The sequence below is a fragment of the Homalodisca vitripennis genome, chromosome 2 (assembly GCF_021130785.1).
Source record: "Homalodisca vitripennis isolate AUS2020 chromosome 2, UT_GWSS_2.1, whole genome shotgun sequence".
In the NCBI taxonomy this organism is placed as follows: Eukaryota; Metazoa; Arthropoda; class Insecta; order Hemiptera; family Cicadellidae; genus Homalodisca; species Homalodisca vitripennis.
This window is the reverse complement of record NC_060208.1, coordinates 74,569,411-74,713,589: the sequence shown is the minus strand read 5'-3', so window position 1 is coordinate 74,713,589 and position 144,179 is coordinate 74,569,411. Positions and strand designations below refer to the sequence as shown.

Genomic DNA, 144,179 nt, shown 5'->3' with positions numbered 1-144,179 from the left:
AATGAAAACCTGTATTACCTGTCGTACTTAATGCGTATTGTACCCGTGTCAAACTCTGGCGTGAGTGCAAGTGTGTAGGCCAATATTGATTTTCTCTCAGGAAACGTCTCGTCGCGTCGTACAGTTCATCACAAGTGTAATAAAAACTTATGCGTACAGCGTGTTCATTTGAAAATTTCGAACTCGTATTAAAATTCTGAGGCTATAGCCCAAGTATAAAAATTCTGTAAACGGGAGTGTATAATACTAATTGGGAGATCAAAATATTGTCTCCAATTACTAGTATAAGGTGCGCTGTGATGAATGCTGATTCAATAATTTTGAATCTGCCTTATTGAAAGCAAATTTTTAACATATTTTGTCATTTAAATGACTAAATGTTCATTTAAGCATGAACTATTTTGGAATTTTAATTTAAATCAAATTAAGTTACAGTTGGGAAAATAGATCAAAATATGGATATTTTCAACGCTTCATTAAGTAGAAATAGTTATATTACAACTAAAATATTATAAACATAAGTCTATAGTTGGAATGTGATAAGCGTGGAACTGCAAACTATTTCGCAAAAGTTTTGAAATAAAGGTACAATCAGGTAGGTATGGTTGGTAGCAAGCGGTATTCTACTACCTGTCTAATGGTGCGCGAGGTGGCTACTGCGGGAATCTGTTGGTAGTTCTCTCATTCCTACCTGCTATGTATTTCCCATCATCCGCTTTAACATATGTGTCAACATGTTCCCAAACATTAATATTTGTATATTAAAGTTACATAATAGTTTTTGTAACTTTTTGTTATACCAATGAACAGTATTGTACCACACTCGCTCATTAATGAAATACAATATAGTCTATAACCCGGGAGTCAGGTAGACACTTGCACCCGACATACCTATTACGAATTACGAATAACGTTACAATTTGCTAATATTGTACATTTGTTCTATTTTGTATCACTCTCTGAAGTTTTTAAATCCTCATAGCTATTGAGTAATAACTAAATACAGAGACGGGAAAGAGATGGACACTTAAAAACACAGTCGACGAATAGAGTAATTAAACGTATTATTTATTGTGCTACTTTTGTATTGTTCAATTATCTGAACGGATATTTTTCACGAATATACAAATGGAGTAATAAGCTTATAGTCATGAGATGGAGAACAAATGAACACTTACAGACGTGGTCGACATATTGACAACATGTTTTGCGTATGGATTCCAATTTGCTTAGAATAGATAGGAATGTAGCTGTAAATTACTTTTTGATGTGTTGATATTCACAAGAAAATACACCGTACTTAAAGATAAATATTTATAGCATAGCAAATAAGTGTAAAACTAATGTATTGCATTATTTTAGTACAACTCATATATGCTAATATATTCTTTTGTACTAATTAACTAATGGAAGAAAAAGCTTATAATTAATCTTTCAGCCACCTTAGCTGATAGGAAAAGTACATGAAATTTATCCTATCAGAAAAAATTACTGTCTATCAAATACGTAATAAGAATAACTAAAACCTCACTATATATCTGTTCGTACATTAAAGTATAATACGTTTCAACTTACAGAATACGTAGTTTAACAACTTCACTGTGACGTCAGTCATATACCGACTTTATGACAGCCGGGTTAATCTAAAGAAACGTCCACCGTAGTCAATGATTTAATCAATACAATATTAAAATACTCTAAATACTTATTTTATTTTCAAAATATCATTGTAAACTGTTTATATTCCAACTACAGAGTAGATTTAAGACTAAATATGTTGTTTTGTACTGAGATACGAGTGGAAGTTTGAGTACATAGCGATAAAGCTAATAACATCAGGAGACATCTTTCTCTAAAATTACTTTACTGTGGGTACGATGACTACTACCCACCGCGCCGAAAATAAATGAGAAAAATTCGATATTTAATACAATGAATATATATTTTGAATTAAATAAAATTTCCTAACATGATTATAGTAAATTTTAAGATATATTTCTTGCGTGAAGTGAACACTAACCCTATCAATTGCAACATATTCAAATTTTACTTATATATTAAGACACAATAATATTTGGTTCTATAGAATTGATTTCATTCTAAATATTTTACACTAATTTAGTGGGAAACCACCTCTAGTACTATTCTTAACGCATCACTTGTGTTGTTTAAAAATAAGAATTGCTAAGTTCTAACTAAACAAACGTCCAAATGACCTGTTTCTTTACTTTAAGTTACTAAACTTTTAAACGAATGCAGATAATAAATATACATCCGGCGTAGTCGAAAGAACTGTAGATTTAAAATTTAGCTATCATCTCGAAATATCAAACTGAAGATCCATTATTAGTCTAGCAGCAGATGTGTACAAAACAGAGATAATAGTACAACGATGTCTAAAAATGATAAAAAAAGATAAAATCGTAATGAATATATTATTAAAATCATGGACTAAATTCATTCACAACCAATCCGAAATTAGGATTGGAAACATATTCACTCACAACGGATCAACGTTATTGTAAAGCTTTTATTGTAAAACTTTTAAAAAATCGTCATCCTGAAGCTGTAAGTTTGCTTTAAATGTTTCGAATATTTTACAAACCGTATCCATTTTGGTTTACTTTGACATAAAAATGTAGCACCATCTAGCTATCCAGACTTTTGGGAGCTTTCAGCCTCTGGCAGGTCCCGGTCTCTAGAAGAGCCTCGTCCTTGGCACCTCTCTTACTTTGGAAACTCTCTGCCTCTAGAACCTCACAACATCTTCGATATCCGCCCCTTTTAACCTCCACAAAACCTAAAGGACTACTGATGATTTCTTTCTCAGGGAAATGTTTTTTACGAATCTCAAGAAATCCAGATTGTGTACTTGTACATAGCAAATCTGCTCTCGGCTCCCTTACTACTACTAAAATTACATCAAATTATTACGTCAGTTCAATGATATATGGTTATCGTATGAATATAATAAATAGGAAGTGTGATATACAGGGTGTTAATTTGAAAACTTCAAACTCGTATGAAAACACTTATAGCCCAAGTATCAAAATTCTGTAAACGGGAGTGTATAATACTAATAAAACAACCCCCCCTAATACTAATGTTTTTTGGGTATAACAAAATATGTTAAAAATTAGCTTTCAATAAGGGAGATTCAAAATTCTTGAATCAGCATTCATCATAGCGCACCTTATACTAGTAATTGTGAGTCGTGAATTCGAACAATAGGTTATTTCGGTACCATATGAGTGTGTGGAGCGATCGCGGTAAAGGTGAAGACCGATGAGAGAAAGTGGCAATGTTACATTGCAATGTAGCACAGAGGAAGGTGTTTCAAAATTATGTTAAAACATTTTAGGAAATGATTAATCATGCTAGAGCGAAGAAAAACGTTCCTAAAAACGCATGTCCTAAAATTGTACGGTTTTAGTCTGTATGTATGTTTTTTTTACGTAAACGCTTATAACTCAAAAGTTCCTTAAGCTACAGGATTTTGACTTTGCATGACTGTCTATTTTGGCGTAAAACTTGAACAAAATATATTAACTATTTTTAAAAAAGCAGCCGTTCATAAATTGGTATGCTAAATTTAATGAAAACCATAAAAATATACCATACATTTAAAAGAAACAAAAAAAACTAATAATAGAGAAATTGGATTTGTAGCCTAAAGGATTATCGGTTACTGCAACAGTTTTGAAAACTGCTTGAATCGGTAACTGATCTATGAAATGAATTTTCTAGGAATTTGTCAATTTACCCCCAAATATATATATATATATATATATATATATATATATATATATATAATAACGAGGATTATACATTCTCATTATGTTAAATTCTTTAAATACTGAGTATAATAAGCAGTTATGTTCATATATTTGGAATTATGTTGTTGTGGTAGGTTGCCTTCGTTTGCCCAGTGGGAGGCGAAAGATCTTCTCTTGGGTTCGTGGCGAGGAAGGTTGTATAAACTTTTCAAAATAAAACAACGGAGTCGAACTAATATATGATTTATTAAAATTAGCACACTCTTTGAATTAGATTAATAAAAGAATTAGGTTTGATTAATACATAATTAAGAATTTAGAATTTGGCTTCCGAAAAGTTAAAATATGGATCGAGAGAGAGAGAGGGGGAGAGGGCCTAAGTTAACGTCTGTCGCGTTCCGCACAAGTTGGCCGACTCCCCGAGCATCACTTTAACATCGCCCGATCCTCCCGCTGCCAAGGCTCCAGACCAATCAGAGCGCGTTTCGTCTTAGGATGGTACTCTGAGAGGTGCTGCCGCCTAGGCGATTCATTTAGTAATTAACGAAGTACATGGTGCTTTTAGACTGTTCAAGGCCTGCGTACAACACAACTATTGCTGATTTCAGCGCATTCCGTACACGTGGCTGCGACAACACCGGTGTCGTCGCATCACCGCGGGCTTCAATTTAATGCATATACAGGCTGTGGCAGAACTCCTGTCCCTTTCTTCTGAAGTGGCCTTAACGCCTATATTTTCCCATATTAATCCGGATGGCACTTGATGTGTACGGCAGCATTGTTACATATTGGGGAGGTCTTACCAGTATAAAGGTGGTTAAGGGGATCCGCCACCTTTAAACGGCATTTTTTTGAAATTTTGGATTTTTTCTGAAAATCATATTTTCTTGTTGTACATACTATTTTGAACATTTTTACTAATTTTTAAGCCATTCTGACATTTTTTTCTAAAAAAAAATGCAAATAACAAAATATTCGCAAATCGTAATTTTGCCTACTTTACCATAATATTAAATTTTAGTGGCTTTCAATGGTTTATTCACCAGCTATCTTGAATATTTTTTATTTATAAATAGTAGACTAACTTATTTATATGCTTATAAGAATGGTAAAGTATTTATAACACTCATTTTATATTATTATAATTATATATTGACCTACTTTTATTTTTATTTAGTTTCCGGAGGTTGGCTGCACTGAGTCTGCATTGTTTCCCAGCTGATCAATCAGATGTTTGAGATTGATTTGTTGATGCCAAGTAATTGTCACTTTAGGTTATGTGCACATGTGTATAACCTAGGTTTCACTTTCATGTTTTACAGTTGATCCTGATTTACTTCAATTCTTAGTAAAAAGGCAACGCGTTATTTACAGACAATATTATTTTAGTGAAGTGATTTTGTTGCAATAAGACATAAGCTTACAAGACTTGCTGAGGAGGAGAAGAAAAAAGAAAATGAAGGTGCTACATATGGTGCTGGACAGTTTTAGTAGTAAGGATAGAACTTTTATCTTTAGCGGCTATTTCCCGTAAATTGATTTTTCCATGTTTTTATACATGTTTGAATAAAATCTAAAATAATTGTCTTAGAGCTTTCTAATTTTTACACCTTATTCTTAATATTATAATAAAGATTTTTGGGTATGTAAATCCATTTCCTACAATAATTAATATTTTTTTTCATATGTTCATACATTTACGATGAAAAAAACTTTAAATCTAAAATTTTATTAGTGTACAGTTTTTTTAATTTTGATGCTAATGTCAAATGCATACCCAAAAAGTTTCTTTATCTTATAAGGAACAAATTAAAAAAACAAAGAACAAAATTGGTTAAAAATTAAAAAAAAGTTATTCAAAAATTAATAAAAATGCGAAAAAACACGAAAAATTTAGCGAATTTTAAATTTTGCTACCTCATGGAATTTTTTTTATTTTTTTAAACACTTAATAACCTTCTTTCTAGTTGTGTTTGACAATATAAAAACAGTCTAAAATGTGAAATTAAAAAAATGCCCTAAAGGTGGCGGATCCCCTTAAGATAATCACTAAAGTAACAATAAGACATTTTCGTAGTATTAGGTTAAACTAATTTATTTGTTAAAATTTTGGGGCGTTAACACCGAGGTGTCACATTGTAAATATAGGTTACTTACAACTTATGTAATAATGTGGTAATAATGTTTGTTTATAGAAAGCAATCTTCCTTTTGATATTTGGGGTGTGTGCTGCCCTACCCCCAAACATCCACCATCCACAGGCATCAATCCGCAAGCCAGCTACATCTGACGATCGTGTGGCCTCGTTGAAGGCCACTCACTCCACGACAGCGACACCAGGAATCGTGATAAAAACTATACCGCCATGTCCCATACCGTTGATTTGGAAACTGTTACCCGAGTATCTTACCAACATATTCAAACGTTACTTCTACCCGTGCTTCACCATCTACATTTAAGTAGATGAAAACATCAATAATCACGTTAACTAAAAAAAATGTAAGACCCAAATTATCAAAAGGCTATGCAAAATATTCTAATTAAATGTTTAACTGTATGTTGTTATTTATCATCTAATTTCCAGTCTGTTCTTCCAGATTCTTATTAGGAAAACACTATATTTTGAGACATACAAATTAAAGCTTGGGTTGAGAGTTAGGCCTGAGATATACTGTGCAAACTTCGCACGAGTATAGAAGATTAGTATCTTGTGATAAAACTATTATGAAAACTAATAATTGAGATATGTTTTTATCAATTATAAATAATAAAGCGAAATGATAAGGCTTCAATGGTAGTCTCGTACTATAGTCCAGTTGAAATGAGAAGGAACATGGAGCCGGAATAGTAGTTAAAATTCCCTACAATATATGTAGCTCACTTAATTCTTGCCTTGAATTTATATTCTATTCAGTCACATATATAGTTGTCCACAAGGAGTTACTTCTAGTGATCTAGAGGTGGTTCTACAGAGGAAAAAATTTCCGAATTAGCTGACGTGACCGAAATTCTGCATTTATTGGCAAATTATCATCAAATTTAGTACAACTGTAGAAATCATTCGGCACGATACGAGTGATTCTTTAGCTGCTGCCAATTAGTTAAGTAGTAACTTTGTAATAAGAGGGCTATCCAGAAAGCAACAGACGTTTTTGAATCGTGCGGCAGTGGGCGGGGCTACAATCGTACAAATTGTATTAAAGTACAATTTTAATCTGTATTTTAAACGTTTTTGATAGGAAGTCATTTATAAGCGTTTATAAGAGATTACAAATAAGTATTCAAGCTATCATTACAGTTTGAATACTGGTTATACCCACTAATTTAAACAAACTTATTTCACAATCGTGTATCCAAAGTACTGCCAATGGCGCTGTGTAGCGGGTACAACAGTTATCGCAAGATAACTGGATCAAGCAAGGTCGAGCGTGGCTGCTGCTTGGATGGGTAACCGCTGAGAGATCCAGTCCTTGCAAGCAGCCCGCCTGCCCAATCATTGGTGGTGGTTCGGAAGTCACCTTTAAGCCGTTGGTCCCCAGTTTGTGTTAGAGAGGGCTTCTTAGCCCTCCACTTGGTAGAATAAGACATCTTTACTGTACTTGTTTTTACAAATGAGGGGAACTGGCGCGGACTGACACTGGACTCTCGACTTCTGTTCTCAGTTTGGCGGAAGCTATAATATTGAGTCACACGTAATTATCCTTATAATAATATAAGAAACCATATGAGAGCCACAAGTATTGGATTTCCAATTTGGCTATTAATAGTACTAACGTGTATTAACTATATTTAACACAAACACATCAGAAGAGTTGCATACAACTTTGTACAATAGTACACTTATTTATTACTTTAAATGAGATTCGCCTCACGAATATCTTCTGGGGGGGGGGGGGGTGGGGGGGGGGGGGGGTGGGGGGGGGGGGGGGTGGGGGGGGGGGGGGGTGGGGGGGGGGGGGGGTGGGGGGGGGGGGGGGTGGGGACCAAGTGATATATACAATGTTTTTAAGGTTGAAAATTGAATGAAAATTTGAAGACTGTCTAATAATAAATCCCAAGTTTTTTGTAGGCCTTATTTACAATAGATGAGATATGAGGATTGAAAGTTAAAAGAAGGTTCCAAAATTACGCCTAAATCCTTAAATTCAAATACCCTTTCAAGATTACTACCATTTATGGCATAGATATATACTAACATTTAAAACATTAATAGTTATAACATTTGTACATCATTCCGGGTAGATGAGGATATATGAAATGCTATATAACCACTTAATGAGCTATATATATATATATATAATATATAATATATATATATGTTAGTAAATAGTAATTGTTGTGAATATTCTACAACCTTTCCATAAGTCTCGTATAGGAACTCCAAAGTAAAGTGAACATTTTTAATTAAATTGTTACATATGTTTTCACATATAGCCGTATGAAATTGACTCTAATGGAATATCTAGAGGGTAATCTATATTCGGCGATTATGGAAATGGTGGTGTGGGAGGTAATATTGAATTTCAAATTGTTCTATTTTATTGCCCCGTTTAATTAATTTTTTTTATCACATTTACAACGGTTGAATAAATTTGACAAGTAGCTTTGAATGCGACATATAATATAATAACCATATATACGATGTGACCAACATCAAAGCACCAATCAAATAATAATTCAACCAATAACAACACTAAACAGTATTAAAGCGATGTAAAAATAATAACATGAGAATAATAATAGTAGTTTTAAACATTAACAAACAACAATATAATAAAGCTATAATAACATAGCGATAACAGATAACAAGTTTAACAATAAGTAAATAAATATAACAGTGATAAATAGAATATGTGACTACAGGTTTTCCACAACAGCACTGTGTAAACTTTTAAACATGGACAACAATAAATCACAAAAATCCCGTATACTAAAAAAGCACTGGGTAACTTACAACAGATACTTTGCTGATTACAACTCCTAGCGAGTATGTTGTGCGCGCGCGCGCGTTTGTGTGCTAGTGTATGTTAGATGACATCATTGGTTGAGTTAAGTGAGTTGTGCTTGACAACCTGTTAGAGCTGTCTTGAGTGTTGAAGGACAAAAATATTCAAGAAAATGTATTATAAAATTGCTCCACTTAAGTCCTTCTTAAATGTCACTTAAAAAAGTATAGTTTTTAAATTCCATTATAGCTATGGGTTTTAGCCCAAATCCATAAATAGGCGGGCTTACTTTATCGCCTCCGAAGTGTAAGTGCTCTCGCAAGTGTGAGTATGTGTAGCGTGAAACATGACTACATAGAATCACATATCTTGTTGATGTTTGTTTCCAAATTAGCGGTGCATAAAACGGATTGCCGATGAATCCTTCTTGCAGGCTCAAGCTTCTGAGCCAATTTCTTTGCGTACAAAGATAAAGGAGTAGAGGGAGATCGACGAAGTACACGATATATGTAACACAAATAAAATCGTCATATTTGGAAGTGGGGAAGACGAGGACTAACTAAGCTACTGTAGTCCTGAAGTGTCAAATCCTGCACGTGGAATGGGGTGGGGGATAAAGGAGGCTTTTACTCGGAAGCCCAAGCGAGGTATCAAATCACCATATTTTATAAAACGTGAAATGCTCGCGTATTTAAAACGTAAATTAAAGTCAGCGGGTTCAAAGATTGCTGGTTTCTGGCGTTGAAAAAGGATATCAGTTGGACCATCTGCCGTGCCATCTGTGGCAAAAGACAAAGGTTCTCAGCAATATGTTACCAGCGTAAAAAACTTCGTGAGGTCGTCTTTTCCCCCATCAAAGGAGTTTCCATTGTAAGCACATTAGCCAGTCATTAATTACGCACTTCCGCGTACCACCATAAACAAGCGGAGAAAGTCAATTATGCTAATGAAAACGAACTTCTAGTACTGAGACTGAAGTTTGGCAATTTATCGAAAGTGTTTTATACTTTTTATTGCGGTTTATTGTCGAGTTACTGGGGTCGCCAGCGAGTTAAAAATGTTAAGACTTAAAGAAGAGACACGGCTGAGGAATATTTTTGCTTTTTTGGGTTATGGTTCAATAGAGAGTCTGTTTTAACATGCCATCAAACAAGAGCACGGGTAGATGGAGATTTATTGCTTGAATTAGATGAATCGCCCAAGAAAAATTAACATATCTAAGATAATATATCTGATAAGATAATATACCTCTTGATTAGAGTCATCACATGTCAATTGCTAAGCCTGATCTTTTTGATAATGATTTATAATTACTTACAGAAACAGTTAAAAAACGTTACATACTTAAAAGTAAAAATAATAGAGTTTTTACAATACAAATATACAGACTCCAATGGTTGTACTAAAATGAAGGAACTAAGAAGTAAAAAAAGTGTATAACAAAAGTTGCTTATAGCTAATACCACACAAATGTTTTTTAAGCGACGTTAAATTTTTCTATCCAAATTATTCTGAAATGTATTATCTCCTGAGATTGGAATATATATACTAGTAACCATAACTTACTTTAGTTTTTATTATGCATTTAAAAACTATATTATGATGATGTACCTTCTATTCAAAAACAGCCACGGATAAAGGCTAGTTGTTTCTAAAATGATTTTCATCCTAGTATGAGTACTTCTCCTTGTCTCAATGGGTGCTGAAACCCCATTCTGTGTTGATATTTATCACACTGATCCCCATATTGGTTAAAGTCCATTCAGACCACAATGAGTCTATAGTGTGAGGAAAACAGATGTAGTCTGGTGAAACAAACAAACGAACTTCCCATTTCACTTGTAGAACATCCATACCAGTTTCGTAAATATGCCGTAAGGAATTGGACGTATAATAATAGTGGTAACAATAGTACAGTGATACATACATACATAGAGGATTGTTTTCATTTTAAATTGAAGTGGGAAGATTACAAATTAACATAAAAATGATGTATAAATTTAACTTCATGAATAAATAAAATTGGAAAAATGTATGACATAATTTGATAAATTAATCCATCACACAGATAAAAAATAATAAAATTAAGAATAAAAAATGTATAAAAATCTAAATTTGACTATTTTAAAGTTAGAAAATATTTGATTACATTTAATTTTATTTAATACAGTATCTTTATCAAGTTGGATTATATATGAAATAAAGCCTAAAATATTGACTCATTTAATGAAGTGCAAAAGGCGAATTGTACGTAACTACATATAAACAATACTTATGCTTCCATTTTATTGTACTGTTCTAGGATACCAAGATGGCGACTGTGATGGTGAGCCTGTTGGTATTGGCCGCTCCAGCCCTCGCAGTAGAGACGGTCCAGACCTGTCAGTGTATGGAGTATTGGACTTGTGTATTAGGGTATGTACTACGGCCGTACTTTTCTCCTTAATTTGTATATCTTAGGCCATGCCTAGTTTAAGTCTCTGATAATGATATAACAGTGATATTTCGTGGTGCTTCGAACTACGTGTCTATCTTAAAGTCCACTTCCCATCTGCCACAATGATGATAGTCTAGAGATGATCACACTCGAGAGTCCGAATATCTTTCGTGGCAGAAGAAATAAACTGCCATAGAGAATAGTTTGTTGAAAGGATTTTCAAATTCCAGAAGCTCTTACATGTCGGTGTGCAAAATTTGAAAAAGACTAGAAACACCCTCAGCTCCCAGAGATGCTAGAGATTGAAAGTTTTAAGAGGTTAAGATTTTGGGACCTTCAGCACACCGGGAGATTACATTGACCGGAAACTATAGAGTGAGGCTTCAATAGGTCCAGTGGAACTATATACATATATTACTTGGTCAGATTTTCCAAACACTGCGATTAAATATATTTTTTTTGATAATTAACTATTATTATAAGATGTTTCTTGACACATACGCTCTACATAGCTGGGTATGTAATAATTAGCATAGGACTCTCTGGACGTTGGTTTGTTCTAGACGTGGCAGAAACTAAATTTAAAAAATTTCCAGAGCCAGCTGATCCAGTGATTATACATTTTAAAATGTATTTATTTGTTCTTCCAAACGGTATTACACCAATAGTACACATAAATAAGTCAAAAAGAGTATACGCGGTTTAATAACACTAATAATATTTACTTGTATGATTAAATAACAAACAGTGTTAAAAATAAATATTCAACCAAACAACGAACAAGTAAGAAATAAGTTAGTTAACAAATAATAAAAAAAAGTAAAAAATTCGAAGACAATAATCGATCGTTAAATATCAAAAACGAGCTACAAAAATTAAATTTATGGTGTGTGATAAGAAATAAATAACAACAAAGTGATAAAACATTTGACAAATGCATAATGCACAAATAACAATGTATAACCAGCAATGCACAAATAACAATATATAACCAGCAAAATACAAGAAAAGATAGATAATCAGAGACATGCGTAAACAATAATCAACACAATCTTAAATAATTAAAAATAAACATGAACTAAATCCTCTACATGCTGCTAGTTAGGTCTTTTAGGTCAGAATGCTAGGTCTTTTTAAGAAATGCCACGGTAATATATCAGAATCTTTATTGCTGATGAGGCAAAATGTTCTTCTTACTCTTACCATGTGGATGTACTGACAGGGGCGGTATGCCGACGACTTATTGCGGACTGACTGAGAGTAGTTGTCTGCTGCTTCCCTAGGCCACCCAGGCTCGGCAGCCACTCTCACTCCAGACTGCGGCCGTAAGGGGGCGGACTCGGGCATCAAGGGAGTGGCAGGCGCAGGGGAATGGCCCTGGCCATGTGAGTACATATATTAAGATAATAGAAACACACAAGAATACAGAATTAACATGTTATAATACATTGCAGAATTATGTTAAAAATCAACCACCAATAGCGGTTTTAAAAGGGTGGAAAACATTTTTTTTCAACCTCCCGATGGTCTAGAATGATGGAATTGGACACACACATATATGTCTTATGCTCTCATGAGACAAATACTTTTCATGAAGATGAACCACGTATAGTGGTTGAAATAGGGTTGGAAATCCCTAGAATAACTTTATTTTCCTTTACCAATTTTAAAATGTCCATAGAAAGATGAAATTAAAAACACACAAGTGCCTCATATAACTTAAAAAAGGAAAAAATACTATAATTTGTATAAAAATCAACCACCCGTAGGAACCTGAAAAAGGGTTTATAATATCCCTAGAAAAACCATATATTTTATTTTTGAAATTCCCGATGGTCTAGAATGATGGAATTTACAGTAAACGTGGGCCTCAGCGTACAATGCAAAGATTTTTCATGAAGATAGTAGACGCTTTTACACCGAATAAGGCTTTCCAGACGTATATTTGTATATTTTCTTGATCGGGGTGACAATGCAAACACTACCACGGCGTGTGAAATAAAAACGGATTCCAACCAGGAATGCCTTCTTCACGTGATTAACCCCAAGTAAGAGACAGTGATGCTTGTGTTAACTTTTGGACCTATGAACAATGAACATTAAAATAATATATAACTTAAACATGTCGAGTTTATATTCAAAAATTCTTATAGGAATATATTATGTCTACAGGTCTGTTCGTTTTAGAGAAATCGTGCGAACTTGAAAACTGTTCCCAGCTTCTGAAGTGATAGGTTTTGTTAACGCGCACCCAGTAAAATACTCTAACTCCTAAAAAACTATATTTTAATTTTTGGTATATCTCGTTATTGAAATGTTATTTACATAATTTTTCATAAAACTCGCTTTCTCACAAATTCATAACCCAGAAAAATTTAGCGATAAAGTCGGTTTGTAGTAAGCAAATGATGCTTTAAAATACGAATGACGTTAAACTCGCTGACACTATCCACACACAATCGTTGGCTAAAACGGCGACAATTCCCTCTTTTTGACAGTACGTTTTGCTAGAAAAATAACTTTTATACTGGATTGTTATGATATTCTTGTAGTGATAAATTCTAATCGAAATAAAACTCTATTGTATCTATTGTCTTTAACTTACAGGCAGCCATCTTGGAAAAAGACAATGCGGTGTACGTCTGTGGCGCCTCTCTCATAGACGAGTCCTGGGTGCTGACAGCAGCCCACTGTGTGGAGAAGTTGTAAGTGGACTCTTTATTTTACCAGACAAAGATAGGACTAACTTACAGGCAGCCATCTTGGAAAAAGACAATGCGGTGTGTACCGTCTGTGGCGCCTCTCTCATAGACGAGTCCTGGGTGCTGACAGCAGCCCACTGGTGTGGAGAAGTTTGTAAGTGGACTCTTTATTTTACCAGACAAAGATAGGACTAACTTACAGGCAGCCATCTTGGAAAAAGACAATGCGGTTGTACGTCTGTGGCGCCTCTCTCATAGACGAGTGCGCTGGGTGCTGACAGCAGCCCACTGTGTGGAGAAGTTGTAAGTGGACTCTTTATTTTACCAGACAAAGATAGGACTAACTTACAGGCAGCCATCTTGGAAAAAGACAATGCGGTGTAACGTCCTGTGGCGCCTCTCTCATAGACGAGTCCTGGGTGCTGACAGCAGCCCACTGTGTGGAGAAGTTGTAAGTGGACTCTTTATTTTACCAGACAAAGATAGGACTAATTTACAGGCAGCCATCTTGGAAAAAGACAATGCGGTGTACGTCTGTGGCGCCTCTCTCATAGACGAGTCCTGGGTGCTGACAGCAGCCCACTGTGTGGAGAAGTTGTAAGTGGACTCTTTATTTTACCAGACAAAGATAGGACTAACTTACAGGCAGCCATCTTGGAAAAGGACAATGCGGTGTACGTCTGTGGCGCCTCTCTCATAGACGAGTCCTGGGTGCTGACAGCAGCCCACTGTGTGGAGAAGTTGTAAGTGGACTCTTTATTTTACCAGACAAAGATAGGACTAACTTACAGGCAGCCATCTTGGAAAAGGACAATGCGGTGCATACTTTACACCTGTTTCATCTTATTACTGATCCTGACCGAACTGTATTTGACTTTTCTAATATTATGAATCCATACCCGTTACTAAATTATTTTGATTGAAATCCAACTTTTTATGGGTTAGTAATGAACATTTGAGACATTTTAGAATCACTATAACATCCAACGAAGTTGTAATTTGATATGTATGTTGCAGAATGTAGATATTCCCAGAAACGGCACTGCAAAGCTAATGTCTATTACAGCTTATATAACAAGCAAGAGGAGATTTAAATTTTAAATTATATTACTGGCTTGAATTTTCTAAATTATTTCAGGTACATTGAGGAAAGCGGCCAAAATAACATGGTATCTTTTCGTACTGCATTAAGTTTTACACATACTGGACTTGATTAGGAGTACAAAATTTAAATAATTTATTCCTATAAAATCGTATGTACGAAAATGTATACAATATTCGTCAATGTATTATAGTTACCTAGTTTAAATTAGTGGCTACTTAAGCTTTGCTCGTTGCAATAATTAAATATGCTTTATGATTAATTGATCAACGGAACAATTCAAAACGGGTTCAAATACTTTTTAATAACAGTTTTAACATAAAGTCTTCAGTATAAATTGCATTATATGATCATAATACACATGTTTGAATTATTCTTAACTAAGAGTGACTAGTCTTGGATTCTATAATTACTCTAATAACTATAACGTTATTGTTCATACGATAAACGTAAGAGGTAAAATCTATAAGTAAAAAAATTATGGTTGCCTGTAAAGTCGGTTTTACGGGCGAAGATTTTACGTGACAACGTCTTTTTCTCGGTAGAATATTTATTGATATGCATATTATTAAATTGCACAATAGGAACAAGGAATTGAATGAAAATAAGAATTGCACAAATTTTAACTATAGAAATATATTTTGTTTACTAAAACATTGTACATAATTTGAAATTAATTAAAATTTGTTATTGTAAATGGTAAAGTTGAATAAAACATTTACTAAAATTGGAATTTGAAATTCTTGCTAAACACAGTTAAATTCTAACTCCGCGCGTGGTGATTGGTCGGTTTAGTTCGTTTGTTTGGTCGCACTGTTATGACAGGTTAGAGGTTATAATTTGTTATTTTAAATGTTTGACTAGCAATACGCGCTGTTTCTTCTCAATCGACTGAATTACGATTGATTGCAGAGTGATTTAAACTAATAATTTACTTAACACTATCAACATTTGTCAATAGTATGACATAACCTATAAACTCAGTTTCTCAACTTTTGTGTCAATCTAACAATTAATCAATCAATCATAGTTTACGATAATGAAATATCAGTGTACAATTATTTACCTTTATTGTTGTAGTTGTTGTAAATGACGAATCTAAGCACTCCACATTTTCACGAATAAACATAGTTATCTGTTTTTATCCCGTGCGGCGGACCCACAGTTATCTGCTTTATCCCGTGCGGATCCCGTGCGGCGGACCCACTGGACGGGCATCGTAACGTTACCGGGCGTTACACTTTTTTCATGAGTGACTCCGAGCCGCAACCTAATTTAAGACGTTGTCACGTCAAAAGTTGATACGAGCAGGAGGGATACGAAACAGACTGTACTTATTTTAAGAATTTAATAGACAAACCGAAAAATTTTGGAGCCATCTATACTTTATTTAAATAAAACTGTAAAAGTTTAAACAAAAACATTGCCAGAAAAGAAACACCAAAGAATTACGTTAAATACCGTACTAAATAATGATAAAATATCAAATTATTTTGCCCATCTGAATCGATAAACTCTTTAAGGATTTCTCTAAAAGTTTGTTGGAAATGTTACAGCATTCGATCCATTCAGCTGCTAAAGGTGCGGTTAGGTGAGCATGACGTCAGCACTACGGACGAGCCTACGGAGCATGAGGAGCGAAATGTGGCCCAGGTACGCTCTCTCTCTTCTTAATCTGTCAAATTCTAGACTAAAAAAAAACAAGGTAGGAGTACGGCTTGGGCAACGGGCTTCGCTGAGGTTTGCATTCAATATTTCACTTATATTGCTCATCTTGTAAGGCTACATGTCACGTGTTGAAATGTCTCATGATTGTACTCAGTTTTGTACACATTTATTTATTTTGCGCGTTTCTCAACACCATTATTGTTATACATAAGAGCAATGTAAAAGTGTTCCCAGAAAATGTGTTTTTAATTTTTCACATAAACTGCTCAATACTCACTCAGGTTGCATCTGAACCCATTTAAACTTCAACTAGTAATTGCATTAACATTCACAGTCGTAGATATAAGTGGTTAAAAAATACCATCCCCTATGGGGAATCTAATTTCTTTAAAAGCGACCGCTTTAAATGAGCATATACTCTGCCACGATAGAAGCTTGTTTAAAAGTGTTCATTGTCAATTATTACCTAAGGCATATTAACTGGAAACACGTGAAGGTAAGAATGTGTGAGCACCACCACTGATTGGAGTCTAATCCTTTGATATAAAATGATTGTTAGAATGTAATAAACATTTAAGAATTAGAATGTAAGTGTTTTTTGTTCATCATCCGCCTTCCAATACATTTTTAACATTAAATTGATTCAAAATTGTTACCAGTGGTAGAGTACGGGAAATACGGGATAATATTTTAGGAAGTTTGTTAGGTAAATAATTGATTAATTCTATTATTATAGGGCTACATTTAAAGTAATGATGCTAAAGCCTCGTTTTTGTTAAATTATTCAATCCCAAGAGGAAAATGATAAACAAAAGCTTCATAGGATTGGTTAAATGGTTATTACACAAAGTTCCGAACACGCTTTTAGTGTGATATGTTAGATAATTTGTATGTACGACTTGTGTGAACATTTTACAAGCCAAATTACACTACACTATTAATTCTTAATGTAAATTTTGTAAATTCCCTCAATGGCTTTGCAATTTTTTGCCAGGTCCAATACATATTTGGGAGTGCCGATGGGTTAAATGGTTCTCAAGAATTTGAAATTGGTTAAACTAATGAGAAAATATAATAAAAAAGAATTGAAAATATGTAATGTATGCTTTATCTAAAATTCTTATCACTGGCCAGAGCCGTTGATGTGATTTAAAGAAATTCCCCAACATTTAGACTATTGGTTTTGTTGAGATACCTTTCCCCACAGCGTATCAGTGTCTTTTTCGTTTAAGGGCCAGCACCTTACAAACATACTATACCGGACTGACAGTGCATTTAATCGTTTTTGGCGTTATTAGTTCGTAGGGCAGTAGTCAAGGTACTACTTCTGGTATAAACTCGTCTTATCTTATCAGTGATAAACGCGCGCCGCTTATCTTTTGCCTCCATTTTCTCATGAGTGAGTTTTACTTAGTTTTTCTTGTTCAATAAAGCGTGGTGAGTTGATCTGGGCTTGGACTTTGCAAGCTCGAGTTAATTTTTTTCTAAAGAGCAAGCAGCGCAAAGCGCTGCGCAGCGGGCAAGCATCGCGTGATCTGAGTTTTGAATAGGCAAGTTAGGGTCTTTTGTGCTTGCCCTTAAACGAAAAAGACCCGCATATCATGTTGGAGAGAGGTGGGAATCTCAATAGCACTTTATTCCCTACACACTCGCAAATAATATAGTTCAATCAATATCCCTAAGAGAACCTTATAATACAGTCACTGTAGTAGCACTCGCATAAATTTGATTCTGAACGTGAGTGGGATGGTCTAGCCTACATTTCACGAAATTAAATCATGGTATCGCTTCCCAGCCGGAGTACGAACTATTATTACTGGAAAACGCATATTGTGCAATATCGTATGTCAGGCATCCGGTATATAGACGTTGAAAGTCTTGATACAATCAGTCTTGAAGCAGAGACAATCGTCCAAAAATAAGTCTTCATTGCTACCCGTACTGGCATGATTCATTTATCTCTTTGCGATATTTGTGTACAGTTTAACCAGACGTCTTTGTAAACGTACTTAAGGATCTAGAAGATAATTTAGAAAATATGAATGGAACATGGTAACTTTAGAAACAATTAAACTATTGCCGCGTGGATGTTATGTTATAGGCAAATGAAGATGTAAATACACGCTAGATATAAAGAGAATATTTTTAAATCGAATTCAACCACTTTTTGAAATAGCGGAAACATGAAAATTACATAAAAAAAAACAGGAGTATTAAAGGAGTTCTCTCTTTGATAGATTGTCTATCCCGAATAAGTCCAGTGCCAACTAATAAAATCGGTTAAAGGAGGATGCCAAAAAATACTAACTACTCTTCTCGAAACAGTTTCACCAGTTTCAAAGCCATGGTGTTTATCTCGCTTACCTTTTCTGTGTTTAATCTCCAAGATTCCGTTACTTTTTTGTAAGTTTACTAAATGATAAAAAAACTAATCCTCTATAGGGCTAATTCAGTCACAAATAGTCTTAATAGTTTCACTAAGTTTAAGACACTGTGTAAAATGCATTAGCGCTATTTGTAATAATCCGCATCAAAAAGCTAAATTCATACCATTTAGCAAATAATTTACTCAATATATGATAGTCTCCGTTGAAAGAAAACTTATAAACTAATTATTCTCTTGACAGCTTCTCTTTCAGGGCACTGATTTCTGTTTCTCTCCAAAGAACAAAATCATAAATAGAGGACAAAAGATGCTACAAAATTCTCACAACAAATATTATTAACATCTTATACAATATTAGAGTGAGCTGTTACATGAAAAAGTAACCACTGGAAAAGATCAGTGTATGTAGTAGATAATAATCCTAATTCGTTAAGTACTGAAAAGACCTTGCGCTTTACTCAGTAAGAACAACGTGAAAACCTGAAACAATGTTTGGCCCTTATTTGTAATAGGAGAATTGTACGGGAGATGTCTTATTTAGGATTAAATTAATATGCATCCAAACGATTTTTATTTTTATTGTAAAGGTTTAGTTGTTTTGGCTGAATATTAGCGAAGTGAAAGTATCACTTGAGAGTTTGAACAGTTTAATTATTATCTGTCTGTCTATCAGCATGATATCTCGAAACTGTACTGGAATATAGACTTGAACTTTGTGTGAAGTTTTAATTTTATGTGGGTAACACTGAGTTCGATGATGGTACCTGTCAATCCATGGGATTTGGCTGAATACGAGCGAACATTTTTACATTGGTATTATGGATAACCATGATGAAAACAAAAAATAGCAAAATAAATGAAGTTATTAAAAAAGCTGAGTATAATCATATGAGGTTTCAACATTTAACACTTCTATTTATAGAGTTGAAATAAAATAAAATAGATTGAAAGTCAATAGTACAAATTGGTGACAGGCTTTGACTTCAGCGCACTCTTGTGTTCTAGTACCTTCCCTAGCTCACAGTTATTAATAATAATATTATTAATAATAAGTCTGTATTGCGGTAAAGACAACACTGACAAAATTGTATTGCAAAACGCAATTTCATAATATTCATTAAAATTCTATAAACTAAAGCTATCTTAAGTTGTCATAGGCACAATTCCACATATTAGTATGTGAATCAATATATTCGTGGTTTGCATGTTTTGGATACAAGGAAAGGAGAAAATAAAATGATAATAATAAAATAATTATAATCACAGCGGCCAACCGTAAACTCATCAACAGAGTAAAATGCCTTTCACAACAAAAAGTGCCTTAATCGAAATTTTAATTGTTTGGCTTCATTAATTCGATTGAGATCTCCAGCGAGCTTATTGATTATCTTGACACCAACTTTAGACGGCAAGTGTTCGAACATATTTCTATTCTGTTTAATTCTGATGTTGTTCCTGCCTCTGGTCTCGTACTGGTGGAAGTCCCAGCCCTGAACCAGTTTATACAGTTTTACTGGCACATGAGGGGTTTAGCTTGGAAATTTAAATTTTTGTGAAGGTTCAAAAAGGAAAAGAAAAATCTTCTGAAATAAATAAAGTTCAAACTAAAATAAAACTTCTTCTAGAAAATAATTACTGGTTTTAAAATTAGAATAAAAACTTCTTGATGACTTTTAATTTCAAACTTGTAATATATTCGTCACTCAAAAATGTACAAAGTTCTTACAGCTTGTCTTTTATTCAATTTTCAAAATTCAAAACTTTCACACCCTAATCTGATCTGGCAATTCTTCACTTGAATTTATCTTCAAAATTCAATTTTATTTTGTTATTAATTTTCTTTACTTTACTTTAACTATTACTTCTTTTCAGTGTTAGAATTTTTTATTAAATATTGCTGAAAGCATCTGTAACAACCACAAAACTCTTTTAGTATTTTTACATAAAATTTTATATACATGTGCTCACTGCACCAACAAGTTTTTATATTGCACAGATCAAAAGGACAAGTTCCTAAATTCCCATTAAATTTAATTTTTACAATATTTCTTTCCTCAAAATTATTCATAATAACTAAGAATGTATATAGACTGGACTCCAGTTAAAAGGTTCACTTACCCGCAGGTTCGATGACGATTAGCAAAATAAATAACTCTAAGCACTTTCAAAGACTACTCGTTACTACTACTTCCGATCAACTGAGACGGGAGGTACGGCACGTATACCTTACCCTACCTCTCAATTTCGTTATCAAACACTGCCATCTGCGATGCGCGCCTCGCTGACAGCAGCCTCTTTTATACTGTCCAGTCCTTATCATTCTTCTGGGCCTACTCCTTCCACCGGTAATCCAGTTACCCCAGAATTACAATTTAATACAAATCGGTACAAGTTCACTTTTGAATTGGCAGTATAAGTTGACATGGTCAACAATCCAAGTTCCTCTAAGGCAGTTTTAAACTACTCTCTGAGCATTAATTCCGAAATTATTCTGACAATTTTCTTTAGTGTTATAAATATCCAATAAAATTTGTATTTAGACCAGCTGCCCCATAGTCTCAAAATTGTGGGCCAGAAGTGGATGTACCTGGCCTATGTATCATGAGGCAATATGCTTTGAGAAAGATTTTCACCTGTAAACTTTTATTTTTGGTTTAAGACTTTGTTTATACATAAAAAATAAAGACTTCTATGACAGCGCATGTACAGCCATGGAATTGAGCTGAGCGTCATTGAAGCCTCGCACTCAGTAGGTTGACGCAATTTCTCTGGTGTTTGCCGGGGGGTAGGGATGGGGAGGACGCAAACATTTCTGTGTTATCGTCTTCCATATATATGTCCGCAGGACATTTAGAGAACGAAATTATCTATACATTTGAGATTTTTCAAGCAACCCCGTCAATATTGTTATGCTACGAGTGGTGTGGCGTTCTTCTTCCTTGTAAAAAACAAAGTGATATTTAAATCACTTCACTGTACATAACATGTATATAACAAACACAAAACATTACATTATTATGTCTGCAATCGGTTATGAGAAATGTATACCTAAATGACTTAGGGTTTTCCCATGTTATTACAGATCGGAGGTATCACCGCTGCATGCTCCTCTTAAACAAAGAGAGAACAGCATTCAGCAGCGAAGATATATTCACAATGCCCAAACTCTAACTCTTGCTTCACTTTGGGGACATCTGATTGCTATTGATATTATTAATTCTAGCTATTATTTTATAAAATGAGATTCCAGGTATTGTTACATCAAATGGTTTGTGTGTTTGTTGTTACCATTGTTTGTTGTATAGTTATAATACTAATATTAACAGATATACGTTTAATAATAATTATATGAACTGAGTGTTTGGCCTGAAAATAAAAACACACATTAGGTCTCTACAATTTTTCTTATTTAATATTATTTGTTGTTTTTGAAATCTTTGCACGAATTTTTGAAAGCTTGTGAAAATAATCTGTATTACCCCTAGTTCAAACTTGTCGTTTGGGAAAGGGAAATATAAATACCATAGAACACAATTTGAGTAACTGACCAACTATATCGTATTCAAGGTGGTGGTTCATCCGAATTTCGACAACAAGACTCTCGTGAACGACCTGGCCCTTGTACGTTTGGAGAAGGCTGCTAGACGCCGCAGTAACATCGATATTGTCTGCGTGCCATCCGATCAACTCCCTCTTTCCAGGAATAAGACTTGCTACGTCACTGGCTGGGGGAAACAAACCGAAGGTAATCTAGGTTCTCAATTCATATCAATCTATAGACCGATGCAATAGTGGCGCGAACTCCACGTAAAGCCATAGATCCCCTAGATGTCACTTTAGTCTCTCCGGAGATTCGTGAAGCTTTAAACACGGAAAATAACACGGAATGAAACTTTTTTTAACTCATAATTTAGTTACGGTGTATAGTAGTCTACGGTCTCCTGGCTTGTGCAAGCGTAGGCTACCTTAAAAGTGATCAATGCTCGCTTATGAATTGATTTCGATGAAAAAAGTACCGTTGGAATTGAAATGAAATTGATCAAATAGTTGGTATCTAAGTTTTTATAACTAACTGGCTGTTTTGTCATTTGACTTCGAAAACTTTAACATACGTCATTTTCTTAATGCTAAAGAAAATAACAATTATTTTTTTTTTCACTCAAAATGGCAGCTAGCGGCTAAACCACACATTTTCGCCCTTATTTATAGGATATTTTTATGCTTGAAATAATGAATAATATCACCTACAGAAGGTTGTGTCACTCTTTTTTTGAACACTTATATTTCAGTGACATTGTATGAGTGTGTATTGTATATAATTTGAAAAAGGATATGATTACGATGTCCCAGTTATTCAGCAATACTTGCAACGAAATGTACTCTCTTGAAAACTTGCGTTTGATTATAAAATGAATTCAAATCTTCTTATTTCCTTTTTGTATCAAAATAATATAATAATTCCTATAAAGGAAAGCTAACATTAGTTGACAACAAATTTCCCATATGAAAACCGTAATTTGACTATAAAAGAGCTACTTACGAAAAATCTCCCGTAGACTTGTAGCGTAATAATCTAATTGAAAACACCAACAATTAAACTGCAAAAGATAATAAAAAAACGCCGAGATGCGCGTATCGGAGCTCGTATACCGACTCCTTCCTCTAACCAGTTAGCTGTAGCCGATGCCTTTGATTAGCCTCCGCATATTCAATCTCAAAGCCAGTGAGAACAATTGTAATCTTCAAAATACCCCTATTGTAATCCCTTTATTGAAGTCGACTACCAGAAAAACCTGTTGCCCTACTGTACCACCCCTTTCCTTTTGCTCTACATCCGTAGACTCTTTCCTGAGAAAATACATTATTTACTTTACCTATATTATGACATCACTAATTAAATTCTAAAATATTTTCGTATATATTTCGTATGTTCTTCCATCAATATTTAGTAAATGAATTTTTAAATTGCCTATGTAGCAAATGCTACACTATCCATACTGTGATTATGTTTGTATTAAACATTTTTATTTACAATTTAAGATTTTCTCTTCTGCAATTTTTTACGGGTGACAAATTATTGTTTTGCGCATTTGTTTGTTTTTACAACCAAAATACGTTACAGATTCGAACCACTCTGTGGTACTGAAGGAGATTCCAGTTCCCCTATGGGAGAATCAAGCCTGCGAGAAAGCGCTGCGGACCAGTTTTGGCGCTCGATTTTCCTTACCCCCTACAGCGGTATGCGCAGGCGCCGAAGGTAGAGATGCTTGTTGACGTAAGTGTTCAACTTTATCAGAGCTCTCATAGATGGCTTTCAGGCTTACAAAAAAATATGATAATTCATTATTCATGCAAACAAATGAATTAAAACAAAACACACACTTAAACATCTGAAATCTACAACAACGTGTGTCTCAAAGTAATTGTAAAATCAGTTAGCCGCCTAAGCATACAGGAAAATTTATGGTGGTAGCTCCTACGTGGTCAATTTTTTAAATCTCTTTTCTCCTTTAGTTTTCAACCGATTTTAATTTTGAAAACTGATATGTAAAATAAATAATAGTAGAATTTTCTTATATTCATAAAATTTGTTTCATTAATATTAAACAATATTGTACATAACTACTATTTGAAATTTGAAAATGAAAATTTGCAGGTAGTCATTTTGTGGACAGTGATTTTTCATGAACTTTGGAATTTTAAACTTAAAGTAGGTTGAATAGTTCGAACTGAATCCTGTTTTCCGTTATATCCGGTATTAATCTCTTGCTAGAGATGCGCCACCATGCCTCCCGGCGGTTCTCGTTTCTCCCGTGATTTACATACCAAAATATTATACAGAAATATTGGGCGATCAACAGTAGAGTTACAATAACTAGTGTTTGTAAATTCTATTTGTAATTTTTTGTCTGGGGAATCAACATGTATGTGTGTGTATGTTCTTGCGATGGAGGTACAGGTCCAGGGATATTTCATGTCGAATGTGATATAATACACAAGTACGAAAATTACAAATAAAGAAACCGTCGTATTGGGATTTAACATAGTAAATAATGATAGGTGATTGAAACGTAATAGTGGCTTGCGAGTTGAAATCCAATGATTGTATCTTGATGAGATCGGAACGTCACAGTGTTTTGAGGTTGTGGGGTGGGGAAGGGAGTTTGGAAGCCATGCACAGAAGAGAAACGACTTATGTTGTTGCGAAATGCGATTCTTATCGAACAGGGAAACCGATCTTAATTATCAATATTCCTTCCGACCTAGTCAGAGGCAATGTAATTTTCACATGTGGCTATCGTCCTCGAAATATCAAATGATAGATACATTATTAATTATAATTTTTATTTGCATATGACTGATGGTACTGAAGTATAACTCATGTTTAATATACTGCAATACCTGAAATTTTTAAAATCCTCACTATACAAAATAATAATATGCACATACATTTGTGTGTAGTTTTATCTCTTATATCAAATCAATAGTATTATATACTTCTAAACGATTTGAACGACAGCCATCTTGAAACGTTACGAGTTATCGAATAATTTGTAAGACTTAAAACTGCTTGATATTGGTTGGCAGTTATGTATATGTATGTCCCGGCGGAGCAAGTACTTTTTGTGATTCAATATTTATTGAAATTATGTATATATTTAGATACAAAAACTATTAATATCAATGTGAAATACAGTGGAAAAAGTAAATTGCAGTATGTTAATTAAAGACATATTATGGGCAGAGGGGAGTGGGTATTTTAATATTATTATTTCTTTTAAGTTTTAAAATTCCAGATAACAATTTTTCGAGAATGCGAATGGGCCGCCGCGCCGTTTTGAAACCTGTTATTGGTTGAGACTAGTTTACGAACTTCAAGCAATGTATAAGTGCTTATTACCACCTATAGTTTGAATCAGTTAAATACGGTATAAGAACCAAAAACAAATATTTTTGGAAATTACTATGAAATTATAAACCACTTTTTCGTTTAGCTTTGCGATGCATAATAATTTAACAATAATCACTCCTTTTCCAAAGATTGAACTCATACCTTCTTTACATTGTGATATTGAAAAAATGTGTTCTAGTAGGTTCAAAACACTAATTGGTTTTGGGATCTATATAGAAAAATACTCGAGTTATAATTTTAGCGGAGGTAAGAATATTCGACATTTTGAAACATTTTATTGTTTAAGACTGGTTAACGAACTTCAAGTTAAATGTAAATACTGTCTATACAAAATTTAGTTTGGATCTATTAAAATTACGGCAGTTATGGTGTTACAAATTTACAGAAAGTATATAGCGATACTCAAAACAGTATATGGCGATGTATACTACCCATTACCACGATGTTTACACGTCTAATCTCTGTTTACACCAGGGTGACGGCGGAGGACCACTGGTCTGCGAGGACAGAGGGCGCTGGTTCCAGATAGGTATAGTCAGTTTCGGCGTTGGGTGCGGCCGCGCTGACGTTCCAGGCGTCTATACAAGAGTCAGCTTCTACCAGAATTGGCTTCACGACGTGGTCATTCAAAACAGGAGGAACAAAGCTTGACATCCGAGTATTTTCAGTTATAATTGTTGAGTAGGCGCTGGACTGCGAGATAAATTCCACGAAGTAAACCTGGGAAACATTTATCTTGCAAGCACTTCAATAAGAAATTTCAGTTCTCTGGTTTTATAGTTATAAACAGACTATTACTTTAAACAGCATAAACATCGCAATGCTGTTTCTTCATAAAATAATACTTTACGCTCTCAGTATTAGGACTTGATTTGTAGGAAGTGAAGGAAGTAAAACAGGGTGAAGTGTGTCTTCATTCATATTCTAATGCATAGGAACATTAGTAAAATTTTTAAGGTAAATGCAGTTTGACTACAGTGTACGTTCAGTATCGTTCATTACATCCAAAGGGCTAGAGGGTGTAGGGCTGTAGGCTCTGCATTAAGTGTGGATCAGGCTTTTGCAATTCGATGACCATGAAATGCAATATAAGTTTCGCATTGAAAGCATCTTACCTAAATATCATCATATATAATATATGAATAGGATGTTGTTCAGAGTTCTGGTGTTCATCACACATATGTTTCTTATTGTTTTACATAAAAATACTCCATTATATAAAACATTTAATACGTCATATTAGATTTTTCCTTATCGTATTGTCCAATAAGTTCAAACAGGACATAATATGTACATTATTTACAAAATGTTTGCTGTTCTTAGAGTCTACTAAACCACTAAGAATCACTTGTGTTTTTTTCTTACTTTGGGTTATAAAAAGCATTGAGATTAGTTCCTCATTGTAATATACTGTTCTAATGTCAGTTATATAAGATAGGTATATTTTTAGTATATAATTTTAAAGTATAATTGTATCACTAAACTATGAACATTTATTCACTTATCTACAAAGTCACAATGAACATTTAAACATTTTTCAACTCGTAGCACAGCTTTTGGATGCCATCATCAAAGAACTCTGCCGCCTGACAGTTAAACCAGTTAGTAATTGTTTTTTCAACATGTAATCATTTTCCAAGCGCTTCCCACCAACTAGTTCCTTGAGTTTTGGAAAAAAGATGAAAGTTTGGTGGTAATAAGTCATAGCTTTATGGTTAATGATACAGTAATTCCCATAGAAACTTGTCCAGCTACGTCTGTGTTCTTACCCTGACGTGAGGCCCAGCATTGTCGTGAAGCAGAACGACGCCGCTAGAGACCAACCTCGCGGGCGGTTTTGAATAGCGCGCACAGTGACATTTATTGTCATTTCTTGTTGCAGAAAGTTTATAAAAAGTATGGCTTTCATGATTTTCCTTGTTGAAGGTTCTTGCTTGAATTTCCTTGGCTTCCTTGGGAGTTTAGGAGAAGCAACTCACTGGATTGAAGTTTAGTCTGTGTAGAATGACTTAGTGATTAGTCTCTGGAGTGTAGTACGTAACATCACAAGTCAATGTGACTTACGAACTTATCATCATCCTTGTGAAAGCGCTCCAAAAATGACAAAGAATGCGCAGTACGCTTAGCTATATGTTTTTCTGTTAACACTTTTGGCACCTATCTGGCACACATTTTTTTGTAACGAAGTGTAACAGTAAAAATATTATAAACTACAGACCTTAAGACTTGTGGAAATTTCTGATGAAGTTAGTCAATAGTGAAGCACTTGTTTTGGCGGATTTCCTCATCAAATTGTTGTGTCAATTCTTCATTCATGACAGTAGGCAGTCCAAGTCGTTATTCATCATGAAAATTTATCCTTCTTCATTAAAAATCCTACACCATTTTCGTACATTTTCATCGTTCATTACACCCTCACCATAAACTTCAACAAGTTGCCGATGAATTGAGTTGCAGTCGAACTTTTTTGCATTTAAAACCTGAACTACTGAGCGCAATTCACAATCGGTGGGATTAATGATTGACATGGCGATAAACAAAAGGTGTATAACCACACAAGAAACACTGGCAGAGACATGACACCTAATGGTGGCATAATGGGGCTAGACAAGGGTGCCCGGTCTTGAACGGACGTCACGTGACATGATGCGCGGGCACAATGCGCAATCGGTTCTAACTTAAACATTACCTATCGTATATAATTGACATTTGAACAGTATGTTGCAACGAGGAACAAACCTCGTTTATATCATGAACAAGAATTGTTATGATACGTCGGCTGTATAACGTCGGATGAATTGAGCAAATAAAACAAATGTATTTTTATCATTAGAAACCGTTGAGTATTATAGACAAAACTTAAAGGACTTGAGCAAAACCAGGCCAGTAAGATTAATTACAATAATGTTAAAGTTACCAAATAATTATGTATTAATGTAAATACTAATAAATATACTTTGAAACCAACAACTAGTATTATATTTTGTCTTTATTTACATTAAGAAATGCATTCTTCCATTTTATGGTCAATGTTTCTCCACAGTCTATTCCAATATATGGTAAAATTTAAAGATAATTCCTTGCTGATATCCTTATTTTGTACCCTAAACCACACATTTAAAATACACACATAAAACTAGGACTTAAATTTCGTCCCACACACATAATATCTCTTAATTATTAAAGTACACATAACGATCGGTTTCATCCTATTAAAAGCGATAAACAGAATTAAATAGTACAACTGACGCATCTCCTTATGAGCACCATCAGCCCCTGACGTCTATATTGAGCTGCAACAAGTAATTATCCTGAAACACCATACTGAAGTGGGGCTTAGAGTGTTAAGGTGGTGCAGTCGATTTTTGGTTGGGCAATATTTTTCTTAAATGCAAAAGCCCCCCCCCTTCTGAAGACAGAAAAAGAACAAAACATTTTGTGGGTCACTTTACGAGAAATTATAGACATTTGAAGTAATCATTTTGGGTCATTGCAGGCCTTATGGAAAAAGGGTTGATAAGGATATCAAATTTTTACGGCAAGTAAGGCATACATATTTTTTATTTGAAAAACAAATAATATTTCACAGTAAAACAGTTAATATTTCTGTTGTATACAAAATGTTAGGGGAAAAAATCAATTTCGTATATTCAGGAATTTAAAATATTTTACTCCCTCAGGGAGATGGATATCTATAATTTGATGTTTTTAAACTGTAAAAAAATATTAATGTGGAATATGTGTTGATATGATTCGACCCTACCTCTCCAGCCCCTCAATTAAATCCTCTCTTCCTTCGCTCTTCAATTGATTTTCTGTTTTTGGCTCTATCATAACCAAACAAACAGTTTTACAACAAGGCTAGTCTCTCTGCTTGTGTTAAGCTGGCTCAAATATTAAACTAGATTCTGAATTAAAATATATGTTTGTAATGTTATACTATTAAGTTTAAAATAATTAAATCATTCAAAATATCTCTAAATGTGAAAATTAAAGGGCATCGAATGAACTTCAACGTTTGACAACAAGGGCACTTGGCACGTCATGGGATACTTACATGTGTTAAAATGTTGCATTATAGTATTTTCTGATAAAATAAAATAAAATTTAAAAAACCCGTATATCAGTCTAGTTGGAATAAATAGTCTGACCGTCTAATTAATACATGAACGTAGAGGTTGGAAAAACCACGTTAAATGATTAATTGATGCCGCATTTGACGCAGGTCGGACAGCATTGTTGCTTTTATCTTCCATATATTACTATGGACTGATATTTTAACATTAGTTCGTTCAAATATACGAATAATTATAATTTATTTAACTTAAATTTTTAATAATTTATTATATTTATTTAATTAATTTATAAGTTATTAATAATTGTAATAACTTTTAAGTAAGCTAAACCTAATTACCAAGTTCCGTTGTTACTTTGTAATTAGTTTTAGCTTCATTTCGTTTTAGTTACTGACAAGTGAGAAGCATGAAGATCAGAGATAAATGTAAATAAGAACATGTCAATGCGGAGGAAAAACCATATATGAAATTATGTTAAGGTAATATAAATTTTTATGTGAAATTAAAATCTATGTGATGTTTTCTGAGAAAACTATTTAAAAAAGTTGGTATTCATAGATTATTTGAAAATTAAAAGTGGAGACCGTTCATCATTATAATACCCTAATTTTCGTATTAAAAAATATTCCAAACATAACCAAAGATACAGCTCATAATGCATATAAAAATACATTTAAGTAGTTAATTTTAAGTAACTTAGTTATTTAAACGAGATCTCTCTTCTTTGAGCACTGTATAACAATTATTTGATATTTCCGTATTATACAATGTTTATGTGTCATGATACTATGCTATCAATTATAAGATGGAATTTCAAAGATAATACATTTATTAAGCGATTTATTAATTAATTTAATACTTTATAAACAAAAATGAATCGCTAAATTTATTGCTAACGGCTAATATCGAGATCGGCTGGACCAATTTTGTCTATTTATTTTTCAAAAATATACATTGGAATCTGTAGAAGATTTATATGAAGAGAAAGATCTGAAAATACTTTGGAATTCGGTGAAAATGGAAATATTTATGATCCATGATCCAAATTCAACTAACACTAAGCAGCTGTTGGCACTTAGAGTTGAAGTTCGCAAAAGAGGCAGAACCATATGTTGTCTACATTTTAAATTTTATAATAAATTGTACTTGATTAGTAGTGACGCAGATAGCAAAGTTAATATTTAACTTTTACTCCAGATTGCGCCAGTGCTGAATTTAAACCATGCAATGCACTGGAAATATTGTTTAAAGGCCTTTATACAACCAACATTAATGAATAAAGTTGTGAATGTTTTTCCTTAAATTATAAAAGATTATTTTTAAATATTGTATGAACTTAACAATGATTTCATCCTTATTATACCGGCAATGACAGGATTGCCCTTAGGCTTCTCAGTCCTCCCAGTCTCCGTGTGTACGTATATATTCTGGATCGTGACTACAAGACAAACCCAACTATGGCATCGGAGATATCTTAGACCGTCCTTATGACAAGGCTAGAAGTAAAGGTATTTTGACCGTAATAGGTATCCTTATATATTTATATTCTCTTTCTTGGGGCAACAAAGCAAACTGAGCTGTAGCGTCTGAAATATTATTATATGATTCAGAAATACTCCTATTCGTGCAAAACATTATGCAAGCACTCTGGTCCTCTGAACCACAAATACTGCAATAATATTTATCTGGTGTATGCCTCCATACGTTTGAAAAATTCCATGTGAATCCATCATATTATATTGTAAGTGCTTTTACTAAATATTATAAAGACTTCGATTTTGAAAATTGCATGCGAAGCCGCGGATAACAGCTGGTATATAATACTTTCAAAATTTGTTTATAGATTTACTTAGTTAATTTAATAATCTTAATATAGTTTTATAAACAATTATAGTTTTCTGTAGCTCATAAGTCTGTATGGAATGGCAAAAATAGATTATTACAAATTTTGAAATGTATTTGAAATATAACCGACTAGAAAATTTAACAGATAGCCAAGACGGTATTTCAATGTTGGAAATTATCCTTGTATGAAGAGGGAAACTTTTTTATCTCACACTGCCCTACCGACAAAAAAATTTTAAAATCACGTGATGGACAAGACAGAAACTTATCGTCAACTTCTTCCTTGCCCGGAGTGACCGACGGTGATGCCTCTGCAATCAATGGACAACCGATCTCCACATCAAGCAAAAGGTTGTACCTCAATCCCCCAGGTTTTCTGGTAGCTTCTCCAGAATCAAAGAATGAGTGAAATTGGAAAGAAACCACAGCGTAACCAACAACTCCTCACTGATACCATGTACATGTCCGGCCTCATCTCCTGAGGTTCTCGGAGTGCCACCGCCAGTTTCACTTCGTGTTGTTGTATGTTCAATGTATTTATTCGAAATACTAAAGGTCGAGCATGATGTGTAGCGTTTTTATAACGAATATAATAATCCGTGAATTCATATTAAGTTTAAACAACAATAATTTTCTTACCTTTACTTGAGACGTTAGTTAGCATTAGAAACGTATCAATATGCTACTAATAATTCTATTTTTTTTTAATTTAAATAGCCAATTGATAATATCAATTTAATTTCTTTAGTTGATAATATTTCCGTTAATTTCACTACTATTAAAATATATTGGGAATTAAAATTAACTCATATTACATAGAAAGATTTAAGTATAAAGTGCGTTATTGTTGTCTAATTGTTGCATTAGAAAAGTTTTTTAAATAAGTCATTATAAAAATTATTTTAGAAAACATGCGAAACATTACCTATCCATTTGTTTACCAACATACAATTTCTATTGATTGTTAATGATTGATTTTAAGTGAGCCTTAGTTTTTAAGTAAAAAAATAATATCTTTAAAAACGTATATTATTATTAGTGTATAATAATTAGTTAGATAACACGTTTTTATAGTTATATATTCATCTGTAGATGGTTTGTATTAATAATAAAGTTTAAAATTCAGAATAGTCCATAAGTGTGATTTGACTAAGTTGAGTATTATTTTGATATATTTAATTAATTAATAACATTTTTGATTATATCACTTGAAGTATTTAAAACTAACGCATGCTATATAGACATATTTAAATATAAAGCTTGTTATTCTCAAACTAAGAATTTTAAAGATTAAATTATTATTGAAATATAATATTATTTTAAAACATACACATTTAACTAGCTTATTTAGTTAAACTTTATATGCTTTTAATTTAAAACTTATTAATTCGTGTGTGTTATCGTATTAATTGTAAAAGGCCAATAACAGATTTCATTTATATTATATATGTATTAAACGTTTCATTCAATACAAAACCAGAAACAAATATAACCAAAAACAAATGTGAGTTTAAAAACAATACCTCACTATTTTGGCTTTTCTTGACGAATTAGTACTCTCTGTATAAGACGATCGTTCAAATACACTGTACTTGACAGATAACATGTTATTATACTAAAAAAAGATTATGGTTATATTAGTACCAATTTAGATTTAGACATGTGCGAGATCTTGATTGTAATACATATTTGTGTAGATATCCAGGGATTTAGATAATAGAGATTGAATTGAACTAAAATAAAATATAGAATATTTGTTTTTACACCTACTCAAAAATACCAATATACGAATTATATACAAGTTTATTAATTTTAAATGATATTTTGAATTACATTAATACAGCTCAGATTTTGGTAGACTTTGTAAATTTACTAAGAATCACTTTCAAACTACTCAAGAGAAAACTAGATTATAATAGGCTATAACATTTAAAGCTTACAATTTTGAAATATATTGATATTAATTTATTTTATAAATACAAATCAGGGAGAAGATTAATGCAATGTAAAGTAAAAGTACAAGATTTTCAACATGAAATAGCCTTTATTGTGTGGTGCAAGTTATAAATACAAATTCTCAATGAGGACTATATTGTGAGATGAACGTAATACCTTTTGCAGGATGCATGTCGTGAGCATTTACCGAGTTATTAAAGCAATATTTAAATATAAATATAAAATTATTGATAATTGATGATAAAAAACCGAATATTATCTTGAAACTTTGAAATGAAATCATGAATTAATGAAGCGACGGATGAGTAAACGAGACACGGTCATAAACGGTCGATTGAGAGCACGTGTAGAGCGGTGTGGCGACCAGGTCATTAAACAATATGCACTTGTTTGGGCTGCAACACCAAGCGAGCTTTTGATCTCCCCGGTAGTGAGGTTCTAATTAAGCGATAACATTGTTGCAGTGATTTTGATGCAGGGTGTCTGATCTCGTCACTACAATGGTTAAGCTGATTTTCCGTAGAAAAAATTTATTAATTAAGAATGTGTTGGTGTAGGACAAATTGTGTAAGGTGTTTAAAACTTTGTATCACATACAAAATGGAGTTTTATTCAGTTAATTAAGTTTTGATTGCAAATAGTTACGTTTATACTAATCATCAATGTTGGAATTTCAAAATCAACCATCAAAATTGAAGGAATTTCGGTATCCTAGAACACACAATGATTTTTTGTCCTTTCGATCTTTTATACTGAAAAGTCTGATTTAGATGATTCAGAAATATAAAAACAATACTTAAAAAATGCCAAACAGCCATCATATTCTTAAAGATGTTTTTAAAATGGCAGGAGTGTTCAAATTCTTGTACCGAGCGTGTTATTTTACTTTGGTGTATGTTTCATGTCACTAAAGAACTCTTTTTCTCCTATCTGTATTTTTTGTAAATTTTATATAAGAATAAAACCTGCTATTTCAAAACCAAAAATTATAAATACTGTATCAATAACTTAACAAAATAAAATATGAATAACTAATTATAAAAGCAATTTTTCCTTTTCGCATTCCCTATTTTCTTTAAATTCCTTTTTGTAATATTTTCCATTCTTTACGCAGAATATCTCAATGGGATACAATTTTATAGTAACAACCACTAAGTGCTTTTTATGTATATATATATTTTTTATGTATATATAATATATATATATATATATATATATATATATATATATATATATACTTATTTGTTATTGACTCTATATCTATATCTATTAAATTTCTTTCAAACTTAACTTCTTTCAAAATATGCATTGTTTTTCTTACTGTCAGTTTTTGTAATACGTTTAGGAGAACTTTAACTGATTATGTTCATTAATTTACGTTTTTCATTTAGCACAAAAGAAAATGTTGTATGTCACTTGAATAGACAGGTGCTTACTCTTTTACAGAATAGCCAAAATGTCCTATTTAAAAAAACGGCAAAACATGTAACATGTAAAAAATGCACAGGACAACATTTAAACCTTTTCCACCCTTTTGCCTTAAATCTTTACCTTAAACTGATTTCCAGTTCTCATTTAATAGGAGCTATAACCTCACGGATTATAAACCTTCTATAAAGTTTATTTACTCTTGGCATGCTTTCCAATGAGTAATAATTACATTGAAAAAGTGATGGCAATTGTGGTGTTGTAAGTGTGGTGTATGTGATTAAGGGAAAATTTCATTATAAGAATAAACGATTTTAATTCGCAATTCACCAAACGTTTAATAGATAGACTGGAAACACTGGAAATGCTTTCTAATACTGCGTATACAGATAATCAACTATTGTTTAGTTATTTAGCTTGTCAGCTACTTGTTTGTTTTGTAAGAGAAGTAATATAATGTTTAAAAAATTACACTGCTATAGTTTTGTAACATTATTGTAATCAAAACAATGGTTTTAGAAGAATTATTCCCTAAAGACTTGTATGCAAATGGCCTTATTTTATCTACATACAAAAGTTTTTATATGAAACAAGGTAAAACTACATGTATAAAATAGAATAATGGTTTACTTGTATTCTTTAGTTTACAACATTAAAATTATTCCAGATACTTTTTGGGGTTTTACTATTAGTTCTCAGATTTACATTATTTAGCCATAATAAAATAAAATACTTATATAAAAGCTTTTTAAAGAAATTTTATGGAGTCTATAACGCACTTTTAGAACATCATAGTTAGTAATTATTGGATATTATTGTATTAATTTTAATAGAATATTATAGCGAACACTGAATAATTTGGTTATAAATGCAAAACTCACAACTAATTGATTGTCTAGTGAGAAACTCGTGGAAGCCGTTGTAGACCGCGAGACCACGTTGCCAGTGTGGTGCGTACTGGCGAAGAATAAGAATAAGAAACGTATAATAAAAGCAGTAAAAATCATTATTTTAAGTTGAAAGTAGTTAATTGGTTTGTAAAGCACGAGGTGAAGAGCGTGAATGTTTGATGTTTGACTCCGATTCACGTGTTCGGGGGGTGGTTGCAAGTAGGGAGACTGCAGCCTACCACCCCCAGATATATAACAGGCGGAGGCTCAGACACGACTCCAGTGCGTCTATATGGACTGTAACTCTGTCCTCACTTCAGGGCTGTGAGGCCCCTTACGTGTGTATCTCGTAGCTTTCAGTGTGTAATCTGTTAAACCTTAGTGTGACCCTATCAGTGGCGTGTATCTGTGTCGACAGTTCACTGTGAACATTAAAGCGATGAATTCTAAAGATGAAATTGAAATGAGAGAGTTGAATCCACCGATTCTCTTTGTCTCGATGCCCTCTCCGTCGGTTTCTCCGAGCTCTAGCTCCTCCTCCTCCAGCGAACTCCGCGGAATCCGACTCTTCAGAGCCGCCTCCAGGAGGGTAGCGAGGAAGAAGCCGAAGTTCGAGGACGACTTTACCGACTACGGACCCTCCACTACCAGCTCCTCCGACGGCCAGAGTGACTCCGGATCCGGAAAGACGTCTCCTGATAATGATTCACGCTCTAAGAACACCGACTCCACTCTCCGGAAAGTCTTCAAAGCCTTGAAACTCTCGAGTCAAAAATCTCCAGACCGCCGAAGCAGCGACGCCAAAAGTGATAGCTCCTCTTCTTCGTCGTCCTCAATCTCAAAGAAAAAGTCCACCAACGGCAACACCAAGAAGATTCTCCGGCAACCCACCACCTACACTTACGTCAAGGGAACGTCTGGCCTTCCGATCCCCAGACCTCGTTCCGCCAACAGTTCTCCTCCAGCCTGCGGTCAGTGTTATGTCACTGGATACTAATTGTAAACAGTAAATACGAGGTACTTCTAGAGTGCTGCATGGAAAGAATACGCTTTAAAAGTAGATTAGTTTAGCGATGTATTTAATTTTTAGTATATTGTTATTCTCACGATTAATACAGTTTTATAAAGTTGCATATCCTCAGTTACATTGAAACATGTTTCCTATGACTTAAATCAAATAAGATTACCTATGAAGTGTATACAAATCGGCATATAGGAGAGACAAAATGAAATGAAATGTATGTAGGATAAAGTAGTTAGAGGTTTGCAATTTTTAGACAAACATAGTGTTTCATTTTTTAATTACTAACACATTATAACCATGTGCCTTCCAATTTTTATATTAGAAAATAACTGTATGTCTGCTCAGTATAACATTATACGTAAATAATTTAACTTTCAAGTACAACTTTGTCAATATTTATTTACTGGAATTTAAAAAAACATTTTATAAACAGCTATGCATGTAAATATTTAATAAAAACGCAGCATTTTGTTTAGAAAATATATATTTAAAAAAATTCAACACTTGAGCTTCAAATAAAAAACTAAATATTTTGTCGAAATTAAATCGTTATACAAACAAATAAAAATACGTTTTTGTTATGGACCAATAATGCACAACTCATGCGTATTATTCATTATAAACCACTTTTAATACTATTAACTATACATATATTTAAAAATATTGCATAGTTAGCTGACACTTAAAAGTTATGTTTATTCACCAATCAAGAAAACAGTTCGAACTAAATTTGCAGCAATAGTAAATCTGATGTTAGTAACATTATAAAAATAATGATGCGCATTCAGTAAATAGGGTGTAGTTTGTCGAGTTGGATTGTTTTCTGATTATGAGTAAGATAAAGTTATTTTATTGGTGTAATAAATGTTTTCTCTATGTCTTCGCAATAATTTAATGTCTTTTAAATGCTGCAATAAGTTTGTTATTAAACATCTTATTACACTTGTATAAATGTTTGAAATAAACAAATGTTATAGATAAAAACCTGGAAACAGTTAAACTCTTTAGAAGATTTTATTTGCTCTGTAAAAATACTGTATATAATTACTGTATTTAATCAATAAGTATATGTCATTGTCTCGATTAAAGAATGTATTTTATATATTTGAAAGTTGTACTACGCAATGTATCCATTGTGATGTATTTTTGTTAATAAATGTTCTGCATAAGAAAAAAGTGTTTTTAATAAAACTTGCCTTTTCACACATACGCAAACTTAAGTGAGACGGCTGGTTGTTGAGTTCACGCTGACTATGCTATGAATATCATCTGAGTTTTCCGGACAGACGCGTTGACACATTGGCAATACAATTCAAATCTTGTGATATCTAGACCTTCATGTCTACCTTCTACCTTCATGTCTTCAGTCCTCAGAAGGTAGAACTCCAATGTTACAAGACTTTTATTTTGTTAACAATGTTTGACTAAACTGATCCGGAAAATTCAAGTGGTTGAAGGTTTATTGTTTTTTTAAACTAAGAAATCAATCTATTATCTTATTAAATACTGCACAGCAGGATATATATCTTATTATGACTTTTAAATCACTAAAAATAGTCGTGCAGGACACAGACGAATGGATTGAAGGACTGGAACACTCAGAGGTCATCCATCCAGGGAGTATATCAACGTTCGTTGTTGCTTGACTCTGTCATCTTGCGATAGATGTCATCATGGAATCTAGTCAAGGTAGGTCTGATAGGTTTCCTGACTAAGAAGAATTTAGTGGGTAAATTTAAAAACACGATTATCAACCAAAACACTTTTATTAAAATGAAATAAAATAAAATTAGAGAACAATGAAACACAAGTAAATTAACAAGTTCTTGACAGTGGATAAAAGACTAGTTTGGCCTATATAAGTATGAATAAATTATATGGTGCCCACTGATATGGTAAAATAAATAAGTTTTATATATATATATATATATATATATACATATTACATGGAAAAACACATTATTACTTATCTTAATTGAGAATATGAAAATTTAAAACATATTGTTGTTGACAAAAAATGAAAAATGTACTACAACCTGCTTTATTCAACATGAATATAAATACAATTCTTAATAAAATAGTATTTCAAGCCATACATGAAGCTTAATTCAGATTGAAACTAACAAGATAATATTAAACAAGTAAAACTGTATTGTTCTCGTTGTTTTTTCACTTGGGAAAAGAAGCCGAGGAACTCTTAATTGTACTCGGTCCAAAAAAATATTAGCGCTGTTTCCGGAGTGACAGGATATTCAGACTGGGAGAGGAGTAAGGGATTTCTTCTACAGAGATCCCTCGTTGTTTTGAACATGAGGATGGATAACAAGTGCTATCTTAACCATGTTATCTTGGAAGAAGATGAGGTTAGATCTGTTCCAGCCTCTTCTAGTCAACTCGGGCATGAGATGATACTACTTCACGACCTTATTAGGTGTGCAAAATCACTAAGGGGGCCCAATGCACTACAATATTCATCCTAGAATATTATATTGTAGAATATCGTATATTCACTAGACCATCTATCAACCCTTTTAAACCCAATATCTCGACGTTTGAGGTTAGTGAAGTGGCGTTCTTGGACATCAAGGAGTTACTGATGTAAGTGACATATCTTTGCTTCACTTTAGATTCAACTCGAAGATAAAACAACCAGCCAGAAGTAACCCTTCCTAGCGGATAGAAAGACGCACTTAAGTAGTTGACAAAAAACATTGCCAAAATTTGATACTTAATAAGAACTCACCTTATCTGCTGGTCATGACAAAGTTTTATTGAAATTAGAACAGGGAGAGTAACAGAAGGACACAATGCAATGAGAAAAACAAAACATAGGATCCACCAAAGAAGGAGTATTATGGAGACTTTAAATTTGAGTTAAACATTTTTCCGGGAAAGAGGAGTTAATTTATATTGTACTAGCAGTTACCGGCGGCTTCGTGCGCAATTTAGTAGTACGTATACGAGTATGAACACTTCTGGTTCGAGTGAATTATATTTACGACGCTAATGTTGCTCATACTTCAGCAAAGCTTCTTTTGCAACACATGATCTGGCGTACTTCTTTTATACATTGTAAATTTACGTGAAATAGTGTAAGACAAGCTAAGACTGTTCGCTTGGACAGACGAGTTGATCATTACGGGATTGGCGTGGCATACCGAGAGACGCGTAGGTTTAACGGTGAGTAGTGTGGGGTTAGCTTACATTATGCAAGTTTAGTGAGGTTTACCATTGCCTTGACAACCAAGCAGTGACGTCACTTTCAATAACACACGTCATAGCTGCACTCACGTTTTTCTCGACACGATGCAATCCAAACATAATTTAATTAATGTGTTCAAACATTATTTAACGTACAAAAAGCGTAAAATAATATATCCTTCTATGAGATTAATAACCTCTTTACGTGTTTACTACAAATTTATAGCCGTAAGCTTTGATGAAAAAAAAAAAAAAAAAATACTTGAGTTAAAAGTATGTGAAATTCAATACAACAAACAATCTTGTAAAAATAAAATCATGCAACGTAAAAATATGTGAATCAGCCAGATTAGTATCCTGAGAAAGGTATTTTATATTGTTAATGATAGAGATAATTTTCTTCCCTCAGTTTTTCTGGATGGAACCTTAGTTGGATTGCACATCATTGCAGCACGGTATACAGTGAGGAGGTAACGAATTCTCAATGACTTTAATCCTCAGAGATGGTGGTGGGGGAGATTTTCATTTTAATACAAAGTTTTAGCTAATGTTTTTATTAGACTCTGTTAAACATGACAACAAACAAGAGTTCAGAATAGGTGAAGGTGTACTGCCTGCATGAAATAAATTACCCACGTAAATTTGAAACGATAACAAAGCTATTGAATTGAGTCATTAAATGTCAGATACAATTACCTGGACATTTTCATCCGGATTCCTGATTACGGCACAAAAGAAGTTTAAATATGAGAAAATTAAAGTTATTGATTATTATTGTGATTAAATGCAACGCTAACTTTGAACTAAAGTAATTAATAAAAGCACATTGGATACGATTTAAAGGCAGAACACCGCTGTGTAAAACAAACTCAACAAATATAATTTAGTAAAAACATAGCACAATCTTAAAACTTAATAATGTTGTCATACGGGGCAGCCGTCTTTCATAAAAACAATCATCGCAATGGGTTTGGTAGTTTTGGAGAAGTCAAAGCGGGGAGGGGCAGCACTCCATTATGGCAGGTTAGCCGTAAGCTGTCTATAACACTTAAAAGGCCATGTCACACTGCCGTGGCGTCGCGTCCGTCCATCTGCGGATGGATTTTTAAAATAATCGCTAACCGTGTTGTCAAATAGGACAAGTCACTCTGACATAACCGACGTGGCGCAACGTTCGTCGCGTCGGCCGCCGTCTGCTGGGATATGCGGTGGAGCGATTCTTGGCCGACGTCGGAAGCTAAGATGGCTCGCGCATGCGCATAAAGCACCTTGGTCAATTAAATCTAATTGACCAAGGTGTTCCTTGTTTAGCCTAAAATAAGTACGAAATTTGTCATCATCGCCTTCAAGGTCATGCATTAAATGATGGTACTCCCCAAAACATCCTTCGTTTTTTATTGATAGGATGTACCCAGTGATCTCTTTGTGCCACTGAATATAATAACACCAAATCGTCATCACTGCTGCTATTATCACACCCATTATATTATCACCTATTATATAATCACCCTGCCAAGGAACTGTTTGAACGTTAAAGTAGGGTCTCCTGGTTCACTAACAAAATACCGGCACAGACATTTTATTGTGTACTGAGCTACCACCCTCCTAGAAAAACGTGGCGTTGACCGCGGACGAGGATGCGTGTCTGGTAGTTTGACGGGATTCGAGACCGTCGCGGCATACGCGGACGTTTGTGTATGGATGGACGGACGCGACGCCACGGCAGTGTGACATGGCCTTAGTGACATCCTCCAGATTAGACTAGACCTATCGATCTACCATTGAACACTTGTATCTCTGCATTTTCAGTTAGTGATATGGCGCTTCCAAAGGGTTGCCCAGATTTAAGAGGCACGTTGGTTTTGCTGTACTCACTGTAGGTTCAGTTGGTATAAACCAGCCTGAGTGAATCCATTTATGGAGAACCAAAGATACGTAGAAACCGATTGATTGGAATCGTATTCTCTTTTTGAATTGTTTATAAAAGTAAATGCAAGATCAACCTTGAGCATAAAACTGCCTCATGTTATTTGCTTAGTGAAACTCCTGTTTACATTAAGTCTTTGTTTTTTATATTGCACTGTTATCTAGTTCTGAGCTCTTTTTAAAGTTCTAAGCCTGGGGGTAAGAATAAAATAGTTCAAAAATGAATAATTAACAGGTAGACAAGGACGATAGTTAATAGTTTAAAGTTGTAGTGTTAAGTAGTTTATTTTATACTAATAAACATTTAAAAAATTTGATACATTACATATAAAACTATCCAAAAATACAAATAAGAGTGAATAGAACAATATTATAACATAGGTTCAATAGTACAACTCATAAACATACAAGCCTTTGTATATCAAATTTAAAAGTATACAGCAAGAATAATTAGGTTTCAGATAGCACTATTGCAGCAAATTGTCACAAAATGTCGTAGCTAGTTAAATATTATTTAACATCTTAATAACCTCACTAATCACATTCTAAAGAACAGAAGATTACAAAAGGCCTCGTATCTTTCACTAATGAAGAGTACTAACTACATTATTATTTTTGTACCTAAATCAAAGTTTTAGTAATTAATAGTATTTCCTTACCAATTTTCAGCATACTATACGTACTATGATTTACTCAAAATAAATACGCTTTTTAAAATTTTGTTTAAGTAGTTGATGTCAAACAAGTACCAAATGAAGTTAATATCTAAACAGGGTGTATGACTGTTAAAGGAGTCTTCAACTGTCAGTGACAAGGTTCCGTGGAAAAGAAAAGTGATAAAATACAATATTTTCTTTTTTGAAACAATAAATCATAAGAATAGCTCTCCCGAGGGTAAAATTAATCAGTAAACTAACTAAGTGGCATATTAATGCTGTACACTTTAATAGCAGTTAGAGTTTATAATTTATTGATTGTTAAGTATTATTGCGTAAATAACTTGTTTTTTTTATTGCCTAATATGAAAAAGGCTACTTTTATTGAACAATAATTATGTATATATTTTTTGGGCAATTTATGCTCTATATTTGCCTTTATTTACTAAACTGTATATAAAGCATTAATTCTATATCTCTTTCTGCGGCCTAACGCCTACAATACCATTCCTTACTGGATTAAAATATTCACGTACAGTGACAGACCAATGAACCATTGTTTCCCGAATCAGCTGTTTACTGTAAACTCACCAACCAATCACAACGGTTGACTTATCAATTGCCCACCTTGCAAGCGTAGGCACGCTTGCTCGTTATACTCTCGGTCCCGCCTGGGGCACTTATGTACTCTCTAGCCACTGCTTACCATACTTACTCTCTCCCCCATGTGTTACTCTCTTATTTAAATATTAGTTTATCTCTATTTGTTGTACATTTACATTAACATTAAAGTCAGTGCTCTGGATTGGCAATCTCTACCAGAACGTCTCTGCTCCCGGACACCCGCGTCTACCGTGCTCTACAGGACTGGCCACAGTGTTATGAACTATTCGTTTGCGGTCGTATTGTGCGTGAGTGAATCCGAGAAGGACATCTTCCGTCTTCACGCCTGCCGACAAGACAGCAGCCTATTTCCACACTTACTGATCACAACCTGGCCCTCAACAACAGCAGACTACGGTTAGGTACCTCTCATGAAAACAAAGGTAACTGTTTATTTTCTGCACTTTATTTGAATATGCACTGTTTCATAAACTCATTATGTGTAACCTAGTGAACTCTTGTTAAAATCAGTGTGTTCGGCGTCTTCACTGCCTAGTGTGTCCTTCTTAATCGAGCCTCTAAAATATTATTTAACGGTTCTCATAACCAAAATTAATTCTTTTCATTGATCATTAATAAGAACAATAAATAGTATTAAGCTAAACAAATGGCTATTACAATTATAAAGGGATTAAGGCCTTTAACCTTAAAGTCTTTAAGATAAATTGTTCATTCAATCGTTCTATGTTTTCAAAACATGAATCACTAAGTGAACTCATTTTATTTTAATATGTCTGTAAAAAATATGAGCATTCTTTGTGTATTTAATAAATCAGAATCTTTAGGACTTCCTATTTTACACTCTTCATTTTTAAACAATTATTGATTTTTTCCTTTTTCTAGATAGGTATTTGGTTATTTTATAACGATTGTACTTTATAATATGATATTGTATTTAATAAAACAGAGATCATTCGGATTTCCCTTCTATAAAACCTTACACGTTGTACAAAAACTCAAACAGGTTATTGTGTGCATGAAGAACTGGATATCGTGATTTCAATTTGTAATGATTATAAAGCAAAGCAATGATTACTACTACCGTAGTAAAATATCTTGAAAACACGCTTTTTTGAACTGGTGATATTATCGAGGCAATGCTTTATATGATATTTAAAAAACACAAGTTTTTCTTGCAGTGGCATCTCTCTTACCTCCGTATATTTTGGGTCTTTTCTAGTATGTCCCTGCATTCTCTATTTTAATTTCTATAAGTTAGCTACAAATGTAATTTCTTAAGGTAATTGAGGTTAGGTTAAGCTAGGTTTTTGACAATAATTTGAAAAAAACAATTGAAAAACGAGTTTATTAATTTGTACGAAAAAACACAAATTAGTAATGAAAGATGTTTAAAATAATATACTATTCTGGTGGCCAGAACACTTTAATGTTCTCCAGGATTTGTTCGAACAAATCTGTGTTTTGGTGGCGATGTTTTTACAGAAACTCACACAAGTATGAGTCTAGCAAGTTGCGACTTGTACCGCATTCGTTCCTATTACGCCGGTTTGCCGACGCCCAGAGCGATTCGATTCTCTGTGTGTGTGCTCCTGTTGTTGGATCAACAAAATTTTCGGAATGGGTTAGATCACGCGATGCTTGCCCGCAGCGAAGCGCTTCGCGCTACTTGCTCTTTTAGAAACAAAATTAACTCGAGCTTGCATAGTCCAAGCCCAGATCAAGCGGCGCGCGATTATCACTGATAAGATAAGACGAGTTTATACTAGAAGTAGTACCTGGACTACTATGTCTTTGTGAATGCGGGGCATATTAGAAAAGACCCTATATTTTCTATTCCAGCCCCTTATCCTTCTTAACATGTTCAGAATCGTTATTCCACAAACATCTCAATAGCCTTTTCTTGTCTGTTTGAGCAAATGTAATAGTAGGCAATAATCCAGTTTACTTATAATAAAAGTATATTAATCAAAATAGTTTTCCATAATCTCAATATAAGTGAATGTGTAAAAAAATTCATTATTTTGTAGTTGGAAACGACAGGAAACACGTTCAATTTAGTGATTTCAGTTGCGGGCACATGAATTTCATCAACTGACTGAAACCAGTTACATTTAATTAGACTACAGTTTCAGAAACGGTCAGCTGTAATAAATATCAATAAGATGAAAACTCTTATTTATGTGATCTCTACAAGATAAAATCAAGTGATTCATATTAAAAGGAGAGATGCCCGATTCTTCAATATTTTTCAACATCGTTCGTAGTCTGTTTGATTAGAGTAGTGATTTAAAACAGTGATACAGAAGTATCTCAAGAAACATTTAGTATATTTAGTATCTCTAAAGATTTATTCATTGTAAATGTATTGGTTTCATTCATGATTCTAGTCAACTATAAAGTTATTTTTCAATTCAAAGATTACAAAAGAAAAGTCCCTCAACTCCTATAGTATTATTACTGCAGAATGTTAATAAACATAGATGGAAAACTCAATATTAAATATCGGACATGTGTTGAACATCAGAACAAAAGATATCTGAGTTAGAATCACACACGCCAACAGTTGATAGTTGCGCTTTCCTCTCGTAAAATTCTGTAAATCTGGTCCATAAATGACATTTTTATGTGATACATAATATGTATTATTTCACTGGATGTTCGTTCGTCTCCAGCAGTGCTCACACTCTTCACTGAATTCGAAAGCATTCGTTTTTATACCCTTTTACATTTTTTATGTCACTAAAGGCCATGTCATATTACGATCCATCCCATTCTTAATGTGATGGGATGCTGTACATTAAAACAAAATGGGTAACTCCATAGCAACATCTCGTCACATAGCGTCATCTCATGGAATTGGGAACATACTCTTATGTGGTGAAACGTTACATAACGTCATGTACCATCTAAATTCCGGTAGAATGCTGTACATTGAATTAAATGAGTAACTACTCTGCAACATCTCGTCAACTAGCGTTATCACATGGAATTGGGAATATACTCTTATGTGGTAAAACGTTACATAAATTCCGGTAGAATGCTGTACATTGAATTAAATGAGTAACTACACTGCAACATCTCGTCAACTAGCGTTATCACCTGGAATTGGGAATATACTCTTATGTGGTAAAACGTTACATAAATTCCGGTAGAATGCTGTAAATTGAATTAAATGAGTAACTACACTGCAACATCTCGTCAACTAGCGTTATCACCTGGAATTGGGAATATACTCTTATGTGGTAAAACGTTACATAAATTCCGGTAGAATGCTGTACATTGAATTAAATGAGTAACTACACTGCAACATCTCGTCAACTAGCGTTATCACCTGGAATTGGGAATATACTCTTATGTGGTGAAACGTTACATAAATTCCGGTAGAATGCTGTACATTGAATTAAATGAGTAGCTACACTGCAACATCTCGTCAACTAGCATTATCACCTGGAATTGGGAATATACTCTTATGTGGTAAAATGTTACATAAATTCCGGTAGAATGCTGTACATTAAATGAAATAAGTGGCTATATGGCAACACCTCGTCACATAGCGTCATCTCATGGAGTTGGGAAGACACTCTTGTATGGTGAAACATTACATAACGTCCTTTCCCGTCTAATTTCCCGTAGAATGCTGTACATTAAATCAAATAAATGGCTACACCGCAACGTCACCTAGCGTCATTTCATGGAATTAGGAAGATACTCTTATATGGTATCTTCCCCCCCCAAAATTAGGCTCCTTATTCTCTATATTCTTTCCCCATCTTAAATTTAAAATTGAAATTTGCAAAACGGAGTTTAAAAGGTTAATGTTTATTAATGTAGTTGAAGCATACTTTCAATATCATTGCCGATAAAGTAATTAAGTAATTTTTTAACGTCTTATAATTTTCTATATTTTTAATTTAACTAATTTTATTCGAATTGTTATTACTGTAATAAACTTTTAAGCCTAATATTTACCATAATTTTTAGATTGTGATTAATAAATTATGTAACATTACAAGAACGTAGCCAAGAAAAATGGTGGGAGGGGTTAAGAAGACTCATGTTCTGTAGTGGGCAGAAAGTAAGGCAAGTGTAGTGAACCGCCCATTCCTAATTTTGTTCCATACAAAGTTCTTGAGACGTTTTAATGTTGAGAACGATCTTTCAGCAGTTCATGTCAGTGATACTAAATTATTTAAATAATGATTGTTTGCTAAAAATTAATTGAAAATATTGAAAATGTGGGGGGAGTTGTCCGGACCCCTTACACCCTCGCTAGTTACGTCCTTACCACATTAGCTTCAAGAGCTGCTCATGTTGAGATAAGTATAAAACAGAAATGGTGGCTGATTCAATACGTCTTATTCTGTGTTAAACAACGATTCTGTTTGGTAAAGTTAACTGCTTTAAAATTAAGTTACTTTCTTAAGAACTCTCTTTATTTAAGATTTAACGTTATTTTCAATGAAGTGTTTGATTTATTTAAAAGTTTTACCTAGTTCATGAGAAGATATTAGTTCGTTTATTTTATGTTTGGAATTTTCTATTTCAATTAATTTCACCCACAAAAATTAAATTTTATTTTAGTAACTTCCAGTTTTACATCAAGTTTTATATACTATTAATCTTTGTTATGTGAACATTGAACATTTTAAAATGAACATTGGATGGTTTTAACACTTAACAATAAAGTAACAATTTATTTGTAAATATTATTGTAATTCATTATAGTCTTAAAACTAGTTTGAATAACATAAAACATACTTTTGGCTGCAAGCAATAACTGAGAAACAAAACAAAATATTTGTATATATGTAATTATTGATATTGTATAAATGAGGGCATTTGTATACATTTTCACACTATATTACTCTCAAAATATAACTAACCATATTAAAATAAATTAAACAAGATGTAATTAGTTAAGTAACCTGCTTTGAAGGTACTTTTATTTGATATTTTAAATTGCTTGTCAGCCCTTGGAGTACTTTAGTCAGTTGATTCGTGAATATGGAAATTGAATGCTGATTTCATCAGCATAATTTTGAGTTATTTTAAAAAAATGTTACAGCTAAAAATATTATTTATTGTGACATTACAATTTATTATGAATTTCATTACCTCAATTTCAGATAACATATAATATCTATCAAGCAACATATTTGGAGAACTTCCGGAGAAGGAGACCAAATTTCAATATAATAACAATGTTTTCCAACAATTAACTGTGCAAAACTTCACAAAAACACGTCACTGATTGGAAGTCAGCATAAATTAATTTTGTCTAGCCCTTTCAAAAAATGATTTATATATATATATATATATATATATATATATATATATATATAAATCACCCACAATATATATATATATAAATCACCCACAATATATATATATATATATATATATATGAAGTATTACACAAAAATATGTAAATCAATCCAATGAATTTCAAAAAATCTGTTATTATTGAATATTCTGTAATGATTAACACTGTTAGCAGAACAACAAGACAATTTTGAGTATAATAATAAACACATAGGCTCAGAAAGGTACTAAAGAACTGGGGATGTAAATGACTTTGTCCGAGCTTTTGTGTCATCCACGTGGTGGTTAGGCTAGGTTAGGTTTGCAAGTGACGTCAGCAAGACCCGTCCAATCAACGAGCAGCTCAGCTCCCCACCAATTGGAGGCCTTCTCCGTGACCCAGTGCCCCATTCACATCCCGGAACCGGAAGATATGAATGACTGGGTCATGCACGTGTCAAATTTGGGTTATAAATAACTGCCTTGTTTACCTTTTTTGTGGAAGGTTGAAAGTTTACTATTACAACGATAAAATTTGAAATACACACACACACACACACACACACACACGCACGCGCACACACACACACACACACACACACACACACACACACACACACACACACACACACACACACACACACATATATATATATATATATATATATATATATATATGTCAGTCTCCCTTAAAAATAGTATTTCATTAAAAAAATTATTGTCTTACCAAAATTTCGTAATTAATTTAGGCTATTAATTAATGCTATATTTGTTTGACTTAACTCCTTTGTGTTAAAACGCCTTATGAATTCTTGCTTATGAGATCTAAGACTAAAGATCTGTGTATTGTCTTGAGCTAGAGATGGGTCTTTTAATGCATTCACTCTGTAAAAGTGTGTACTGTGTTTATTTAGAACTATAAATGCAACGTCCCAACTGGAACTGTCGGGAGACCGTGACCGTTGCAACGGTTCGTGCATTTATTTGGTATTTTAATTCACTAAATCTATAAAAATGTTATGATAAGTGGTGATAAATAACAGAAAACAGTTAACTATTGTGTTTAAAATTATTAAATTAATATGGAACTGAATGAAGTATTGACATGGAAAATGTGCTGCTTAGAAGAACACTACCGAACATTGATTTATAAGTGTACAGTGGAGGGTGTATGGTTGATGGCACTGGAGACCGGACACACAATGGAAGTAGCGAGGAACTCCTCTAGTGACGTCATATCACGTTGGTGAATGAATGGATCCTTCAAGTTCGAACACGTGTCGCATTGAGACACCGATGACGTAAAAGCTGGTAAGATCACCCCTATCTCCACAAACTCTAATAATTGTCAAGGAGAGCAAGTGACAAAGATATAACGAAAATATAGTTAAGCTATAAATATTAGGCCTTTGTTTTAAAATATTCATAGTTCAGGTATACTTTAAAAATTTCAACATAATTTTTGTATAAAAAAATTGAAATAAATAGCGCATTCAACGAATTCACAAAGAAGGGTCTATAATATTGACTACAGTAAAAATAAATTAATTTGGACAAAATACCTAAAATTTATGGTCTCAACTAAGTAAGCTTAAGTGGTTTTGTTGATTTCAAATTTGTTGAAATCTTTATATTTTTATCTTGCTCGATAATAATGAAATTCAGATACTAAATTTATAAATTCAATGAAACACGAATAATGACTACAATCTAAGCTTCCAGGTCTACAGAACGTTAAAGAATTACTAACTCAATTAAAATTTGGCATTTTTAAATTGTGTTGGCTATCTTTCCATACGGTGTGAAACGGAAAAAAATGAAATGTTATAACAATTGGTCATGTAAGCCTGTGATCTTGGATGTGACACTAAAGTTTAGTGAAGTTTAATTAACAAGTTCCTTTGTAGCACTTTCATAATTCAGTATGAGCGTTGCAAGAAGGGGTTTCCTCATTTAGTATTATGTATTTAGTAAACAATTTTACAAAGCACAGTCACGGATTAGCTTAAGTATGACAATAGAAAAATACATGCCACGTATGTGCCAATAACGCGTTACATTGGTTGTTCAGAAAAATTTTAGAATTACTTAGACTTGGGTCTTAAGCAATAGGGGCAATTAAGTATAATGATTAAAAAAAATATATATATATATATTTGTACCTAACGCTTTGACTAGTAGCCTAATATTTATTTTATTAGTTAGTACAATTAAAGAGCAGTAGGTCACATATCCGCTATAGAGCACAACGTAACAAGGGATTACATGAGCGCGAAGTAGAGTTATATGTCGTAGCGGAGGCCCGATAATTTAAATTGACTTTCAATTGATCAGGCCTCGATTGACATAGTTAGGTTAATTAGATTGTATTCACTGACGTAATAATCACCTATCAATATATATTTTTCTATTTTTATTCCAATTTATTTGTTGCCTTATTAACCTTTTACAGTTCTTAAAGTTTAATTGATTTTCCTAACAGTTTTCACGTCAATGTACTAGAATACTGATTCCTTTCGGAATCGTTATATGAAATTCATACAAAATTATAATCGAAAGTACCACGTTGAAGCAAATTAAATTCTCTACAACTTACTCTTTGACATTTATGTTCTGTGTAATGAAGATAGAAATTTGGTAAAATATGAGCAAAACCTTTTGAAGACATTACCTATTTATGGGAGCTTATAGCTCACCAACGATCACGTATATAAAAAGCGATATGATTAAACATACAGTTATTTATTGCCTATAAGTATAAATGTTCTGAAATACCAACCCTTAGTGAGATATCATTTAATACTGAAGCTCAATATTCTTTGGATACGTAGATGAAAAACATAAGTTATGCAAATTGGGTCCCTCTCTCGCCACTTGCATAATCCATAGGTTTAAGGACATTCAGAATGTTACATTACTAAGTGCCACAAAAAATGTATTATAATAGGTCTTTCTGGTTATTGACTTTCCTTCTGAAATAGTTTTTTTGACTGGGCTACAGTACGAGGTATGCAGTAAAGTTAAATACTCAGTTGTGAAAAAGTAGTATTGCCAGTTTAATGCCGACCTCCACTCACACTTGGCTAATAAAAGTCATCCCTACTTTCGAATTTCAAGTCCCAAATTAAAAAAAAGTAGCTGAGCGTTATCGAAGGCTATGACTTGGGGGAAGAACAATATGTCTCCTTCTGTCAGTCTGTCCGCAAGATTTATCGAAATCGAACTGAGTTATAGATTGGAATTTTGCAAGAAGCTACATTTCTCATGTAGACATACGAGTTTGGCATGATGGTTTGACTAAGCGTCAACGAAGCTTGACTGCTCTCAAGATATTTCGAGACGATTTGTTATAGACTTAAAACATCGCATACACTCTTACTTCTACATCGGCAAGAGTTCAATGATAGTGCATAATCTATGGTATGTAATTGAGAGTTTGCGAGAAGCTACATTTCTCATATAGACAATACGAGTTTGGCATGATGGTTTGACTAAGCGTCAACGAAGCTTGACTGCTCTCAAGATATTTCGAGACGATTTGTTATAGACTTAAAACATCGCATACACTTTTACTTCTACATCGGCAAGAGTTCAATGATAGTGCATAATCTATGGTATGTAATTGAGAGTTTGCGAGAAGCTACATTTCTCATATTATAGACAATACGAGTTTGGCATGATGGTTTGACTAAGCGTCAACGAAGCTTGACTGCTCTCAAGATATTTCGAGACGATTTGTTATAGACTTAAAACATCGCATACACTCTTACTTCTACATCGGCAAGAGTACAATGATAGTGCATAATCTATGGTATATAATTGAGAGTTTGCGAGGAGCTACATTTCTCATATAGACAATACGAGTTTGGCATGATGGTTTGACTAAGCGTCAACGAAGCTTCACTGCTCTCAAGATATTTCGAGACGATTTGTTATAGACTTAAAACATCGCATACACTTTTACTTCTACATCGGCAAGAGTTCAATGATAGTGCATAATCTATGGTATGTAATTGAGAGTTTGCGAGAAGCTACATTTCTCATATTATAGACAATACGAGTTTGGCATGATGGTTTGACTAAGCGTCAACGAAGCTTGACTGCTCTCAAGATATTTCGAGACGATTTGTTATAGACTTAAAACATCGCATACACTCTTACTTCTACATCGGCAAGAGTACAATGATAGTGCATAATCTATGGTATATAATTGAGAGTTTGCGAGGAGCTACATTTCTCATATAGACAATACGAGTTTGGCATGATGGTTTGACTAAGCGTCAACGAAGCTTCACTGCTCTCAAGATATTTCGAGACGATTTGTTATAGACTTAAAACATCGCATACACTTTTACTTCTATATCGGCAAGAGTACAATGATAGTGCATAATCTATGGTATGTAATTGAGAGTTTGCAAGAAGCTACATTTCTCATATTATAGACAATACGAGTTTGGCATGATGGTTTGACTAAGCGTCAACGAAGCTTGACTGCTCTCAAGATATTTCGAGACGATTTGTTATAGACTTAAAACATCGCATACACTTTTACTTCTACATCGGCAAGAGTTCAATGATAGTGCATAATATATGGTATGTAATTGAGAGTTTGCAAGAAGCTACATTTCTCATATTATAGACAATACGAGTTTGGCATGATGGTTTGACTAAGCGTCAACGAAGCTTGACTGCTCTCAAGATATTTCGAGACGATTTGTTATAGACTTAAAACATCGCATACACTCTTACTTCTACATCGGCAAAAGTTCAATGATAGTGCATAATCTATGGTATGTAATTGAGAGTTTGCGAGAAGCTACATTTCTCATATAGACAATACGAGTTTGGCATGATGGTTTGACTAAGCGTCAACGAAGCTTGACTGCTCTCAAGATATTTCGAGACGATTTGTTATAGACTTAAAACATCGCATACACTCTTACTTCTACATCGGCAAGAGTTCAATGATAGTGCATAATCTATGGTATGTAATTGAGAGTTTGCGAGAAGCTACATTTCTCATATAGACAATACGAGTTTGGCATGATGGTTTGACTAAGCGTCAACGAAGCTTGACTGCTCTCAAGATATTTCGAGACGATTTGTTATAGACTTAAAACATCGCATACACTTTTACTTCTACATCGGCAAGAGTTCAATGATAGTGCATAATCTATGGTATGTAATTGAGAGTTTGCGAAGTTTAACGCAGGGGGATACCTCAAATAGCTTACTCAATACAAAATTGCAGTGGTTTAAAGTTACAAACTCATGTTAGCACTTAAGAAAGTTATAAATAATTTCACGGAATATTACCTTAGTCTCAAAAGAACTCCCCGTTTCAAAAGTACCTGTAAAACATAGTAAATATATTATAAAATAAATATAGTTTTAGTTTATTCGCTAAAATTATAACTTGAAACGATTGTTAAAGAGTTTATGAAACAGAGGATCATTACATTCATTGTTACAACTTGTTACCGCTTAAAAATAGATGCGGTTGCGAGCTATCTAACAAGAAACTAAAGAAAAAGTTATCATAAATACATAATGAAAAAATATTAAACACGCTTTTTAAAATCAGACCAGAAAAAGATCGTAAGTTTTTACCCTGAAACGTTAAACTTTATCTTGACGTGCCGAGGCAAAATATTTCGTTTTATTGCCTTTTTAATTTACTGCATCTTACTCGTATATATAAAATTAACCAAATATAATATGTTAAGTGCGTTTCCAAACCCAATTTTGGACTTAAAATTATATGGAAAGTCTCAAAAAGCAAATGCGTTTTCAGGGTCCTATAGTACATGTTAAATATTTAATACTCCTTGCACTAATGTTTTGGTGGCTTTAGCTTCATCATATCCTGGTTTTTTAAGTCAATGAGCTTTTATGGTGATTATTTAGATGTTTATATATTATTTAAATACACCTTTTAGTGTATAAAGTGGAATGAAAACCAGAAAAACAAATTAATACTGAAACAAGTATTAAAACAAGAATACTGAAATTAAATTTTCACTAACACATTTTTGCAGCATTTAGGATGTAGCTTAATGGAAGCTGCATAAAAGTTAAAAGTTTTAAAACTTGATTAGTTTTAGATCATAACAATATTTTTTACGCATTTATACGTATATTTAAACATATTAATTAAATATTTAGCTGGAGGGATACATGGAAAAACGCACGTTTAATTATATGAGATTTTAGTATTCTTCGAATTTAATATAAATAGTTGATTGTTTCGCTCAGTAAACAGTTGTTTCAAACAATCACTATATTTTGATATAATAAAATCCTTTTGTAAATACAGTAGTTTACAATGGATATTTGAACTAAACTAAATACACTGACTGCATCTGCCTTTAACATGTTTATTTTAGTTGAATTGATTTATTTAGCGAATTCAGATACGCAAATTATTGAAAACTCCAGTATTTCCATTTATTAAGATTTTCAATATATGATGAATATTAATTTTACGGTTTTGAGATTTTCTACTGATCTACTTGCTTGCCTCATTTTTTTAATCTAGTGGTATAACTAGTATTTTGGATTACTCATTTACATTATAATGGTATCTTTCGAAGTATTTATTCAGAAAACTACTGCAAACAGTAAAAGATGGATGAATATAATCATGTTTAGTTTAGAATAATTATATGGTATTTGGTTAAAGGGGGATAAACATAGAATATATATTTTAACTAAAATATTGAAAAATCAGAACAACCACTTATACTTATACTGGTTTAGTTTTCCTTACTTTTAATAAAACGACATTTTAAAATTGTTTCATTAAAAACAGTATGATAACTTCATTGCAAAACGTAATGTATTACTTTTAATATTTGAAGTACTGAATTCTCTCTTGACTGAAGCGATATTTGAAAATTATCAATACATAACTTCTTGGCACATCATAATAAGAGTATCACTTTTATTTATGGCGGCTTGGGGATTATTTTGTAAACCTTGATTAATGAGTGAGTGAAGTGATATATATATATTGGAACAATTCTTGTACTGAAAATTTACTAGAGAAAATCAATATTCTTTAAATGTAGTTTAAAATCTCTAAAAATCGTTTTTCCGGCCAGATCATACTGGCACATTGCCCTTCGTAGTGACAGAGTTCTGCTGCCCTCGCTGTCACTGGCACCGCCCTCTGTTGTAGTAGTAGTGAGCACTCTCGACTGCTGCAGCTGATGTTGTCGTTTAAAGATCGATACTCGGCCCGGGGTGAAGTTGGGCACGTCCGTATATCTGTCAACGGAAGGCGAGGGACTCGACTCGATGTCACTGTAGACGAACGAGAACCTCCATTTCCACTGGGTTCGTCGTATCGCCATCTTCACTTCACCCAGACAATCTGTGATTGTACTTGGTCATCGAGATTCTCTCACAAGGAACTGCTAAGACCATACTCCTGAGATGTTGCCCCTACCCAGTAAATAACCACCTACCAAGTTTGATCACATCTAAAATGATGGTTCCGTGCTTTTACAACTTATTTATTTCTGGATTTATAACTTTTATATCTCTGTTTACGTACGAACCGTAAGGTAGACCATGGCGGTGAAATACCGTTCATTGAGTGACATTGGATTTACGGGGTGCAGATCTTAAGTGCTATTGAGTTGGTCCACTACTTCATGGGATTGCCTCTTGCCTCGTTCGAAATCTTCCACATAGTTTTCAACAATTATAATAACATAATGACTTTTTTGTAAGAGTGATCCAAAACAATCCAATCCTTGTCCGATTTATTACTTACGAGGTTGGAAGCCATATCTGCTATTAATATTTCTCGTTTCTATCCACTCTTGATGTTTATACGATATTACTAAAACCATGTTAGAATACTAATAACTATTCGCCTGCAAGTGGGAGAATGCTTATTGGACACAGAAAAGTATCTATATTGCAGTGATAAGATGAAGGCGAGCCAACTATCTAGAATCGTAATGATAACACATACGTCCGCTTTATTCTTCTTGACGCAACCTAAGGTCAATCGCGGTTTGCACAACTGGCATCAATAGGATCCAATGGGAATGTACTAACTGATAAAGATTGACGCAGTCTACTCACTATCTTCGTATTGTGATAAAGTTCAGTGGCGATTTTAGTTGGTTTATATTAATTATTCATTAATGTTTATGGAACGAATAAATCTTGCTTTTAATCATTATAGGACAGGCCTACGACCTCTAGAACGGGAAGTTTTTGTCAACAGTGGCTAAATAGGCTACAGAGTGGCAGAAGATTTTGAAATCACGACTGAAAACGTTAGAAATGCTTATATCGATCAGAGAGGAAGTGATCAACATAATAAATGAAAGAGTTCGACAAGGAACTAGAGCAGATGAACAATGAGATTTATTAGAAGTAGTGAATTGAATTGTTAGAGAGAAATTAGGAAAACGTAGTACCTAGTAAGCTACAAGAGTTAGAATAGAAGGTGTGGAACTGAAGGGGCCGGAATACCCAGTATCCAAACTGGTGAAGGTCAGACTATAAGGAAAACGTGAAGAAAAATGGAGCCATACCTGGAGGCGCAAGACAAGGAAGGGGCAGAGGAGCTGCAGCAGAACGCTACATTGAAGTAAACACGTATGCGTGCAGCGATACCGGTAAGGAAGAAACAGTCAATCTTAATCAAAATGTGAACGCGGAACTAAAGGACGAACAAACAAAAGCAGACGTGTACGGAAGGAATCAATCTAAGAAATCAGTGAAGAATTTACAAGGACGTGAGACGTAGGAAAAGGCATATTACCATTGTGAAATGTTCAGTTATGGTAAATAAATTGCACGACCAGTAACGGTGTAACAAGCAGTAAAAGTAGCCTAAATGACGCTATATTTTGGTAATAATATGTGTCGTACCAAAATATATCATTATATCCACAACGTAGTTATGGTGAGAAGGGTTGATTCAATGTAGATATTGAGTTTGCTCCAGTTCAACTTCCTCTTAGTGCAACGTCTGATACGTGATGCTGTTACAATCTTAACTCGTAGATTCTGGAATCATGTTCGTCTGAAGAGATCGAAATAGTCGGCGCAAAGAAGCTCAAAAGATACTTTTCGCATCATTTCAACATCAGAGACGGAATGACAGATTAAATCAAGTGTAATCTATATGAGGTGTATCTCATTAGGTTCACAATTGAGTGCACCACGATGTTGTAGACACGATCCAAAAACACGGTGAAGCAAACGAGTTTTCCAAACATATTAAGACGGCAGGCAAGGAAGGTAAATGGAACTGAATTTAACATGCGTATTTAATCAACCGTTCTCACCATAACTAAATTATGTATATAATGGTACTTGATATGACATATATTATTACAGATGGGCAGATAGTAGTTCTCGAAAGAGGTGTTTCACATTCTTCATTCTTCTAGCACATGAAGGAAAGTAATATTATCCTTAAAATTAATCAGCAATGATGTTTATATTCATAATCAATAAAGTTAAAAACTAAAACCAAATATGAAATGTTGTTGATCATAAGGTCTTAACCTATACGCTTTTGTAAAGTAAGTAAAACTTTCTTGTTGATGAGTTATAGGACAGTATTTTTACTTATTAGATCAAATCGATTTACTTAAGTTTTTCAATCGCTGCCTCCAATTACAAGATTTAATTTAATAACCGATTGTTAACGTGCAATCTCCTAAAAGAAATCTCCTAAGCCTCTAATGTTACGAAGGTTCATTCAGGAGAAAATAAAATATTCTTTATTTCAATAGGTAATATATTGCCATACAGTACTCTGTTATAGTAAGCTTATGTAGAATAAAACAAACTAAGGAGAAAAGACTCCTTCTACTGCTGAGGTTAATAGGTAGAAAAGAGTTAAAGACCTCTTACATTCGCCACTTAATAAACTATTTTTTCATTTCCTTTCTGACAAATGAAACTAAAACAGTCGTCGTCTCTGTATCACACATGAGTAGATAAAAACCCACCCCGACCGTACAAAAATTTCTTCACCCCGATAATAAATATGAACAAATTTAAAATAGTGTCATGGAAAATAAAAAAAAATCGTACGAGTACAAATGGTAAAACTTATTAATGAACGATGTACAAAATATAATCGTACAACGAAGCATAAGTTATGTCTACAAAAAAAGTGATTATGTATTATATTTTAATAAGAATAAATTTGAAATACGTCATACTGTAAATTTTAAAACTAAAGCTTTTACAACTAATTTTAAAATGTTACTTTGAGAACAACGAATTCTACAACTCTACATCATAAATTATTTTGAAATCTGATAAGATCCTTATCTCTAAAAAGTATAGAATAACTAGAGGCAATATCAAAAAAGATAACGAAGTGGGTGGGATCACCAGTCCGGGCAATCGTTTGTCTGAAGGGATGTGTGGGGGTGGCGTGAAGAGGGTGGGACAGAATGTGGGACAAACACGTGCTGCATGTGGTGACGTGACGTCACACTTACCTCAGAATTTGAATGACAACGTGTTCCTCAATGACTCATTGACTCGCCGAGAGGGAATAAAAGTGCAAAGAATATTGTGACGCTACATCTTACATCAAGCCACTGCCGCTGGTCCTGACGCACTTTGTTATAAAAGTGATCACGGCTTTTGACGCACCACGTTCCTATTTTTATTTGCTTTATGGCACTGCTCCTCCATTTACTAAAAATGGAATGAGCATTGTGAAATTAGCGTTACTGCTCCTGATTTATTACTTATAACAACTTAAGGTGTTGTCGACTAATTCACCTTGCTAATTCAGCCAGACAGGCTTAAGTTTATTACCATTACGTAATTAACAAACTGTACATGCTGTCATAAAATATTTAATAGATTTATGAAACACTTTGGCAGTGTTGAAATAGCAATTGCAAATACTAGGAATAAGTTTGACCTTTCTACAACAAAGTGGTTAACCACATTGCAATAGAGAATCAATTTTTCAGAACTAATATTATGCTTTGTTTGTAGGATAAGAAAAAGTATGTAAAAGTGTGGCATTACTCTGTGTAATTCAAATAAAAAGTTATGATAAATCATATTATATTATACTAGTCATTAATACAGTGAGTTAACTAAAGTATTGAGCATTTTATTCTTACAGAGCATGATACGAGGTTGAGTTATATTATTTAAAGGGACGATGCTATATTATTAGCCATTAGGTATCAAAATACCATCTGTGTCACCCAGATATACATCTATTGACAGTTTAAATACATGTGAATTATTTTGTAACAAAAGGTTGCATCTAGGACGTCACCAAAAAATCAAACTGTAAAATATAATTTTCTATAGTTTCACTCAGGTACTTTGTAGTCATTAAGAGAAAACCCCACATGTTCATATTATACTATCTGTTAGTTCACAACAGGTCACATGCGGTGTCCAACAAGGAAACAATCTACGAATTTGACATGACCAGCTAAATGTTCCCTAGGAGGACCTAAATCTCACATGGCAGTTTTGTATACCCCAATCATCTGATATTTTACTACAAAGCTGCCCCATGACGGATTTCACATTCTTTCAAACATTGGCGTCATCTATAGTCCTAAACTGAACAATGAACAGTGAACTATATCCTAGCATCATTAAGGTCAGTAGTCCATCTACACAATATAATTTGTCTATTTGATCCACGAACCTCCTAGAGGATCGTTTCTTAGAACTCCAATATAGACAAAATAACCCCTGTACACTTCTGAGATAAATGAAGGATCTAATATATAATATTTTACGTTGTATTATATGTCACATGGAATATACACGAACTGGACGTTATTCCAAAGCCCACAAATAATTTAGTGTCAGAAGCACCACTGTTTTCTCTGCAAATATGGTGTTCTTCACAGCTCATTATTTTCATGGAACTTCCAAAGGAACTTTATTAATATTATCTACAGGGTAGTCCATACTATCTTTAGGTATTATTTCTGGACCAAATAAAAACCAAATTATCATTTCTAAAACTCAATAATTATCCCAATAGCCGCCATTTTGTTTTTAAATTTAACCTATTTTAATTTGAGAACTGCTTCTTGCACTGCGTTGAAATTTGGTAAATATCTTTATAACCTAAAGGCCTAATTGCAGTCAAAATTCAATATTTACAAGATTGATTTTCAAAACGGTGGCTTTCTAAAATATTTTGGAGTAAATATCTTAAAAACGGCATATGATAAATAAGTTACTGTTATAAAATTTTAGTTAGACAATTACAAATCCAACCATACCAAGTTTAAGAATATTGGTTGATAAATAAAGGAGATAATGCAATTTAAAAACTGGTTCCTAAACAATGTCAACTGCCATTATGTAATTCAATTTAAATCTAAACCTATTCCTGAGATAGTTGATACAATAAAAGGAAAAAAAAACATATTTCTTCTCGTATTCTACGTAATTTTCAAACATTTCACAGTTGAACAACATATGGAACGGTGGTTTAAGATAAAAAATTACCATATCAACTAGGGGATCATCGAGATTCCTTCAAATGAATTGTCAAGCGAAATCAATCCTAAAATATACACTCCATCCTGTTCCAATGCGGAAAAAATCACATTTTATTTACGCATTCCTTAGCATAATTGTGGTTCAAGTTGGAATAATTTGGCAAAAACCTTATCTTTTGTATAAATAATTATGTCTCGTAACTCCTTATTAGCTACAAAATAACTATTGGTATCCTAACAAGAACTGCGATGGCGCAATTTTGACTTATATTGATTATTTAATTATTATAATATAAATAATAATATACTGCCAAATTAATGAAATAAAAAAAATCGTTTTTTACTGGTAGTTAATAAATTTAAAATTTGAAGCTTTGAGATTGAAACTAAAATGTTTGACTTTTTATTTGGATTGTTAGTTAGAATTTTAGAAATACAGCCCCTCATCCTCCCAAAGAGGATTGACAATGTGTTAATAGTTTTGGCCGTTTTTTAAGCAGATCAGTAGGATTATGACCTCGTTTATAGACTGTACGGGTCAGCAGTTGGTATACTAGTGAATATTAAGTGTTATAATGTAGTTTAAAATGTTTATTTAATAGGATCTAAAACCAAAACACTTGGTGGTAATAGGTTATGTAATACCTTGAAGAATGCTACATAATGCGCACCCATGAAACAAAATCAATAACTGTAGTGTTCAAAGTGAATAAACAGGTTTATTGCTAGATCAGTAGCAGTAGCAACAATAAATACTGCAGTATCAAATATTTCATCGAAAACTAATTATCCAATTGACGTCATAAGTCACGTGACTGCTGGAGTCACGTGATCTGTCTGATCTTTGCTCCTCGTTGCTTTGCTGGGGGTGGTAGCCAACCCACCCACTGCCACTCAGAAACACAATTCTAGATCTTTACCTGAATATTACGTTTGATGACGAACTTCCATTTGGTTTTCGCTTTTGATCCATAACAGGCAGGAAATTCTGAATTATTTGAGTTCACAAGTTGCGTCCACAAGTTTGAGTTCCGTCGTAAAAGTACTTTGCCTTTCGTACGGTTATTTCCTCTCCTATCTTTACCTCTTACATTTAGTGGTCCTTTGTATATCGCCTATTTATCTCTTATGGTACGAACGTACTAAACTGTAAAAGTAGTTTTTTCTAGTCCTGAGTACTATTATGATTGGCTTTTACGAGACCTTTCCTACGAGATAAAATACGAGGGTAAACTATAGATAAATTTAATTCTTTCCACTCCCATCTAACACACGGCATCCTGTCCTTCGTCTGTTTACTGGATTCGTACGGTATTAGCTGTTGAGCTGGACACCTACAATGACGCAGGACTCCTGGTCACTCTCATCCTAGCTGTTGCAGTGTGCGGATCGTTTGTTTCGGTGGTGGTCTGTGATGTTTCGTGTTTTATGTATTTCGCTTAAAATAAATGATAACAAAACGTTCATGTCTTGGTGTTCAAGTAAGTTTCAACGTAGGTTTGAGTTTTTCTCCCACATTTTAGATAGCTATTATTGAAGCCCGTAATAAAACTCCATACTTAATAAATAAATACAAAACATCAGAAATTGTTAGATTTGTTAAAGCGTACAATTCAGGGGAAGAAGTATGGCAACTTTATAGCCATACGGATAAAAGTGATTGACGTGATTGACCAAACCGGATGTGCCAGCCCATTGGCATGAAGGCAGTACGGATTATTTAACAATTAAATTATTACAAACTATTTTTTTAAGTTATTTAGACCTTGGAAACTGCGGCAATGTAGTTTTACGAGTATATGGCTTATTTAGGTAGATATGTTTATTGATAATCGTGTATGAAAGCCAAGCTGATTTATATATATATATATATATATATATATATATATATATATAAATCAATATATATATGATTTCAATAAACATTGAATCACAAAAAGTACTTGCTCCGCCGGGAGTCGAACCCGGATATCTCACTTGCCGGGTGAATGTGCTACCATTACACCACAGAGTGCTTACTTTTTCCAATTCAATTATTTTGTATTTGGCCGCATCTGTCACATATGCGTTTAAATAAGCAAACTATGGTCGGAAGACCAAATACCTGTCAAACGACTTTTATTTACATTAAATTGTATAAATAAATAAATAAATATATATATATATATATATATGTATATATACATATATGTATGTATATGTATATACATATAAGTATATATACATTATATACGAGTATACATCAACCAAATAAGTATACGAGAAACAACCAAATAAAAAGATTATTAAATCGTTAAAGTAAGGCCTCTATGGTGTAGTGGTAGCGCACTCACACGGCAAGTGAGAGACCCGGATTCGAGTTCTGGCGGAGCAAGCACTTTTTGTGATTAAATCTTTATTACAATTAAATTAGGTTATTTATTAAAAACGTAATGAATTTTAAAACGTGTGCTACGTTTCCGGTTAGCTTGCAGTGGAGAAGGCATGGTTCTTCAACCTGTCACTCTCAGTGTTTTGTAAGTTTCCCTTGACAGCTATACACGCAATAAATAAATTATAATAATATTGTAACAACATTGTAGCTATACAATAGATTAACCACGAAGATAGTAACCCTAAAGTGAGAATTAAAAATGCCAATATTATTGTTATTATAGAAAATATTGGACTCAATAATCACAACCATTAGACAAGAGTGACATTAGCATTAATAATGTTGTTACATTACACGTAATAATAATAATATAATCATGTTATTAGTTTAATAATAATACCTGTAATAGTTTTATTCATGAATGGACAATTTACAATTCATTACGATATGATATAATAACTAAACATCTTAAATATCATTAAGTTATTAGTATATACTTATTAACACATACAGAGTGTAAATTAAGTCCTGATACGCCTGGATATATTCCAAACGGATTGATATATCGATGTACAATCTTGACTATACGTTCTAAAATACTTTTTTAAGGATAACAAGTTTTACCACCCCCACCTTTTCAGAGGGGAGTACAGGGGGATAACTTTAAATTTTCAAATTGAAAATCGCTATATGTGACATATCATTTTAATGATTTAATTAATAAAAATACAATGACATGAAGGAAATACCTCTACGACGTTTCTAGCAAAAGCTATGACCAACTTACCTAATTACATTGTAATGGCGCCTAGAAAATGTTCTTAAGAAACCTCTTACCAAAACTATGCACAAAAAATTAGCTACTACGTAAAGGGAACCTCTTACCTGCTTCAATGTAATAAGTGCAATGAGTTGACCTTCAGCAATTTAGCAGTGGGCAAGTCGTCTGTAAAAAGCTGAGACCCCGTTAGAAATTGACTCTCGAGAAATTAATTGAGCCTTTTCTAGAATTGTTACGTGTAAAAGTTGTGGATGTCAACTGGCTTCGTTTGGTTTTTTTATTGATCTATGGGCAATGTTATGTTGCAAAGCAGCTGTCCTCAAAGATAAATAGGGATTTTCTACCTGACCTTGGCATGTTTTTACACCATGTGTCTCATTGAAGCGTTGTACTATCCTCGCGTCTGAGCATTTTGTAACAGGATTGATGCGGTCTGGAAACTCATAATTGAATATGTTTACAACCCCACTGTATGATCTCAAACGATCGCTCTCTCATCATCAAAACAGTCAACCTATCAAACTCTGATAATTCCATGTCGATAGAAATAAAACAACACCTACAATAAATAGGCCTAAGTTGATGTAGGTCCGTTTTTATTAGGCATCCCAAAATTAGTGTTGTAATGTGTAATATAAACAGCTGAGCGTGTTGGACAGCTGAGCGTACGTTCTCAGTACTTGTAATTGCAGTATTTTGTAATGTTCTGTTGTGTTTTTTAAAGTGGTATTGAATAAATGTCGTTACCAACTGATCTTCTGGATTATTTAAGTAGTTGGTTTAGGAACGACGATAAACTCAGTTCAAATATTTTGAACTTAAAGGACAAAGTAGGAAGTGAAAGCATAAAATGTAAGTAGTTATTTGCCTATATCTACTGCTAGGAACGTTGTAGAGATGTTACTTACCTTCATCGTGTTTCTATTCCAGTATGAGTAATTTCGTGCCAGGTGTACTTACCCAAGCACATAACGTTATTACTTTATAGTTTAAAGTAATGAAGCAAAACAGTTAGCAAATCCATAAATGTAGAAATTTCACCTTACGTTAAAAATATCCTCAACAAGGAATGGAGTTGACACACCAAGTCCAGCACACAACTCCAAATGACCCAGTCTCAACAATCTCAAACAGGCAGAGTCCAAGGTACACTTGCTAGCACTCCGGAGTAAGTGAAAGCAGGGTTGGCCAGCAGTTGCTTCATTGGATTAATGTTACTCCTTCATCTTAGAGAAAGCAATATCTGCGACAGCTATGCTAATGGTATTGAGCCAATGCAGGCATGCTCTCGAAAATTGTTTATTCAAGTGTAATCTGCAAACAAAGTTTATAACTGAATTAAGTATTATAAGCTATATCCTAATTTTTCTCCTACATAATTAAATGAACATCATCTCATTATTTTTGAAAAAGTTATTAAATATTTGGTGGAACATGTTATTAATACAAAAAAGTGCTAGGCACTCAGAGCGCAACCCTACAAACAGTGCTAGACCCTCAAAATATTAAGACATGCACGCTTAATGTTTTGCCTAGTTGTTCATGCCTAGTTTTTATCGAAAATAATACTTTATGTTACAAGTGCATTGGGTATTAAATAATCTTCAAAATTAATATTTTTGTATTTTTTATGTAGAAACTGTTTATACTTGGTCTCCTACATTAGAAGTAAATAAAAATAGTTTTTTCTTCTCATTTTATTCAAAAATTGATGAGTATTTTCCACTTTTCACTCTTTAATTTGTCCTAAAACGCCCAAGATGTTTTTTTACAAGTAAGAGGACGAATTGGCAGCGAGCTCCAAATGGAGTAACCTTGGACTCTAGATCAAGTTTACTGATAATGCACAATTGATAACAACGTCACTGTTAACTCACAAACCGGAATTATTTTTTATTTAATTTCAGGTTGATGGCTAGATTAAGAGTTTTTTACGGCTCATTTGTACATATAAATGATAAAAAATGAAGCCATTTCTGTAACTATTAACGTAAAAAAGTGAGATTTTAAAGCAAAAACCGATATGGCTAGGAAGAATGCTACTTTAAAAGGAAATAGGTTAATATTCCCGTAAATTTAAAAAATGCAGTCAATGTAAGATGATAAAACAAGAATTTGAATGATATCAGGAAAGAACTAAAAGGATTAGAGTCCAAGAAATATCAAAAATACCCATAAGTTCCACGAGTTGTAACTAGGATTGAGTTAAGCCTTCGTGCCTCTCGACACAAAATGAGGGCTGAAAGCTCCATGACCTAATCTCCTCTCTCAAATCTGAGAACGATGTATATTTGTGATATAGATTGAGAAGTATTTTTCTAAACATTCTAATATGGCACTGACAATTATAACAAATTAAGAAGTAGCCTATAATATAAATATTGTATTTTACAATATAGTTTTCAATGTACATTTTATATTAGTATTTCGTAGTGCAAAGGATTATTTTTTTAATTTTGTATGTTTGATATAACAGGATATATTTTTAGGATACTGCTTGATGTATGTAACACGACTGTATGCGACATCTGTGATTTTTAAAGATATTATTGAACACACTTTCTTTTAAGTATTTGCATGTTCCTTAAACATAACTGTATATTAGACTTCTTTGAAGTTAGTCTTTGGTGTTCAAACTAATTTTAAAATACTTTTTAATTTTTAACATTTTGAATTATTGTAAACAGCAAGGACGTTGTATTAGTTAAAAACAATTATCTTTTATATATGTACATTTCAATGCTATTTATTGATAGAGTTTGTTTCAACGTACATTATTGGTTTCGTTTTATAGGTTTAAATTCTATGTCTATCTTATATGTTAATGTTTAGTGAAAATTAAGTGTAAAATGATTAAAAAAAAATATTAAAAGTGAATCTTCACAAAACGTTTGAAATTAAATATACCCAAATATATGTATATAAATATACAAGTATGATATATTGGTGACTTACTGTAGATCGTACATAAATGTTTTTATTCCTTTGTTTCCGAAACCTATATGTACATTCGTAACCAAGACAATAAGGTAAACTAAAATGTAACATTGAAAGTACATTAGACCGGAAGTGGAATTAAAATATAGGCAGTAGACACGTTTTGACCTATGTAAATTTCTCAGTCGTAAGTTTGTATATAAAATAATTTCTTCATCCACAATGGGATTGGAAAAAAGGGTAACAAAACTTTGGTAATATATATATATATATATATATATATATATATATATATATATATATATATCTTTCTGCTATTAAAATATTCCATTTTAGCTGCAAGCTGATAAGGCGAATACAAATTATTTATTAATTTGAAATCTTATTTATACACTTGCTAATTGCAGGGAAATTAAGTTAATTAGAAAATAGTAGGTATCAACAATGCAGTTTCCTCTTCAATAAAATATCTGCCAAGTAGGGTCATGTATTTGGTCCAATAATATCTGCAGTTTGTTGAATTGTAAACATAAAAAGTTTATTCTTGAGTAAATTAACGTTTTTAGTATTTTTACATAGTTTTTGCGTAATGTACAATATTTAAAAAATAATAAAAACATTTGGGAAATATGGACACAAAGTAGCAATATAAATTTCAAAACTTAAAACATAATTAAAAAAAATATTTTTAAGAAATCACCATTGGATCCCTCTCACAAAAGCTGTTCGTCAGCTAGAATCATTTTCCAAAACTACTCTGTGGAAAAACTCGGTGTAGTAAAAGACCAATTAAAGTAGACGTTAGTGCTGGATTATAGATTAATATAGATTAGAGCGATGATATAACACCCGCCTCGCAGTTGAACTATTACCCAACACTGGACAATGCGGGTACCTGTCGAAAACAGGAGATATTATTGTCTTGTCCCATCAGTTCAGATCTAGTGATGCAATTAGACAAGACTCCTCGAGCTGTGGTAGAGGACCACTTACAGTGCTTTCAGCTGAACATAATATAAAGTTTGACAATTTAATGATGCTGTCCGCGTTATTGAGGAAATTAAATGAGAACCGTGACAATAACAGTGGAAGAGACGGTCGTATTGATTGCTTTATGATAAAAGGAGAAATGTATTGTGACCTGTGTAAAGTTATTTAAGGGGCAAGAAATGTTTGAAACATTTTATTGGTCATTAGATTGGAAATACTGAAAGTGCCCAAAATATGTCGATCTAAGGGGATTTAGACTATAAAAATAGACGTTCATGTTTGACAGGTTGACCAAACTTAAAAAATTACATGTACAAAGTTTTATTAGTAGCTCAAAAGACAATGGTAGATTTTAAAACTAAAATGAAATAAATAAGAGCCAATCAGCGTCCGGATGAAAAAAATGTGCCTATCTAAAAAAACTAAATGTACGGAATAAATGAAAAATTAATTCTTTTATTAAAGAGGCGGAGTTAGGGCCGCACAAAATTAGGGCCGCACTATACAAAATTAAATGATCTTAATGTAAAAATCTATATATTTAAATGAATACTTTAAAATACAAAAGACAAATATTATACATTTTATGATAAATACAATAATTCAAAATGAAGAGAAAGAAGCAAGAAACAATCACTAAAACACCGGCTGACCACATGACCGCAATAAGCAGCACCGCCCGTCCACCCCACAGGCCCATAGCAGCAAGCCCTTAACCCTCGCCCCGAAACGAACACGGTCCCTAATACATCTGATATCATCGGGGAGAGCGTTCCAAAGGCGACAAGCCTGAACAGTAAAGGTTATTAAAAATGGTTGAACGATGAATTGGAATTGGTAGTAATGTGGCTCCCCTTCTCATAGATCGTTCACTAATATCAGAGATAAAGTTGAAATAATCGGACAGATAAACAGGATTTTTGGTTTTGATAATTAAATGTAGAATATAAAGAATGTGGAATTTACGTAGTTGATGGTTGAAAATATTACGTAACGCGCTCATGACGCCTGAGATTAAAAATAAATTTAATACAATAGTTCTGAGCACGCTGGAGTCTGTCCGATTGCTCAACGGTCATGTCATTCATCGCTACATCGCAGTAGTCGAAGTGTGGTAATATAAGAGTCTTAATGAGTATCACCTTAACATTGAATGGCAAGTACAAGGCAAACCGCTTCAAACCGTGGATGCCAGCAAAGACTATTCTGCACGTTATCGTAACTTGGTCAGTCCATTTGAGATTTCTGTTATAGTGAGTCCGAGATTTGTCAGTTTGTTTTGGTAATTTAGTTCACAACAGTTTAAGTTCCGGTGTGGTATCAAGATTAATTCGGTTTATCATTCTAGAGTTAACAACTATCATTGCTTGCGTTTTGCTTTCATTTAGTTTCAGTCCTTGTATTGCCCAATAGTAAATGGTATTAATATCCAAGTTGAGTGGTGACACAAAAGTACCTAGTTCGTTTGGAAAACAGTGAACGTATATTTGCAAATCACCAGCATAAAAATGAAAATTTGAATGTGTTGTAATTGAAGTGACATTGCTTATACAAAATGAGAATAAGAGAGGCCCAAGTACAGATCCTTGTGGGACCCCCGTGTAACAAGTTTCCAGTCAGATAATTTATTCCCCTCCTTCACACATTGCTGAAGTCCAGTAAGGTAAGATTCGACCCAATTAACACTACCATCGGATAAACCATACTTCTTTAATTTGATAGGGAAGAGGTATTAATGCACTTATAAATATAACAAATAGATCGGTAATAAAATATAATAAAACATTGAGTTTTATATGCCACGACCTTGAAGCTCCCAATTTTAAATTAGAGATATAGTTCTTCGAACAATAAAAGGAAAGAGGATAAAAAAAATAACTTTCTTTAATAACTAAATAAATATACCGGGTTCTACTTCAATTTAATTTTTGAAATCACCACTGCATTTTACCACTAGATACTTGTCACTGCCGGGACTGTGAGATTTATGAATCTCAAACCATAGAGCAAACTTAGAGTATACTTAAATCAACAGCCGCGAAGTTAATTTTCAAAACTTAGTAAAAACAATTTGTCAATATGTCATAAAGATGGAACGTTTTATTTTTACAATGTATATATTTCTAATTAAATGATTCAGTAAAACTTGTACTCAAGAAAAAACAAATTGATATTCTTCAGGCTGAAAACACATGACTTTCGTGCTATTTTTTATCCTCCTATGACTTCCATCCTTAAACACATCAGCCTTTAATTCATGAACTGAGGGGATCCGGCGCAAAACAGAGGAAAGGAACCTTAAATATGATACGGATGAGATTTTAACGTTAAAATAAAGGGCCTTGCACTCTTTCTGCATATGCATGAGCTGGATTACATGTGATGAGCAGACCACATTCAGAAACATAAAGTTGGAGACTACTCATTTATCTCACGGAGAAAATTGTGATGTTTACTCAAACAACTTTGATCATTCCAATTTCCCATGAATAAAACTCAATAATTATTTGTTATTTAAAAAAAATAAATGAAACAGGGAAAATGTAATAATTTAGATTTACTTCACTCGTTTACTTCATACATTATACACAATTTTGGAGTTTTACATCTTAAGATTAAGTTTTTGAGTGACTAACAATTCTGAATGAACTTTAAACTGCCAATTATTGGGCTTATAGCATTTTTGTTATGTTCATTTTTGACGTAAGTTGATTCAGTCAGTTACAAATATAGGCCATTTGCAATACAAGGCCTTTTTGGCCACAAACGACTTCCGTCAGGCACTGCCAACTTGAGGGTTAATATTTAAAAAGAATGCTTTTATAAATATTTTCTAAAATTATCCATAGAATTATAAAAACGGTTTTGAAATAATTGAATTGCTCAACACGCACATAGGTTTAACATACCGATAGTGCTCTAGGAGTATATAAAAATTCAATAGAATTACCATTCCTAACATAGCTGCGTTGTGCGTAGAAAACTCGGTTGTTCCACCGTGTTTAGAGATCATGTCTATCACATCGTAGTGCACCCGATTACGTACATGATGGGACAATGGAACTACCACTTCACCTATTTATAGGTGGGACTGTAGGTCCACGCTTAATTTTGTCGTGGTTACTGACGTCATCACATTTTCACTGCGAGGGACAGTCCCGTGGACTACCGATCCTTGTTTCCAATACTGACCTGGTTTTACATTAGTGTTTCTACCTGAACAGTTTTTTCTCTAGTGATACTTTCATTGCACTTTGACTTCGTATTGCTAAGGAAGTAAATATTAACAACAGTTTACTTAAACCAAAATCCGAGCAAATGAACACACGAAAATGCGTCTGTGTCAACGGTCTTAAGAACAGAAAATACAAAATTGCGTGGTGTTACATATTAGCTATGGACATTTATAGCAGTAAAATGACAACAAAACGAAATAAAAATAGAAAAAAATGTCTTGATTTTAATATTAGTATTATTGTAGACAAGAACTCACATCGTATTTATTTATTTATTTACCAACGGACAATCCTTCACGATACAATTTACAATAAATAGACGAATTAGTTAGACAACTGTTGTTATTGAAAACAAATATTGGCACGATAAATCATAAAATGTTTCACTAACGTAGTTGTAATATTTACTCACTTGAAAAATATATGACTGCATGCATACATGTGTTTGATAAATTATTGTACTTTTAATGTATTCACATCAGAGTCAAGCATGTTTTTAAGTGAAAATAATTTCCAATTCGGTGAAATCATGAACTATAAATTTTATATTACAGCAGATATTGTACCAGCAGTTAGGATTTGATTATGAAAAAAATAATAGGAATACAATGGTTATTGCATGAGTAAAAGTTACAAACACAAATTTATGTTCCATAATTACTTTTTAATTTGATTAATGTATAAATGTATTGCGTCACAAAATCTATATCTCCAGGTTCATGTTTAAGCACTAAAATTTCATAATGATTTCAGGAGTGGTAAACACAGTTGGATAAAACAGGTAGGTTACTTAGAAAAGTAAAATGGAAAATTTTATTGATCAAAGACGCTCCCAGACAATTCTCAGATATTGGAATATTAATGAATTATGATTACCTTTTGAAACAAACTGAAAACAGCAGTTTATTACTATCTAAGTAATACATAATCATACTAATGATTAAATTCGTATGCTGTTTGTGAAGAGCATCAAATTGTTCGTTATAACATATAAAATAACATATAAATATTTAATGCATATTTTTAGTAGAGTAGAAGTAACATTCTGCTTCTACTTTGTTCTGTCGTTGGTATAATACTGGTAGTATACTAGAAATCTTACATGTTAACTGCCAATAATTCAACAAACTTCTGTTTCATGTCCAATATATGTCACATTTACAACTGTAACAAATTACTGGAAATGGTTAATTGTACGAACCAATATATTTTCTTATTTTAAACATATGCACGACCTAAAAGTCCAAAATAAAGCAGTTTGTCACAAATCATTTAAACTAATAATGCTATCATATTACAAACTCCTATTTTGAATTTTACTATTAGGTAGTTTACTAATATTTACGAATGATATATGCCTACAGTAATGTACTGAAAGAAAGACGGTTATTTTATTACGCAGCTCTGTTTAGATCTGGAAACACGCGTTCAAGTACTGCAGTGTAAGTTAAACCCTCGTCAAAAGAAACCGGTGAGTCGGGCAGTGAGTCCCAGGCCGTGACCGTCGACCTAATGTCCGCCCCTTAAGAAGTAGGTAAGAAATTGTTCCGACAGTATTATAGCATAGACCTACAATCTGTTTAACCTGTCCGAACGCTATCTCAGAAACGAACTGACTTATACACATGACATTTTGCATAAACTTCATTTTTATACAAAGAGCGATACATTTTTCAATAGTGGTGCATGCCCAATGATGAAATTTGACTGAGCATCATACAGAAATTATGAGTTTATAATGTTAACTTTACCTAAAGTTTATAGTTATGTATTTTGATATAATTTAGGTAAAGTTAACACTATGTACTCATAATTTCACGAAACTAAGAGACTTTAAGGAGCTACAAGTAACTCTTTGTTGGAATACTTTATACCTATAAGAAAAATATTTTAACATTGTGTGTTCTAATACTTTTGGAGTTACGGTTGATTTTAAAAAGAGTTCGGGGAAAACATATTCGGGGAAAAATGTCTGTTTTATGTGAATAGTATTAGTTAACAAAGGCTCTATATCATGTTTCTCCCTGTCATGTTAAACAAGCTATCTAAAAATATCACCTAAAGGCCCTGAAATAAAGTACAAAAATCACAATCTCTGCATTCTAATCCAGATCCAGGAAAGTTATTGGGGACCTTAACATGAACACCGAAATGTTTCCTAACAACAAAGAGGTAATCGCTTACCTCTTTGTTGGTGGTTTGTTGGTGACTGTACGAAAACCACATTTTACCAACTTATTCAATCGCGCTGGGCTATATTTCATGTTTCCGAAGGCATATAAAGTTACCCCTATGATACAGATGGGGTGACATGTATTGTGATGCTTATGGTGCGTGACATAAGCATCACGTGGAACTACCGAGGCACTAGATATTTGAAAGGTAAATTTCTATTTTATCTTATATTTTTAACGAATCCAACAGCCAATCCAGCCTTAGCTAAATACGTTCGTAGAGAAATTTTTCTTAGCATTACTTAGGTAATATGTAGTAATTAGTCGAAACTCGCAATTTCTATATACCACTATGCTCGTATACCAATGCCGAGCAAAATGGAATGTAGTTAATTAGCATTTATAATATAACACTATGGAATGAAATATGGACGTAATGACATTCAATGATCCTATGCCATTCAAAATTGCATTTAGTGCTTGGTGTTTTGATTTGTAACTACACTTGCAGTTACCCGCGGCTTCACACGCAATTCTGTAGGTTTTATACGTGTATGAGTACTTCCGGTTCGAGTGGAGATTTCCTTCACTTATTACAGTGAAAAACAGAGAAAGCCCTTTAGAACCTGTGTTTGAAGCTGTCAGTGCACGGTGAGATGTAGGTGACGTCACCGGTCACGTGACTAGCAGGACCTCGATGACATGAGTGTAAGCGTAGATTTTCGTGTGTAAAGCCTAGCCTACTACGCCTGTCAATGTGTCTTTAACATAGCAACAGTGTTTATGACGGAAGAGGGATGTGGGGTGGGGTGACATGTGTTACAGACCTCTGCAGTCTCTTTTATTTGCTGCACAATTCCAGTCAATTTGCGAATTTTAGAGAATAACGTTATTATACATTTTGGCAAAAAAAAACTGCGTTCATGTTTCTGATGTTTCCTCGTTAATTAAATAGTTTTATATCTGGAAGTATGTACACAGTTGTTATTCTGAAGCATTCAATCAAATACATGGAATATTAAATGAAATGCAAATGCAGAGAAATTGCGGGTGAAATCGTGGGTAAATGATAGTTCTAAAATAATTTTAAAACAAATTTTTCTTTTAATTTAAATTTATTACCAAATGTATTATTTTCTTGTAATTAAAATTAAAAAATAGGCGATTAATGAAAATTAAAAATACCAAAGATATCTCTATAATTCGTTAAATTGTACATCCACCCCAACGAGATTTGAATCTGCGACAACCAAATGTTCAATGAGTGGTAAATACACGAAAAAGGGTGGGGCGAAACACCCGTATTAAAAATTAAAAAATCTCGTTGCACAGCTTTAGGACCATCTATGAGAAGGAATAATAATAATAATAATAATATTCTTTATTGCAGGAAACAATTAACAATAATTGTATTGCAAGCGTCATATAGAAATAAAAGTCCTACTCTAACAACTAATACAATTAATTTTAATTCTGAGTAAAAATAATAGATAAGTAAATTTAAAATAAAAATTACTTTTTGGCTATGTTCCACCTGAATTAAATGTAAATAAGCTTAAAATAATTAAAAGTAAATGTAAATGGAATTAAATGTAATGTTAAGAACAGCGCCACTAATGCTGATTGATATCAGTAAATAAATGTGATAGTCAATTTGAATTTTTAGTATACGTATTAATGACATGTAGTAACGCAAGCTAATAACAGTCGTAATATTGGTCTCGTAATAGCGGACAGAAACTCACAAAAGGTTATGTATATGGTGCATGTAACCGGTGGATATTTGTGTCCCCATTCTGCGACTGATACGGGACTGTGGGTGAAGGGCTGTTATTCCGTAGTGCAGATTGAGTGGGAGGTAAATGATGTAATTGGTGAGGGTAAAGAGTATTTGCATAATACGACCAGGAACAAACAATCTTTATATGGAGGAAGTGATTTCTCACACAAAACGGATTATAATGGAATTTAATAATTGTCATCTGCTAGGAAAAATTACAATCTCGTCCTGGAGAAAGTGAAGAAAATATAAACACAGGGTTAGAACATATTTCTTACGTTAAAAATAACGAAAGATTTTGCCCGGATTCTCAAGCTTCTCCCATGAATAACCTTTTAATGAAATATTAGGAGCACTGTTGAAGGCAATTATGGAGCACTGAAAAAAGCAATGGGTATAGTAGACTAAATCTCAGTATAACGTTATCATACTAATTTAAATACTGCCTGGCGAAAAATCATTACTTTGAAAGCTGTTATAGTTGCAATAGTACCATGTTACTATTATCCTAACTTATGAAACAAAAGTTACTTACAAAACATAAACGCTTATAATACAAACTACATTTTAACACCAGGTTACTCTAATTTATTAGTTTAATATTCAGGACCTGTCGTAATAAACATAAGAAAATAAGAGCAATAAAGTTTATGTTTCATTAGTAACCGTACTAATAAATGACTATGACTCACACTCATGATAAATTATTCAGTTTATGGTGGAGTTCTAAATTTCAATCAGCTAAAATAAGTTTATATTCAGTAATGGTATGCTATATACCTGAGTCGGGGTCTGAAATGGTGACTGCCTTAAGTCCACTTTGAAATTAATATAAGATTTAATAATGATGTGAGTTCTTTTTGAATTTCCCCGTAAGTTTAACAGGTATAGGTAATTAAAGTACAGCTTGTTAGAGAGCAAATTCTAGAGATACTACAATTTTGTCTTAAAGCTAGCTGTATTCTACCCTTGATATCTTAAAGTAGCGCAGTTTAAGTCCACTTTGAAATTAATGTAAGATTTAATAATAATGTGAGTTCTTTTTGAATTGCCCTGTAAGTTTAACAGGTATGAGTAATTAAAGTACAGCTAGTTAGAAAGCAAATTCTACAGATACTAACATTTTGACTTAAAGATAGTTGTATTCTACCCTTGATGTCTTGAAGTAGCGCAGTACGTACACGCTACTCTAATATTTGTTCCAGAAGAACAACGATCAATTTCACACGTTTTCAATGGTCAAAAAGATAGGTATATACCACACAAGAGTTTCAGTGGTGTTATACCAGACTTTTGGTATTATAAAAAGTTTAAATGCTCTGTGATGACCTGATGAAAGACTGAAATACATATGGATAAACTTTGTGAATGCAAAATTATTAATTCATTGAAAGTAAACCGCATTTATTTAACTTATACATTTTTATAAAATGCAAAAGTTATCTATCTAAACGAATTTGGTTATCATTCTCATTATTATTGTTTGAGCTTTAGTAAAGCCTGGAAAAATTCATTTCTGTCTCTCGGTTTCCATGAAAGTCCAAGAAAGGTTTTGATAAAGAGAAATAGGAAAGATTATTCGGAACATTTCAGAATCCGGGAAACTAATAATACTATTTAGGAAACGTAATAGGGAGTTAACTCACACCAAACAGCTGTTAACACTTCTAGATGAAGTTTACCAAAAAGAGGCAAAATTTGTTTACATTTAAACTTGAAAAAAAATTAAATTTACAGTCATTGATCAATAATTATTGCAGATGAAAAGATGAAGTTACTATCTAACTATTATTACAGATTGCACCAGGAATAAATTTAAAACATCTAACGCTGTTATAAAACCCACCTTAATGAACATCTGTGGGTGCTTTCACTTATGATACTTGAAACTCGTTGGTTCCCTTCAAATAGTGTATTGCATACATGAGACACCCTCAAAATGAGACACAAAACAAGTAATGACAAAAAACATTTAATTTAAGCTCAGTTACAAAAAAGTAAGTTTAAAAATAACGGCATCTGCAAAATAAATCTGTGACCAGTCAATGACTGTAAAAATGTGTCTTTATACCACACAGCACCGATTTTCATAAAAATTTAGATTTAGGTTCTTACTGTTCTCTATGGGTGGAAAAGAGGGTGAGATTTTCACCAATTTTTTCCAAGTAATATCAATATAAATAAATAAATCTACATTACTCTCTTAATAACTCGCTTAGTTTTCATACTAGGAACTTTAATAAAAAATGAACTTATGGGTTTTAAATAACTTTAAAACAGATACGATAAGTTTTCTCGAAAAATGCATTGGTTATTGGATATTGTTTGTAGAAACTTTCCACTTTGACGTTCGAAAATACCAATCAACTTTCAAGAAGCAATAATTCCATTTGTACTGGGTTTGCACATATAAATACACGATGTTTTTGGTTGTTTTAGCTCTAATTTTGCTATCTACAGGTTTTTCGATTAAATGCATATTTTTCCAGTTATTCGCGAAAAACCGTCTGAAAACGTGGTTTTTTGCCTGAAACCGACAACTTCTTTCGCGGGTAAGTCGAAAAGTATTGCTTTCAGAAAAAACTTCATAGAACAAACGTTACTCCGCACTTATTTATAATGAAGAATTTCTTAACCCCCAAAGGAGTGGCATCCACCCACAGGGAAAAAATAACCTCCGGCACAGGGTGCACTTTGAAATAGAGGACAAGTACAACCTAAATCCAAATTTTTATAAAAATCAGTGCTGTATGGGATAAATACAAGGAAAACGTCATTGACTGGACCATGTTTCTACTGTATATACAATGTTGCAATATACTGATAAGTCGAAAGCACTCGGTAATTATAATGTTTAACAAGGTGGAGGTGATCAATCAGATATAACCTATGCGTATAGAAAGCAAACATTGCAATTCATGAACCATATATAGTTCAATTATATGTCCCACTCTGATTTTATTATCCAGATGGTTTTAACTCTGAAGTATGAGAACTTAGAATAGTCGCAGCAGACCTTCTGACTGCATTAAAAGAAATAGTGAAAATTCCCTCACTATTTTTGCCAATGTGCAGTGCTTTAGGTGTGCTGCCACTTAGTTGTCTGATTTAACAAAGTCTACTCCTAATTAAAGGCATTAGCCTTTAAATAATTAATTGTATATATTTTAACTGACCTCCCAACTCGATAAAGGTATTTTTCCTTTGTGTGTGTGGTGTGTGTGTGTGTGTGTGTGTGGGCGCGCGCGTGTGTGTGTGACGTCTGCTGTCCAAGAGTGTGTGATACAGGATGCGCTGTATCCTCAAAGTAAACGAGTGAGATTCAGTGTGCAGAGATCGTACATGGTCTAAGATAAGTTGTGACTATTTCAATGACTCAGCTACGATAATTGCGGTTGTGTTATAATAACTAGTTGGACTGGAATAGACAACACATGTACATGTTCACGTTCAGTGTAATGTCAAGGCCAGCACTGTCGACTCCAGATGCATTCAGACTTTACACCCACTATGCGTCAGCTGGTAAGTTGCTATATCTTGGTGCTCTGAACAAGTTTTTATAACAAACCCACTCTCACATTTTAATGTCATATGTTAAACTTATTTAATATAAAAGGTATTACAGCTTTGTTAGTAGATCTTAATCATACAATCTAAAACCTGATTTGCTTTCTTTGTGTTGGAAAACACCTGCCACTTATGTTCGTTTAAATTGATACGAAACGTTTCTGCATTTTGGTTATAAAGCGAATAAAGTGATTACTGTAAGTATCCTCAACATTATTACAGTATGAGTAAATGAAATAAATCCGTGATTTAATTAAGTAATTTTAATCAAATATACGTGATAAATTTAATATTACTTGATTATAATACATAGATTTGTCTATACATTTATAATCATTCTAAACAGAGTGGTAGGTGATCAAATGTTTGGCTCATAAAACAATATGCAAGTGACAAACGACAGTGTGCATGATATTTAGTGTACAAATAAGGTATTTCTCAGCAAATTGTAGAGGTATGTTAAAATTTTCTATTAGAATCACAATTTAATAAGTTATTGATTTGAAGGATACAAATTTCTCTCAGGTAAAGTCAAAATGCAAAGTTGCATAGTTTTAGAAAAACTAAAAGAAAATAGAACCAACTTTTTATCACACACCAAAAAATAACAAGGGTTCAAGAGATGTTAAAAACATCTATTTAATAAGCTTTAAAAATTATATAACGTATGAACATGGCTAATTATTCTTAGATCTACTTTTAAGAGTTTTAAAAATTACGTGTAAAAATAGTTTAAACAGTTATTACCACATTTATTTGATTTTAATGTTTTATAAGTAATGTGTTATAAAATAAGGGTTGACGATTTATTAAGTTAAAGCAGATCAAAATAATTAGAGAATGGGAGTCAAAGATTAATGGTTACGTTCTTCATCAAATGTTTAATTTTTATATCCTCACTTAACTCAGTAAAGTACATTCAATCCTTATCTAGTCTTATAAAACAATGTACGAGTATGTCCTTAGAAAAAAGTATTTTATGTAAAAAGTAGTAAGTTTATGTTGCTATATAGTTCTTTACTCGAAAGTATCCTGATATCCACATATTGTACTGTACTTTATTAACATATTATTATTTATTAACATATATGTACTGTATTAATCTTTGCACATAACACTGGCTTTTGGGCAAAAATTAAAATAGTTAATTTATTCTAAAAAAAAAATTTTTGGGAGTTACGATTATTCTTGTATTCACCTTTGTAACCTTTACATTGAAATTATAACTAAGAACCAACCAATCACCTTGTATATGCGTAACTTTATGGTTGGTTAGCAACGTTTTTAGTCATCTAATGAATATCAGTCAATTTAATATATCATAAGAATCATTTTCCATAAACATGGTGTTTATGTAACAAATCTAAATGTAAAAAATACAGGTTTGAGAGATCAGCACACAGAAGTTGCGCGCGCACACACATATCAAATGTACCGATTTGCTATCGGGGATAAGCTAAGACTGTATGTATATTTTTACACACTCATTTTAATTTAACATGTTTTACATGACTGATTAATTTTGAATCACTGAAACAAAGTGGTTGTAATTAAAGTTTATTTTAAAACGATGTATAGCAAAATATTTGTTTAACTTCAGTAAATGAATAGTTTATTAAAAATGTAATACAAAAATGAGCAAGAACCTTTACATGAACAGATACCGTATATCGCTTTGTTCAATTCCTGTTTTTAAATAAAAAAACATGAACAGAATGTGTGTTTCTATAAAACCATATACAAATACTTAATGTGAATAATCTCAAACTTGGCAGTTAATTTTATTATCAGACTGACATTAACAAAATATTAATAAAATAGTGCCATTGTATGTTTTAAAATAGCGGTATTTAATAGTTGAGCAAATTAAATATTTCTAAACCTGTCAATTAAAAACAAATTATAAAGAGTAATGTTTTATTGGAAAAGTAATTATAAATTAACGGTATGCTTTTTGTTTGAGTTGATTAAAACCTTGAGTTTAAAGTGATATAAATTCAATGCCTATTTTGGATGCACACTATGGAAGACTTCATTAATTTAAATAATACTTAGGCCTATTTAAGTTTATGATTACAATCGCAGTATTTGTGTGTTATACTAATTTTTTTCCAGTTTTAGCTAGATAGAATGTCGTATTTCACATTATTTATTCTGCATTCAATCTATACTGTTCATACGTTGATTTTAACGGATAATATATTAGTATTAAATGAAATATACAAGTACATGTAGATACACTACATATTAATAACTCATAAGAAAAACTTCAATTTAATATTATTTAGTAGGATTTGTGTTATTGTTCAATAGTTCAAAGGTGATTCGCGGTTGTATTCTGACAGGTTTTAACAGTTTCTTTTACATGTATTACGTTCCTCATCAGGAGAAATTGAACTTTACAGTGGTAACTATTCAGAAAGATAAAAAATAGTCTGTATTAAAAATAATGAGTTAGGGAATAAAACCAGAACGAGATGTTAAATTAGTTTTTAATCTTAATCTCACACAATGCTGACTGACGTACTGGAATACGAGCTGCAATGGATACAATGAAGTAAAACAACACCAAATTAAAAAAAATGTTGATAAGAGGGTAAAAGTTATACACGATAAAGTGGTTAAAGACTTATATATGGAATGAGGACTAGTAAACTCACCGAAGTTGTTCCATTTGCCACGTACTAAAGCACTTGGGTTTCCACATCCCAACGAAAGAGTTGTCATAGGATCTTCCCAATTTTTGGCCACTTGAGAGTAATAGAGAAGGAAGATAAAGCATAGACTTTTATCTCTCACATGCGGATTATGTGGCACGATTTGTTTCAAAATTACGTTAACCAATGGGGAGTAAGTATGAAGGACAGAAAGACCAAACACCTCGATAAAAAGTGAGATGTGTTTTTATTATATTTGATATTAAGAATGAGAAAGGAATGTTTTGCAGCGTGTTCAGATCCGAGGTTACGCTACTAATGAGAGGGAGGGAGTGAATCATAGGCCTGTTCGCTAATAGCTGATTATCAAGCCAAGTAAACTTATATATGTTTATATAGTGTATATTGTACAATCAATAATTGTAGTTTTCTTTTAAAACTGCTCTAAATATATATATATATATATATATATATATATATATATATATATATAATGTCAATAAAAGTCATTTGACTGGTATTTGGTCTTCCGATCACATGTTAGTTTGGTTATTTAAACACATAATGTCAAAGAAACGGCCAAATACAAAATAATTGAATCGTAAAAAGTGAAGACTCCGTGATGTAATCGTAGCACATTCACCCGGCAAGTGAGAGATTCGGGTTCGAGTTCTGGCGGCGCAAGTACTTTTTGTGATTCAATGTTTATTGAAATATATATATATATATATATATATATATATATATATATATTTATCTATATAAATAAAAATGAATTTCCGTTCGTTAGTCTCGCTAAAACTCGAGAACGGCTGAACCGATTTGGCTAATTTTGGTCTTGAAATGTTCGTGGAAGAAAATATAACAAAATTGCAAGGAAAATACTAAAAACGACAATTTGATTTTCCCATACAAACTGTTCTTACCTGCCAAACGTTTGATTGATGTTTATGTATCGATAATTAGTTTAACAGCTGTAACAAATACAAATGACGAAGTGTCTCAGTATCATATGTTTACTTACTACTGCATGCAATTTTGGGTAAAACAGCTGTCGCCATTATAGGTTAACATTATTAGTGCAAGAAAACATTAATATCAGATACTGCTTACAATGCCGAAAAGAAAACGACCTATCATAGGTCGTCGAAGTAGATCGAATGTGCGGAGAGCTACCTCACGCGCTAATCGCACTGATGACCAGCAAGAGACTGATAATGATAACAGTCGTATTGGTATGGCACATTTGCGTTCTACAGTAAATCAGAATGAAGTGGATAGACAAAGAATGCAACGAGTTCGGGCACATCGATCACAACAGCAGCGAGCCCGGGAAAAGGAAATTAACCGATTCCGCAAACGCAATGCTCCTGTGAACCTGGAACGAGCAGCATTCTCCTACGATCCATAAATCGATAATAGTACCGACAAATACAGTACATCCAAATAACGCTGAATGTTATTATCTTAGATTGTTATTGGTGAATGTTCGTGGTCCGACATCGTTTCAACAATTGAGAACAGTTGATGGACATCTGTGTGCTACTTACCGTGAGGCGTGTCAACTATTACAGTTACTCGAGGATGATTTATATTGGGATAATACGCTCAAGGATTCCATCATATCTTCACCACATCAAATTCGAACATTGTTTGCGATTATAATATCCACATGTTTCCCTTCGAATCCGGAAGATTTGTGGATGAAATATAGGGATGACATGTCTGAGGATGTGCTACATCGTGTGCGATGTCAAACTTCGAATCCTACACTACTAATTAATGCGGAAATTTACAATTAGACATTGATCATGATAGAATATATGTGTTTATTGATGGAAAAAAAGTACTGTCGTGTTTGGACCTGAAAGCACCCAATATTTTATGTCGAAGATTTTTGTTTCACATGGTAAAGTATATCTTTATATGTTTACGCACCGCAAAAAAAAACAAAAAAAAAACAAAAAAAAAACATATAGTTTACCAGAAAGCTTTAAATTGATTACCTGTATTGATTGTCTTTTGTCCGATATGATAATGATGATAATTTCACAATAAATGTGTTATATTTAATGTATTCAAAAATGTCATTGTTTATCATTTCTGATTCCAGGTGCTGAAACCAACAAAAAAGTCAGCTCTATGAATTTTTATTCATACAGATTCGTGATGGTATTAATGCCGTTGCAAATGCAGAAAATGTGGAAAAAATTACAATTTTGACGGCCACTTACATTGGAAGCCCGCGCCACATGCACGAATACACGCAAGATGCGATGTCGTATGTTAGAAAATATGGCCGTCCAGACCTATTTATTACATTCACCTGTAACCCACAATGGATGGAAATTAAGAAAGAATTGCTACACGGCCAAACACCAATTGATAGGCATGACATCACTGCCAGAGTGTTTAAGCAAAAATTAAAATCTTTAACGAATTTAATTATAAAGCATCGTGTGTATGGCCAAGTACGTTGTTGGATGTACTCTGTTGAGTGGCAAAAGCGTGGTCTGCCACATGCGCACATATTAATTTGTTTAGTTGATAAATTAAGGCCAGAAGACATTGATTCCATAATTTCAGCCGAGATTCCCGATGAAACACTTGACCCAAAATTGCATGCAGTAGTAAGTAAACATATGATACATGGACCTTGCGGAGTTTTCAACAACTCCCCCTGTATGGTCAACGGCAATTGTTCTAAGCGATACCCTAGAGCATTGATTGCTGAAACCATCTCGGGAAAATGATGGTTACCCGTTGTATCGTCGGCAATCAGTTGAGGACGGTGAGCGATCTGTAATTGTGAAGATAAAAGGACAAAATTTGCAGATAATCGTTGGATTGTGCCGTACTCGCCAATATTGTCCAAAACTTTTGAAAGTCACATCAATGTGGAATTTTGTAACTCTGTGAAATTGATAAAGTACATATGTAAATATGTTAACAAAGGTAGCGACATGGCCAAGACGTAAGTGAAACGAAGTTCACCGGGTTAGCTAGTATATATATAAATATATATAAACGCCAACTATAACAGTTTAAAAACCCTTTAATTGTGATACGCGTTTCGGCTGTCGGCCATGTAACATATATTATTAAACAAATTATATGGTAGCCATATATGATTAAATAATATTATATCATATACATATATAAAATCATGTTACATAATTTTGCGAGTTTGAAGCTGAAATGAATAATGTATTAGTATAAATACTATACAGGAGTGCTTTGAAAAAAGTTAAATTTGTTATTAATAATAGTTTTTTGGGGGTAAGAGACTGACTGATAAAGTTTATTTATATGCAAACCTAAAAAGTATAAGTTAAATTAATAGCGCGAATTCTTACATAAAACAACGTTGACTCTAAAACTAGGCTAGAAAGCAATGTTGAAGAATTCTCTGTTATGATGACTTTTTTTATATTTTGATATAGGGAGACATGGCAGTCTATATTGAAATGGAGGAATTGGAATGAAGTGTACAAAATTACATTACAAGATTAATTAAAGAGTAATTAATTGAAACGGTGTATTGATAATGTGTTTACCATGAACGTCGGTAAAACTAAGTGCTTGCCAAATGCGTGCCGTGAGCTACATAAAAATAAAAATGTATTTAAAAATGATTTGTATATCATCAATGTAATAAGTATATTATTATTTAATTATTAAAACCTGATCAAAATCCTCGTTACCTCTGTAAATAAAAAAGTTGTAGAACATTAGTTGTATATATCAATAACATTTTTATTGTAAGCTGAAATAAATGTAATATAATATATTTATGGTTGAGAACAGTAAAGTGAACAGGTAGCAGGACCTAATAACTTACTAGTCCAAGAGTCATCCTAAACGGTAAAATTTTCAGAAAAACTAATTAAATTTGGATTCTTATCACACAGTAACATATGTCTTCAGTGTGTGGTATTTCTTTGTAACATAAACAAATCCAAGATGATGTCATTGCCATGTAATATTTAAATAGATGGAGTTGTGTACCATTATGTTTACTTTTATTGATGACTGGAAATTATAAAAGTAAATTAATTGGCGTGTAAAACATACAACGTTCTTCTTTCCGATATGTGGAACAGGTGTGACTCCTGGCCTTCCCACTTCTCAGTACTATTTGTACGGTTGGAAAAATCATGGGCTGACTGCCACATTCCTCTGGGGTTAGCTGCTGTCACACCTCTAATGCTCTTTTCATTGCATATATCAAGTTATTTACACAGTTGCGAATGTCCTAGGCTTATTAGATGTTGTATTATTTCTGGTTGATGATCTCTGATTAACAAACAATAAATGTCAGATTTAATTGTGCACAGGTAGCTCTTACAATCGTTCTCTGCTCTGTGCTGTATCCAACTACTGGCTACCGACGACATGAACCATCACAGCTGATGCCAGCAGATTATGCGTTTCCAGCATCTTTCTATGCTCCGGGGATCGTTCCTCCAGCAGCTTCCTTTACTCCTGAGAGAGGATATCACTACGTTTCTGTCGACACGCCCTTCTATCACCATCAGGAGTATGCTCCAGTCTACTGCAGTTGGGTTCCATCACTAAACGAACCTACTGTATTAAAATATCCTATCTTAAATGATGATTACCTATATCCTGACCCAGGGGCTAATAATCCACCCGGATGGATTGACTCTGGCTTTCATAAAGAAAACAACGTTCATAATAATCCTTTTGAGAGCGGTATGAATGAGATTTTCATCAATAGAAATCCTTTATTTACCACTTTTACTTCGACATTGCCGTCCAAAGACTCTTTCGACACACAACTTGGTATTAATCCACCATACTATCCTTCACCTTCTTCAACTTCTCGTCCTCCGGAAAATATAACCCCTGTTTTTAAACCTGCTATTACCACGTCTGTTATTTCTTCTGTAATCCCAAATATCATCAGAGGGCAAAATGACCAATCTTTAATTCCTGCAATTCCTGAAGAAAATTTGTTCACACCAATTGAATCGAATACCCAACCCTTAGAAACTGTTAATGGATCAGTTATTTCACCGGTGCTATTGTCATCCTTATCACCAAACATAATTAGAGGGGAGAATGATGGAGTATCAAACTTCAAACCAAATCTTCAAGTACACCCTTACAGTTCAGCAAGACCTCCTATATCAACTAGCAGGTACAATAACGAAAACCCAAATTACTACTCTACTGAAAGTCCTAGACCATCTCTTGCAAATTTTCCAAGCACAGCAACAGATACAGTCGAGAGAAGAATACTTTCTGGAAGTGCATCTCAAAGTGACGATATTGGCTCTTATTTTGATACTTATCTAACGCCTTCCACAGATCAAAAGCCACATAATATGCTACTACCAAAACCAAATCTTATGTCTTTTCCGAACATTATCAGAAAAGACAATCCCACATCAATTCCTTTCCCATTCTTCAAAGACTCCCCTTCTTCGTCTCAATCCTCAGGTGAATTCTCTATCCTAACATCGGATGACGTGGACACTCCAAGTCCTATTTTTCCTGTAACAGAAAAACCAAAAATATGATAGTTCATACAATATTACACATTGTTAATAATCATTAAGTAATAATATATTAAACGCATATTGAAATATTATTTTGATTATAATTAACTGTGATATCCTGTAATATTTCATAACAGAATGACGCTGATAATGAATACAAGGAAAAAAATAAAAAAAAATAAAAAAGAAAACTATACTGATTCTAATGCGTATTCCTGTATTTATAATAAATCTGTTAAATATTCGTATTTACTTGTAATAACAACGATGAGGTATTATTATATTGGTGTTATAAATTTGGCTTTTCAGTGTCGATATACGTTTATAGTCTAATTATTTTTTGCTCATAGAATATTATGAAAATAAATAATGTTAAAATATAGCAAAATATACCTTTCTCTACATAAAGTGTACTACATTTACATTTTACCATATACCAGAGGGATTGGATCTACCTATAAATCATAAAATAACTCTTTTTTTACATTGTTGTATGATATTTTATGTATATACCTGTGTATTAATATATTATGAGATAATAAAAATGCTGAGCTATAACCGCAATTAAAATGTGTAACCTTTGAAAAAATTTCTTAGAAATAATTAAAAATATTGAGTGGCCTATAAACAATAAAAAGGCAATTAAAATTATATATTATACTATATAATATTACATACGCATATATTTGGGATAAAATATTAAGATTATTTGAAATTAAAACGTACTTGGTGTAAACTACACCATATTTGGTATACATTGGCCTAGTACATTAATTTTGTTACTTGAGTTGGAGAAATTAAAACTGGAATCATTATTGAATAGTTCGGAATATAAAATGTCAAAAGCCACCACTAATAAAAGTAACAAGATCCTTGATCTTGTTATATAGTAAAAAAATGTCACAAGAAGAAACAGAATATTACATTATGTTGTTATTTAATAACTGTGTGGATTATGTTTATGGAAATAGTGAGAGACCTTTTAATATTACTGACTAAATTTTAGACATTTTTATTTTTCTGAAATTTGCTATATAAAAAACAAGTATGCAACATTTAGTTTATTGCATATTACTTATCATTATTTTATATTAAAAACGTTTATTTTTACTTTGGATTATAGGTATTTTACTATTATTTTATACCATGATTTTTCGTTCTTATACAAAGATTTATGGCATTTAATGTTAAAAATAAATAAACAAAAATATCCACTTACAGCTTAGGAATATTTTGTCTTTAATGGGAAAACGTTTAAAGAATCATATTTGATTGCCTTACCTAACGCAAGCTTAAAATAATGTTGTATTGTCTGAATTACAGGAGAGACTTATGATAATTTACGAATGATGTCATATTAATGTTGAAAATTATATTGTCATCATCGCATCTTCGTGGGTATTATGTTTGTTTGTTTGTTATCTTGTATTATGTATGTTTGTATTATGTTGTTGTATTATATTATGGTTGTTTGGGTATTTGTCGTTTGTTTTTACGAATAATTCATTCGGCATTAGGATTTCTTTGTCCCCTTCGCTATATTGTCGGGAACCACATACTAACTACTAAAATACACACTAACTAGATCTAAAACGTTCTTGATTTACCATGAGTATTTGGAACTGGTATAACTCTCAATTTAATCCAATAAGAATATTACACGTTCAATATGGAAAATCAGTACAATAGTGGAGTATTAAGATGGATAGTTATTAGGCTGCACGTTTCTTGTGCAATTCCACACGGAAAAGCAATTTATAGACAAATTATACATGAGTGTATTCGACACGCACCACACCCTTTGCATTTGTATCTGTAGCCTGCTCTCCTTGGAAAGCCATGTATCCCAATATTTTTATTTTTCTATGAACATATTTAGTATTTTCTTTAATCTCTTATTAAAATTAATTAATTTTCAAACACTCATCATGAGAGCTTCACCATCCTTCGCAATCAACTGAACTACCACAATAAACCCTTTTATCCCAACATCGCGACATGTCCTGTTAGTGACTTACCTCTTCTGGATAACCATAGAGTTGCCCAGATGGAAGTGACACATCGGCTTTTATAAACCAAGAGTGAGTTAAATTGGCATGTATGAACCTACCAACGTGAATCTTCCTAGTATGCCTCTTAAAATTCCCCTCAATGCTATATTAGTCTTTTAACTCCACATATTTTTTTGGTAAATCCGGCAGCTATAATCGGCAGTCCTTATAATCCTTTTAAACTAATCCTAACCTAATGGTATATATTTAAAAAACTCCAAATGTTAGTTTTCTTCAGACTAGCAAGTTCGAGCCAAATATTTATTATCTTATGCAGAATTTACTGACTAAATAGTGACACAGCCGCCACTCCAATAGTCAAACTCATTGATTAGCTCTTTAGATACTATGAATGGTAAATACACACATTTTGCTGCGTTTAACCATAAAGTAAGGGTGATGCCATTTCCGAAGAGCCCCCAAGACCAACCTCACATTAAGAAGGTTTTAATAATATGAACAATTAAATTGCTTGCAAGGTCCATTTTATTCTGACTCAGAGTGTACTCTGACAATAGATCAATACTTCAAGGTCGATGATCACAAGTTCGGTATCCTTTCTATTGTTATGGCATGAGTCAGCACCTGTCTAGTGGTTAATTAATTCTTAACCTAAGTGCGCAGATAAGATCTCATTGAAAAAACTCGGGCTAATGTTGAATTCTTTCTCTAACAGATAACACAGTAGAAAAGAGTTAGATATTCCGAGTGATTTATAAACATTAATTGAACTTAATTTTCATTTTCCTCTAGAGCATAACTACCTAGATGGCCAAAGCCGGTTAGTACATCATACTGAGATGTCCTGTGCAATACCAATAGGACAATGTGGGCTTAATTACTAACGGAAAAGTTCATACAGCTAATTTGACTTATTATTTAAGTTAGAATTATATTGCGAAAATGTATCACAGCATTCATGGATTTAATTACTACTGTGATGGCTTCAATAACGCAGGTACTGGATTTCACCTCACGTAAATTAAAACTGGAGTAGAAATGAATCATCAAACATTTATATTTAACTACAGACAAGGAATACGTTGGCAGTAGTTCAGTTTTTTTAGCAAGAGTTTGGTTGCATTTAGTAGCACATCACTTAACAATAACAGTTTTTAAAAATACTCTCGTTATGCACTTATTAATATACTAGCAGTTACCCGCGGCTTCGAACGCAATTTCGTAGGTTTTGCACCTTTCTGATCCAAGGAAATTGTATTTCCGATGCCAATGTTCAGTTTGACTCCTTCCCGCAATCAAGAAAATATGTGAAAGAATTTTCATTTATAGTAATTGTAATTTACTGTTATGCTATTATTTTTTTCCATAGCTGATTTTACCTCTTTTATGATCAAGAAAATATATATACATACACAGCTCTGAGAAGCCTACTTTTGTCAAAAGACAACTAATTTAGGTTTTAAAACAGTCTTTAAATGTAAAGTAAAGTTTAGACTACATTGTCTCTTATATCTGCACTGCTACCAGTTACATGTCCTTTGCATGCAATTTAGTATGTGTTGAACATGTTTGACCGCTACTGGTTCTTGTAAAGTATATTTCCGACACCAATGTTGAGTTTGCTGTGTTGCCACAATCAAGAACTTATGTCAAAAAGTTTATATTTATCGTAATTCTAATTTATTTTGTTCTTAGTATGTTTTGTTCCACACCTTGCCTTGCTTTCCTATAAATAAATTATATATATATATATATATATATATATATATATATATATATATATATATATATCTCACAGATCAGATACGCCTATTTCTGTAAAAAATGAACTAAGATGGAGTTTTATAAGTCTTTAAGTTTATAGTAAAAGTTATTAGATATTACTTTAAACTATTAGAAAGATATAAAAATTGTCTTTTAGATAAAATACTTAATATTTCATGAAAATGTACAGTTAGAAGTAAATTAACATGACACAACGAGTTTATTTATTTATAAACCGAAAAATACTGTTAATATTTTGGAACATTTCGAGCTTGCGTGAAAGCAAAACAAACAAACAAAGGCTCTTTCGTATTTATTACAGTATTTTTAGGATTTGTAGGTACAGTTTAGAGTAATTGTAACGAAAATAAAATCATCTATTGCGTCAGTTATGATGTAAGGTATGACAAAAATCAAGTTAATTTTAAAACACGCAATGATTCCAGTTAAGTTTTATAAATAATTGAAAATTACTTCATGATGGTCATTACTGCTCATATTTATAAATTGAATTACGGACAATTTTAAATTGTTAGTAGGGTGAGGTGTCCTGCAAACCATAATAAAAATTTAAAAATACAATCAAGCTTTAAGTTCAACCGGAATTTATTTTAAAGACAAATAGATATACACCATAACTAAGCGCCTTTAAATAGTGTGTGGCTATTTAATAACGTTACTGTCTCGTAATTGCATTTAATATTGTGCAGGCGTTTTGAAAATTTTTATTTTAATTTCAATATCACTGTATTTATAACTGCTTAAATTTGTAAATCTAAAATTCTCGATTTTATCAGAAGACTCACAAAACCTTCCTTTAAAATCGATTCAGCCGTTTATGAGGGGTTTAGTGACATACACATGCACACAAGATATATATCTAAATACTGAAAGTTTTTAATGTATTATTACCCTAGTTTATAATTAGAGGTTTTATTGTGTGTTTACTATATCATTAAGAATCAATATATTCATATTATTGTATACAAATAAGCAGAAACCAAAACCCTACTGTTTGCTTCATACAAACTGTTGATCGCTACGGTATAGTATAAGATTTTTCCGGACATTTGCCATAGTTCAGTGATACAATACAATCAGTAACATTACGGTTCGAGATCTGCAATCTGATCTCTTCTTCAGGTAAATATAGGTTATAGTAAACAAAACATACCATAGCGTTGTGACACGCATACGTCAGGAACAACAATAGCCATGTTGTGTGTCTATTCCAGGCACACTAACTAAAACATGCACTAAACAAAAACTAAACACTAGTTATTAAAACTGAAGTAAAGAATACAGGTCACAATAGGTCTGCACTAAACGGCCAACCAAATAGGACTGTCCTATTCCTTCACAATCCCTCCATCGTCAAAAACAAACTTAAAACAAAGAATAGTATAGTTATCTTAGTATAGGAGAACGATATGAATCTGGTGACAAAAATGCGCTTTGACACGAAATTAAGTCCTCTTTGAATAATATTGTAGGAAAAAATTTTTATTACTTTTAGCTCATTAGATATTCCACAAAAAGGAAAGCAATAATTCAGAAAAAGGTAAACTGAAAAGTTGTTTAAGATTTAAGATCAGTTTTTGAGTATAAAACAGATATACTTTTGTTACGGACTCCATAAACGGTTTTACCCGTATAAGTTTCTATGGTTATTGATCCATATTACATGAGTAATAGAAATTAGCATGAAGATAGCAACTTTGCATAAACAATCTAAGTAACATTATTACAAAGTATGAGTACGCCACATCACGTGTGTTTAAAAGTCAATATAGAGCTCATTTTATTGATAGAACTACATACAACCATACGGAAAAGAAACTTATGCATCCTCGCCAAACAAAATAGAAATTGTGTTAGCCTGCTGAATGATAGGGTGTTACAACGACGTTCAGCCAAAGTCTATGATTGGACATGCTACATCATAGAACTCATTTTTGTTTGTGTAGAAATGAAGTTTCAAGAAAACTTTTAAGTCAACAGATGAAATCATTCTCAAAATATATTTTACCACATGATCCAATTACATTTTTTGTTCACTAAATTAGGTTTCGTGTGAATGTCTTCTTTTTATTCTTCTATGCTTCAGTCATTAGGCATAGTTTTCCTGCTGTGTTTACAACCCCATCTCTTCCTAGAGTGACCTATGCTACGTCTTCCTATGCAATAATACCGTAAGAGATATTCTTTCGCTGTTCATTACATTTAAATGTAACTGCCCTTACTTCTATTTTCATCTATTCTGTCGTTCCTCGTGCAGCCCCTAACTCTCATATATCAGTGTTTAAATAATAAGTCCACACATCAAGTCACCATAGAATGATGTTGGATGTTTTGTTACAATAGGCTGCATCCTAATAGTATTACACATGCGAAAGTGCCCTTGCTTATTGGTTTTGTTTTCACACGTAAATTAATCTACCGATTGTACTGAAATATTATATGGACATTCTTACGGTTCCTGGGATGAATACATGCCTATTATTATCTATAAAATCCCTTTGAGCTACGTCCCACTGGTCGTTATAATAGAGAAAATTCCCACCTTGCTCTCTAAAGTTGTGTAATATTAATTGAATGAGCCTAATGTAATCAACTGTTATGTGTAAACATTGATTATTATTTTCAATTGTTTACATTTATGGTGAGTAACTTGTGTAAAGATTAACCACAATTTATCATGCCGTTCTAGATTTCAGCGATTAGGTAAGTACTAATATACCTTATAAAATATCCTAAAAGTCAGAATTTGACCCCGAGGACTCTTCGAAGCACTCGACAAAAACCATGCTAGATGAAATTTCGTTGGACTTTCATTTTGAAATAAAGTACCAATTCCAGCTCTAAATGTCCTAAAATATTAAACAAATTTTACTATAAATTTAAAGACTGATATAAAGCCCATCATAGTTCTCTTTAGATAGAAGTAGACTTCTCTGATCTGTTACATATATTTTCTTGACCGGGGGAAAAAACAAAATCAAACATGGAACAAAACATAATAAGAACGAAATAAAATTGTAATAACTATAATTATACACTTTACGGCATATTTTCTTGATCGTGGCAACTCAAACATTGGCGTCGGAAATACAATTTACTCGAACCAGCAGGGGTCATACACGTTTAACGCTTACTATATTGCGTGAAAAATGAGAGGTAACTGGTAGCAGTGTATTTGCTATAATGTAGTTACCTTTAGCTATACATTTAAAGACTGTTATTAAACCTATTTAAGTAGCCTTTTGACAAACGTAGGCTTCTCAAAGCTGTGTATTGAAATATATTTTTTCAGTAAGATCGGAGTAAATTAGAATGACCATAAATATACACTTTTTTAACATAATTTTTTGATCGTGGAAGAAGGCAAACTCAGTACTGGCGTCGGAAATATAATTCACTCGAACCAGAAGTGCTCATACACATATCTTACAGACAGACATACACACAGACAGACAGACAGACAGACAGACAGACATACACACAGACAGACATACACACAGACAGACAGACAGACATACACACAGACAGACAGACAGACATACACACAGACAGACAGACAGACATACACACAGATAGACAGACAGACATACACACAGACAGACTGAAATGAAATTCTTCCAGCTTTATGAAGGATGGGCTTCGCTAACGGTCAGCGAATGAAACGCGTCACATAAACAATGTAACTATCCAATTAAATAACACTTAACAATAATCATACAATATAACACGTTAGTATAAAAAAGCCAAAGTCACAGCAAAAGTAGTCATACTACTCGTACTAAATTGTTTAATTAGCATTAAAATTTAATTACTGCCAATTTATTGTATTCTAATTTGTACGGAAGAATATACCATCATATTTTGGGACCGTTAACTTTATTTTTGTCATAATTTTAATGATAACAGTGCTTTTATATTAATAACTAATAACATTTATAGTTGTAGACTCACACTTCAATTTTTACACTTCACTCTAATAACTTTACACGCCAGTTTCTGCTGGTATATTAATTGAATCAGTAGGTTGCTGGCGCATCATCCAAATCCCATAATCTACTCAATTATCATCATAATAAAAGTATATGTCTAAATCAAAATGAAATAGTCAAAATAATCAAAGCTATCAAAACCTAACCTAATAAACCTCTAGTATGGAAGCTAATGATTGAAATGCTAAAGACTTAAGTTTTCTGTTTCACATAGGACAGTTGGTTTCCTGTAGATATCGAATTTAAATTATTTTAATCATCAATACGTTTAAAAATGGGGATACTAGTGTTTTGTTCAATTTCAACTGTACATTTAATAGTAGTTTAAAACGAATTTAGAGTTGTGATAATCTGCTGTAGCCAAGCACTACATTAAATCAGTAGGCTACACAGAACAAATATTAAAAATCTAAAATTAATAAAAGCAGTAACAGAACCAATGAGTTTAAATGCTGGGAAACACTACACATAAACAGAACTAAAGAAAACTCATAACTATGAAGAGGACCCTATTGAAAATTCCAGTCTTCTTTCTTCTGAATTTATTAAAATATTAAACTGTAGTCATATCTAATCTTTCTTACTGGCTGAAATGTTTTCAAAAAACGTTTGAATTTGCATATTTACACGATATGATGTTTTAATATTAATTGTGATAAAATAATATAAATATTTATTTGTGGAGTCACCTGATGACGAAACCTTTGGTTTCGAAAGGCCTCGTCCAAAAATTAAACCATTTGGAAAAGTATTGTTTTATTAGCATTTATTAATATATCCATACGGTATCTAATTAAAGAAAGGTAACAATGCTAGAGCTTGTATCTTTAAGCGTTATTTAAATAAATCGTTCAGTTAATTTGTAATATAAAGTCCTCTTCTTTGGCAAAGTTTCAGAGGTGGGAGAAAGTAGGCTACATAGTCTAGTTATGGTTAGTGTTTGGCTACATAAATAACGAGTTAAACTCATGTCAATGTAACTCCGCTATTCCTGCACAGGAGGTTACTCTATGGGAGCTCCAGACAATAGGCAAGTCCTGGGCTGGAGTCGACGTCCTGCCCGCTGGTCGTGTCCTTGATCCTGAACTCTCTATAAAAGCAGCATCTTCATCGGCATCTCATTTTGGCCCTTGCCGTCCAACAATACTCACTTCCCGCCTGCAATATGTTCGCTACCGTAAGTAATGTTCTAACTTCTTACTCTCTTCAAGGATTCGTATTTTTGCTGTTTTATCTTGTAATTTAAATGGATTTGATGTTTTCTAACACGTGTGGTATATTCCATTGTACTAAAGTATACTAGCCTATATAATGAATGATGCCAGCTATTTATTTAGTTTGGACAATTTTACTCCGATTTCCTTACTCACCGCACTTGATAAATAGGGAATCAAATATTATTTGGTGTTATAGGCCTATTAAAAAAAGTTTGTTTGATATAACTAAATGTGTTTGATTACAACATAAGAATTTCATTAGTAACAGTTTAGATTTTGGTAATTAAACTAAGCGTTTTCCAAACTCGAAAATGATTCCTACTTTTTACTGAATTGAGTATATTCTGACGATTATGTATTTTGTTGGAGGTTTATTGAAAAATTAATAAAAAAATCATTTATATCACTGAGGCCCAATTTGTAACATTTATATAAATTTACCTTTTTAATGAAAATAATATGAATAAATATTTATCTATACTCATAATAAGAAAAAGTAAAACCAAGCAGGATTTGTAATAGTTTTTATATTTTAAATTTTGAAAAAAATTATTAATTTTAAGCATACCATAAATTTTGCATTTCTTATTATTAAGTTTGCTCCTTCGGTAGGTCTGGCGTACACTAATAATAATAATAATAATAAAGCAGCAGCATCACACTTTTACAGTAAATATTATTAGACAGTACAAAGCAGTAATATTAGATTCAAAACATATCAGCGATTGGAGTACATGGCATTCATTCCCAACGGTTTAGAATATACTAGTGTGTTAAATAATGTAATAAAGCTTTGTGCTTGACCAATCAACAATAAATTATATAATTTGTGTTAATCCTATCATTGCATCTGAAGAATATTTAATTTCAACTTTTCAGATTTCTATGACGCATTTCCCAAACTTTACTTTTAACCTATTGAAATAAGCGGTTCTTTATCTTTTTTTAAATAAACATGTAAAACGTTAATACCTTTGATACAAAAACATATAATTTTTTACAAATTGAATAGGAATGTAAAATACAATTTTTGTTTGATTAATTATACCTATATAACGTTCAGCACCCTGTGTATACAATATTATAAACGGTAACACCCCTGTTAAGGACATCTGTATAATTTATGATACACAAAGCTGTTTAAGGCAGCGACCGAAATAATTTTTTTTATTTTACCGCCAGGAACCAAGATTGCTTTACAATCAATAATACTTGTGCTTTAAATTATTTTTGAAACTAGACTAACCGTATTAGTAAAACCTAAATGTGTCATGACACACGTGGCTCACACTGTGTCAATAAAGCGAATTTTATTACTTTACTTTATGTTATTATTTACATTGTTTTATTACTTTACCTTATTAAAACTAGGGACGATGTGTATTATTTGTGCACACCGGTTTTTTAATTTTAGTATTTTAAATGGTATTTTACTTTACCCTCATTTTATATTCATTTTATATTTCACCGGTCGTGCGTGGACATTTTTGTGTATTAAAACATATGTAGGCAAAGAGTCTTTACTGTATATTCTCTACTTTATAAGACACCTCGTCCTAAACAATAATCTGACGACCTGGGTTGGAAGTGACAGCGTTCTGGAAGCGTTTTTCTGCCATGGACTTCAAGCTACACAATATAAGATTGTACAGGAGTCCAGTTTTTATACATAAGTCTCAAAATAGAAACTTTCGTTTTTATCAGAAATGATATCCGCGGCCCTAGCTCTGAAAAATCTAGCACTTGGGTCTACAACTACCAACCAACGAGAAATTTGTTCATTTAACCTGTTAGGAATGAAGGGGATAGAGAGAAAGCTTGTTTTAAAATTGATAAAATTGTTTATAATATAATCTATAATATTCCTAAAACATTCATGTAATATATTTTATTACTTCTTTGTCTCTATATGTTACCACAATTTATAATTATTTGCAGTAGGTTTTAATTATTGAGAAATTGAATAATTATGGAAATAATTTTATTTAATGTCATTGTTTGATCGCCAAATACTAATATTTTAAGTGGGAAAGGTAAGTAACTACACTTTTAAAATATCGCAAAAAGATAGCCACGTGTTTTCTACAGGATGCAAAGTCTGTTCAAATAGTTCGTTCAATAATAATTATAAGATATTAAATTAATAAGGAAACCGAGAGTTGAAAGCGCAAATAGCGATTTTCAGAAGCGGGAAAGTTGATCAATAGAGAAACATGGATTCATATAGGGAAAAATGGATTCCAATAAAATCCAATTTATACTAATAAAACAGAAGATAAATACGAGATTCGAATAAAACGTATTGGCCGTCGATCTGTAGAGGTAGAATGGTGTTGAAGCGTGCAGGTGATATTACACCGATGCGCTTGCAGTAAATAAAGGTTGATTTAGGAACGGCAACCGTATCCGTTTCTTCTTCAAATGTTATTTGATTTTGCTGTCTCGGTAGTGTTATTGGATAATATTAATTTATGATGTTTAGTGTTTCTCCATAATAAAGTAAATTAACACTTAGTTTGCTTCAAGTATTGATTTTATTACAATTTTGACATGGATGACTTCATTGATTGAGAAATTTGTCTGACAGTAAAATCTTTTCGATTAGTTTATAATACAAAAAACAATTAGCAAAATTTGTTTGGTTTGATTTATATAAACAAATACTATATTATTATAACTTTTTTACCAAATTACATTATTATTAATATACCAAACATAAAATGTTTGTAGCTGTGACTATACTTAAATTTTACATGGACATTCTTAGGGTCACTGGTTAACATATAGGCCTATTCCTATTTCGAAGGTCCCTCTAGGCTACAACCTACTGACCTTTAAAATTGCGAGAGATCCCATCTTCGTCTATAAAATTGTGAAATATTAATTGAAATAGCCTGTTGTATGTAATCATCTGTGTATAGATTATTTTTATGAGAGTTCAAGCATACGTTTGAACAAACGAATCACTATTTTCAATTTGTTTACATTTAAAGTCTTGAACGCATAGAGTAAGCTTGATATTAACACTTATTATTTAAACCGCTGTCATGAGAATCATTGCATCAGGGGAGTCATTGGAAAGCCTATTTAATTTTTAAATGTTCGTGCAATAGTTGAAAAGCTTTCCTCACTTTATTATATTTACCAACATGTGATTCATTTCTGATGGACTCTTTCAATTGAATGCGGCCAGTATAAATCTACACTATTTTTTAATTTTTTTTAAAAGTTATACTTATAAGAACCGTATGTTACAAAGTCAGAACGTAGAGATAATTTTAGTTATTTGTCTCATTGTTTGAAAAAACATTTGATACTTCCTATTTTAGCACATCATGTATGAAACTATGTTTTGTTTGTAAGTAGCATAACTGTAAGGATAAGGGTGTACACAATTCTAATGTACCCTTGCTCTTGTGTAGAAATATTCAAAATAAATTAAATGAAATAATTTTATGTTTTTGTAAGCTGAATATCCTACTGTCAGTAAAAATTTGATTAAATAAGCAAATATATGCCTTCTGTTTCAGGTAGTTTTGGTATTCGCCGCTGTGCTGGCTACACACGCCGCCCCCGCCCCCAGTTCTGTGCTGTACCCTGTGCTGCCAGCCGCCCCCCACGCTTATCTCGTCAAGCCGTACGCCGCCGCCGCCCCCGTGCTGCAGCCACACTCCTACTCCCACGTCTCTCATACGCAGTACACCAGCCACCCCGTGCCTGCTGTAGCTGCTGTGCCCGCTGTACCTGCCGTCCCCGTGGTACACGCTGCCCCCGCACTCTATCACACCCCCGTAGTCTACCATGCCCCCGCCTCCGCCGCACTGGTTGTCTGATCTGTGTCTTCCTAATAATAACCATTGTACTTCTCGAGGAACCTGAACAAATAAATTATTTTCTAGAAATACAATTTTTCACTCTTATACCCCACAACTTGTGACAGAACATAGTTTGTGCCCACAAGAATATTTGACTGAGTTGGTCTCTTATTGTAGAAATGTTATGTACCTCATCTTTGTAGCAATTTAGTTTTCTACATCTTTGTGTTGTTATTAGTTGAAATGGTTTGTGTCTATATCGTCATAATTATATTTTTAATGCACACCTTAAGTATCGACTTTGTGCATATAGTTTTTATTTAGGTAAAACACTGTGTGCATTATTGGGGTGAAATGTTTAGGGAAAGTTTAAAGAATTTTACGAGTTGTCTGACTCTGGTACAGCAATATAAACTTTAACATTTTATATAGTTTATTTAAGGATACTCAGAACTGAATGACGTTTATTGTTTAAAATATGTTGATTAGTTCGACTGCAGAAATCTTCCAATATTAAGTGCAATTTCACTGCGTTTCAAACATATGTCTCAATTGTGATACTTGAGAGAAAAATTAATGAAAATTTCACTATGGTAAGACGTCGTCTGGGATGTATAAGTATACATAGATAGGATAGACAACGAGATCAGTTTACAAGAAACTGGAAGGACGGCAGCTAGGATGAATCTATGAGGCACTGATAGGATAGACAATAAGATCAGTTTACAAGAAACTGGTAAGACGTTAGCTGCGATGTCTACGAGTCACCGATAGGATAGACAATGAGATCGGCTTACGAGAAACTGGTAAGACGGCAGCTGCGACGTCTACGAGTCACCGATAGGATAGACAATGAGATCGGTTTACGAGAAACTGGAAAGACGTCAGCTGCGATGTCTACGAGTCACCGATAGGATAGACAATGAGATCGGTTTACGAGAAACTGGTAAGACGTCAGCTGCGATGTCTACGAGTCACCGATAGGATAGACAATGAGATCGGTTTACGAGAAACTGGTAAGACGTCAGCTGCGATGTCTACGAGTCACCGATAGGATAGACAATGACATCGGTTTACGAGAAACTGGTAAGACGTCAGCTGCGATGTCTACGAGTCACCGATAGGATAGACAATGAGATCGGTTTACGAGAAACTGGTAGACGTCAGCTGCGATGTCTACGAGTCACCGATAAGATAGACAATGAGATCGGTTTACGAGAAACTGGTAGACGTCAGCTGCGATGTCTACGAGTCACCGATATGATAGACAATGAGATCGGTTTACGAGAAACTGGTAAGACGTCAGCTGCGATGTCTACGAGTCACCGATAGGATAGACGATGAGATCGGTTTACGAGAAACTGGTAAGACGGCAGCTGGTATGAGTCTACGAGTCACTGACAGGATGGGCAATGAGATCAGTCTTCGAGGAACTGGTAAGACGGCAGTTGGAATGAGTATACTCGTACGAGTCACTGATAGGATGGAGAATAAGATCAGTCTACGAGAAACTGGTAAGATAGCAACAGGCATGCGTCTACGAGCCACTAATAGGATGGAGAATGGAGTGCCAATGTGAAGGTGGTAGCAAAAGCTAATTGTTTACTCAACAGTAAAATAGATCGAAACAAAAATTATAATAATAATATTTATTGGCCTCTTGTAATTTTTTAAGTTCTTTCAATTGTTCTATTAATGCAAAAATCACTAAAATTTTCTAAGAGAACAGCGTTAGCTAAACATGTTAACACTAAGTCTGATAAAAAATGTGTTCCTTCAAGATAGTTATATGTGACATATATTAGATCTTCTAGTACAGCCATGTTGAAGAGCTCTCTATAAAAGATCAGAAGAGCAGAGAGATATCGGTGAGAAACTTTCAACGACCACGTAGAGTAAAATGCACCGATATTTGGAACAAAACCCACTCCACGGGCTATAATTCTATTTAAGTATTCTGGGTAGAGAATAAAGCGTTTTAGTAAAATTTAGTGAAAGGTTGCATCACTCTATTGGCATGAAAGCTTTACTATCGGAGATTGAATCACTTCACAGCTCTATACATTTAGAGGCCGTACAATGTTCCCACGTTTAATGTCCATCAACGTGCAAAGGGCTCACAATGGAAACAAAAGGTGTACTTTTAACACGTTTTAGGTGCTCTTGTTGTAGTATATTCAGTATCAAAGGATTGTAAAATATAATACTAAACTGAATTTCCAACTCTGTGAGATAAAAATTGGATTAATTAATTTAGTTAATAATACGTGGAAACTATGGAATAGAAATATAATGCCTGTTAGTTTTGATGATTACACACATTTTCATATCTCATACGCGGAATTTTGTATGGTCTGATTGAAAAACGAGCGTCACGTGTTTTAGAGATTAGTACAACTTTACAAACCGGTGCTTATTGATATTGTGCTGTTTTAGCTTTTCTTTTCTATTAATACGAAGAAAATAAGAGTGCATAGGCGTGCGCTAGAACTTGATCGTAGAGAATAAGATGGAGGGAAGTACAGTACTGATAAATAATATTGTAATGCTAATAAAACAACTTACAATATGTCCAACACAGGCCAGAGTCTAACACTGTCTACAGTACGACACCTGGATCTTCCAGAACTATGCAATGAAAGCTGAATAGACGTGTATAGTTGTCAGAAATGAAGATAACGATTGTTAAAGTAAGTTCAATGTTATTAAGCTATTTTTCGATATTGTGGGCATTTAGAGGTTTGCCTTGAAGTGTTTTAAAGTTTATAATGCAAATTATATTTTATAAGTTTACCACTAATGCTGTGGAAAGTAATTGAGAGTACCCGTCAATAGAAAGCGCACTTGATAGCATTTGAAATTACTCGGCCGTCCTTCAATATCGCGGGGTTTGTATCTACCCCCATAAGCCTACAAGCTTTTTCCAAAAGGCGTTACCACTCAATGCAATCACCCAGTTCGTAATATAAGCTATTTAAATCGTTGGTATTAGAGGGTTGGGAAGTACTTAGCTTAAAGTTATTAAAAAATGGTTTTAGTAATAAACCTGTTTGATAGAAGTGACCAGGTGTCATTATGCTATAAGGCTGATAAGAATAGTAATATTCTACATTTTAAAATTCGTACTCAATATTGAAATTAAGAAATGTACGTAGACTAATACTATTTAATTTGATTTTATACCTCTATGAGTATATTAGGATAACATACTTTGAAGTTAGGAACTTATAACTCAGAGTGTGGACACTTGGAATTCTAGAATCTTAATACAATAAGATATATCTTATGCAGGGTCAAATTTCCTGTCAAAGATTGGACGAAATGTTCAAATAATTTTATCTTTATGTTATGTAGCAAATTTTAGTAAACATAGATAAAACGTATAAAGGAGATTTAAAAAATTATACAGCATGTGAAAGACATCCAATATAAATAGGAAAGAAATAACACAACCATTTTCAATTAAAAAGATATCCTCCATACACGGTATAAGTTTAAGGATGAGCCCGTCTAAACGGGATGATAAGGATTCAAATCCAGGAATTTTACGATGTTAGTGTGATGAAGAAAACCATACACTACCACGTCACTGGACAGTTTTAAATGTTTTAAGTTTTACTCTCTTCTTCTGATAAATATATCTTTAAAATTTCAGTGATTATAAATCACCTAGCTGTCACGATAAGTACCTTTAATTTATGAGATTAGTGTACAACACTGTAATATACTCAAATTTCCAATTTTCGTGTCCTTCCAGAAAATGCAAAAGCTTACCTTAAAAAACCTGAAATTTCCAAATAAATAAAAGTATTTGTATAAATATGTTCAGTAGAAAAATCGAGTCCTGTTTTAAACACAATAAATAAATCATATTGAATGTGGTGAAAATTGCATACTTAATACATACAATTATTCGAATTATAAATAAAGAACGGTACCAGGATGTTAATATTTCAATTGTAACTGTGTGGGAACTGAGTTGGATGTCGATAACACGTATTATGAATCACATAGAAAATGGTAAATGCAAGAATATACTGATAACACCTGAATCGGATTTTTAACAGGAAAATGTAGAATAGGTGAATTGATTATCTATATCGTAGGATGTGTCATTAATGAACGTTGGAAATACGAATGTTGTACTGTTGTATTGAAACCTGCTGTATTAATAATCTTCTGTATTGACAAGTTGATACATTAAGAGGCAAGCTTTTTTATTGACAAATTGCTGTATTGAGAGCATGTTGTATTGGCAGCCAGCTGTATTAACAGGTTACTGAAATCAGGTTACAGCTCAGATATTCCTTTCGTGGCGGAGAGTGGCAGTAAAATGTATTATGTGATCGTATACTTTAGCGCGGGTTATTATCTCAGTAATATAAACGTAGGTACTATAAAGGGACGTAAGTAGGACTTTTTCTTACTGGTGCGTGGGAGAATGCTATAGTATTAGCAAATAGGGTGTGCAGCTGGGCCAATCTAGTTTCATTCCCACACATACTCACACCCACAATGGAACAATCCCATTGACAATATGTACGATTTTTCTGAGGGCGTTCAGATTACAAAAAAGGTACTTCGCTTGGTCACCAAGATGAACTCCAGAGAGTCGTCAGGACAGCATTTAAAAATTTGCGCAGACTCTACATTTTGGAAAGAACTGTACGTCTAAATCTGCCTGCATGATACGGGCCGGGAATATATGGGTATCAGACAAGAAGGAGAGATAACTACCGTACTTGAAAACACAGAATGGTAGTGCATGAGCACTTGCCTTCGCAGGCTGGTGTTCAATTCGTCAACAGATTGCCCGATTTTATAAAAAACGCCCCTACACCCAAGGTGTCTAAAACTGGTCGGAAACGCTTTCTAGCGTTGAACGCATTTTACACCGTTGACGAGTTACTGGCACTTACCAGGGGGACCACCTAATTCGACGACTGACTCCGGCGCTGGTATGCAGTTGGATATGGACAAAAGGGACTTAAGGGTGTGTATATTTTGTAAGTTTGAATGTGGTAGGATTGTGGTGTGAATGTTCCATATCTCAGAATAAAAAAATTACGTTTACCATGCATTGTTAATTGTAACAAGCAAATAAACGGTTTTATATCCCGGGATGGAAAGCGGCTGGTGGTTGGCTACCCACAATTCTCTGCGCTTGCGAGTTTGGGGATTTGTGCAAGTGAGGCGACTACTTAGTCATTCAGCCTCAATCCCTACTTGGCAATACTATAGTGCTGATGTCTCTTAGTGGCCGAGATATTACAGCTAAGCTAACTTAACTGACTTTTGAGTCTGGGACGACGAAATTGTGCGTCAAATAACCATGCGATATGAAAAAAAAGATTCCTGGTTTCGGCTATTCATAAATTAATGCAAGTGTAGGCCAATTCAAAAACATAGAAACCACTAACAAACATAAACACAAGTACCACTTCTATAACAGTAACTATTTGGCTATCACTTTACAGCTTATATCAAACTTAGGACACGATATCCTCCAGTGTCGAGCAATCGTAACTACTCTAAAGCCAATCAACAAGATATAAAGCCATAGCCTACACGTGACGTACAGTTCAAGCGTTGGACGCCTTCTCCATGACATTGGTGGCAACGTGGAATAACTTGAATGGTGATCTCGGCATTTGGATAGCTATATACCACGTTACCCTTACAGTGCGCAATCTTATTATAATGGTGAACTAATAGTGTAACCCTAGGGTTCCAGGGGAATCACACCCACCCATGTTGAGGTGTTCGGAGCACAAAACTGGACTGTTTAGCTGACACAATAATTCCGATTTCAAAACCCCTTAGCCGCTAATAAATAAATATTATTATTATCAATTTGCGAGGTCCACGGAATAAGAATATTATTATACAAAACACGTATATATAGGAATTAAACAAGCTAAATAATTTACGGATACAAAATCAAGACTTATTTTAATGTTATAACAATAAAACGCTACTAGATGTTTTATCAGAGAATTTAGCAGAGAATATTTATTTATGTAAAAAACAGGCAAAACTCAGTTTCTAAATGAAAATATTTATTAATTATGACTGACTGTACACAGCTTGATTGTGGTTAATGATCTACCACACGTAAGAGGCTGCGTAAGGGGCTGCGTATGGGGCGGCGTATGGGGCGGCAATGTATGGGGCGGTGTAGGGAGCAGCGGCGAAGTAGGGGGCGGCAGACGCCACGTAGGGAGCAGCAGCATACGGGGCTGCCCGCGACTACGGGAGCTACGCCATTGTAGTTACGGGCTATCACCTGGGAGCTAGAGGCTGTCACTACCCCAGGGGCGTAGGCTACAGGGCTGGCGAGGAGGGCGGAAGGGGCGGCAGTGGCGCTGGCCACGACAAGAATGGCAAGAAAGATCTGAAACAAACATTTTCAAGTTACAAAAGAAGTTTGTTAACAATACTAGAATATTTTTTATACATTTTCCTTGACAAGAAGGAATAAAATCTAACCTGTAATGTGAACATTGAGCAAGATTTACAACTAACAGTTCTTAATGTACTATAAAAAATACATCCACGAGAGTTATAACATTAGTAGATTACAGAACATTTTGACATGTTCTTCACGTCCAGGCATACTTGAGAGTTTCACATGAGAACCAGAAAGAACGCTAGTATTTTACTGAAAATATAAACTTCAGATTATTAATCCCAATTTAAGGTAGTCATTGTCACAACGGGTTTTGATGTAATGTAATGATGTTATTATTATTTAATTTTTCAATAATTTAATATTATTACAATTTATAATTACTTGAAATTATTAGTGTTAGTTTGTACCCAGCCCATCCTTCAACACAGATGATCTTTATGCTTCAAAATAATCAACATTCATCTCATTAAACGCTAAATCTCGTTAAAGGATTCATAATGACCTCCCATTCTATCCGGACATTTTTCATTAGCTCATTCATATGGAAGGAAAATCATATAGCTATTAATAATATATCCCATGTGAATATATCCAGTATAAAAAATAAAGATGGATATGTTGTGCCGTATCGTGATCTTTGTCGAGTTTCACAAAAGCGATGCAATACAAGATTTGTATGCCTGAAATCGCATTTACCTTCAGTAACCGGCTTTAAACGTGGACTACTATTCTAGGTAAATACATATAGGATAGTAACTAAAGTTGAAATAATAGAAACTTATCCGGTGCATGGCAACGTCGTAGATAAACAAAATAATCCAGTATAGTGGAATTGAGCGTTGGTAAAAAACGGTAATAAGGTAATGGAAGTGTCCATTTCATTCAATACCGCTTGAGGAAAAGCCGATAAAAACGTTTCAAAGCTGCAGCCAACCAAATGCTACTTAATTAACTCAGTAATCACTACTAGCTCAATTTTAATTAATGATCACTTAACACTCCTTGTAAATCTAGAAGTTATTTGATAAGAAGCTTAAGATGATAAAATGTAGATGAACCGATGGAAAGAATGTATTCGACATATTACGTAAATATTGATTCTTCGAACTATTTGAAGTTCAGTGTTCAGAAATATTTAAATTTATCTCACAGCACATCTCTTGACCTAATTAAATATATTATTGTTAAATCTTTGTTTCAGCTTAGCGGTATTACGTCCTCAAAATTAGTTAAACAAGAATACAATGGAACTTTAATTATGTATTTTACGTTCAATTTCCAAAAAGATTTTGTTCTCTAGCATCAAAGAACTAAAACCAAAGCTTGAAAGTCTATTAAAATGTATGTATTTTATAAATGTTTAGTTCGATAATTTTTAAACGTGCGAATAATTTGTGAAAAAACTTTCAATAGTTATATTACTTTACTCCTATTTAAATTAACGATACATATAGGTTTAAGATATAATAAATAAGCATAATTTAGTACTGTTTAAAAGAAATCATAGGTTATCTAATCTTTTGGAAATAATTTATTTCAAAATCAAGAACAAATGCTATAAATATTAAATTAATTAATTAAGTTTTAATTAATGATGCAACTATTCTTATTGTAACCACAAATTAAACAAGTAACAGTATAAGACAAATACTATCTCACGCAGAGCTAGCATGATAATTTTATTTATGCATTGATTTTAGCCCAAATGTGTAGGAAAATTTCAGATAGAATAAATTTATTGTATAATTTGAATACATTTAGTTCCAAGGGTGATAAGAGCTCCGACAAAACGGATGTTTAATCTTGACTGAGATAGATATCTTATGAATATACCACCCATACATATTTAAGAACCATTTTCATAAGTCCTAAGAACGTTTAAACTTTTTGGTTATTTTCCAAATTTAAAATGGTTATTGGTTATATCGAGGAGGTGGGTTCTCATAAATGACACAATTTCCAACGTAACTGGTACATTCCAACATTCTTATGTATGCGTAAATTAAAAATATATCAAGTACATTGTATAAGTCTGAAGTTAAAATATTATATAATATATATATATTTTATATATATATATATATATATATATATATATATATATATATATATATATTATATATTAACAATTCCGAATAGTTAACATCATTTAAGATTAAATAAAATGTCTTTCAACAAAATAAAACATTTCAAAACGTACAGTAAGGTATGGAAATCTTACGGATGGACAGCCTAAAGCATAAAATCAGGAATACTTTCATATTTGAACAAATTGTTGTTGAGATACTTTAAAGAAAAGAGCAAAGATTGTGTAGCCAAAGAATCTAAATAGTACTTATACAATTTACTTTAATTTTTCTTGGATAAATATATTAAAAAAACATAGAGGCTTGAGTTCCACTAATTAATATTATATTTGTATAGTCATTCAGGTCAGTTAGACCCAAATATACAGAATACTTATAGATATAAACTATATATTCTAGAACTACCATGATGCATTCTAGAGCATTATAGCAGTATTCATTGACAAAACTTTACTGATCATAGCTATGAATGAATTCATTTTATGAAAGTTTGTATACTGTTAGGTATCCAGTTTGAGTAACTATCGAATGTTACTCTGAACATTTATATCAATTAATTAACAATAGATTACTTGAACCATATCAAATAGCCCCCTAAAAGGAGGAAATCCTTGAATCCTCGTTTGACACCTAGAAGTATCGGTCCACCCGAACTAATGTTCAAACACGTTAAAGTTGTAATACACTCACTACACGACTGTATCACAGAATTAATAGGTTTTATTTTTTTTCTAGTTGCATTAGTGACTTACCACTTTGGAGTCCATGATGCTGAATGTTGACTGATTAGTGACGGAGGGTTTTATACTATGGGTCGAGTGGCGTATGTGGCGCGTGCCAGGAATAAGAGATTCCTTGCCAAACCAGGGGCATTACTCAATGTGGAGGTACCTGTGAAATTTACCAAGGGCATTTGTAAGAGCTGTATTAAAAGTTCTTGTAATATTTTTACCTTAGAAATAAATAAAATTATTTTGCAACGTATTCTAAGTAAAGTTATATTTTCAAATTTAGTACAGACTAAGTTAGATTTGATTTTAAAGCTATAATTTGCAATTGCTTCTAGGTAATCTATATGTTAAAGATGTACTCCATATCATTCTAGACTACAGTTTAAAAACAAATTTCTTATATAGTATAGAATAATCTTCTGGAGTAGTATAGTGTACTGGAATTTTGTATGGAGGCCAATTATAAAAATTATTAGAAAAAATTTCAAAAATGATAAAGTGCTTTACCAAGGCTTTATAAACGTTGTTACTTTAACTAGATGTTGATTGTTTTAGCAGCGTATTATTAAAACAGGCAGTATTACATTACTGTGCAAGGGGTTAAGACAGTAATTAGAATTAAATATAAGATATTAATACTTTTAACTTTAAAAAGTTTCATATTTTATGGACGAAACGAGGAGTATGTGACACCACCAGGAGCATAACAGGCTCCGCTGAATTCGTATGGAACATTTCAAAACATTTTAATGTTAACATTTTAACTCCAAGCACACAGTATATAAATATGCCACCCTATTGAATGATAAGCTTCAATGACGCTTAGCGAAATCATATGGATAGACATGCACCTATATCGAATTAATATAAAATTATCTATTTAGAAATGAAATTTAATTCAAAAATTAATGACTACAGATGAAATCGTTTTCAAGGTATCCTGTGATTAGTTAAGCTACGTAAAGTATCAACAAATTCTGTTCTTGAAATTACCATCAGTAAGCACGACGGTGCCAAAGTTTAAAGTCCATTGCTCAATTATTCTTAAAAAATCCAGCGTAAAACAGACACAGACAGATAGACAGGGAGACAAAAGACGGATATGCTGGACCTACTAGTGATAGCTAAGCTAAATATACAAAATATCAAGTCTATACTTTGGAAAGTTTATCTACACATTTTTAAGCAACTAAGTGAGGTGTTGAGCGTGGATAAACGCAGGACTAACCTTATGTGCAGTCAATGTTGCAATACTGTATCCTGGGGTAGGGCGGAGCTTCCTCCACTGTTCTAGAACCACTAGTTATTATTTCGAGAACAATAATAAAAATTTTTTTAAAGAAAAATAAGAGATATCCCTCACTTTTATTATTCTATGAATTTCCGATTTTAAGTACTAGACAGATAAAATATATTAAAGCATAGCTTATTTATATTAAAATCAATAAACATGAAATATTAAATTAAATTAGCCATAATTACCCTACTAGTAATAGAACTAAATACGGTTTCAGAACAGTAAATACTAAAACACGGATCGGAATTAACAAATTCACTTTATCTGGCCCAATTTTTGTTTATAAATTTAGCTAATCAACTTAGAGATATGGAGAGTGCCAGTGTTGACGTTTACAAGCGGAAGGTAAATTAATGGCTGGTTGCTTTGCATTGACTGGGCGGCTCCGTACACTTTAATTAAATGTATAACCTATTCAATATAATTACAAAACTTCATGGAACAACCAGATTGGTTGGAACTGTTGACTCCCAATTATAAGCTAATAACTTAAAATACCTATGTTTGTCGTTCTGTCATAAATAATAAAATAAATTATTTGGTTAAAATATATTAAGGCAGTCATAATTTAACTGTAAATTGAATATCGAAATAGATTTTTACTACATATGTACTGTTAAATTATTCTTTAAACTAAGCTTATTCATATAGTTATTATCTCATGTTAATACGTTTTGTGAATAAAATAGCTTTGACTTTGAGTCTGTATACTCAGTTAATTATCAAGATATCACCCTGAGTTATAGGCTTTGCTAACGCTCAGCAACTTCTTCTTGAACAGAATTCTCAACCATCATCGATTTCTATCTTGTATAAAATAAACTGATAAAATGGAGTACAAAGGACCCACAATAGAACATAATGAAAGTCTTTCCGTCAGTCCAACAAATATCACAATACGTTAAAATCTTATACTACGGTATACTACTGTATTATAGACATGCCTGTTTCAAAGTTTGTTTATTCTCAGATTTTCAGTTACAATAATGGCTACCTGCAACATGAATGTAAAGATTTTTACTTTCGTTCAGCTAAATTCCATGGAGTGATAAGCATCACAATCAAACTCGATTTTCCTTATACAGAAATGACCCTTAATTCGAAATGAGAAGACTAGTTAATTTGTCGAGATGTCGTGTCGACGGACAGAAGAAGACACAAATGACATTTTCCAGTCTCTTGTGTGATAGGCTTACCTAATACTCAGCACATTGTATCCTATTGTAATAGTAATCAATAAAAATTGTGAAACTACATATTTGTCTCGGACTTAAAACGTAGATCTCTCCTTGTTAGGCGAGCGTATTTACTATTACACACACACACACACACACACACACACACACACACACACACACACACACACACACACACACACACACACACACACACACACACACACACACACACACACACACACACACACACACACACACACACACACACACACACCATATAATAACACATAACATATATATATATATACTGTATATATATATATATATATATATATATATATATATATAAGCAATAAATAAGCAATAAAAGTCGTTTGACAGGTATTTGGTCTTCTGATCATATGTTAGTTTGCTTATTTAAACGCATATGTGACAGATACGGCCAAATACAAAATAATTGAATCGGAAAAAGTAAGCGCTCTGTGGTGTAATGGTAGCACATTCACCCGGAAAGTGAGAGATCCGGGTTCGACTCCCGGCGGAGCAAGTACTTTTTGTGATTCAATGTTTATTAAAATTAAATAAGGCTATTGCCATTTATACAGTTTAATGTATATATACATATATATATATATATATATATATATATATATATATATATATATATATATATATATATAAAGGGCGAATATAAAGTCAGGTCCCCCCCTCTACATTTTTCCATAGGTAATATAAGGAGATATCCTTTGGGTAGTGGTGCAATATGGAAAGAAAGTTTCATTTTATGATATTGAAAATTGTTTTGTCCCCCAAAAATGTGAAATTTTGGGGGCAACGCAAAAATTTCAAATGTAAACCCCTATCAAGTGACCCCTCATTTTAAAGAGCATGAAAAAACTTAAATAGTGGTGAAACCCAGAGATTGCTATCTCTTTCCTAATCCGAAATAATAGCCAGTATTACCAGAACAAGTTTAATAACTCACCACGTCACGAAGTCAAATCAAATGTTCAAACTGAAGCCCTCCTACTATTTGGCAGTGAGACAAGCGTAGGGTGAACGCCTCTCTGATGTTTTGGAAAGTCTGAGGTGGTATTTGGTTGCAAGAATCAATAATCCTGTTTCTTAAATCTTCAAGGTTTGCTACTGGTGTTTTGTAAATTGTGGATTTTATGTGACCCCATAGAAAAAAGTCCACGGGTGTAAGGTCCGGAGACCGTGCAGGCCATTCTATTACACCACGTCTACCAATCCACTGACCACGTAGCTGAGTTCCCAGGAAATGTCGTACAGCACGATGATCATGTGGTGGGGCACCATCTTGCTGGAAATGAACGATTTCTTCTTCAAATTCATGTTCATTCTCCCTAATAACAGTATTTATTGCAGGAAAAATTGATTCTTGTAAAATTTCCAAATACAGTTGACCATTGAGATTCCCATTAATAAAAAATGGTCCTATAATGTGATTCCCAAAAATCCCGGCCCAAACATTAACTTTTTCTGGGTACTGGGTGCGAGATTCACGGAAAACATGGGGATTTTCTGTGTCTCAGTACCTGCAGTCGTGTTTGTTCACATCTTCATTGATAAAAAAACTGCATTCATCACTAAACACAACGTTTCGAACAAATAATGGATGAGCAGAAATTAGTGCTTCCATTTCTTTACAAAATTGTAGACGACGATCTGGATCGTCTTCGTTTAACTCATGGATAATCTTAATTTTATAGGCGTGATATTTATTTTTTTTAGTAATTTTACCACAGACATTTGGGAAACATCACAAAGATTTGCTACTAATTTGGTGGACTGCTGCGGATCTTCAACAAATTGTGCAACAATTTCAAACTATTTGTCACCGCCTAAAGGAGGCCGACCTGAGTGCGGGGCATCTTTGATGGAACCAAATTCTCGGAACTTATTTACTAAAGTTCTTAAGTATTTCCTTATCGCAGGTCTATCAGGATGTGTCAAATTAAACCGCCTTTCTGCCTCATGATAATCTTCATTCGAAGCCCCGAAAGTAAATATCATTTCTACTTTATCTTCGTGACTACGTGCCATTTTTACTCGTAATCAGTATTAATTAGATAATATTATTTAAAACTTACAATGCGAAAGTGCATCTAAATAAATTATTGTAATACCACTAAAACACAAAAAACCATCTCGAAATACTGTACTTCACGGAACAGTAACCACACAATACCACTGGATAATAATGATCTACTAAGATAATAACTACTGTCAAAGTATTACCTGTTCTCACAAGATTGAAACAAGGAATGGACTAGTTTGTACTAACTGTACTTCGAACCGGGAAAGCCCAGTCACTCATTGACAATAAACTCTTTATCAGTTTACTTTCTAATATTGGATTCTTCGTCCATTGCATGCCTCACTCATTGAGAACACAAACAACCAAAAAACCTGTTTCCACGCAGACAGAAACTGTACCCAATCAAAATAAATTTAGGTGTAAAGACTTAATTACAATTTTTATTGGCTATGTTGTTGGAAAAGAGATAGTGATCTCTGGTTTTCACCACTATTTAAGTTTTTTCATGCTCTTTAAAATGAGGAGTCACTTGATAGGGGTTTAAATTTGAAATTTTTGGGTTGCCCCCAAAATTTTACATTTTTGGGGGACAAAAAAGTTTTTCAATATCATAAAATGAAACTTCCTTTCCACATTGTACCACTACCCAAAGGATATCTCCTTATATTACCTATAGAAAAGAATAGAGGGGGGGTCCTGACTTTATATTCACCCTGTATATATATACGTTATTTTAAATTTTTATTGTATTTACATATTTGTCTTAAAAAAACATTATTTCACGTAAAATCTCTCTCAAAAAACCATATTTGATTGGGTATTTGTAGGAGAAATCACATTTTAGGAGGTGGATTAGTAAATTTGTACTTAAACATTTCAATTTTCAGGTGGAATTTTAGCTCAAACTACCTTTCTCTTATTTAAAATGTTCACGAGAATAATATATAACATTTTGAACAGTTATAAAAAATAATTATAGTTAAAAAAAATATTCTATAAATGAGAAATACTATTTTTTTAAACTCGTTATTCATTTTGTATACAGTGTTAATCAAAATAGCAAGCAATATAAATTGTTTCAACATAAGTTACTTTTATTGTTAGATAAATACGTAACAACATGGTATTCCAGAAAAATTAGATTCTTTCCGCCAAAAATGTTATGAGTAATGAACTCAAAGTTTTCTCTATATTGAAAACTCCACTCCAATGGCCTTTCAACAATATATAGAGTGTCCCACGAAGAGGTTTAAATGTTTGATTTTATATTACTTGTCCATTCATGCACCGAACATTTTCAAACTCGATACAATTAAGAAAGTAGGTTATAAAAATATTCTGTGAAAATTAAAGCTCCCTACAGTTGATAGTAACAAAATGGTGACATATTGAACATTTTGCTTCCTATAAAAATTCATTTCTCGAACTACAAGATTTGATTACTGCGTTGCAGTTTTATATAACAGCTGTTTAATAACGCTCAATGTTGAAAACAGCTATTGGATTTGAAGGATATTGCTTGTGCTATAAAAACATAACCTAACCTCCTTCATTACAGATTTACTGATATTGAAGTTCGAGAAAAGACTTTTAATGTTGAACAAAAAGTGAAGTGTTTTGCATGGGATATTGCTTTTGGAAACATTACAGAAGCAATAAGACAGTTTCAGGTCGCCTATGCAGGAATTAAACGACCTAGAAATCCAACAATAATTAAGTGAAAAATCTTTTGTTAGAAACTGGAAGTGTCGTTAAAAAGTACTCTAGAGGATAAAATGAGGAAAGAGAAGTACTATTATGCGCATCAATGCTCCGCTCTCCAGGTAATCCGAAATCACTAAGGAAGGTTGAACTTGAAACTTGTATTCCAAAGTCTTCAGTACAGAGAATAATTAAGAAAAACAAAATTAAATTTTACAAAAGTCACCTAGTCCAAAATCTTCTTGAAGATGATCCGGACAGGAAGTTGGAATTTTATACTCGTATCATTGAGTTTCATGAGCTAGATCCTAACTGGCATGCTCAAATTGTTTTTTTCAGACGAGTCTACTTCCTACCGCAGTGGTGCAGTAAATAGGCATAATTGTAATTAACACAAAAACGGTAATCCACATATTCTTGAACAGACTCTCTTCAAATCAAAATGAATTAATATTTGGACAGTTGTCAGTTGTAATGGGGAGCTATCTTTCGACACTACGTGGGATTACTTAAAGGAAAAAGTTTATTCTCGTAACTTCAATAATGATGAGAAATTAAAACAATCAATTGAAGAGGGAAGCGCTGTTATTAGTGTGTCGCTGTGGCTGGATTACAGTTTATATGTAATAATTGTGAACTGTAATTGTTGATTTTTTAATAGTCTACGTTCTAATTTTCTGATTGGAATGCTTTATTTCTCTAGAATGTGACAATAAACAATTTTGAAAAACCACAAATACTGTTTTCTTACTGATTTTTAAGTATAGTTTTTAAAATGCCACAATTATGTTTCAATAATTGATAGAGTGCTGAAATTTTGACAGAATAATTTTAAAACCTATTTAATGAATTGTGTAGAGTTTGAAAAGTTTCGGAGCCTAAATGGGCAAGTAATATAAAATCATACGTTTAAACCTCTTCGTGGGATACCCGATATATATAGTTATAACATATATATATATATATATATATATATATATATATATATATATATATATATAGCCTATGTATATATAGTTATACCATACATACATTGTTATATGTATATATATACATATAATTGAAAAAATTCGGAAACTTGGAGACATACTATAAACATTTATGTTGCATTTTATTGATATTGATCTCTTAGTGTAAGGACGTGCTCTCTGATAGAAAACTTCTCTGGCATTCACACCCAGCAACTATTGTTTCAGTAGTGTATGAAATTTCACAAAAGTTTGCAGGGACAGTAGTAATACCCGACGTAATCACCAAGTAGCTACTTCAGCTCCACTTCACTGGCCAGTTGTTGAGTCTTAGCAAGGATTTGAAGATTGGTCTGATAGGTTAACCAGAAATAAATAAATTTGTAAAAAAATAATAAACTTACATGACATGTTAACATGTAGCATAACTATCAGAATGAATTGAGATAAGAACCTGAAATTTCATACATTTTGCTTGGCTATCACTAAAGGTCTGACTACTACTTTCTTATTTTTCTTTTTGTCAGTCCATATGCCAATTTGGTATACCACCTCAATACATTCAACAACAGGACTTTGAATTAAAATTTTGGGACGTTTTACTATTAGGACTAGCGATAACGGCTGAAGATAAGGATGTAAATATTACATAGTTTGCACATAAACGTCAACTTCAGGAAAGTGGCACGATTTTTGTTCATAAAAATGTATCATATTCTCAAATGATATTTAAAAACAAAATACAAGTACACTATGTGTCACGCAACCATCCTAGCTAAGGTTAAATACAAAATCTCGAGCCTATAGGTCGTTCCATTCTCGATATATCCTGCGCACGTTTAGGCAGACATACAATCATACTGAAAAGACAGTTTTACATCCCCCCTGCAGACAAAAGATAAATTGTGTCGTTCTACTGGGATAGGCTTCAATGACGCTCAGCCAAAGTCCAAAGCTGTACATGCATCATAAAAATTATTTTCGTATACTTAAAAACAAAGGTTCATACAAAATTTAAATTCCGCTGATAATATTATTCGATATTGCTAATATGAAGCTTAATATAAATTTCATAAGCCTATAGGTCAGTTGGATTTCAAGAAATCATGTGGAACAGCATACAGATATACAGAGAGATAGAAAAGAAATTTTTCCAGTCCTGGGATTGGCTTCGCTGATGCTAATCTAATAATTGCCTAAGCTTTGAATTGATAAACTCATGTCAGTCTCTAAAACCATAACTCGTGTTTACAATCTACATACAAAAGATAACAAAATACCTACATATTTTACTTTAAGCGCTTGTAATTCACGTGCAATGATAAAAAAAGTATATTTTTCTGACTTCAGAGAATGTAGATAAATAAAAAAAAATCTCTTTAATAAAAATAAATTATACCACCTTCAAGAAGTCAAAGCGCTACTGAGTTTTGAGATGGATCATTACCTAAGAAGGAACACATTTCTCAGTAGCCCTTTTATCAAGTTTTTTATTACACACATTGTTATGTATGGAACATTTGGCTTTGAAACCGAAAAAATAAGTATCGAAGATATTTTGTACGAATTTGTTTTTTAAATGAAATTGACACTTTATGTGAGTTTTAGGGAACCTTAACTTTCATACTTTCTAGAGAAGAAGGTTGTTACTTCATACCTTCATGCTCACTAAGAATAGTATTTTAAGAAAGCTCCATGAGGAAATAAAGAGGTACGTGTTACTAAACCCTTGTAGTAACCGCAAAAAAAAAAAAAAAAAAATTAGTAATTCGGCTTTAATCTAAAAGGGAAATTGAGTTCTGGCGATTTATTATCTGCATCTTATGTTATTTTAAATACACTAAGACAATAAGTTTCTTTGTAGCATACAATAAGCAATGGGCCGTCGAGAGGCACATATAATGATAAGATATTGGGGCGATTTAAACAATATGAAAAATGTTTAAACCATAAAATCTTTCTGGATCTGGGTACCCAACGTCAGTTTAAAGATGTAAATGTTTTCGAAAAAAGAAGTTATGATTCCAATTTTACTGTCCAAAAATGTCAATAAACATTTCCAGTTATGATGAAAAAATTAATATTTTAACTTGGAAAATATTGAAAAATCTTAGGCGCTAATAAATAAATAATATTACTTATCAATATGGGAGGTCTACATAGTAAAATTATACTATTACACAAACACATTTATATATGTTTAAACGAACAGGCTAAATATACAACGTTTGTAATACATTTTTTATATAATTTCAAGATTTATCCTAATCTTATTATAATAGTACCTAATTCGTTGTTTGATCAATGTTAAGTATTTAGCAGAGAGTATTTAAGTAAAAAAACAGGCAAAACACAGTTTGTAGATGAAAATATTTATTAATTATGATTGACTGTACACAGCTTGATTGTGGTTAATAATCTACCACACATAAGGGGCTGCGTATGGGGCTGCGTATGGAGCGGCGTATGGGGCGGCAACATAAGGGGCGGTGTAGGGAGCAGCGGCGAAGTAGGGAGCAGCAGACGCCACGTAGGGAGCAGCAACATACGGGGCTGCTGGGACTACGGGAGCTACACCATTGTAGTTACGGGCTATCACCTGGGAGCTAGAGGCTGTGACTACTCCTGGGGCGTAGGCTACAGGGCTGGCGAGGAGGGCGGAAGGGGCGGCAGAGGCGCTGGCCACGACAAGAATGGCAAGAAAGATCTGAAACATATATTTTAAAGTTACACAAGCGGTTTGAATGTTTGTTATATATTTGCCTTGATTAGAATAAATATAATTTATTTAACTGTAATGTAAACATACAGCAATATTTATAAAAACTGAAAGTTTTTGATGTGCGATAAAAATACATCCACGAGAGAAATAACATTAGTAGGTTTTTTCAAGTTCTTCAAGTTCTACAAATACTTAGGAGATCTGATTTTCAAATGAGAGCCAAGAAGAACGCTAGTTTTTTACTTGAAGTATAAAGTACAGCTTATGCATGCTACTTTAAAGGTAGCTATTATAGCAGCGGGGTTTGACGTCAATTGTTTATGTTTTTGGGTTTATTGTTATTTAAATTTTTTATGATTTGATATTATTTACAATAATTATTTTCGATACCTTAATGCAGAGCGAATGTTAGTTTATACCCAGCCCATCCTTGAAAACAGCTGGTCTGTTATGCTTCTAAATAATTAATATGGATCTTATTAAGTGTTAAATCTTGTTAAAAGATTCATGATGACCCTCCATTCTACTTGGGGAATGTCAGACTGTTCCTGTTAGCTCATCAATCCGACTAGAAAATCATACAGCTATTAATGTTATATCCTATATGAATATATCCAGTACCAAAAATTAAGATGGACATGTTGTGCCGTATATGTGATCGTGATCTTTGCCAGGTTTTACAAAAGTGATTCCGCAGTTTAGTTTAATTAGGTACTAATTAAAAACCGTAATGAGGATACAAGCTGGTGTAGAATTGAAATATTTTACCGATAAAAAATATTAAATCATAAGAGCCTTACCAAGTTAACATGATTTATCGGTGTGAACACAATGTTAAAGAAAACATTAGATTTATATCTTCATACATATTATACTCTAAGTTATTGAGAGCGATTACAACGTCTGAGTGGCCTTGGTTTTAACATACCTAATATAATAATGAGTAGTAGTTAATAAATAGATAGGAAACACTTATAAACACTATAAATAAATATCAAAATGCAGACAATAAATGTATCAAGAATAATCAACTCTAAACTAAATAAAACAATGCAAAACAAGAATAATAATAGTAAGAAATAAACACATACAAACTATGACACAATACTAAACTTAATTTGAAAAGCAGTGTGTGCAAAACATGTATAAAATTATAATAAATAACAAGCAATAGGAATGTCAACAACCAATACCATAAATAACATAAATGTAATAAGTAATAAGAATGCAATAAATAACTAGTGAAAAATGTGTGGCTATGTGTCTAGTTTAATGATTTTAAAAGTTAATGTAATAACACTTAGTGAGTGTTAAAAAATATTGAGACACCTCAAAGTTATTAAAATTAAACAAGAGTTTTCCTTTAGGTCCGTATAAAGCTGTAAAAAGTTCTGATGCGCTCCTTTTATAAAATATTTCCCAATAATTATATTTTCTCCCAATAGTATATGGGTTATATGCATGTTTTGTATTATTTTACATTGTTACTTCCTATTTCTTATAGAAAAATATAACTATATGCAGACCCAAAGCAGACACAGTAGTTTCATACAGTAATGTATCTCATTATTTATGTCTACTAAGATCATTGTACAAAAGCAACTATGATTAATATTGATTCGAGTTCAAATTAAATTGTATTTATCGAGACACGAGAACTAGAGGTTGGAGGTCTGTACACTGAATGAATACAAAGTTTTGCTGGATTTTTTACACTGTTAAATTCCAAATCTATTATTATAGATGCATATGCCAATTTGTGTGTGTTATACATTGTGTAAGTTATAAAAAATCATCAGACCACCCCCTTCTTTGTAGTGTCTTAATTTATAAATTTGTTAAATCAAAGACTTCTAATCTAATCCTAAACAAATCTAGTACATATTTTATTGCAAAATATTTCCGACATGATCATTACAACCAAAAGCCTAAGATCTAAGTTAAACTTGAATTCAATTAGTAAATTATCCCAATACTTTGTCAATGACCTAATATTTAAGTACTCATAATTTAGACTTCTCCCGCCTAATGACATACTGCAGATGTCTACCAGGGCCATTATCAACATCTTGTAATAATCAAAAGTTTGTAATATCATGCACATTGTTTAACGCATTAGAGATAAAATGAAATTTTAAGAAGCAATTAAACACTTTAAAACAGAATATTAATTGAAAGTCTTACGGATGGATAAACCATAAAATTAGGCATACTTTCATATTTTAATAAATAGTTATTGAGACATTTCAAATCAGAGCGAAGAGAGTGTAGCCATATAATATAAATAGTGCCTAAGCAACTTACTTTAGTGTTTCTATGATAATTTAACTTAATAATTTTGTTTTATAATAGTAATTTACCTCGGTTGGACCCAAATTATATGTATATGTATATTTAAAATCATAAATGAATTAATTCAGTTGTTTTTAAGTTTGAATATTTATATGTATAACGATGGGGATGATATGTGTATACTACCCAGTGTACTTTGAAGTAATGTTTAAATGGGTTACAATGGTAATACGCTTGTCACAATACGATTGTATCATAGTATGAATAGTTTTTCTTTATTTACTAGTTGGAGTAATGACTTACCACTCTGGAGTCCATGATGCTGAATGTTGACTGATCGGTGTCGGAGGGCTTTATACCATGGGTCGAGTGGCGTATGTGGCGCGTGCCAGGAATAAGAGACTCCTTGCCAAACCCGGGGGCATTACTCAATGTGGAGGCACCTATGAAATTGACCAAGGGGATTTGCTAGAGCTTTATTAAACGTTTTTGTAATAATTTTGCCTTATAAATAAAGAGAACTCCTTTCCTGCATGTTCTACATAAGGTTTTGTTTTAAAATTTAGTATAGACCGGTTTAGATGTGATTTTTGAACTAAAATGTGCAATTACCTCTAGCTGATCTAAATGTGATAGATATTCAATATCTGTCTAACCTACAATTAAAAAAAGCTAAAAACTTCTATTCTGGTGTACTATAGATGTCTGGAATTTCTATGGAGGCCTATCATCACAAAAGTTAAAACAACATATTTCAAAACTTATAGAGTGCTTTACCAAGGCTTTATATATCAGCATTACCTATACTACATTACAGATCAGGTAGGCAACATTACACTACCACTCAAGGGATTAAGATAATAGTTGGAAAATATTAAAATTCTTAGACTTCAAAATTCTTCGCATGTTTTGGATGAAAAATGTTAAATATTCAAGGTAGGAGTATGTGACACCTCCATCCACATAACAGGCTCTGACGAAGTCGCATGCAACATTTAAAAAAACGTACAGCCTACAATCAGTCAGTATAGAACATTTGCCACCCTACCGAGTAATAGTCTTCGATGAGACATAGTGAAATCATATGGATAGACATGCACCTATATTGAAATAATTCTTATATATGTATGAATGAAATATCATTAAAATTTTAATGTTCACAGATAAAATCGTTCTTGAGATATCCTGTGGCTTTACCTAACCTACGTAAAGTATCACCACAAATTCTGTTAAGGGCCACGACCATCAGTAGATACATTTAAAGTCCATAGCTCAATTCACTCTAAAAGAAATTCAGCGTAAAAACAGACACAGATAGACAGATAGGTAGGGAGACAGAAGAAATATATGCTAGGCTAGAACCATTAGTCATAGTTAAGCAAAATAAACAAAACATCAAGATTATACTCAAGTTATTCTCAAGATATTACCCTGAGTTAGGCCTTGCCAACATTCAGCTAATTCCCATGGAGGACATGCAACATCATAGACTTCTGTCTTGTTTAAATAAATTGATATAAAGGAGTATTGAAGGACCTACTAGAATATAATGCACGTCTTTCCAACAGTCCACCTAATATCACATGTTAAAATGTTTTACGATTTGTTTAAAAATTTGTTTATCCTCTGACTTTCTATTGGTATAATGGCTACGCATAACAACAAATAAAAAAATGTAACCTCCCTCAGTCAAGTTCCATGGAGTGATACGCTCCATCATCAAACTCCACGTTCCTCATACAGAAATGAAGTTTCATTCAAAAAGAGAAGACTTTAGTTCATTTCGTTGTCGTGTCGACAGACAGAAGACAGGAATGAAATTTTCCAGTCTGTCGAGCGATACTGTAGGCTTACCTAATGCTTAACTTATTGTATCATATTGCAATAGTAATCAATAAAAATTGTATGATTACGTACTGCAATCAAACTCTAACGCGAATCTCTCCTTGACGAGCGAGCGTACTTACCAGTACACCGTACGTTTATGTTTATTTCAAACAATGTTTGTTCTATTGATGGATTTTTATTTTTTGACAAATTGCAAATACAATTTGAAGTAAAATCTTTGGAAATTTTGCAATAGACAAAACCTTTCTTTCACCAATCTAATTGGATTAGTTATTTGCAGGCGAAATCACATTTCGGGAGGAAAGTTAATGAAACTTACCTAAACATAATAATTTTACAGGTTACTTTTAAGCTCATACTACTTTTTCTGATTTAAAAAATTTAAACATAACAAGCCACTTAGCGTTTTGTGGTATAAATTTTACACGAAAATGATAAATTAAATTTTAACAGTCATTAAAAAGTAGTAATACTTAAAATTACATTTGATAAACCACTAATAGTGTTTTTACTATTCATAGAAAATTAAAATAATAAGAAATAAAGAGTTTTTTAACATATATTACTTTAACATGAATTACTTTTATTGTTTGAAAAATACTTTATTGTACTCAATAAGAATTTGATTTTGTCCGACAATAATGTTATGGGTGATGAAAAGAAATTCAGTTTATATATATATATATATATAACCATCAAGTGCCTCGTTTCCGTAAATATATATATGTGTGTGTGTGTGTGTGTGTGTGTGTGTGTGTGTGTGTGTGTGTGTGTGTGTGTGTGTGTGTGTGTGTGTGTGTGTGTGTGTGTGTACACAAAACACCATAGTGTATTGGTATCTATAATAAGAAAGAGGAAATAGCAAAATGAATAAATTTGCAGACAAACTAAGCAGTAAAACCGGCTAAAGATAAGGATATAAATATTGTACAGTGTGCATATAAACTATCAATTGAGGAAGTGGCACGGTGTTTGTTTATGAAAAGTTTAATTCTGTCAAGAGGAACTTTAATTTAAAAAAATGTCTATTTTTAAAATGATATTAAAAATACAAGGTAGGAGTACGCTACGCTCGTGTCACACAGGTTTCGGTAATGTTAAATACAAAATCTCGAGTCTATAGCTCGTTTCATTCTCGATATGTCCTGCGGATCTTTAGGCAGATAGACAATCATACTGGAAAACACAGTACAGAACAGAAATTGTGTCAATCTATTAAGTGATACGCTCAGCGAAATTTTATGGTGGTACATTCACCATCATATTTAACTCATTCTCGTATATTCAGGAAAGAGTTTTATGCACCATTTAAAGACTGCTGATAATATTTATCAGATATACTTGCCATATGAGACATGCACATTTTAGTTAGAGTTAGGTTCCAAAGCAGCGTTTAAGTGATAAATACTTAACATGCAAATAAATTCCACGTACAATCTGACGTCAGAGAGTTTAGACCCGTAATTGAAAACAAACATTTTCCGTATTGAAAGTAAATTTAGCCACCTTTAAGAAGTCAAAGCTCTACTGAGTTTTGAAAGAGATCATTTTAGGAAGGAACAGATCACTCAGTAGCGTAAATTTATCAATTCCTCATAATTGCTTTATGTCAAACGTCTGACTATGGTACCAAACAACTTAGTATCAAGGGCAGTTGCTCCTAAATTTCCATTTTACAATACAATTTACATTGTATCTGAGGTTAAGGAACCCTCAACATTTATACCTTCTTACTAGAAGCTACTGCTACTTCTAGCGGCTGCTCGAAGTTGCAATTACTTTACCTCTAGACATTTATTAATATGAGAAGAGTATTATAACAAGCTCCATAAATAAACTGGAGTGGAAGTGTTATTTCCACACTCATAATAACACCCCACGGAATGTAATATTTAATAATTTGGCTAAAACCTACAAGGGGAAGTGAGTTTTAGAGATTTAACTGCAACGTATGCCTTTTAAAATACGACTGAGACAATAAGTATCTTTTTAGCTTATAAAGAACTCAGTAGAATTAATTCCATCCTTAAGCTGGTCAAACATATTTTTAGACTTAACAATATGTCTTATGTGTTCAACTCTTTTTTAAACTTTAAAACAATAACCCCAGATAGAAGCTAGTTTCCCATCCGCTGACGTCGAATCATTGGACTATTTCCAAGGTAGTTTGTCCTGTAGTGTGTCCTGTAGAGACATCCGTAGACCTTGTAGTGCCTGGTACACAGGAAAGTAACTTTTCCAGTAAGCATAACACATTTGACTCCTACCAATCTCACAAATCTTCTCTGAATGCTTTCCAATCTAGAAATGTGTAAAAGCTTGATATAGTTTCCAGGCTACAGACGAATACTCCAGAAGTGGGTGTAGAAGTGTCTTGTAAATAATTGTTATAGCTCTCACTGAGAACCCATGTCTAGACACTCTAGTAATCAAGCCGAAGACTCTACAAGCCCTCCTACAGATTTCATCAATGTGATGCTCAGGAGACAGAGAATTGTTCCAATAGAATCCGAGATCCCTAATTACTTGGCACCTGCTTACAGAGAATCCATTTCATTTACAGTCAATCGGAATAGAAGACTCGCGTCGAAATATATAATATTACATTTAGAGACGATTAAAGCCATTAAATTGTTCTTACACCACTTCTCAATGCCAATTAGTGATCTCTGCAGGGATTCACCATCACTGTCACCTCTGATAGCCTTAAAAACAACCTCACATCATCTGCAAACAACAGGATGATGTATGGATGATGTTGATATTAATATTTTGTATCCAAAAATGAAGAATATTATTATTGATCACAATATTATGGTCAACTGCGACGTAAATAGTCTGTTTACAAATGTGCCTGTCCCTGAAGCTTTGTGTTTGATTAGACAACGATTTACTAATGACAACAGCTTCAGTATGAGAACAAAATTATCTATTATCTGTGTAATGGGACTTCTTACTGTACGTGTAAGCTACAACTATTTTCAGTTACAAGACAGATTTTAAATCAAGTATCCGGTTTACCTATGGGTGGTGTTCTTTGAAGACAATGCTTATGAACATTTGAGTAATAACCTGACATTTGGTTACGGTGTGATGATGATGTCTTTTCTGTATGGGAAAATAAAAGGGACATTCAAAATAAATTAAAACATCAATACAATTAGGCCATCAATAAAACTTACCATTGAAAATAAGGTTAGTAGTGAAATTTGATCAAAAAACAAAAGAAAACACAATAAAAACAAAAAGATTTTCACGGGAAAATACCTTATATAGTTCAAATCGTCCTCAACATGTAAAAATACAACGTTTGTTGCAGAAGATTGAATAATTTGGTGACTGATGGCAGAGATAAAATCTTAAAGAAAAAGGACATTTCAGATTTTTTTAATAACTTTTCTTGGTCAATATTTTAACGAGTTAAGACTAAAAACAAAAGTTGCAAGCAAATTAACAAAAAAGACTATTATAATTATCTCATTACTCTAACTATCCCTTATGTAAAATTACATCAGAAGAAAATCTAAAGATAAATTGAAAATTTAACATCGGTACTGTTTTTGACTAATAAATAGTCTAAGAAGTTACTTAAAAAATTTATAAAAACAAAAAACAGGAAACCATGAATGTAATTTATAAAATTTACTGTGGATGCAAAAAGACTTACATCGAATAAACTTAAAGACTTGTGGAAACGAGACTGAAAAAACATATTAATAATTATTTTAAAAAATCATTGAAAAATATAAACTAATGGAAATTCTGTAAAGGGAAATCACCGTAAAAATTTCGAATCATCAAGTTTAGTTTTTAAAGAATCTTTCTGGAATAAAAGAAACTAAATTGAAAGTGAATGTATGACGGTTTTGAGGGATGAATATATTCTGGTATTTCAGTGACATTTTTCATTAGTAAAAGAAGAAATCCATTGAAAACTAAATGCCAACCACATTTTTCTACACAATACTTTTATAGTTTATTAGTTTTTGTCTTGAAAATTAGTTACAGATATTATTCCAACTTTTTAATTATATAAAGTTTAATCCTTATATATATTTTCCTGTTTTATACACATGTTTTCCGTTGACAATAACTGAAGATGACTACCGGCGAAAGAGATTTTAATATTAAATAATATTGGGGAAGAATAATAATGTCTTTCATATTAAACCCCGTGACTCTCATCAAGTATGCAGCGCAGAAAATGTTGATAAATGTCCAACTAAGGGATTTGGATGTACACGTTTTATTCGTTTGCTGGGGAATGAAAACATTTCTTTTCAGTATGATTGTCTGTCTGTGCGCAGGAAATCTCAAGAATGCAATGAGCTATAATGAACTTGAAATTAGCATCAGCAAAGCATGTTACGCAACACGTGGTGTGGCGAACCCCTTCATTGTTATTCTACGGGGAATAGTAGGAATTGCTCAAACCGCTCAAACGTACATTGTGGAAAAATTGTCATGTCCGTATTGCTTTATACAGGTTTTGTCAAGAATGGTCTGAACCATGATTGGAATTCACTATTCTTATGTTAATCAACTTAATAGTAAAATGCTTTCAATAATTAATACCCTTATGGAGGATCAGTTCTTGGAAAAGCCTTAAAACTTCTTTTGAAGGATTATATAAACACAGACAAAATTGCTTAAAATTTGGAAAATTTCATAAACATCATAGATTTTAATTTTGGTTTTCTTCACGTCATACGGGTTTGTGGTATTTCGTATGAGATCCGTACCGTCAAACCGTAACGTTTAAACTTATTATCTATGTATTCGTTTATCGCGTTTAAGTCGCCGTGATGTGTTCCTCATTCACATCTCAGGGACTTTGAAAGTACGAGGAAAACGTAAATGTTTCCAACCAAATTTCTGGTCCAATTTCAATGATTTGTTTTAATTCAATGGTTGCAATGAAATAGAATGTTTGTATGGGTAAATTTTAGTTGTGACTATACAAGAAATGGTAATTATAATGTTTTAAAGCTTCAATAGGAATTGGCCAGATTTACAGAAAATGTCACGTGGACTCGTAATGTCAAACGTGCATGAATATTTTAGTCAAATTTAATAGCCTGAAAAACCTGAAATAAACTGATAGACTACATTTTGTGAACAGATTTTTAGGTATTCCAAACAGAACCAGTTTCAAAAACTCTTTATGAATATTCATATCATTATTATTTTCAATGCCAATTTCTTGTTACGATAATACCTGGTTGTCAACATACAGATACAGATATTAATATTCATTAACTTTCGAACTGATTATGGACACCAGTATAGTTGATGTGACTGTCAGCAAGTGCTTTCTGTTAAATAAATATGCAAAAAATCCATTATTACAAATTAAAGCCCACATTTCCACCAAACATGAGATTTCGGAAGTCACATATTCTTAGAGAAAAGTTAAATGTCACATTTACCTATTAAAGAATGTAGTTAACTGTTTGCCTCATTATTTTGGCTTTTTACTAAACAAAGTGAAATTTTTTAAATTTGTATTTCATGAGTGAAATTATCCAATTCATTTATATTTTTGGGTATGGTTTTGTTTAAATCAGATATGTAAAATGCAATTAGTACTTTCAATATAAGTTTTTAAGATGATTTCATGTGGATTGCTGAGAGTTAAATGAATTAATCAAAACCGATCAAAACCAAAGTTTATACTTTTTTATACCTTGTGTATAAAATATTATATAGTTCCTTAATATTATTTTATTATTTTTTTTCAATACCCTGTCATACTATTTGTTTACTATTGTCATATTATTTTGAAAATCAGGATAAATGTACTGCTGGCTACACATTTTCGTTCAGGGAGACAAGACAAGACAATTCTTTATTTTCACATTCATCAATAAGGAAATGGCGTCAAATACAAATTATCTTAAACATTTTTCCCAGGTTTGTTGTCATTAGCTGCCTAGGTCTTCACATTCTCTGCGAGTCGGCTCTCCAATTCAAGAATTCTTTTACTGAGTAAAAGGGCCTCGCTTGGAACCAGGAGTGCAGGCTTTTCTTCAAACTTCCTTCCTTCCATTTTCTTCAGCTCATCAGGGAGATTATTGAAGAATTTTGCTCCAGCATAGGTTGGTTTTGTTTCAGAGAGAGTTAAATTGTGAATTGGCAAAGTAAAGTTATTGGTATGCCTAGTATTGTAAGAGTGAATGTCTTGGTGCTGTTGGACATTATGAGTTGTAGCTATCACAATACATTCTACAATATAAAGGCTGACTACTGTTGATAACCTCCACTCTTTGAATACCCCTCTACAGCTCTCTCTAAATCCCAAGCCGGCCATGATTCTTAGAGCCTTTTTTGAAGAATGAGGATTCATTGAAGATTTCTTTCAGTTGAACCACCCCAAACCGCTAAGCCATATCTCATATGGCTTTCAAACAGAGCATGATAGGCTGTTATTGTGGCTTTTGTCGTGCTTATAGCTTTCGTCCTTTTTATGGCATAGATTGCTGAGCTAAGTTTAAGGCATAAGTTATTAATATGATTTAGCCATGAGAGTTTGTCATCAACAATGATTCCAAGATAATTAGTTGAGCTGACAGATTGAAGATTTGGTAGATCTGAAATGTCATCCTTCTTGTTCCCAAATGAAATTTGTTTCGTCTTTGATTCATTGAAAACCAGGTCATTGTTTCTACAGTAGTCTATAGCAATGTTAGCAGCAATGTATGAATTTATTTCTAGATTTTCCACTGAGCTATTGGCAGTAAATAGCATAGAATCGTCAGCATACATGACTAAATTACTGTATGAATGTAAAATGTTAGGAAAATCATTAGTAAATAATATAAAAAGTACAGGCCCCAACACAGATCCTTGCGGTACACCACGGTCCATTGACAGGACCTCAGATCTAGAAATTGTAGTAATTCTTTTTATGGTCTGAGTCACTTCTACAACCTGGCGTCTTCCTTCAAGGTATGCTGAGAACCATGAAAGTGCTATTCCTTGGATTCCTAGATGAAAAAGTTTTCTTATAATCAAGTCATGGCTTAGACAATCAAATGCCTTACTCAAGTCAAGTTGCACTCCCACTACATTATTTCCAGCCTCGATATTGTCCACAATGTGCTCAAACAGATCTACTATTGCAGTCATGGTGGATCGTCCCTTAATAAAACCATGCTGTTCCTCTGTCAAAAGGTTGTTCAGTTGAAGATGCTTGAAAAGTCTAGAGAGTACAATTTTCTCAATAATTTTGGATTCAGTTGGAATTAAAGATATTAGTCTAAAATTTTCTATGTGGTGTTTACTGGATTTTTTGTGAAGAGGGATAGCTTTGGAAATTTTCATACTTGAGGGGAAAGTACCATGCAGTTGTGTGATATGAAAATGATATGTGATAGGAGTTTTAGCCTACTAAAATTACTAGGTTAACAGTTAAGTTAAGTTAAAAATTACTAACGTAAAGCAAAAAAAAAGAATCTGAGCATGCAGACAGATGCAGTAAAAAATAATGATTAAACTCAGCAACAATTTTCTTTTATTAGTTTAATAATTTGTATATTATTTATTATATGATCTGATAATATTTTAGAAAGCATCAAATTTTTAAAAACAAACACATATAATTAATATGGCAAACATTTCAAATGAATATTTCTGAGTGTCTGAAGATGGTTACCGGAATAAATGATGTTGATGTTGTATATTGTTCGTGTAACCATCAACTGGTTTCAACAAAATCTGTTGTTATTCTTATTAATTTATGTATGTATATATTAATGTATTACTTGGACTGAATAGTAATCTATGATCATTAAGTAGGAAAGTAACGTTTGTACAGCTAAAGCTAGTATTTACCGTACTACGCTGCACCCCGGACCTTATTGTCAATACGCCGCCTTTTACTCTGGTCTCGGGTTATTATTTATGGCACCTCCTTGACCGGCATAGTGTATATAAAAGTACGTAGAGGGCGGACACTGTCACAGTCTGCAATCAGAGCAAACACTACCACCATCATGTACAAGCTGGTATGTAAAATAGTTTACGTTTTGATTATACAGAGGGTGTTTCGTATAAGGAGTCCTAAACGGATTATCTTAGTGACTTCACGGTTTCCCAGCAAAATTAATTCTAAAAAAAATAATAAAATATATTAATGAATTATTAAGTACGATTTAAGTTTAATCTACAGACGTGGGATTTTACCTCAAATTTTTCATATGTTAATATACCTATATAAAGTATACATAATGTAAGTACTATGAAGCGAAATATAAGTCTTTTTCATTTAAAAATACACGCCCATGAGCGCAGTTTTGGAAGCAAAAAAACATATTTACTTTCACAATAAAGTGGGCTTTATTATGGAATACAATGCGATACTTTTCTAAAAAAATTCTGCCTGTGATGGAAGCCAAATCTAGAATAGTCAAAACTACTATATATATACCTGTATATATATATATATATATATATATATATATATATCTTTGTTATTGTATTTTTTCTAGCTCTAATAGTTTTTGCGTTATAAGAAAAGTTTATCAACTGTTAACGAGTTTTTTTTTTAATATCATAAAACTGTTAAGGCCTTTAAGTTTTAATTAGTCAAAATCAGTATAGTTGTTATTTTTTTAAAAAGCTACATTTTCATTAAAGGAGAAAAGGACGGCTATATTATCAAATTGTTATTCAGCTGTATTAATAACCCTTTTCCTCAGGAAATTCTGCACGTATACACATAAATTTTACAATTATATAGTCCATTATAAACCGTACCTACCACCTTTAACGCTTAGCTTAGGCTAAATTGGAAATTATGGTTGTAATGTTTTCTAATACGGATTAATATTGATTTCTTTCTTTGAGAAAATTATTTCATCGATTTCATGAAAACTGGATTTTATAATTTAAACTGGTAGTCGGCTTTTAGATTACTACAATAATTTTCTATTTACTTATATTCTAACTGAAAAAGATATTTTAATAGTAGCAGCGTTTGGTAGAGGGAAATGATTATGGTTGAATAGTATATACCTTTACTAGGGTACTCTGGTAGAGACAGAGTTTTTGTGGTCAGAGGTGTCAGAATTTTGGAGACGGCGAGTAGATTTTACATAATGTATAAATGAGATAAAGCCTTGCTTACCTTATTATTCCCATTTCTATTGGTGACTGTAATAATCTTAATAAACAGGAAAATTCTGATAAGATAATTACTGTCACAGATATCATGTGAACTATCCGCTCCAACATCTCAGCGCGTGCTGCAACCGCTATTCCTAAAGAATGGTATAATTAGTAAATAAATTTAAAACCTAACTTACATTAAACGAAGATCCCAGTGTTATTTGTATCAGTAATTTCACTTCGCATTGTCTTTCATCTCTCCTTTTAATCCAAATAGTATTAAAATCAAGATTTTGTATCTACTGCAGCAATAATTCCTAGGAATAGGAAAAGCCTCAAAATTAATTTGCCTATTTATTCATAAATAATATACTAAGTGGTCGCTTATATTTTTCATACAGTAATAAATCACCTAATTTGTAACTGGTAAAACATCAAATCTATGTTAAAGGCTTCTATTTGTCTCATTTATGAAAAGCACAGTTTTATTTCTAAGGGGGAAAGGAACGCATACTGTACACTTATTGTGTTGAGGAATAACACGAAGTTACAAAACATATTGAAACACTTTACTTAAAAGTCTCTATAAGATTCAGACACTTTTAGAAGTTAGATATCAAAAACTTGTGATATATAAAGATCTTCATAAGAGAAACCGACCTGTTACTAATAATCGATAAGTAATACCAGCTATAATGTAAAAACTCTTTTATTTAAAAGCTAAAATTTGGGACTTGTATATTTCTTAATAGAAAAAGTTTGATGAATTTGGAATAAAAATAATCATTAGAGAGTATCTTGTATTGGAACAAAGGGGTAGTTTATAAATGCGTATTCTATCAGAGAACGTACTGCTATTGACATTAAAATGTCCTTTTACAGGTTATCTTCAGTGTCCTTATCGCCGCTTGCTATGCCGGCTACGTACCTGCACCTGTGCACTACGCCCCTGCCCCGGTCCACTACGCCCCGGCCCCAGCTCCCGTACCTGTAGCCACGTCCTACGCCACCATCCACCAGGTACACCACAGTGTGCCCGTACCTGTACCTGTCAAGGTGCCCGTGGCTGTTCACGCCCCTGTCGTAGCTCCCGTAGTTCCAGTGGTCGCCCATGCTCCTGCTCCAGCACCTTACCCTCATTATGGTTAGAGACGGATCAATGTGAAATTAACAACTAATAAAGAGTAGAATCTTAATGAAGATATTGGTTGTATTATATTGTTGTATTGTTATAACCTCTTTCAAGTCCTTTTGATTTTAGGTTTGTTAATGATGATGGATAATTTAAAAGAACCATAGGATTTCGGACATTTGCTATTGTTATTGTATTTGCATATGTTAAAAAGTATAATACTACGTTTCGTGTATTAAAATCTAACAGCTTCTTCAATTGTTAAAAAGACAATACCCCAAAAGAAAATTTTCAGATGCATTGTGTGCTACGTAGCTTACCTACATAGAAGATAATATTAACCATATAATTATATTTTATATAATATATAATTACTAAGTGAGATTCTTAAAGTAATAAGCTTATAGGTTTAATATACCTTGTCTTGAATTTCCTCAACCTCCCTATTCTTTCCCTCAGCTGGCTCGTACTCCCTCATCTAGTCCTGTTCCTTCTGATAATCTCAGACTCCGATTGCCCTAAGCTACTGCTCATAATGGGACAAAGCTATCCTAAAAAAACACGGACATAATTTTCTGTTTTTATCACTTACTTGTTTTAATATATTGTAGTTTCCATTTTGGAACTGTAAACTGTTAACTTTCGAAGTTGAGTGCAGAAGATACAAGCAATCATGTTACAAATATTAATTAAAAAAGTCTCCGGAACTTCAACTATTTGCTGCGGTTGCTTCGTCTAGGCTTGACCACATTCTCGGACACACCTAAATCCTCATAACTAAGTCACGTTATTGGGAATATACCTATAGTTCCTCCATTTCGGTGCCAGATTCCAACAATTTTTAAACACTACTTTCAAACACTGGCTGTTTAATGATATTGGCCTCAGATCGGTTCAATTTCCTTTCAGCAGAGTCATCGAGCATAGAATTGAGTTCTCATACTACAGGTCCCCTCTATGGGTATTAAAATATCCTAGCCAGAGTACAGGGAGATTTACCCAATAACGCTTGGCAAAGAGGCTGAACACTAATAGAGGGTGTCATCCTTTACATCTCGCAAACTTAGGTTATTGTAACTTACCTACACTGAACTACTTACTGCCTGAAAGCATGTAGAATGTAACGTCCATTCTGTACGAATGTCCAGTTTTGATAGCTCCCAGCCTGTAGGAGCACACGGCTCCTGGCTGCTTTCGGGACTATAGACTTATAGACTACCTCGTCCTGTAGTAACTTCCAACTTCTGGCATTTGCGGGCTGTAGCAGACCCTGAAGATAGGGTATTGACGACAACTGAAAGATCCCAGCTTCCTGACCGGGCTTCTTAGCCGAGTTCTCTCGGACTCTGGCATGTTCCGGGTTCTGGCATTTCTCAGCTTGAACCAGGTTTCAACCTCTGGCAGGTCTCTGAATCTGGCAGTCTCAGACTTATAACGTATATTGTATTTATTTAATATAGTAACATGCATTGGAATAAATATGATAGCATTATTGTAATAAAGCATTGAAAGCTATGGTGTTGATGATAAAAAATACAAGGACTAATCCAACTTAAATCACTTAATATGAAAAGCCACCACCTAATATGTATTAGACTTTACGCAATCTACACGTACCTACACACCTCGTGTTATACCTCGTGATGGTCCAAAAATAACATTCTGAGACCAAAAAAAGCTATCTAAATAAGATTACTGCAGTGTTGTAAGACAACGTGATATCTGAATGCGCCAAGAAACCTTGCAAATTAAAGAAACCCTAAAGGAAAACTCAGTGTAAATATTCAGATTTAAAAGTGAATAAGAATATTATTATTCGGTTCGGAGTATGTTTACAGGAAACCAGACATTGTCACGTTTCTCAGATAGGTGTTTCCTATTTTTCAATTATTTGTCCTTTTTATGTGATAAAAATTAGAAATATGCGAGTACGATATTTCGAGAATAAAGTTACATATAGATTTGACATTTGTATGAACGTTAACTGATATACTCGTATATGCAGTACCGAGTTCGATAATGGTGCATGCCACTCTAATTTGGAATGAGTATTACCGACAATATTGATATTAGTCTTACCGGTAACTATTATGATAGCGAGAAAATAAAAATAATAGAATACCCAAACCCACCATAATCTAAAAAAGTGTGTGAGTGCGTGCGTGCGTGTGTGTAAATTAGATTCCATGAAATGCAATTAAAAAAAATTAATATGATTGCATTTGTTAATGAATTTTCGTATACTTAAGTATAATTATTCAGACTATAAAGTGTATAGATATTTATAAAACAATAAATTAACAAGGAAACGTAGCTTTAGCTTAAACATAAACCATAGGATTTTATTCACAGGTGGTGCTCTATCAGAAATGTCAAAGAGTAAAAGCAAAAAGAAACTTATCTGACGTTCATACCGATAGGAAATTTTGATTTTAATACTAGTTGATGGACAGTTTCAACATTTATGTGGAATGCTACATTACTAATATATTTTAGTTTATAAACAATTTTCCTCATTGTGTTCTCTGGAATGTACAGAGAGGGACTTATCACATCCGTAAACAATACTAAAATGGTGACCTTTTACGACTTTCTGATACGAAGGGATTAGAGGTTTGGTTTATATATTTTTTATTATATAAATAACAGTTTAGTTGAAATATTATGTTGTTTGTGTTGCAATCAATAGTCTCTTTAATTAGATAACCATTAAAAGACTAACAGTCCTTTAAAACGTGTCATATATCAAAATTTTAGCAGTAACGAAAATAATACATATACAATCATCCACACAAAATTGATACAAAACTTAGTATTTTATTTATTACAAAACTAGTCCATTTTGTGCTTACACTGAATTCCTTTCGTTTTCAAGATACATTTTACCTACAAAAAAGGGTACAGCCAAGGGAACTCTTATGGTTCCGTCATATGCTAACATGTTTGTGAGGAAACTAGGATAGAATTTCATCTTCAGCCACGATTACCAGTCTACATAACAGAAACGTGTTATTGAAAAAAAATGTTTTAATTGGGACACATAGCTTGGAAACGCTTTAGCACATTTAAATGAATTTATTAAACTAAAATTTACATTTTAAACGTCTCCAACGTCAGTACTTTTCGATATGGACATATTTATTGAATGTTCATTTAAAAAGCAAAATAAACGTGGAAATAACAAATACTATACAATATTTAAACTAATACGACTGTTATCCTGTGCATATCAAGAGGAATATACCGAAATGTTTAGCTCTCGGAGTTCTCTTGAGGACAGGAATGTAAAGTAACAGATACGATCATAAGCAATAAGACTTCAAGAAAACTGCCGTCAGTCATGTTCTAAATCAAAATGACTCGTTTGAAAACACGCATTCTCAAAAACCTATTCGGCAAGAGCATAAACATTTATACCCAATCTATCTCAGAATACTAGAAAAGGCAGATCGCTGTGTATTGAAGAGGTTCCACATAGCCTCATCAGGTAAGTTGATCAGAAACGTCTAAATTTTAAAAATTCACTTGGAAGAAATATTTAGCTCATATCATACATCAAATACAAACTCTGTCTCGATTGAATTAAATCCCTGTTTTGAATAATAAACATTCTGTCAAAGCGATACATACTCTGGCTTGATAAAATACTGTTTCGAATAGTGACATGATCTCTGAAATGAGAATAAACTCATCTATACTATTTTAAAATTTGTCTGTATTGAATTGACTCTGACAGGTATTTCATTTTTAAAAGCTGATTTTTTTATTAAATAAGTTCACAGACTTCTTCATTTTATAAATTAAAATTTAAAATTTCCTTGAATACCCATACCTAGTTTTCTCTTTAAAACCATTCCTCCCATTACTGGCAGTGCAATACATCTTTCACCTGAATTAGCACATCTAAAAGCATTTTTTTGAAAAAATCCTTTCATTGCCATTTCATGCCTTTCATGTTCTGAAAATAGTAAGTAGTTATAAGCAACTTTTTGTCTGGCAATTTCTGTAATGATTTAATAATATTTGCCGCTTAAAGTTTGGAAAAGGAATGGTTATATCTTAATTAATATGCTTCGTAGACGAAATAAAAATGTTTTAGAATTCCAAGGTAATGTAAAATAATGTTTGTTTATACATCGATTGTGACATCTTATAAGGTTTTCAGGTACTGACGTACAATAGTTTGAGTAGCTTTGTGGAAATAGTGGTGAACACTATAATTGCAGTAATTTCAGACGGTTCAAACTGAAATTGATACTAAAACAGTACTTACAAATTGCTTTAATAGGTTCGTTAGCTACTCTACAAATTATAGGTTTCAAGATGGCAGCTATTCTATTTGTGCAATTTTTTATCTCTGATAATCTACAACATAAACCAAAGTTAACACTTTTCATAAAATTGTCATGCAGTTGCAAGTAACATTTACTAATACTAATTTGTGATAACTATTAATCTTTTAAGTGTCTATTAGCTATTTTAATGTTCTATAACTATACAATTAAATATTTTTATGTCAAGGTGTTTACAAACATATTTTATACTGATTTTGTAAACCAGGTCCGGTTTTTGTCTTAAATTGTTACACTGATGGAGTTCCTAAATATTTGAAAATTTGTGAGGAAACTAGGATAGAATTTCATCTTCAGCCACGATTACCAGTCTATATAACAGAAACGTGTTATTGACAAAAATGTTTTAATTGGGACACATAGCTTGGAAACGCTTTAGCACATTTAAATGAATTTATTTAAACTAAAATTTACATTTTAAACGTCTCCAACATCAGTACTTTTCGATATGGACATATTTATTGAATGTTCATTTAAAAAGCAAAATAAACGTGGAAATAACAAATACTATACAATATTTAAACTACTACGACTGTTATCCTGTGCATATCAAGAGGAATATACCGGAACGTTTAGCTCTCAGAGTTCTCTTGAGGACAAGAATGTAAAGTAACAGATACGATCATAAGCAATAAGACTTGAAGAAAACTGCCGTCAGTCATGTTCTAAATCAAAATGACTCGTTTGAAAACAGGCATTCTCAAAAACCTATTCGGCAAGAGCATAAACATTTATACCCAATCTTTCTCAGAATACTAGAAAAAGCAGATCGCTTGGTATTGAAGAGGTTCCACATAGCCTCATCAGGTAAGTTGATCAGAAACGTCTAAATTTAAAAAATACACTTGGAAGAAATATTTAGCTCATATCATACATCAAATACAAACTCTGTCTCGATTGAATTAAATTCCTGTTTTGAATAATGAACATTCTGTCAAAGCGATACATATTCTGGCTTGATAAAATACTGTTTCGAATAGTGACATGATCTCTGAAATGAGAATAAACTCATCTATACTATTTTAAAATTTACCTGTATTGAATTGACTCTGACAGGTATTTCATTTTTAAAAGCTGATTTTTTTTATTAAATAAGTTCACAGACTTCTTCATTTTTAAAATTAAAATTTAAAATTTCCTTGAATACCAATACCTAGTTTTCTCTTTAAAACCATTCCTCCCATTACTGGCAGTGCAATACATATTTCACCTGAATTAGCACATCTAAAAGCATTTTTTTGAAAAAATCCTTTCATTGCCATTTCATGCCTTTCATGTTCTGAAAATAGTAAGTAGTTATAAGCAACTTTTTGTCTGGCAATTTCTGTAATGATTTAATAATATTTGCCGCTTAAAGTTTGGAAAAGGAATGGTTATATCTTAATTAATATGCTTCGTAGACGAAATAAAAATGTTTTTAGAATTCCAAGGTAATGTAATTGTAATGTTTGTTTATACATCGATTGTGACATCTTATAAGGTTTTCAGGTAACTGACGTACAATAGTTTGAGTAGCTTTGTGGAAATAGTGGTGAACACTATAATTGCAGTAATTTCAGACGGTTCAAAACTGAAATTGATACTAAAAACAGTACTTACAAATTGCTTTAATAGGTTCGTTAGCTACTCTACAAATTATAGGTTTCAAGATGGCAGCTATTCTATTTGTGCAATTTTTTATCTCTGATAATCTACAACATAAACCAAAGTTAACACTTTTCATAAAATTGTCATGCAGTTGCAAGTAACATTTACTAATACTAATTTGTGATAACTATTAATCTTTTAAGTGTCTATTAGCTATTTTAATGTTCTATAAACTATACAATTAAATATTTTTATGTCAAGGTGTTTACAAACATATTTTATACTGATTTTGTAAACCAGGTCCGGTTTTTGTCTTAAATTGTTACACTGATGGAGTTCCTAAATATTTGAAAATTTTAAGAGTATATTAACATATCGTCCTTAAAAGTTTATACATTTAAATATTATCTTAACTCAAATTCGATGTACTATACTATACAATAATGCCTCACTCGTCTGTATTGAAATGTGAGGTCCATTTAAAATATTTTGTCAAGGTTAATAAGAAAGTCAGGTTAAAAAAATCAATCAGTTATTAGTGTAATATATTTTATTATTGAAATATTAAATGTATAATTTATTATTAACAGGTAAATTTAAGATACTGTGATTAATATAGAACCTAAGAAAGTAAACTTAAGTTTACTTGTAACATATGTTCATGGATCATAGAAAACAGAATGAAAGTTAATTTCATGAGAGTGGAAAATTAGCAGACAGCGAAACGAGGATGGGTATCCTGTTATTAGATCAAATACACTTTGCATCACATATATGCTATTTTCTTGAGTTATAGATGTATAATTTAAAATAAATTTATTAAAACATTTACTGAGCGATGAAACTATTTAAACTTGTTAATTTTATTTCATTAAGGTAAACGGAACAATATGTTTCGTTCGCGAGTCGCCTGATGACGAAATCTTTGTTTTCGAAAGGCCTCGTCCAAAAATAAAATAAAAATCAAATCAAAATCTTTTTATTCATTCATACACACAAAACAATAACATATACACTTCCATAATTTAAATGAATAATTCCCCATATAGACTATAGGTCTGTGTAAGGGAAAGAGTCCATCAATCAGTCTTTTCTTAATTGTACTTAATTGTTCTTAATTGTAATCATAATTGTAATTGTGTACCATAGTTTAACATAAAGATTTACCAAAGATCTGTTTAAGTAGTACAAAAAGTAGTACAAAATACATTATTGTAAAAATTGTATATACATATACTTACATACATGATACGCACGCCCACGCACGCGCGCGCACACACACACACACACACACACACACACACACACACACACACACACACACACACACACCCATCTCTATACAGTTTAGGCACCGCTTAACCACCATATTACTATAGATGGATGGAAACAATCCAACAGCACTACCAAACCACATCCCACAATAATAAATCCTACTTACACAAAATTCCCAAATAATTTGCTATTAACAGGCTTCTTCGTAGTTTATTGGTAACTGGAACGAATCAGTGCCTCTGCAGCAGCATCACCCAGGCTGAGCAACCACCGACCCACCCTACGCTTGTACTCGACTACACTTCCACCCTCTGCCTCCAATATGTGCTCTGGTAGATTTTTATAAAGCACATGAGCTATGTAAAAAGAGTTAAATTTTTCTATGGAACAATTTGGTCTTGGTATCTGATATCCAAACTGTATTCTATTTCTGGTAGTATAGTTGTGGTGAAGCGCTATAAAAATAAAATCTTTGTATTTTTGTATATGCAGTAAAAGAGATTTTATATATAATTGCCTTACACTTAAACCAGGAAACTCATTATATAACAGATTAGAAGGATATCTGCGGCTTTTCCTCAAAATGATCCTTAATATACTTCTTTGTGTGACCGCAAGTGATTCCAGTAAAGCAGACGACACTCCTCCCCACGCGAGAGTACCATGCTGCAGAACCGACTGCACGTAGGCAAAATAAACTGACCTAATGCGATCCCCACTCAATACCCCGCTGAGCTGATTAAATGCAAATAACAATTTTCTAACTTTTTTCTTGACGTACTGGATTTGAGGTACCCAATTCAATTTAGTGTCAAAAATTACTCCCAAATAGTTGTATTGGTCCACACGACCAATGATACCACAACCGCAGGACTCGGAGTAAGGATCACCGCAGGAGTGCAGTCTGAGGCATCTCTGACCCGGATTAAAATCTATTCTAGAAAACAAATGGTAAATATTTTGTTTTTGTTAAGTTAATAGTCAGAGTATTGTGATCACACCAATTTTTTATTTTTGACAGATCTAAGGAAGCTTGTTCAAATGCCTCCTCCCACGTACTGCCAGATGACACCACAACTGTGTCATCAGCAAACAGAAACAACTTACTATTTATGTCAATGTTTGTTATATTATTTATATAGACTAAGAACAACAATGGCCCAAGGGTGCTTCCCTGCACCACTCCGTAGTCCACATTTGTTTGGTTACTCTTAACTCCATTAATTGAAACAAATTGCTGACGATTATTAAAATAACTGACAAACCAATTGAGCGTAACGTTTTTTACTCCAGCATATTCTAATTTTGATAGTAGTTTCCGCCTATCTAAAGAGTCAAAAGCTTTAGCAAGATCAAAAAAGGTGACTAGGACTCGCTTTTTAGAACCAATTTCTGACGATATGAATTTAGTTATGTCATAGAGAGCATCTGATGTATTTTTACCACTCCTAAAGCCATATTGGTTATTTGAAAGGAATAAATTCATCTCTAGATAATTCATCAATTGGACTTTGATACATTTTTCTAGTAGCTTTGATACAACAGCAAGCAAAGAGATCGGCCTAAAATTATTCATTGCTGATTTAACACCTGACTTATAAATGGGAACAACTTTGGCAACTTTAAACGCATAGGGGAATTCTCCTGTTCTGATACTACAGTTAATGATATGATAAAGGGGTTCCGACAGTGCTTGAATATTATCTTTAATTAATTTTGTAGGAATGTTATCCCATCCTGGTGAAGAGCTTCCTCTTAGACCAGCCACTATATTAAAAATTTCCTGCCGAGTAACCGGGCGGAAATCAAACACAGCACTCGCGGCGTAGTCCGCGTCGTCCACCACCGCAGGGACGCTGGGGTGCAAAGCTCCCGCCAGCATCGGTCCCACAGAGGCAAAAAAGTTATTAAATGAATCGCAGACATTTTCCACAGATGGCGATGTATCAGAGCTTTCCGGATCACAGAATGCCTCAACAGGAAATCGCTCCTTATCAGATGTCCTACCAGCCACCTCATTAACCACGGACCAGAACTTTTTCATGCTACCTGCAGTTTCAGCAATTTTATTATTGTAATAAACAAATTTAGCTCGCTTTATGGTCGAGTGTAACGTGTTACGGTACCGAATAAATTTATTTCGCAATTGAGTATTAAATGGCTCTTTTATTAACGATTTACTGAGTTTATCCCTATATCGAATAGATTTTAACAAACCAATAGTTATCCATGGTTTTAATTTTTTGCGTTTATCTTTACTTTTCTAGAATTACGATTAATCACCGAGCGCAAAATATCAATAAATGTATCAACAGAAGCATTAACACAAGTGCTCTCTAAAACAGGTTCCCAATTCGTGTCTAAAAGATCTTTACCAGTCATACGTATTATAAAACGGTTCAGGCATTGAGTAGTGTGTATGTTTTTGTAAATATAGCTGGGCCAATACTGGATAGTGATCAGTCACTGTAGTTTCTAGAATTATAGAATAAATTTGACTCAAATTATGAAATTTTACAAAAATGTGATCAATACAAGTGTTACTAGACGGTCGCGTTACTCTATCTATACACCCCACGAAACCTGCATCGCTCAGAATATCCATGTACCGTTCTTCCTGTGAATTCGAATTAATAATAAGAATATCACAATTAATATCCCCTACTAAGAAACAAAGTTTGTTTCTATTGATATTATAGTACTCATCCAAGGCGTCATTAAAGAGGACAATGTTTGAATTAGGACTGCGGTAAATAGCCAATAATTGACAAGGGAGACCGGCCCAATTGAAGTCAAGAGATAAGGCGGTGGCCACCCCTCCAAGTCTCAGCTCACTGCAAGACACCGATAACGCACTATCTATATAGATAACAAGCCCATCTGATCGATTAATGTTGTTGTGGGATCTAAATAATTTGAACCCATTCAAATGCATTAGTTAACTTTCGTTATCGAGCCATGCTTCTGTTAAGACTATGCAGTTGAATTTAATTTTTAAACTATCCAATAAAATTAAAAATTCATCTATATTTTTATTGTAACTTCGAATATTTTGGTGTAATATATTGAATGTGGTTCCGCGGTTACTAGTGGACCGCTTGAAATATGTCGAATTTTTTAAATTGTTGATATCCGAACAGGTTTCAATTTTAATTATAAAAAATTAATTATAAAAAATAAATAATTTGGAAAAATATTGTTTTATTTACATTTAGTAGGTATTATTTAAAAAAGTTACCTATTGCT

The 144,179-nt window shown here is 33.0% G+C and overlaps 5 protein-coding genes and 1 pseudogene across 8 annotated transcripts; 4 read left to right on the top strand and 2 right to left on the bottom strand.

Moving 5' to 3' along the window:
* The first annotated feature begins 9,323 nt into the window (after positions 1–9,323).
* Positions 9,324–26,540, top strand: LOC124355685 (phenoloxidase-activating factor 2-like). Its single transcript, XM_046806846.1, has 9 exons — positions 9,324–9,369; positions 11,025–11,137; positions 12,443–12,544; positions 13,767–13,864; positions 14,416–14,604; positions 16,520–16,616; positions 22,585–22,762; positions 24,140–24,292; positions 26,405–26,540. The coding sequence occupies exons 1-8, from the start codon at positions 9,324–9,326 to the stop codon at positions 24,289–24,291; spliced, it is 975 nt and encodes a 324-aa protein (XP_046662802.1). The 3' UTR covers position 24,292; positions 26,405–26,540.
* Positions 26,541–36,564: 10,024 nt separating this feature from the next.
* Positions 36,565–37,122, top strand: LOC124355684 (putative protein TPRXL). Its single transcript, XM_046806845.1, has one exon. The coding sequence runs from the start codon at positions 36,565–36,567 to the stop codon at positions 37,120–37,122; it is 558 nt and encodes a 185-aa protein (XP_046662801.1).
* A 41,957-nt stretch (positions 37,123–79,079) lies between these two features.
* On the top strand, positions 79,080–100,268 carry LOC124354184 (cuticle protein 38-like). Of its 4 annotated transcripts, XM_046804455.1 has the most exons (4): positions 79,087–79,136; positions 86,176–87,002; positions 96,149–96,326; positions 99,897–100,268. In XM_046804455.1, the coding sequence occupies exons 3-4, from the start codon at positions 96,315–96,317 to the stop codon at positions 100,197–100,199; spliced, it is 315 nt and encodes a 104-aa protein (XP_046660411.1). In that variant the 5' UTR covers positions 79,087–79,136; positions 86,176–87,002; positions 96,149–96,314; the 3' UTR covers positions 100,200–100,268. The 4 variants fall into 4 exon arrangements, with proteins under 4 accessions (XP_046660412.1, XP_046660410.1, XP_046660409.1 ...); XM_046804456.1 differs by lacking the exon at positions 99,897–100,268 and having other exon boundaries at positions 79,080–79,136; positions 86,176–86,378; positions 96,149–96,306; XM_046804454.1 differs by lacking the exon at positions 99,897–100,268 and having other exon boundaries at positions 79,080–79,136; positions 96,149–96,306.
* Positions 100,269–106,286: 6,018 nt separating this feature from the next.
* LOC124355683 lies at positions 106,287–109,447 on the bottom strand (annotated as a pseudogene).
* Positions 109,448–119,036: 9,589 nt separating this feature from the next.
* Positions 119,037–130,607, bottom strand: LOC124355682 (cuticle protein 16.5-like). Its single transcript, XM_046806843.1, has 3 exons — positions 130,523–130,607; positions 121,935–122,074; positions 119,037–119,324 (listed from the first exon to the last, which is right to left on the bottom strand). Exons 1-3 carry the CDS (start codon positions 130,605–130,607, stop codon positions 119,037–119,039), a joined length of 513 nt encoding a protein of 170 aa, XP_046662799.1.
* Positions 130,608–131,451: 844 nt separating this feature from the next.
* LOC124356280 (cuticle protein 70, isoforms A and B-like) lies at positions 131,452–133,770 on the top strand. Its single transcript, XM_046807465.1, has 2 exons — positions 131,452–131,485; positions 133,470–133,770. Exons 1-2 carry the CDS (start codon positions 131,474–131,476, stop codon positions 133,734–133,736), a joined length of 279 nt encoding a protein of 92 aa, XP_046663421.1. The 5' UTR covers positions 131,452–131,473; the 3' UTR covers positions 133,737–133,770.
* The last annotated feature ends 10,409 nt before the right edge of the window (positions 133,771–144,179 follow it).

Coding starts and splice junctions, on each gene's coding strand:
- LOC124355685 (XM_046806846.1), top strand. CDS start 9,324: ATGGGGTGGGGGATAAAGGAGGCTTTTACTCGGAAGCCCAAGCGAG. Junction 13,865..14,415: donor GCCCACTGTGTGGAGAAGTT/GTAAGTGGACTC, acceptor CCTCTCTCATAG/ACGAGTCCTGGGTGCTGACA. Junction 22,763..24,139: donor CTGGGGGAAACAAACCGAAG/GTAATCTAGGTT, acceptor AATACGTTACAG/ATTCGAACCACTCTGTGGTA.
- LOC124355684 (XM_046806845.1), top strand. CDS start 36,565: ATGAATTCTAAAGATGAAATTGAAATGAGAGAGTTGAATCCACCGATT.
- LOC124354184 (XM_046804453.1), top strand. CDS start 79,101: ATGCATTCAGACTTTACACCCACTATGCGTCAGCTG. Junction 79,137..86,175: donor CACCCACTATGCGTCAGCTG/GTAAGTTGCTAT, acceptor AATTGTGCACAG/GTAGCTCTTACAATCGTTCT.
- LOC124355682 (XM_046806843.1), bottom strand. CDS start 130,607: ATGACTGCAATAGTAGATCTGTTTGAGCACATTGTGGACAATATCGAG. Junction 122,075..130,522: donor GGGAGTGCAACTTGACTTGA/GTAAGGCATTTG, acceptor TCAATTTCATAG/GTGCCTCCACATTGAGTAAT. Junction 119,325..121,934: donor GCATCATGGACTCCAGAGTG/GTAAGTCATTAC, acceptor TATATGTTTCAG/ATCTTTCTTGCCATTCTTGT.